The sequence below is a fragment of the Ornithorhynchus anatinus genome, chromosome 3, assembly GCF_004115215.2.
Source record: "Ornithorhynchus anatinus isolate Pmale09 chromosome 3, mOrnAna1.pri.v4, whole genome shotgun sequence".
Lineage (NCBI taxonomy): Eukaryota > Metazoa > Chordata > Mammalia > Monotremata > Ornithorhynchidae > Ornithorhynchus > Ornithorhynchus anatinus.
The window spans coordinates 88,620,377-88,733,199 of NC_041730.1; the positions used below are offsets into that span (position 1 = coordinate 88,620,377).

Genomic DNA, 112,823 nt, shown 5'->3' on the forward strand with positions numbered 1-112,823 from the left:
AGAGCCCACCTCCTCCAGGAGGCCTTCCCAGACTGAGCCCTCCCGCTGCTCCTCCTCTCCTCCCCATTTCCCCTTTCTCTCTCCCTCTGCTCTTCCCCCTTCCCCTCCCCACCGCACTTGTGTATATTTGTACATATTATTTCTCTATTTTATTAATGATAAGCAGCGTGGCTCAGCGGAAAGAGCACGGGCTTTGGAGTCAGAGATCATGGGTTCGAATCCCGGCTCGGCCACTTGTCAGCTGGGTGACTTTGGGCAAGTCACTTCACTTCTCGGTGCCTCAGTTCCCTCATCTGTAAAATGGGGATGAAGACTGTGAGCCCCACGTGGGACAACCTGATCCCCCTGTGTCTACCCCAGCGCTTAGAACAGTGCTCGGCATATAGTAAGCGCTTAACAAATACCAACATTATTATGTATGATTCTATTTATCTTGATGGTACTGATGCCCCTCTACCTGTTTTGCTTTGTTTTCTGTCTCCCCCGTTTAGACTGTGAGCCTGTTGTTGGGCAGGGATTGTTGTTGGGCAGGGATCTGTTGATGAATTGTACATTCCAAGTGCTTAGTACAGTGCTCGGTACACAATAGAGGCTCAGTAAATATGATTGAATATGGTGATTTAGGTGAAATAAAGATAAGGAATCTGTCTAGAGATTGCACTTTAAAGGGAAAGATGACACAGACTAATATAAACAAAAGTGTATATCTATATTTGCACACCTATAATGGTCTTTGAAATCCCTGTAGAAATTCTGCTTTCTGGTATTTGTTCATTCATTCATTCAACTGTATTTATTGAGTGCTTATTGTGTGCAGAGCACTGTTCTTAGGGCTTGGGAGAGTAAAATGCAACAATAAACAGACACATTCACTGCCCACAACGAGCTTACAGAGTTTATCTGTAAAATGGGGATTAACTGTGAGCCTCACGTGAGACAACCGGATGACCCTGTATCTACCCCACTGCTTAGTATAGTGTCTGGCATATATAGTAATAATAATAATAATAATGTTGGTATTTGTTAAGCGCTTACTATGTGCCGAGCACTGTTCTAAGCATTGGGGTAGATACAAGCTAATCAAGTTGGACAATGTCCCTGTCCCACATGGTGTTCACAGTCATAATCCCCAATTCATTGTATTGTACTTACCCAGGCGCTTAGTACAGTGCTCTGCATCCACTGAGGATTCAATAAATACGTCTGAATGAATTAATTTTCACAGATGAGGTAAGTGAAGCACAAAGAAGGGAAGTGACTTGCCCAAGGTCACTCAGCAGACAAGGGTGGAGCTGGGATTAGAACCCAGGTCCTTCTGACGCCCAGGCCTGTCCTCTATTCCCCAGACCACACTGCTTAGGTCAGGACTGTGGGCAGAGAATGTGTCTGTTTATTGTTCTATTGTAATAATAATAACAATTATGATTATGATATTGGTTAAGCGCTTACTATAGTGCCAGATATTGTATTGAACTCTGGGTGGACACAAGCAAATTGCTTTGGACAAAGTCCCTGTCCCACGTGGGGCTCACAGTCTCAATCCCCATTTCAGAGAGGAGGTCACTGAGGCCCAGAGAGGTCAAGTGGCTTCCCCAAGGTCACACAGAAGACAAGTGAGAAGCACTTGAGAAGCAGCGTGGCTTAGTGGAAAGAACCCGGGGTTGGGAGTCGGCAGGTTCTAATCCCAGCTCCGCCACTTGTCAGCTGCGACTTTGGGCAAGTCACTGAACTTCTCTGTGTCTCAGTTCCAGCATCTGTAAAATGGGGATGAAGCCTGTGAGCCCCACGTGGGACAACCTGATGACCTTGTATCTACCCCAGCGCTTAGAAAAGTGCTTGACACACAGTAAGCGCTTAACAAACGCCATCCTTAGTATTATTATTAAGTGACAGAGCCGGGATTAGAACCCCCCAAGTACTTAGTAAACTGCTTTGCACATAGTAAGTGCTCAATAAGTAGGACTGAATGAATGTCTGCGAGGGTAATGGATCTGCGTGTTCAGAGTAGGAGGGAGGAGGGGCTCTAGAGACGTCCTTGATGTCCAGATGTCCTTGTTCTTTAGGTAATAATAATAATGTCGGTATTTGTTAAACGTTTACTATGTGCAGAGCACTGTTCTAAGCGCTGGGGTAGGTACAGGGTAATCAGGTTGTCCCACGTGAGGCTTACAGTTAATTCTCATTTTACAGATGGGGTAACTGAGGCCCAGAGAAGTGAAGTGACTTGCCCACAGTCACACAGCTGATAAGTGGCAGAGCCGGGATTCAAACCCATGACCTCTGACTCCCAAGCCCGGGCTCTTTCCACTGAGCCACGCTGCTTCTCTAGGAAGGATGACTTTAACCCCGTTCCCTCCCAGTGTCTAGGGCCGCCTGGGTCCCGGTCAGATTATCCTGCAGCACTGGGCTTCCAAGCAGTACTCGCAGTAGCAGCAATAACAGCAAGCCGGGGCCTGGGAGTCAGAAGGTCGTGGGTTCTAATTCCGGCTCCGTCACTTGTCCGCTGGGTGACCTTGGGCAAGTCACTTTACTTCTCTGGGCCTCAGTGACCTCATCTGGAAAATGGGGATTGAGACTGTGAGCCCCACGTGGGGCAGGGACTGTGTCCAACCTGATTTGTTTGTTTCCACCCCAGGGCTAAGTACAGCGCCTAGCACAGAGTAAGCGCTTCACAAATACCACAGTTAGTATTATTACCCCTCTTGATTGTAAGCTCATGTGGGCAGGGAACATCTCTACCAACTCTGCTGTCTCGTATTCTCCCAAGCGCTTAGTACCATGCTCTACACACAGAAAGTGCTCAATAAATACCACTGATTGACTGATCTGGCACTTACACTCTAGGCAGATTTAAAAATATTTACAAGCAGTGGGATCAGAGTAAATAATTGAACTCACAGTTAAAAATACTTATATGGACAAGTCCCGAAGAAGAGTATAAACATGCTAAATACTAGAGGCGCAGTGGATACAGCACAGTCCTAGGAGTCAGAAGGAGCTGGGTTCTAATCCCATCTCTGCCAAATGCCTGCTCTGTGACCTTCACCAAGTCATCTCTGTTCTTCATAATAATGTTGGTATTTGTTAAGCGCTTACTATGTGCAGAGCACTGTTCTAAGCACTGGGAGAGATACAGGGTAATCAGGTTGTCCCACGTGAGGCTCACGGTCTTAATCCCCATTTTACAGATGAGGTAACTGAGGTACAGAGAAGTTAAGTGATTTTGCCCACAGTCACACAGCTGACAAGTGGCAGATTCGGGAATCGAATCCATGACCTCTGACTCCCAAACCCGGGCTCTTTCCACTGAGCCACGCTGCATCTCTTAAATGAGGATACAATATCCATTCTCTCTCCTATTTAGCTGAGAAGAAGAGTGGGCTTGTGGACACAGCTTGGGCCTGGGAGTCAGATGGACCTGGGTTCTAATCCCAGCTCTGCCACCTGTCTGCTTTGAGACCTTGGGCAAGTCTCTGGGCCTTCTCTGGGCCTCAGTTCCCTCATCCGTAAAACGGGGATTAAGACAGTGAGCCCCATGTGAATCCCGACACTTAATACAGTGTCTGGTGTACAGTAAGCACTTAATAAAATACCATTAAAGAAAAAAGAAAAGGTGACTGTTGAGTTCACTTGTTTTGGGGTGTTGGGAAGCAGCAGTACGGCCTAGTGGATACAGTACAGGCCTGGGTGTCAGAAGGACTTGGGTTCTAATTCTGGCTCCACCCCTTGTCTGCTCTGTCACCTTGGACAAGTCACTTCACTCCTCTGGGCCTCACTTACCTCATCTGTAAAACGGGGATCAAGACTGTGAGCCCCAAGTGGGACAAGGACTGCGTCCAACCCGATTAGGTTGTATCTATCCCAGCCCTTAGAACAGTGTCCGACATATAGTAAGCATTTAACAAAATACCCTTAAAAGAAGGTGATGTGGATTCAGATGTTTTGGGGTGTTGGGAATTAGTGAGGGGAAGGCTTACTGGAGGAAAATGGTTTTTGGCTAGAGCCATGCCAGTGAATACCAGTGTATGCCCAGCCTTCTGAAACAGGACTTTGAATGCTAGTAATAATAATAATGTTGATATTTGTTAAGCGCTTACTATGTGCAGAGCACTGTTCTAACCACTGGGGTAGATACAGAGTAATCAGGTTGTACCACATAAGCCTCGCAGTTGATCCCCATTTTACAGATGCGGTAACAGGCACAGAGAAGTTAAGTGACTTGCCCATAGTCACACAGCTGACAAGTGACTGAGCCGGGATTTGAACCCATGACCTCTGACTCCCAAGCCCGGGATCTTTCCTCTGAGCCACGCTGCTAGTACCACAGACACATCCTTCCCAGGTCCATAACTCTGCCAATGCATAATTAGGCACATCTAAATGCACAAACTTACATCAATCAATCAAAGGCACTTATTGAGCACTGTATGCGGAGTACTGTCCCAAGTGCTTGGGAGAGTACAATCCCAAAGAGTTGGTAGACACCATCCGTACCTGCCAGGAGCTTACAGTCTAGAGGGGTAAACAACGAAGCAGCGTGGCTTGGGATTCAGAAGACGTGGGTTCTAATCCCGGCTCTGCCACTCGTCTGCTCTGTGACCTTGGGCCTGTGCCTCCATTCCCTCATCTGTAAAATGGGGATTAACACTGTGAGCCCCATGTGGGGCAACCCGATTACCTTGGATCTACCCCAGTGCTTAGAACAGTGCTTGGGACATAGTAAGCACCTAAAAATACCATAATTATTAAAATAAATTACAGATAGGGGAAAGGTAGAGCGTGAGGTTACGTACATAAGCGCCGTGGGGCCGAGGGAAGGCGCTCAGTAAATACGATTGAACGAATGAATCGAATGAAGTGCTTAAGGGGTACAGATCCAAGTGTGTAGTCGAGCCAGAAGGGAGAGGGAGAAGGAAAAACGAGGGAAGGCCTCTGGTTTTAGGAAAGCTTGGAAGGAGGGAAGAGTGGTGGCCTTTCGGCGACGAAGGGGGAGGAAGCGTCAGGGTGGATGGGAACAGAGTTACATCAAGCCTGGGAGGGTGAGGGACGAGTTGGGATCAAGTCCTCTTTAGTTCCGTGAATCATTTCCTTAAAGATGAAAGGAACATTGGGCGGAGTGTGTATGTCAGTGCTGTACACGTGCTGTAGTTTGTGTATACCAGCAGTGACCAGGCCTCACAAACCAGAGAGCGGGAAGGCAAATAAATTACACGGTCGAGAGCCGCAAAAAAAAAAAAATCCCTTTAACGGGGGTGGTTGATGTCTGCCTCTCCTCTAGACTGTGCGCTCATTGTGGGCAGGGAACGAGTCTGCCAACCCTGTTGTTCTGTACTCTCCTGAGCGCTCGGTACAGTGCTCTGCACATAGGAAGCGCTCAATAAATACCGCTGTTGAGGACGCCGAATGGCGAGCAGGTGTTCCGGGACGCGGTGGGTGGTGGCGGGTTGGTTCTGCCCGTAGTAAACGCTCAATAAACGCTATTGACTGATTGACTGAGTTCATTCATTGATTCAGTGGTATTTATTGAGCGCTTACTGGGTGCAGAGCACTGTACTAAGCACTTGGAAAGTACAATACGGCAACAGATGGAGACAATCCCTATCCAACAACGGGCTCCCAGTTTAGAAGTTGGCATGAGAGCTGTGGTCGTGGTGAGAGGCTGTGGGGAAGAGGGGTGTCAAGTCTCCCCAGCTCAGCCTTCTCCCCTGCCAAAAATGCCGCAGGGGTGCTCACTACAGCCCGCCACTGCCGCTGCAGGAAACAATACACAACAACGCGTGTGTTCCTGAGCTTTCCGTGGTGAGCCATACGGCACGTGAAGAAAAGCTGCTGTGGCTCGCACCTGTTAGCTGGGCCACACCAGTTTTAGTCAGTTGGTCAATTCTATTTATTTATAATTTATTTTATCCTTATTTATTTAATATTTATTTGTCTATTTGTATTATATATTTATATAAATATATTATATATGTAGTGCACTATATAATATATTGTTTATTATCATTCATTTGCATTTTATTTTATATTCACATTTATTGAGCGCTTACTGTGTGGAGAGCACGAAACTAAGCACTTGGGAGCCGTCAATGAAATAATAAAACAGACACATTCCCCGCCCACAATGAGCTTACAGTCTACGTGGCTCAGTGGAAAGAGCCCGCGTTTACGAGTCAGAGGTCATGGGTTCTAATCCCGGCTCTGCCACCTGTCAGCTGTGTGACTTTGGGCAAGTCACTTCACTTCTCTGGGCCTCTGGGCCTGTAAAATAGAGATTAAGATTGTGAGCCCCATGTGGGACAACCCGATTACCCTGTATCTACCCCAGTGCTTAGAACAGTGCTCGTCACATAGTAAACACTTAACAAATACCAACATTATTATTATTAACTCTGTTGTGTTGCCCTCTCCCAGGCGCTTAGTATGGTGCTCTGCACACAGGAAGTGCTCAATAAATAGCCCTGATGAGGTTATTGATGCCTCTCTACTTGTTTTGTTTTGTTGTCTGTCTTCCCCTTCTAGACTGAGAGCCCATTGTTGGGCAGGGATTGTCTCTCCTGCCGAATTGTATTTTCCAGTGCTAAGTACAGTGCTCTGCACACAGTAAGCGCTCAATAAATATGACAATGAATGAATGAGTGAAAGTTGGCTGGAACCCACAGCAACACCGACCAGTAGAAAACCAAGTGCGGGTATGGGTGTTCCACATAAATCACCTCAAAGTGGATGGGGTTTTTTTGGCCTTTCCTTGGGCAGTAAGCCCCCTCCCCTGGAGCCCAGAGGGAGGGTGGGCTTCTCTGATTGTGGTGAGGGGGCCCAGCTGGGACTCTTCATTGATTTGCTGACCCTTTAAAGCCCTCAACCCCCTTACCCCCTCCTACCTCACCTCACTACTCTCCTCCTACAGCCCAGCCCGCATGCTTCGCTCCTCTAATAATAATGTTGGTATTTGTTAAGTGCTTACTATGTGCAGAGCACTGTTCTAAGCGCTGGGGGGAGATACAGGGTCATCAGGTTGTCCCACGTGAGGCTCACAGTTAATCCCCATTTTACAGATGAGGTAACTGAGGCACCAAGAAGCGAAGTGACTTGCCCACGGTCACACAGCTGACAAGTGGCAGAGCGGGGATTCGAACCTATGACTTCTGACTCCAAAGCCCGGGCTCTTTCCACTGAGCCACGCTGCTTCTCAGCCTCCTCACTCTACCTCCATCTCATCTATCTCCCCGCCAACCCTCGCCCCCGTCCTTTCTCTGGCCTGGAACGCCCTCCCTCCTCAAATCCCACAGACAATGACTCTCCCCCACTTCAAAGCCTTAGTGAGGGCCCACCTCTTCCAAGAGGCTTTCCCTGACTACACCCTCCTTTCCTCTTCTCCCACTCCCTTCTCTCTTGCCCTGATTTGCTCCTTTTATTCCTCCCCCCTTTTAGCCCCTTGGCAGTTATGTACAGATCTGTAATTTATTTCTATTAATGTCTGTCTCCCCCTCTTGACTGTAAACTGGTTGTGGGCAGGGAATGTCTTCCTTTATAATAATAATAATGTTGGTATTTGTTAAGCGCTTACTATGTGCAGAGCACTGTTCTAAGCGCTGGGGGAGACACAGGGGAATCAGGTGGTCCCACGTGGGGCTCACAGTCTTAATCCCCATTTTACAGATGAGGAAACTGAGGCCCAGAGAAGTGAAGTGACTTGCCCACGATTCAAACCCATGACCTCTGACTCCAAAGTCCATGCTCTTTCCACTGAGCCACGCTGCTTATTGCTATGCTGCACTCTCCCAAGCGCTTAGTACAATGCTGTGCACATAGTAAGCGCTCAATAAATACAATTGGTTGACTGGTTGGGAAACTCTTAAAGGAACAGAGTAAGTCAGATTCTGCAGAGCGGAGCCACGCTGCAGCAGATTCATTCATTCAGTCGTATTTATTGAGCGCTTTACTGTGTGCAGAGCACTGTACTAAGCACCTGATCTGGGAGCCTGTGGGCCACCAGTGGCTTCCTCCACAATTCATTCTTCAGTTGTATTTATTGAGTGCTTACTACGTGCAGAACACTGTACTAAGCACTTGCTGGCTGAGCACTAGTAATAATAATAATGTACTTGTTAAGCACTTCCTATATGCCAAGCACTGTTTTAAGCGCTGGGGTAGATACAAGTTAATCAGGTTGGACACAGTCCCTGTCCCAACTGGGGCTCACACTCTTAATCCCCATTTTACAGATGAGGGAACTGAGGCCCGGGGAAGCTATATGGTTTGCTCAAGGCCAAACAACAGACATGCGGAGGAGCCAGGATTAGAACCCATGACCTTCTGACTTCCTGACCTGTGCTCTATCCACTAATGATGTTGATATTTGTTAAGCGCTTACTCTGTGCAGAGCACTGTTCTAAGCGCTGGGGTAGACACAGGGGAATCAGGTGGTCCCACATGGGGCTCACAGTCTTAATCCCCATTTTACAGATGAGGGAACTGAGGCACAGAGAATAATAATAATAATGTTGGTATTTGTTAAGCGCTTACTATGTGCAGAGCACTGTTCTAAGTGCTGGGGTAGACACAGGGGAATCAGGTGGTCCCACATAGGGCTCACAGTCTTAATCCCCATTTTACAGATGAGGTCACTGAGGCACAGAGAAGTTAAGTAACTTGCCCACAGTCACACAGCTGACAAGTGGCAGATCTGGGATTCGAACCCATGACTCTGACTCCAAAGCCCGGGCTCTTTCCACTGAGCCATGCTGCTTCTCTTAAACTACACTCTACAAGCCACCGAGGCCCCTGGCGGGGCAAGGGAAGGTGGGGCCTGTCCCGAGGCCGGGGGGACAGGAGGCAAGCCGACCTGCGGCTCCCCATTTCCCCAGATCCTCTGGCCGAAGGGCAGGACCCGGCCCCAGACTGGGGCCCGGTGGGGCTCTCGGGCTCTGCGCCGTACTAATAAAAATGGTATTTGTTAAGTACTTACTATCTGTCAAGAACTGTTCTAAGCGCTGGGTTAGACACAAGCTAAGCAGGTAGGACACAGTCCCTGTCCCACATGGGGCTCACGGTCTTCATCCCCATTTTACAGGTGACGGACCTGAGGCACTGAGAATAATAACAACAATGACTTTTGTTAGGCGCTTACTAGGTGCCGGGTATTGTACTAATACCTGGCTTAGGAGTCTGAGGTCATGGGTTCTAATCCCGACTCTGCCACCTGTCTGCTGTGTGACTTTGGGCAAGTCACTTGACTTCTCGGTGTCTCAGTGACCTCATCTGTAAAATGGGGATTAAGACCGTGAGCCCCATGTGGGATAACCTGATGACCCTGTATCTAATAATAATAATAATGTTGGTATTTGTTAAGTGCTTACTATGTGCCGAGCACTGTTCTAAGTGCTGGGGGAGACACAGGGGAATCAGGTGGTCCCACGTGGGGCTCACAGTCTTAATCCCCATTTTACAGATGAGGGAACTGAGGCCCAGAGAAGTTAAGTGACTCGCCCACAGTCACACAGCTGACAAGTGGCAGAGCTGGGATTCAAACTCATGACCTCTGACTCCAAAGCCCGTGCTCTTTCCACTGTGCCACACCAGCATTTAGAACAGTGCTTGGCACATAGTAAGTGCTTAACAAACACCAACATTATCATTATTATTATTATTATTATTATTAAGCATTGGGGTAGATACAAACAAATCGGGTTGAACACAGTCCCTGTCCCACATGGGGCTCAAAGTCTCAATCCCTATTTTATAGATGAAGTAACTGAGGTACAGAGAAATGAAGTGACTTGTCCAAGGTGACACAGAAGACAAGTAGCAGAGCTGGGCTAAGAACCCATGACCTTCTGACTCCCAGGCCTGTGCTCTATCTACTACATCATACTGCTTCTCAATAACTTGTATTTGACAAGCGCTTAACTATGTGCTAGGCACTGTACTAAACTCTGGGGTAGGTACAAGATAATCGGGTTGGACTCAGTCCCTGTCCCACATGGGGCTCACAGTCTTAATCCCTATTTTATAGATGAGGTAACTGAGGCTCAGAGAGACGAAGTGACTTGCCCAAGGTCACGCAGCAGAAAAGTGGTTGGGTTGGGATTAGAACCCATTCATTCATTCATTCATTCAATAGTATTTATTGAGCGCTATGGGCAGAGCACTTTACTAAGCGCTTGGAATGAACCCATGACCTTCTGACTCCCAGGCCCTTGCTCTATCCACTAGGCCAGGCTGTTTTGTCCAAGGTCACGCAGCGGACAGGGAGCGGAGCCAGGAATAGAACTCAGATTAGAACTCGATTAGACTGTAAACCCGTCAAAGGGCAGGAACTGTCTCTGTTACCAATTTGTACATTCCAACCGCTTAGTACAGTGCTCTGCACAGAGTAAGTGCTCAATAAATACTATTGAATGAACTCAGGTCTGCAGGAGGGCAGAGGGAGTGGGAGCTCTGTCCCAACCCACAGTTCAACAATCCTCCACCCTGGGACGGCCAGCCAGAAGCAGCGGGGCCTAGTGGAAGGAGCACAGGCTTGGGAGTTTCTCTCTAGACTGTAAACTCATTGCGGGCAGGGAATTTGTCTGCTATACTGTTAGACTGTACTCTCCCAAGCGGTTAGTACAGTGCTCTGCACACAGTAAGCGCTCAATAAACAGAGAAGCAGCATGGCTCAGTGGAAAGAGCCCGGGCTGGGGAGCCAGAGCTCATGGTTTCAAATCCCAGCTCTGCCGCTTGTCAGCTGGGTGACTGTGGGCAAGTCACCTCACTTCTCTGTGCTTCACTTCCCTCATCTGTCAAATGGGCATGAAGACTGTGAGCCCCATGTGGGCCAACCCGATGACCCTGTATCCTCCCCAGCGCTTAGAACAGTGCTTTGCACAGTAAACACTTAACAAATGCCATCACTATTATTCATACTTACGACTGAGTCCGGAGATGCCGCTTCTAATCCAGCGCTTGGAACGGTGCTTGGCACATAGTACGTGCTTAGCAAATACGATAATTATTATACTGTAAGCCCGTCAAACGGCAGGGACTGTATCTGTTGCCGACTTGTTCATTCCAAGCGCTAGTACAGTGCTCTGCACATAGTAAGCGCTCAATAAATACTATTGAATGAATATTATTATTAATTCCAGCTTTTGTCTTTTGAGTGCTGGGTGACCTCAGACAGATCGCTTCGCTTTTCTAGGCTTTGGTTCCCTCTGCAAAATGGGGATTCAATTCCTGTTCCCTCTCCCGCTTGGACTGTGAGTCCCCCGTGGGACGGGAACCGTGTCTGACCTGATCATCTTGTATCTAAATCAACGCTCGGTACACAGTAAGCACTTGACAATTACCCTCATCGTCATCAGCATCCACAACTGCTTCCACGGCAGCTTGGAATTCCTTGGCTGCCCTCTACAACCACAACACCCGACCACACCTGTTTCTCATTTTTTTTTAATGGTGCTTTTAAGCGCTTCCTAGGTACGAGGCACTGGATTAAGCATCGGGGTGGATGCAAGACGATTGGACACGGTCCCTGTCCCACGTCTTAATCTCCATTTTACGGTTGAGGGAACTGAGGTCCAGACACGCCAAGCGACTTGCCCAAGGTCACACAGCAGACCAGTGGCAGAGCCGGGATGAGAGCCCAGGCGCTCCTGACTCCCGGGCCTGTGCCTAATCCCACTAGGCCAAGCTGTCCTAGTTAAGTGTCCTAGTTCCCCCCACACCCTCCCTTCTCCCCCCTCCCCCTCTCCTCGGCACTGTGCTCATTTGTATATATTATTTATTACCCTCATTATTTTGTTAATGAGGTGTCCATCCCCTTGATTCTATTTATCTCGATGATGTTGTTTCGTTCTGTTTTGCTTTGCTGTCTCCCCCGCTTAGACTGTGAGCCTGTCGTTGGGCAGGGGTCGTCTCTATCTGTTGCCGAATTATACATTCCAAGCGCTCAGTCCAGTGCTCTGCACATAGTAAGCGCTCAATAAATACGACTGAATGAATGAATAGGTGTTTTAGTTTCACCCCCGTCTAGGTTCCAAGCTGAAATGGCGATCTCAGGGTTCCCGTCCCTGAAACCGTTCAGTACAATCACTCATCGCCACAGTGCCTACAAACTGGTGTCTTCCCACCCCTTCCTCTACCTCTTCCCTCCAAAATTTGGATAGAGGGGTCAGGGGTGGGACCAAAAGAATGCAGAAAAGCAGCCTAGCGTAATAACAATGATAATGTTGGTATTTGTTTAGTGCTTACTATAATAATGTTGGTATTTGTTAAGCGCTCACTATGTGCAGAGCACTGTCCTAAGCGCTGGGGGAGATACAGGGTCATCAGGTTGTCCCACGTGAGGCTCACAGTTAATCCCCATTTTCCAGATGAGGTAACTAAGGCACAGAGAAGTGAAATGACTTGTCCACAGTCACACAGCTGCCAACTGGCAGAGCCGGAATTTGAACCCATGACCTCTGACTCCCAAGTCCGGGCTCTTTCCACTGAGCCACACTGCTTCTCGACTGAGCACTGTTGTAAGCGCTGGGGGAGATACAGGGTAATCAGGTTGTCCCACGTGGTGCTCACAGTCTTCATCCTCATTTTACAGATGAGGGAACTGAGGCACAGAGAAGTGATATGACTTGCCCAAGTTCACACAGCTGACAAGTGGCGGAGCCAGCATTAGAACCCATGACCTCTGACTCCCAAGCCCGGGCCCTTTCCACTGAACCATGCTGCGTAGTGGATAGAGCCCATCCCTGGGAGTCAGAAGGCCATGGGTTCTAATTCCAGCTTCTACCCGTCTGCTGGGTGACCTTGGGCAAGCCACTTCACTTCTCTGGGCCTCAGTGACCTCATCCATCAAATGGGAATTGAAACTGTGAGCCCCACGTGGGACAGGGACGTGTCCAACCCCATTTGCTTGCATCCACCCCAGCAGTTAGTACAGTGCTTGGCATATAATAAGTGCTTAACCAATACCATTATTGTTATTATTACTAGTATTATGAAGAGTTTCATCTCACCAGGCGGATTTATTTATTGTTGAAATGGGAATCTAAAATGTTAACCCGTTTTTCTGTTTGACCTCTCCTGGGCCTTGAGCCTTGAGGACCACGACTGTCTTTAATCCATTTTACTTTTTTCACCCCCAGGGCCTGGTGCAGCGTTCTGGGCAACGCTGCCCTTCCACAAGTAACCTGAAGGATGATCAACCGATCGATTAGCCAAAGGAATCTATTGGGAGAGTATTAATTCATTCGGTCGTATTTATTGAGCGCTTACTGTGTGCAGAGCACTGTATTAAGCGCTTGGCAAGTACAATTCAGCAAGAGAGAGAGACGATCCCTGCCCACAGCGGGCTTACGGTCTAGAAGGGGGGAGGCAAAACAAGTAAAAAGGTATCAACACAAATAAATAGAATGATATGTACACATCGAAACAAGTAAACAGGCATTAATAGAAATAAATAGAATTATAGATATATACCTATATTTGCAAGTGCTGTGGGGTGGGGAGATGGGAGTAGAGCAAAGGGAGCGAGTCGGGGCGACACGGAGGGGAGGAGGAGTTGAGGAAGGGGGGGGGGCTTAGCCTGGGAAGGCCTCTTGGAGGAGGTGAGCCTTCAGTAGGGCTTTGAAAGGAAGAACAGTACGACCGAGTTGGTAGACATGCACTCTGCCCACAGGAAGCTTACTGTCTAAAGGGGAGATTACAGTCTAGAGGTGGAGAATTAAGAAATAAGGGTCAGAAACTACCCTGATATTCCTAGAAGCATTTTGGGATGGTGGCTAATTTTACGTGGGCAAGGAATAGGAACAAGCGTAAGGCTATCAACCCCAGTCAGCGGTGGGAAGCCCAGTGGAAAGGGTACAGCCAGGAGAATCGGGGACCTGAGTTCTAATCCCGGCTCTGACAATTGCTTGCTGTGTGACCTTAGGTAAGTCCCTTCACTTCTCTGGGCCTCAGTTTCCTCAACTGAAAATGGGGATTAAATAAATACCTGTTCTCTCTCCTACTTAGACTGTGAGCCCCATGCGGGACAGGGACTGTGTCTGACGTAATTAGCCTGTACTTTACCCAGTGCTCTAGGCCTCAGTTTCCTCAACTGTAAAATGGGGATTAAATACCTGTTCTCCCTCCTACTTAGACTGTGAGCTCCATATGGGACAGGGACTGTGTCTGACCTAATTAGCCTGTACTTAACCCAGTGCTTAGAACAGTGTTTGATACACAGTAAATGCTTAACAAATAGCTTTAAAAGAAAAAATCAGGCTGGGCCTGATTAGTAAAATGCTCTGGGACTGAACAAGCTGTTAGCTTAATGATCAGGGAGGGGAGGCAAACAACTCCATCCATCAATCAGTCAATCATACTTACTGAGCGCTGTGTGCAGATCACTGTACCGCTTGGGAGAGTACAATATAGTGACAGAGTTGGTAGACAACCTGCCAGCCCACAAGGATCTCACGGTATAGAGGGGGAGACAGACATTTCTATAAATAAGTTTCCGAAATGTACATAAATGCTGTGGGTCTGGGAGGGAGGATGAACAAAGGGAGCAAGTCGGGGCGATGCAGAAGGGAGTAGGAGAAGGGGAAAGGAGAGCTTTAGTCAGGGAAGGCCTCTTGGAAGAGATGTGCCTTGGATAAGGCTTTGATGTAGAGGCTGGGGGGAGTAATTGTCTGTTAGATATGAGGGAGGGAGGGCATTTCAGGCCAGTCACAGGACGGGGGGAGAGGGGTGGACAGTGAGATAGACAAGACTGAGGTACGGTGAGCAGGTTGGCATTAGAGGAGCGAAGCGTGTGGGCTGCGTTGTGTAGGAGAGCAGCGAGGTGAGATAGGAGGAGGCAAGGGGATTGGCTGATTTCAAGCCGACAGTGAGCTTTCTTCTGTGAGTCTCTTTCTACCTCCCTTCCCCAGAAAGCCTCCCTACCTTCTCCAGGAACAAAGCCCCATTCCACCTTTGGTTGTAAACGTTTCTTCTGGGAAGTTTCAAGTTCTTAAAGACTGGCAACAGGCACACAATGAGTTTTCCCCTTGTTGCTTCCCTTTCGTGGTACAGGATAATAATGATGATGATGGTATTTGTTACTATGTGCCAAGCGTGCTTCTAAGCGCTGGGATACAAGGTAATCAGGTTGTCCTACATGGGGCTCACGGTTCTTAATTCCCATTTTACAGATGAAGTAACTGAGGCAAGTGAAGTGACTTGTCCATGGTCATACAGCAGACAAGTGGCAGAGCGGAGATACCTTGGTCATACAGCTGGGCCCTCTTCTCTCCTAATTCCTGCAACAGTCATACCTAGAGAGCAGTCAATAATCACAATAGCTGCATTTGGGAAGTGCTCATCTGTAAAATGGGGATTAAGACTGTGAGCCCCACTGGGACAACCCAATTCCCCTGTGTCTACCCCAGCGCTTAGAACAGTGCTTGGCACAGAGTAAGCGCTTAACAAATACCAACATTATTATTATTATTACTATGTGCTAAGCACTGGGGTAGCTCACTGTGGGCAGGGAATGTGTCTGTTTATTATATTGTACTCTCCCTAGTGCTTAGTACAGTGCTCTACACACAGTAAGTGCTCAGTATTGACTATTGACTAACCTAAACAGGTCAGACCCAATCCCTGTGTCCCACAGGGCTCACAGGTTTTTGGGTTTTTTGTTTTTTTTTTACTGTATTTTGTAAAGCATTCATGTAATAATAATAATGTTGGTATTTGTTAAGCGCTTACTATGTGCAAAGTTCTAAGCACTGGGGGGGGATACAAAGTGATCAGGTTGTCTCACATGGGGCTCAAAGTCTGAATCCCCATTTTATAGATGAGGTAACTGAGGCCCAGAGAAGTGAAGTGACTTGCCCAAAGTCATACAGCTGACAAGCGGCAGAGCCGGGATTAGAACCCATGACCCCTGACTCCCAAGCCCGGGCTCTTTCCAATGAGCCACGCTAAGCACTGGGGTAGATACAAGCTAATCAGGTCAGACGCAGTCCCCGTCCCCCGTGGGGCTCACAGTCTTAACCCCCGTTTTACAGATGAGGTAACTGAGGCACAGAAAAGTGAAGTGACTTGCCTAAAGTCACACAGCAGACAAGTGGCATTAGAACCCAGGTCTCCTGACTCCAAGTGCCGTGCTCTACTAGACCACACTGCTTTTGGAGTGGATATGGCCCCCCCTTTTACCCATTGAGGAAACTGAGGCAAAGAGCACCTAAGTGACCTGCTCGAGGTCACAGAGCCGACAAGTGGCAGATCCCCTGACTCCCAGGCCTACGCTGGGAATCGAAAGCTTGCTACCTCCTCGGCTGGAACCGGTCTCGAGTAATCCGGCCCAAGAGAAGTCGGGGCGCGATCCCTCTCCTCTGGGATACGTTCTCCGCCTGGCACTCCAGGTTCTCCTGGGCTCGATCCCGAGCGAGCAGTTTCAGAGGAAAGGCGGTGGAGCGGCCGCGGTTACCCGAGGTAAGAGAACAAAAGCAGAAACGCAGGAAGCCTTTGGGCAGGGGAGGTGGATGGATTAGAAGCAGCTGCTCCTGCCGTTTCCATCGCCACAGGACCTGGAGACGGATCCACAGAACTCTGTGGGCAGTGTTTACCGCTGTACCATATTCTCCCAAATGCTCAGTACAGCGCTCACTGCCTATCTGGCCCCGCCGACGGTTGTGAGCGGCGTTTATGGATGCAGCGTACTCTCCCGAGCGCTTAGTACAGCAGCTTCCTGCCTCGCCCCACTCCGGGCCACGCTTCACTCTGCTGCCCGGGACAATTTTCTACAAAAACGTTTGGGACATGTTTCCCCACTCCTCAAGAAAGTCCCCGGCATCGAACAAAAACTCTTCACCATTGGCTTTAAAGCAGTCCATCACCTTGCCCCCTCCCACTTGACCTCACTACTCTCCTACTCCAGCCTGCACGCTTCGCTCCTTTCATTCAATCGTATTTATTGAACGCTTACTATGTGCACAGCAATGTACTAAGCATTTGGAATGGACAATTCGGCAACAGACAGAGACCATCCCTGCCCAATGACGGGCTCAGGGTCTAATCTAATGCCAACCTTCTCGCTGGGCCTCCATCTCGCCTATCTCACTGCCGACCCTCACCCATGTCCTGCCCCTGGCCTGGAACGCCCTCCCTCCTCAAATCTGACAGACAATTACTCTCTCCCACACCTTCAAAGCCTTACTGAGGGCACACCTCCTCCAAGAGGCCTTCCCCAACTAAACCCTCCTTTCCTATTCTCCTACCCCCTTCTGCGTCGCCCTGACTTGCTCCCTTGTTCATCCCCCCCTCAGCCCCGCAGCACTTAGGTACAGATCTGTCATTTATTTAGTTATATTAATGTCTGTCGCCCCTCTAGACCGTAAGCTTGCTGTGGGCAGGGAATGTGTCTGTTTATTGTTGTAGCTTGCTGTGGGCAGGGAATGTGTCTGTTTATTGTTGTATTTGCACTCTCCCAAGCGCTTAGAACAGTGCTCTGCACACTGTAAGCGCTCAATGAACACGGTTGAATGAATTAATTCATTCAATAGTATTTATTGAGCGCTTACTATGTGCAGAGCTCTGTACTAAGCGCTTGGAATGGACAAATCGGTAACAGATAGAGACAGTCCCTGCCCTTTGACGGGCTTACGGTCTAATCGGGGGAGACGGACAGACAAGAACAATGGCAATAAATAGAGTCAAGGGGAAGAATTAATGAATGAATAAACTGTAAGCTCACTGGGGGCAGAGAACGTGTCTACCAACTCTGATACATTGTACACTCCCAAGCGTTTAGTACTGTGCTTTCTACACAGTAGGTGCTTACTAGGCTCCCTCTAGACTGTCAGCTCAGCATGGGCAAGGAACGTGCCTACCAAATCGGTTATATTCTCCCAAGCAGTTAATTCAGTGCTCTGCACATTTTATTCATTCATTCATTCATTCAATAGTATTTATTGAGCGCTTACTATGTGCAGAGCAGTGTACTAAGCGCTTGGAATGGACAAATCGGTAACAGATAGAGACAGTCCCTGCCCTTTGACGGGCTTACAGTCTAAGCGCTCAATACACAGGGCTGATCGATAGTAAATACGATTGACATTGATCGAAAAGCACCGTTCTAAGGGCAAGGGTAGATAAGCCCGTCAATGGGCAGGGATTGTCTCTATCTGTTGCCAAATTGTCCATGCCAAGCGCTTAGTACAGTGCTCTGCACATAGTAAGCGCTCAATAAATACTATTGAATGAATGAATACGAGATAATCCAGTTGGAAACAGTCCCTGTCCAACGTGGGGCTCCCAGAAACTGAGGGACAGAGAAGTGAAGTGACTTGAAAAGGACAGAAAGGTGGGGGAGCCAGGTTTAGAACCCAGATCCTCTGACCCAAAGGCCTTTCCACTGTAATTTCCACGAGGCCACTCTGCTTCACTTCCTCTCTCTAATCATCTTCCTCCACCTCTGAAAACCCACCGGCCAGTAATCAATCAGTGGTATTTACTGAGCACTTATAGGGTGCAGAGCACTATACTAAGCGCTTGGGAGAGTATAATTCAGCAGAATTGGCAGACACGAGCAGAATTAGCTGCCCCTAACGAGCTTAGCGTGTGGAGACAAGCTTACAGGTGAGAGAGCAGAGCTATAATGGTGCTTTGGGTCCTTGAATTAAGACGCCGTAGAGACACAAGCTGAATTATTTTTCTATACTCCTGGGGATCGTGGCCTAGTGTGTAGAGCACGGCCCCGGGAGTCGGCAGGACCTGGATCCTAATCCTATCTCTGCCGCATGTCTGCTGGGTGACCTTGGGCAAGTCCCTTAACTTCTCAGTGCCTCAGTCACCTCATCTGTAAAATGGGCATTAAGACTGTGAGCCCCATGTGAGGCATGGACTGTGTTCAACCCTATTACCTTGTATCCACCCCAGGGCTTAGTAGAGCGTTTGGCACATAGTAAGGGCCTAACAAATACCTTGGGGAAAAAAAAGATGACTATGAAAGGAGAAAGTCCAGGGGTTGGGGCCGAGAGGGTATCCAGCCTACCTCAGGCCCCAACCTGAGAAGTCTCCCAAGGCTCCATACAAGTTGGGCCCAAGTTTCAAACGTAGCATCTCAGGGACTGGACGGGAGGTCATGGGTTCTAATTCTGATGCCACCAGTTGTCTGCTGTGTGACCCTGGGCAAGTCACTTCACTTCTCTGGCCCTCAGTTCCCTCATCTGCAAAATGGGGATCGAGACCGTGAGCCCCACGTGGGACAGGGACTGTGTCCAATCTGATTTGCTTGCATCCACCCCAACACTTAGAATAATGCCTGGCACATAGTAAGCACTGAAGAAACACCACAGTTATTATTATTAGGAGACCACAGAATTCTTGCACTCAGGTGGGGTATCGAGCAAGGAGCGGGGGCCCTTTCGGTGAAATGCTCAGTAATTCCTGCCGCTTCATGGCCGCCCCCACGAGCATCCAGCCGTTGCCACGTTTGGGGTCTGGAGCGGGATTCCTGCTGGGCCAAGGGAGAAATTTATTTATTTATATAAATGCCCGTCTCCCCCCTCTAGACTGTGAGCTCGCGGTGGGCAAGGAATCTGTCTGTTCATCGTTGTATTGTGCTCTCCCAACCGCTTAGTAGAGTGCTTTGCACGCAGTAAGCGCCCAGTAAATGCGACTGAATGAACGAATGAAAGAAAGGGGCCAAGTAGTTCATTTCAAAGGTCTCCAAAGGGACTTTTATGGATTCCTAAATTAGCGTCCGCTTTCTCCCATTCGCAAGGGCACGGAAACGGGCACGGAAACAGACACGACTTTTCAGGGGCAAGTTCCTCTAGGGACAAAGCCACACGGCCCTTGTGGACATTTCTTTAACCTCTGCCATTTCCCCTATCTAATAATAATGGTATTTGTTAAGCGCTTACTATGTGCCAAGCACTGTTCTAAGCACTGGGGTAGATACAAGGTAATCAGGTTGTCCCACGTGGGGCTCACAGACTGAGTCCCCATTTTACAGATGAGGGAACTGAGGCACAGAGAAGTGAAGTGATTTGCCTAAAGTCACACAGCTGATAAATGGCGGAGCCGGGATTAGAACCCACGACCTCGGACACCCAAGCCTGGGCTCTTTCCATTGAGCCACGCTAATTTACTTGAACATCTGTCCCATCTTGTAGGCTGTAAGCAACCTGTGAGCAGCAATCCTGTCTACCGGTGTAAATTTATTCTCCTGAGACCTTAGGAAAGCAGTGTGGCCTACAGGATAGAGCAGCAGCCTGCGAGTCGGAGGACCTGGGTTCTAATCCGGACTCCGTCTCTCGTCTGCTGTGTGACCTTGGGCAAGTCACTTCCCTGGGCCTCAGCTTCCTCATCTGTCATATCGACGATTCAGAAGCCCCTGAGAAAGTGGGCCACACAGCAGCTAAAATCAACCCAACCAAATGTGCTTCTGTGGAGAAAAAGGGAAAACAAAACAAACCCCCAGAACACCGCAGTTTCCAAAGCAGCTCAAAGCAGTGTGGCCTAGTGGATAGAGCCCGGATACGATCGACTCCGCCACTTGTCTGCTGCATGATCTTGGGCAAGTCACTTCACTGTGCCTCAGTTACCTCATCTGTAGAATGGGAATTAAGACTGAGAGCCCCATGTGGGATACTCATTCATTCAATCATATTTATTGAGTGCTTACTATGTGCAGAGCACTGTACTAAGCACTTGGGAAAGTACAACACAACAAAAACAGTGACATGCCCTGCCCACAGCGAGGGACAGGGATTGTGTCCAACCCAATTACCCTGTATCTACCCCAGCACTTAGAACAGTGCCTGGCACAGAGGAGGCATTTAAATACTACAATTATTACTATTATTAAAAAGACAACATACTCAAGGACTCTAGGCTGGACGGAAACAAAAAGTATCCATTTTTTACAGGTCCAATCCTGCCATCGAACAAGCCAAGTTATATAGACAATGACTCTCAACTTGTTGGCAGTCCCCGCTGTAAGATATTTTATGCTCACTCTCTCCCCCAGCCTTTTCTCCTCGCCCCTCAGCTTTTCGGAAAACTGAAAGAACGGGATCAGAAGCTAGCCTTGAACTCTGTCTGCCTACGTCACCTTTCGGCAGGAAGGGCAGCTTCATCCTCCAGGGATCTGTTGTGTGGAAAAACAAGATTATTGCAGATTCAACTCCAAACCCAATTTCCTCTGGGCCTAGTGTGCTTGTGGAATAAATGGCAAACTAGAGCCGCTGGGGTACGAGTTGTAGCAATGAGTTCTACAGACTCCCAGACATTTTAACGGCGCGAGAGAAGACTGGAAGACGAAAACCAAGGAAGGGGTTGGGGGGAACCTGGAACACCTCAGCAATAAATTTCAGGGGACAAGGGCGGAGAAGAAGAAGCTTGTTTGACCAAGGAGGTTTCTCTGCATGCCTCTTTTGCAATCCACCTTTCCCCTCCTCCCCAGTAACAGGGACAAGGACTTCCAAAAACCTGAATTAAATGAGGCCAGGCACACACGAAAACAACGACCAAGTCAACACTGGATCCCCTACCATAAGCCTGTGAACACTCAGTAGATCATATGTACTGATCGCCTGCCTGTTTATTTTCATTCATTCATTCATTCAATCGTATTTATTGAGCGCTACTATGTACAGAGCACTGTACTAAGCGCTTGGAATGTACAACTCATTTTATCGTTAGAGAAGCAGCGTGGCTCGGTGGAAAGAGCACGGGCTTGGGAGTCAGAGGCGGTCGGTCCACGCCGGCGTGGCAACATCTCCGCCCCAGAGCCAGATTCGTTTCCTATCCGGCTGGGACCAGGGATGACGCCGGGCCGGCTCAGGCCTCGGGTTTCAGGTCCTTGTAGGGCCCGGCTGCATCAGTTCCCTCATCTGTAAAATGGGGATTAAGACCGTGAGCCCCACGTGGGACAACCTGATCACCTTGTATCCCCCCGCTGCGCTTAGAACAGTGCTTGGCACATAGTAAGCGCTCAACAAATACCATCATCATCACCCCCATCCATCCCGGTAGGAAAGAGAACACCTGCAGCTCGAGGCCTCGTAGAACCTCAGGAAAGCTAATAGTTTCCTGTCTGTCCGTCTCCCCCGATTAGACCGTAAGCCCGTCAAAGGGCAGGGACTGTATCTGTTACCGATTTGTCCATTCCAAGTGCTTAGTACAGTGCTCTGCACATAGTAAGCGCTCAATAAATACTATTGAATGAATGAACGAGTTCGATTCACGGCTCTGCCACTTGTCAGCTGGGTGACGGTGGGCAAGTCACAATTTCTCTGTGCCTCAGTTTTATCGTTCTATTGGATCAAGCACATGGTAAGCACTAAAGAGACACCACCAGTATTATTATTAGAAGCTGAGAACATCTCCCCCTCTAGACTGTAAGCTCACCGTGGGCGGGGAACGTATCTACCAGCTCTACTATATTGTACTCTCCCAAACACTTAGTACAGTGCTCTGCACACATTAAGCGCTCAATAAACACAGTAGACTGGTCCTTCAGCTTGTTTTCTCTGCAGCTCTCAAAGTTTTGCTTCTAAAGTGTTGCTTGAAGCCTCTTCTCCCTTGGATTGAGCCCCCATCTTGGCGATGGACTTCTTCCCCTACCATTCACTCAATCGTATTTATTGAGCGTTTGCTCTGTACAGAGCAGTGGACTAAGCGCTCAAACCTGTGTTTCTAGGAGGTGCTTTTATTACCAAAGCCTTACATAATAATAATAATGTTGGTATTTGTTAAGTGCTTACTATGTGCCGAGCACTGTTCTAAGCTCTGGGGTAGACACAAGAGAATCAGGTTGTCCCACGTGGGGCTCACGGTCTTAATCCCCATTTTACAGATGAGGGAACTGAGGCACCGAGAAGTTAAGTGACTTGCCCAAAGTCACACAGCTGACAAATGGCCGAGCCGGGATTTGAACCCAAGACCTCTGACTCCAAAGCCCGTGCTCTTTTCACTGAGCCACACTGCTCACATCATTTAGGTATTTACTCCTTGCACCACCCCTGCGAGGCAGGGTTCAGGGATCACTACCTCCATTTACAGCTGGGGAAACTGAGGCATGGGGCGGTGAAGTGACTTGCCCAAAGCCACACAGGGACCGGGTGCCAGAGCGGAGCTGGGACTCGAACCCGGGTCTCGGGCTTTCCATCGTGCCACAATCTTTATGGGGCCGGTCCTCATTTGTATTTGCTGCTGTCATCCAACGACATCCTTTATCTTCAAGGTCGATCACTCCATCGATCTTATTTAGTGAGCGCTTACTGTGTGCAGAGCGCTGTACTAGGCGCTTGGGAGAGTACGATACAATAAAGTCGGTAGACACGCTCCCTGTCCACAACGAACTTACAGTCCACCAGTCAATGGCATTTATTGAGCACTTACTATGTGCAGAGCACTGTACTAAGCATGTGGGGGAGTACAATACGATGGAGTTAGTAGACACGTCCCTGCCCACAATGAGCTTACAGTTTAATAATAATGTTGGTATTTGTTAGGCACTATGTGCAGAGCACTGTTCTAAGCACTGGGGTAGATACAGGGTAATCAGGTTGTCCCACGTGAGGCTCACAGTTAATCCCCATTTTACAGATGAGGGAACTGAGGCCCAGAGAAGTTAAGTGACTTGCCCACCGTCACCCAGCTGACAAGTGGCAGAGCCGGGAATCGAACCCATGACCTCTGACTCCGAAGTCCAGCCTCTTTCCACTGAGCCACGCTGCTTCCCTAGTTTAGAGGAGGAGATGTTCTCAGCTTCTAATAATAATACTGGTGGGATTTGTTAAGCACTTACTAGGTGCCAGGTGCTGTACTAAGCACCAGGGTGGATCCAGGCAAATCGGGTTGGACCCAGTCCCTGTCCCACGTGGGGCTCACAGTCTCAATTCCCATCTGGCAGATGAGGAAACTGAGGCCAGTGAAGTGACTTGCCCAAGGTCACACAGCAGACAAGTGTTAGAGAAGCAGCGTGGCTCAGTGGAAGAGCCCGGACTTAGAAGTCAGAGGTCACGGGTTCTAATCCCGGCTCCGCCACCTGTCAGCAGTGTGACTTTGGGCAAGTCACTTGACATCTCGGTGCCTCAGTTACCTCATCTGTAAAATGGGGACTGTGAGCCCCAAGTGGGACAACCTGACTACCTTGTATCTACCCCAGCGCTTAGAACAGTGCTCGGCACACAGTAAGTGCTTAACAAATACCAACATTATAATTAGTGGAGCTGGGATTAGAACCCATGACCTCGTGACTCCCAGGCCTGCGCTCTACCACTTGGCCTTGCTGCTTCCCATGATGTGTATATATCTATAATTCTATTTCTTTATATTGATGCTATTGATGACTGTCTACTTGCTTCGTTTTGCTGTCTGTCTCCCCCCTTCTAGACTGTGGGCCCGTCGTTGGGTAGGGATTATCTCTCTTGCCGAACTGTACTTTCCAAATGCTTGGCACAGTGCTCTGCACCCGGTAAGCACTCAATAAATACGATCGAATGAAGGCTTGCACTCTCTCAAGCACTTAGTACAGTGCTTTGCACACAGTAAGCGCTCAATACCTACGATTGAATGAATGAAAGACCACTGCTGTGCAGCTTCACCCGGGATTTCGCCCTGTTGAGTGAACTGCAGTGGAGTTGAGGGCTCTGTGCCTTTGGGCACCCTACTCGATCGATGGTATTTACTGAGCGCTTACTGTCCAGGGGCATTAGTTAAGCACCTACTATGTGCCAGGCACTGTAACAAGTACTAGGGTGGATACGAGCAAATCGGGTTGGACACAGTCCCTGTCCCGCATGGGGCTCACAGTCTCAATCCCCATTTTACAGACGAGGTAACTGAGGCCCAGAGAAGTGAAGTGACTCACCCAAGGTCACCCAGCAGACAAGTGACGGGACGAGGATTAGAACCCATGATCTTCACGGTGTGTTCTCTCCCAGTGCTTAGTTTAGTGTTCTGCACAGTAAGCGCTTACTAAATAATGTTATTACTGCTACTGTTTTCAAACCAGCTAGTCACGGGCAGGGAATGGTTCCGTTTATTGCTGTATCGTACTCTCCCAAGTGCTGAGCACAGTGCTCCGCAAACCATAAGCACTCAATAAATACGAATGAATGAAACCAGAAAACAAGCTCAGAGAATAAGCAAAGGGTCCTCCTTTCCTCCTCCAGTCAAGTCTGCCTGCAAGCCCTTTTACCTTGGGGATGGAGACTGGGTTTGGCTAATTTGCTCGTCCTGCTCCAAGCCATCAGACCCATTCTTACCACAATCTCTCGAGGCAAGAAAAAGCGCGAGAAAATGTACCGATGGGTAATTAACTCCCTTTGCTCCCGAAAGAGATGGGTGAAGGAGCATGTGAGAAAAACAGAAAAACGGATAGGAAGAGGAAAGAAGGGAGGATGGAAAACAGGAATTACAGCTTCAGGCTTAATGTGGTCTAGGGAAGGAGAAGAATTGTAAACAGCCATGCCCCATCCTATCGCTTAATAAACGAATTTTGTCCGTTTGAGCTGGGAGACCCGACCACCAGGGACCGGTCCCAGTTCAGCTTCCCACACGGCCGGTACGATGCCGGCGGACTTACTGGCGGAGTCGGAGAAACAAATCTCTACGACCCAAATCCGCTCATCCAAATGCAGGTTGCCGTTGAAGCGAACTGATGAAACAAGCTCTCTGGAAGGGCTCGGGCACAATCTCAAGGGCTCTGTTGTCCTTCGTCGACTGAAACTCAAGTCAGTGCCGTATTTCTATCTGTGGTTCCTCCTCACTGGGCCGGAACAAGACAGCCCTCTGGTTCCACCCCTCTGGTTCGCTTCAACCAGGGCGATTTATGGAGAGCTCAGGGAGGATAGAAGAGGGGAACCCTATAAACCCCAGAACCGGTTCAATCAGAGGCTCGTCAATAGCCTGCTCGCAACCACCCTGTCAAAACGCCACACGATGAACCGTATAAAGCCATTTTCCTCGAAACTTTGAAATTTTTTGGGAGGAATGCAGCAGCCGGTCCTTAACTCTCCCCCCACCAAATCGGAAGGCCCTGTTTAGTCCTGGGAGTCAACTGGGGCTCTTTCTCCAGCAAGGAGCAACTTTTCAGTACGTGGTCTCCTTTGAAAGCAGGCCCTATGCCCCAGCGCTTTCTCTGACCTAACAAAGCACAAACAAATCCAAGAAAAGCAAAACGGGCGGGCGATTCCCTTAAAAAGCGACGGCTTGAAGCTGGCGGCTGAAAGCTGGGAAGCTGCTCTCCTTGCGTTCGCTAAGTCGACGGGCTGGAAGCCCCATTTGGTTTTTCTCATCGATTAATCCATCGTATTTATTGAGCGTTTACCGCGTGCAGAGAGCTGTACTAAGCGCTGGGATAGCTACCTGTTAATATCATTTAAGGATATAGTCTCCATGTCACTGGGTTTTCCAGGTGGGCACCATTCTTCAAAAACCCTCAAAGGTCAAGTTTGGCTGAGGCTGCCCAAGTCCAGATCCCCATGCAGGAGATCAAATAATAATAATTCTGGTATGTGTTAAGCGTTTACTATGTGCCAGGCACTGGACTAAGCGCTGGGGTGGATAGAAGTAAATCAGATGCCACTGTTTCATCAGTCAAAGCTTCCAAAGATTCAATGATATTTACTTATTTATTTACTTTTTAAATGGTTAAGCGCTTACAAAGTGCCAGACACTGCACTAAACGCTGGGGTAGATACAAGCTAATCAGGTTGGACCCACTCCAGATCCAACATGGAGCGCATAGTCTTCATCCCCATTTTACAGATGAGGGAACTGAGGCCCAGAGAAGCGCAGTCACTTGCCCAAGGCCACACGGCATACAAGTGGCAGAACCAGGATTAGAACCCCGGTCCTTCTGACTTCTAGGCCTGTGCTCCATCCACTAGGCCATGCTACCTCTCTCTATTAAAAATGATGGTATTTGTTAAGTGCTTACTACGTGCCAAGCACTGTTCTATTTATTGAGCGCTGACTATGGGCAGAGCACTGAACTAAGCGCTTGGGAGAATGCAATGAAACAGACACGTTCCCTGCCCACACAACTGCCAGCCATTTGCCATCTGGGGGACCTCGGTTCTCCTCTGGATGGTAAACTTCTTGTGGGTGGGGAACGTGTCTACCGACTCAGTTGTATTAATCTCCCCAGGGTTTATTCATTCAATAGTATTTATTGAGCGCTTACTATGTGCAGAGCACTGTACTAAGCGCTTGGAATGTACAAATCGGTAACAGATAGAGACAGTCCCTGCCCTTTGACGGGCTGACTGTCTAACTGGGGGAGACGGACAGACAAGAACAATGGCAATAAATAGAATCAAGGGGAAGAACATCTCATTAGAACAGTAGCAAATAAATAGAATCAGGGTGATGCACATCTCATTAACAAAATAAATTTCTGCCTGCAGTTAGTGCTCAATAAATATCTCCTATTGATCGGATTCATCTGGCTCAAGATCACCAAGTGCTCCATCAAGCGTTCTGCACCCAGGGAGTGCTCAATAAATACTACCGCTTGACCGGATCCATCTGGCCCGAGATCACCAAGTGTTCCTTAAAGTGTTCTGCACCAGGGCGTGCTCAATAAATACCACCGCTTGACCAGATCCATCTGGCTCGAGATCACCAAGTGCTCCGTAAAGCGTTCTGCACCCAGGGAGTGCTCAATAAATACCACTGCTTGACCGGATAATAATAATGTTGGTATTTGTTAAGCGCTTACAATGTGCAGAGTACTGTTCTAAGCGCTGGGGTAGATACCGGGTAATCAGGTTGTCCCACATGAGGCTCACAGTCTTAATCCCCATTTTACAGATGAGGTCACTGAGGCACAGACAAGTGAAGTGACTTGCCCACAGTCACACAGCTGACAAGTGGCGGAGCCGGCATTCGAACCCATGACCTCTGACTCCCAAGCCCATGCTCTTTCCACTGAACCATCTGGCTCAAGATCACCAAGTGCTCCGTAAAGCATTCTGCACCCAGGGAGTGCTCGATAAATACCACCGCTTGACCGGATCCATGTGGCTCGAGATCACCAAGTGCTCCGTAAAGCGTTCTGCACCCAGGGAGTGCTCAATAAATACCACCGATTGACCGGATCCATCTGGCTCAAGATCACCAAGTGCTCCATAAAGCGTTCTGCACCCAGGAAGGGTTCATTAACTGGCGCTGATTGCCTGAGAAAAATCAAACTGTCAGGGCTCTCAGACAGGGAGTCATTCAGTTCCATCGTATTTACCGAGTGCTTACTGTGCGCGAAACACTGTACTAAGCGCTTGGGAGAGTATAATAACCTCTCCTGCCTGGCTGCTCTTGCCAGAAGCAGAACCAGCCAGCATCTATTTCTATTTATTGCTATCGTTCTTGTCTGTCCGTCTCCCCCGATTAGACTGTAAGCCCGTCAAAGGACAGGGACTGTCTCTGTTATCGATTTGTACACTCCAAGCACTTAGTACGGTGCTCTGCACATAGTAAGCGCTCAATAAATACTATTGAATGAAAATCGCTCTTCCCTCCCTGCGGAGTCGCCTTGATCGTTCCCTTAAGGGTGAACCAGCCTCTCTGACCCCTGAGGTCTGTCCGATGATGATGATGATGATGGTGGCATTTAAGCGCTTACTGAACGCCCCCAACCTCCACCTCCGACGCTGACCAGGCCCACACCCCCAGAGGCCCCCTCGCATCCCCCCGACCCCCAGCAGGCTCAAAGGTAGTTTAGCTGATTTTACACGAAGCAAACCGAACCACAGAGAAGTCAAGTAATCATGATGGCATCTCTTCAGCCCTTCCCATGTGCCAGACACTGTACTAAGCACCGGGGTGGATACCAGCTAATAGGGTTGGACACCGTCCCTGTCCCACACCGGGGCTCATAGTCTCAATCCCTGCTTTCCAGATGAAGGAACTGGGTACAGAGATGTAAAATGACCTGCCCAAGGAGAAGCAGCGTAGCTTAGCGGAAAGAGCCCGGGCTTGGGAGTCGGAGGACGTGGGTTCTAATCCCGGCTCCGCCACTGGTCTGCTGTGTGACCTTGGGTAAGCCACTTTCCTTCTCTGGGCCTCAGTCGCTTCATCTTTAAAACGGGGGTTAAGACTGTGAGCCCCCCGTGGGACAACCTGATTACCTTCTGGAGCTTAGAACAGTGCTTGGCACGTAGTAAGCGGTTAACAAATACCATCATTATCATTATTATTATTAAGATCACAGAGAGGCAAACTGTCAAGCTTGGGAGGAGAAGGTGTGGGTCTTGACTCTATGCTGTGGGAAGGGGAGAGGGGGAAGGAGAAGAGGAAAAGGGGAAGGGGAAAGGGGAGGAGGAGAGAGGGGAAGGGAGAAGGGGAAAGAGGAAAGGGGCAAGAGGGGAAGGGGAGAGGAGGAAAGGCAAGGGGAGAGGGGAAAGAGGAGAGGGAGGAGGGGAAAGAGGAAAGGGGAAAGGGGAGAGGGAGTAGGGAGAAGAGGAAAAGGGGGACGGAGAAAGGGAGCAGGGGAGAGGGAGATGGGGGAAGAGAAAAAGGGGAAGGGAAAAGGGGAGAGGAAGAAGGGGAGAAGGGGAGAGGGAGAGGGAGAAGGAGAAGGGGAGAGAGGAAAAAGGAGAGGAGGAAGGGGAGAGGGAGAAGGGGAAGAGGAAAAGGGGGAAGAGAAAGGGGAGAAGGAGGGGAGAGGGTGAAGGGGAAAGGGGAGAGGGAGAAGGGAAATGGAGAAGGGGAGATGAAGAAGAGGAGAAGAGGAGAGGAGGAAGAAGGGGAAAGGGAGAAGGGGAAGAGGAGAAGGGGAGAGGGAGAAGGGGAGAGGGAGAAGGGGGAAGAGAAAGGGGAGAAGGAGGGGAGAGGGTGAAGGGGAAAGGGGAGAGGGAGAAGGGAAATGGAGAAGGGGAGATGAAGAAGAGGAGAAGAGGAGAGGAGGAAGAAGGGGAAAGGGAGAAGGGGAAGAGGAGAAGGGGAGAGGGAGAAGGGGAGAGGGAGAAGGGGAGAGGGAGAAGGGGAGAGGGAGAAGGGGAGAGGGAGAAGGGGAAGAGGAAAAGGGGGAAGAGAAAGGGGAGAAGGAGGGGAGAGGGTGAAGCGGAAAGGGGAGAGGGAGAAGGGAAATGGAGAAGGGGAGAGGAAGAAGAGGAGAAGAGGAGAGGAGGAAGAAGGGGAGAGGGAGAAGGGGAAGAGGAGAAGGGGAGAGGGAGAAGGGGAAGAGGAGAAGGGGAGAGGGAGAAGGGGAAGAGGAAAAGGGGGAAGAGAAAGGGGAGAAGGAGGGGAGAGGGTGAAGGGGAAAGGGGAGAGGGAGAAGGGATATGGAGAAGGGTAGAGGAAGAAGGGGAAAAGGAGAAGGGGAAGAGGAGAAGGAGAGAGGGAGAAGGGGAAGAGGAGAAGGGGAGGGGAGAAGGGGAGAGGGAGAGAAGGAAAGGGAGGAGAGAGGGAAAGGAGAAGGGGAGAGGAGGAAGGGGAAAGGGAGAAGGGGAAGAGGAGAAGGGGAGAGGGAAAGAGGGGAGAGGGAAAGAGGGGAGAGAGAGAAGGAGAGAGGAAGAAGGGGAAGAGAGGGGAAAGGATAGAAGGAGAAGGGGAAAGAGAAAAGGGAGAAGGGTTGCGGGGTGGAGAGGGTGAAGGGTTGCGGGGTGGAGAGGGTGAAGGGTTGCGGGTGGTGCCCTGAGGCCGAGCGGGGGAAGCTGAGCCCCCGGGGCTGGGCCGTGTGGGGGACCGGCTTTCCAGCCGCACCCCGGGGGCCCCCGGGCCCGCAATCCCGACGCGGGACCCCCAGGCCCACCCCCCAACGCGCCGCCCGCCCTCCTCCTCCTCCTCCTCCTCCTCCGGGGGCAGGACAGCCCGGAGGGAAAAGGAAGGAGGGAAGGAGGGAGGGAAGGAGGAAAGGAAGGAAAGGAAGGAAGAAGGGAAAGGAAGTAAAGGAGGAAGGAAGGACGGGGGCTTACCGGGGCCGGGGCTGCGGGGGGCTGCGGCCGGGGGGGTCGGGGCTGCGGGGGCTGCGGGGGCGGGGCACGTTGCAGGGAACGAGGCTGGGGGGCGGGGCTTCTGCAGAAGGGGCGGGGCCCGTCGAAGGCGACTACTGGAGGGGCGTGGACAACCTCCTCGCCCTCTAATTAATAATAATAATGTTGGTATTTGTTTAAGCGCTTCCTATGTGCCGCGCACTGTTCTAAGCGCTGGGGGAGACACAGGGGGAATCAGGTGCATCCCACGGGGGCTCACCGTCTTCATCCCCATTTTACAGATGAGGGAACTGAGGCCCAGAGAAGGGAAGTGACTTGCCCAAACTCACACAGCTGACAAGGGGCCGAGCCGGGATTCGAACCCATGAACTCTGACTCCCAAGCCCGGGCTCTTTCCACTGAGCCACGCTGCTTAGCCTCCCCAGCGCTTAGCCCAGTGCTTGCCACCGACTAAGCGCTTAACAGAGGCCATCATCATCATTATTATTATTATTATTAAATGGGGATGAAGACTGTGAGCCCCACGTGGGACAACCTGATCACCCTCTAGCCTCCCCAGCGCTTAGCCCAGTGCTTGCCACCGACTAAGCCCTTAACAGATGCCATCATCATTATTATTATTATTATTGCTATTATTAAATGGGGATGAAGACTGTGAGCCCCACGTGGGACAACCTAATCACCCTCTCTCCTCCCCAGCGCTTAGCCCAGTGCTTGCCACCGACTAAGCCCTTAACAGAGGCCATCATCATCATCATTATTATTATTATTATTATTATTAAATGGGGATGAAGACTGTGAGCCCCACGTGGGACAACCTGATCACCCTCTAGCCTCCCCAGCGCTTAGCCCAGTGCTTGCCACCGACTAAGCCCTTAACAGATGCCATCATCATTATTATTATTATTATTATTGTTATTATTAAATGGGGATGAAGACTGTGAGGCCCACGTGGGACAACCTGATCACCCTCTAGCCTCCCCAGCGCTTAGCACGGAGTAAGCCCTTAATAAACGCCAACATTTTTTTCCCATGGGGGCGGGGCCTCTGCCAAGGGACAGGACTGGAGGGGGCGGGGCTTCTGATAATAATAATAATAATGTTGGTATTTGTTAAGCGCTGACTATGTGCAGAGCACTGTTCTAAGCGCTGGGAGGGACACAGGGTCATCAGGCTGTCCTACGTGGGGCTCCCAGTCTTCATCCCCATTTTACAGATAAGAGAGCTGAGGCCCAGAGAAGTGAAGTGACTTGCTCACAGTCACACAGCTGACAAGTGGCAGAGCTGGGATTCGAACCCATGACCTCTGACTCCCAAGCCCGGCCTCTTGCCACTGAGCCACGCTGCTTCTGATGATTGACGGGGCCTCTGACGAGGGAACGGGGCTTGAGCCCTCATCTGTCAAATGGGGATGAAGACTGGGAGCTCTGCGCGGGACAGGGACTCTGCCCATCCTCATTTGCTTCCGTCCACCCCAGCGTTTAGCACAATGCCTGGCACCTAGTAAGTGCTTAGCAAATACCACCATTCCTATTATGGGGAAGCAGCATGTCTCAGTGGAAAGAGCGCAGGCTTGGGAGTCAGAGGTCACGGGTTCTAATCCCGGCTCTGCCGCTGGTCAGCTTTGTGACCTTAGGCAAGTCACTTTTAACTTCTCTGGGCCTCAGTTCCCTCATCTGTCAAATGGGGATTAAAACTGTGAGCCCCACGTGGGACAACCTGCTCAACTTGTATCCCCCAGTGCTTAGAACAGTGCTTTCTTTGCACATAATAAGCGCTTAAATACCACAATTTATTTTTATTTTATTATCATCGACTATCCCAGCACTTAGAACACTGCCTGACACATAGTAAGCACTTAAATACCACAACTATTATTATTATTAACTATCCCAGCGCTTAGAACACTGCCTGGCACATAGTAAGCGCTTAACAAATGTCACAATTAATTATTATCAGAGATGCAGCATGGCTCGGTGGAAAGAGCCCGGGCTTGGGAGTCAGAGGTCATGGGTTCCAATCCCACTTTTCCACCTGTCAGCTGTGTGACTGTGGGCAAGTCACTTCACTTCTCTATGCCTCAGTGACCTCATCTGGAAAATGAGGATTAAAACTGTGAGCCCCACGTGGGACAACCTGATCATCTTGTATCCCCCCCAGTGCTTAGAACAGTGCTTTGCCCATAGTAAGCGCTTAACAAATACCATTATTATTATGGAGGGTGATCAGGTTGTCCCATGTGGGGCTCACAGTCTTAATGCCCATTTTACAGATGAGGTCACTGAGGCACAGAGAAATTAATGTCCGCAGGGAGACCAACTAACACCAACAGCCCTGTGAAAAGAAGTCCCTCCGGCGAGCCGAGATCACCATCCCAGTTCACACAGCTCCCAACAATTCGGGGTCACACGGTTGACCTGGACTCGATTCAAACCAGCACCCCAGAAGAGAAAGGCATTCCACTGGCCAAACCCTGTGCTCTCCAGTTTCTTGAAAACAAAACAAAAAAAAGCACTACCCTGACAGTGAGCTCAAAACCCTGCCCTCTCCGATTTCTTTAAAAAAAAATAACAACAACTAGGCCGACAGTTAGCTCAGTTCATTTACCAGGTGGAGTTCTCTGACTGAGGTGCTCAACGGCCATTTCATTCATTCAATAGTACTTATTGAGCGCTTACTATGTGCTGAGCACTGTACTAAGCGCTTGGAATGGACAAATCGGCAACAGATAGAGACAGTCCCTGCCCATTGACGGGCTTACAGTCTGTGTAATGCTAAAACAAAAAGATGACTATCAGGTTTTGGACAGATGTTTATGACAGCCCTTATTAGGGCCAAGTGCGAGAATATGATTGATTACGGGATCCACCAGGCAGTAGGGCTCTAGTTTTATTTTTAGAGTTCTGAACCTTCAGGGGACTTTTATATAGTAAGTGCTTAACAAATACCACAATTATTATTATCAACTATCCCAGCACTTAGAAGGCTGCCTGCCACATAGTAAGCGCTTAAGAAATACCACAATTATCAACTATCCCGGCGTTCAGAACGCTGCCTGGCACATAGTAAGCGCTTAAGAAATACCACAATTATTATTATCAACTATCCCGGCATTCAGAATACTGCCTGGCACATAGTAAGCGCTTTAGAAATACCACAATTATTATTATCAACTATCCCGGCGTTCAGAACGCTGCCTGGCACATAGTAAGCGCTTAAGAAATACCACAATTATTATTATCAACTATCCCGGCATTCAGAATACTGCCTGGCACATAGTAAGCGCTTTAGAAATACCACAATTATTATTATCAACTATCCCTGGCGTTCAGAACGCTGCCTGGCACATAGTAAGCGCTTAAGAAATACCACAATTATTATTATCAACTATCCCGGCATTCAGAATACTGCCTGGCACATAGTAAGCGCTTTAGAAATACCACAATTATTATTATCAACTATCCCGGCGTTCAGAACGCTGCCTGGCACATAGTAAGCGCTTAAGAAATACCACAATTATTATTATCAACTATCCCGGCATTCAGAATACTGCCTGGCACATAGTAAGCGCTTTAGAAATACCACAATTATTATTATCAACTATCCCGGCGTTCTGAACGCTGCCTGGCACATAGTAAGCGCTTTAGAAATACCACAATTATTATTATCAACTATCCCAGCGTTTAGACCACTGCCTGGTACATAGTAACCTTCAGGGGACCTGGAGAAAGAGCCCCATTGGAGAACAACATATTCCTTGTAGCAAAAGAAATATTTCACCGGTTATGAAAAAACAACAGCTTTACAAATGTTGAAAATATGCATGCTACCCTGTGAAAATATCCCATTTTATAAAATAAACATACACTTTGCTCATCTGCATTCTGACCTTAAAAAGAGGTCAAAATGTAGATGAACAAAAGTACATGCTGATTTGGGAGCCAAAGAGCTTAAATGGAGGAATTTATTGTTAAAAACAATAACCCAGTTCCCTGAACTCCCGGATACCGCCAGAAATGCACCCCGGAGTCTCCCTGTGCTCAAGGAGGGTTTACCTTGCCGCAGAGACACATGTGGAAAGTCAAAGCCGGCACTATCAAGCAGCCACCGAGAAAGCATGGACAATCCAACACGTTGTAACGCAAAAGCAAGCACGTTCCTTGCGAGCTGGATAACTTTCCACGTTTACAATCTGCGCGTCTACTCTGTGTGGCCATGGGTGGCTCTGGCAGTTTAGCAGCTAGGGCTTTTTTTTTTTTTTTTAAAAGCAGCTGCTTTTTCTTCTTTCCTGATAACCCCCTTCCACCGCCCCCTTCCAAAAGCCGGCCTGGGCTGATGAGGGTAGCAGAGTTCGGTGGAAACCCCTTCCCTCCCCCTCCACTCAACCCCAGCAGTCGTGAGCGCGGCCCTCCCAAGAAATACCAAATTCTTCACGCAACTTCTGGAGGTGCTTGATGAAGGGGAGGGGAGAAGCTGGAGAAAAGTGTGTGGGAGTCGTGGTAAGTGCTACAAAACAGATTGGATGCAGTCTTGGTCACACACGGGGCCCATGGGCAATAGGTGGTATTTCTCGAGTGCTTATTGAGTGTGGAGCTCTGTACGAATGGAAGAGATAAGGCCACGAGATTTAGATTCTCGATGCTTGTATGGCAAGATGGGAGAGGGGAGAGAGGAAGAGAATGGGGGAGAAGAGAAGGGGAAGGGAAAGGGGAGAGAGAGGAAGGAGGAGAAGGGGAGAGAGGAAGGGGCAGGTAAAAGGGAGAGAGGAAGGAAAGGGGGAGAGGAGAGAGGAAGGAGGAAAAGGGAAGAGAGGAAGGGACAGGAAAAAGGGAGAGAGGAAGAAAGAGGGAGAGGAGAGAGAAAGGGGAGAGAGGAAGGTGGAAAGGGGTAGAGAGGAAGGGGCAGGAAAAAGGGAGAGAGGAAGGAAAGGGGGAGAGGAGAGAGAAGGGAGAGAGGAAGGTGGAAAAGGGGAGAGAGGAAGGGGCAGGAAAAAGGGAGAGAGGAAGGAAAAGGGGAGAGGAGAGAGAAAGGGGAGAGAGGAAGGGGCAGGAAAAAGGGAGAGAGGAAGGAAAGAGGGAGAGGAGAGAGAAAGGGGAGAGAGGAAGGTGGAAAAAAGGGGAGAGAGGAAGGGGCAGGAAAAAGGGGAGAGGGGAAGGAGCAGGAAAAGGGGAGAGAGGAAGGGGCAGGAAAAAGGGAGAGAGGAAGGAAAGGGGGAGAGGAGAGAGAAAGGGGGAGAGAAGGAGGAGGAAAAGGGGAGAGAAGAAGGGGTCAGGAAAAAGGGAGAAAGGAAGGAAAGGGGGAGAGGAGAAAGGGGAGAGAAGAGAGGAAAGTCAGTCTGGCCAGATTGTCCTTGGACGGTGCCTGGGCCGAGTGACAGTGTCTGGGCGAGAGCAGCTCGTTAAAGCTCCAGGATTATGTTCTTTGGAGCGGTCGGCTCAGCCAACGGCTGGTGTGGTAGCCCAGACCCTGCCACTGCGGTGACTTTCAACTATTCCATTTGATTTTGAAAATTTAATAAAGACTTTTACTAACCCCATGAGGAGGTGCTATTGAGTCCCAGCTGGCTTGGGTTTGTGCTTTTTTACAGTCAGGAATGGAGCAGGAGGTTGAATTTTGTATTTATTTGTGCCACATAGGAATAAAGTCACAGCTGGATCGTATAGGGTTAATCGATCCCTCATGCTTCTCCCCATAAATCAACTACATGTTCAATACCAGCAAGAGGCACGCACATATAAAAGTGTATGCAGTAGTGGGGAACACATACAAGAGTGGTATTTTTCAAAATGGAGTTCAGAATCCGACGCTCTTGAACCTTCGACAGTGCTTGGCACGGCGTTTGGCATAAAGGACACACTTACCAAAGACCGCGATTATTATTATAATAATGAAGGAATTTAAGTACTTACTATGTGCCAGGCATCGTACTAAGCACCAGGGTGGATAGAGAAGCAGCATGGCTTGGCGGCAAGAACCCGGGCTTGGAAATCAGAGGATGTGGATTCTAATCCCAGCCCCGCCACTTGTCTGCTGTGTGACCTAGGGCAAGTCACTTCACTTCTCTGTGCCTCAGTTAGCTTATCTGCAAAATGGGGATTAAGACAGCACACCCCACATGGGACAACCTGCTTAGCTTGTACCTCCCCCAGTGCTTAGAGTAATAATGTTGGTATTTGTTAAGCGCTTACTATGTGCCAGGCACTGTTCTAAGCACTGGGGTAGATACAGGGTAATCAGGTTGTGACACGTGAGGCTCACAGTCTTCATCCCCATTTTACAGATGAGGTCACTGAGGCACCGAGAAGTCAAGTGACTTGCCTAAAGTCACACAGCTGACAGGTGGTGAGCCGGAATTAGAACCCATGACCTCTGACTCCTAAGCCCATGCTCTTTCCTGGCACACAGAAAGTGCTTAATACCATCATCATCATCATTATTATTACAAGGAAATCGAGTTGGACACAGTCCCATGTGGGGCTCATAGTCTCAATCCCCATTTTACAGATGAGCTAACTGAGGCCCAGAAGCCCAAGGTCACACAGCAGACAAGTGGTGGAATGGGGATCAGATTCGAGCAGGGTGGGGACATACAGGGGGAAGTCATCCCTCAAGAAATAGTTTTTGCAGGGGGGTTGGAGGCCACAGGCAGGTTTTTTTTTTTTTTTTTTTTGCAAGTGGAAAGCCACAAGTATGAGGAACAAAGAGGTGATACATTGGGAACAGAAGCCAGCCTACCACCTGTTGAGCTGGCACCACAGGAAACCTTCCTTAAAGAAACAACCTTTCCCTCCAGAGTAAAAGCGTCCTGGAAACCTTCCTTAAAGAAACAACGTTTCCCTCCAGAGTAAGAGCGGCCCCTTTTTCTTAATCTCGTCGACCATCCCGTCCAACTGAACTAATGGAAACTCAACTAAACTGGGGTTATGGAGGCTTTCTGGTCTGACCCATTACCCCAACCTCCTCCAGGAAAAACTGTTAGGATCACCTAGGTGGACCTGCACCATATAGTAATAATAATAATATTGGTATTTGTTAACCTCTTTCTGTGTGCCAGGTACTGTACTAAACACTTGGGTGGTACAAGCAAACCAGGTTGGACACAGTCCCTTTTCCCACATGGGGCTCACGGTCTCAATCCTCATTTTACAGATGAGGGAACTGAGGCATAGAGAAGTGAAACAACTTGCCCAAGGTCACACGGCCGACAAGTGGCGGAGCGGGGATTAGAACCCATGACCTTCTGACTCCCAAGCCCGGGCTCTATCCATTAGGCCATGCTGCTTCTCATTTCTTCCCTCTGAGGTCATTTCCTAGGAAAAGGATCAAATAGCAAAGCCTCTTTGCCCATGCCATTTGGCCGGCAGTTCTCCTAATTAACAGTAATAGTAATCGTGGCATTTAAGCGCTTATTAGGTGCTAGGCACTGTACTAACTGCTGGGTCCCAGCCAGAGATTCGTGGAGTGGAAGGAGGCCTCAAGGGCCCATTTTGCCCACCCCCATGCCTCACACAAGTCTATACCCAAACCCCTCTCCCACCCCAACAGATGATTTTCCAGGAAGGGGGTTGGCTTAAAAATTGTTGACAACTACTCGGGATGTTCACCCTCCTTTACTGGCTGTGAGCTCATTGTGGATAGTAATAATAATTGTGGTTTTTATTAAGCACTTACTATGCCAGGCACTGTACTAAGCCCTGGGGTGGATACAAGCAAACTGGCTAGGTCCCTGTCCTGCATGGGGCTCATGCTCTTAATCCCTATTTTACAGATGAGACAACTGAGGCACAGAGAAATGAAGTGACTTGCCCAAGCCCATAAAGCAGACAAGTGGCAGAGCCGGGATTAGAACCCATGACCTTCTGGGTAGGGAATGTATCTACCAACTCGGTTACGCTGTAGTCTTCCAAGCGCTCACAGAGTATGTGTTCAATAAATACCACTGATGGATTGACCCAGTTTGGTTTTCCTGTGATATTCTTCTTGTTTGGGCCTAGTTATAGTATTTGCTGAGCAGTAACTCTGTGCTAGACACAGTCACTGAGGTACACAACAGATAAGACAGTCCTCGTCGCCCATGGGGCTCACAATCTAGAAGATCCTTTGTGGAAATGGAGAATAAGTGGTCCAAGCACCTCCCTGAGGTGCTCAATCAATCAGTCGTATTTGCTGACTGCTTACTGGGTGCAGAGCACTGTACTAGGCGCTTGGAAAGTACAATTCGGCAACAGATAGAGACCATCCCTACCCGACAACGGGCTCACAGTCTAGAAGGGGGGAGACAGACAACAAAACAAGTAGACAGGCATCAATAGCATCAAAATAAATAGAATTAGATATATACACATCCTTAACAAAATAGGGTAATATATACAAATATGCACAAATGCTGTGGGGAGGGGAAGGAGGTAGAGCAGCGGGAGGGAGAAAGGGGGAATGGGGAGGGGAGGAGGAGCAGACGGAAAGGGAGGGCTCAGTCTGGGGAGGCCTCCTGGAGGAGGTGAGCTCTTAGTAGGGCTTTTTAAGGGGGGAAGAGAGTTAGTTTGGCAGAGGTGAGGAGGGAGGGCATTCCGGGACAGAGGTAGGACGTTGGCCAGGGGTCGACGGCGGGATAGGCATGAACGGGGGACCGCGAGGAGGTGGGTGGCAGAGGAGTGGAGTGTGCGGGGTGGGCTGGAGAAGGAGAGGAGGGAGGTGAGGTAGGAGGGGGCGAGGGGATGGGCAGCTTTGAAGCCAAGAGTGAGGAATTTTTGCTTCATACCAAGGTGGATGGGCAACCTCTGGAGATTTTTGAGGAGGGGGGTGACATGCCCAGAGCATTTCTGTAGTTTCTGTGTTTCTTATCCCCTGGGGCCAAGGAATCTTAGCCCAAACCCTGAATTCACCTTTATGGCAGCTTCGGCCAAGGGCATCCCAAACACCAAAAAATGCTAATGAGCCAGATGGAATTTGAATTGGCATTAAGTTCCTCCCACAGAGAGAAAACCTTCCGCTGTAGCGTGGGATGAAAAGCTTCCCAGTCGGTTTTTCTTTAATTAAATATTTATGTCTTGCAGCCACAAACAAGGGGACCCAGAACCTTACTTGCAAAAGGTCTGTTCACAGGAGATGGAAAAAACAAAATCAATGGAATATTAAATATTAATTCACATTACCAGTGGGTCCTGCACTTCCCCGGCTTCGACAAAGACCCAGTGACGTTCCTGGAACAGAGAAGCAGTGTGGCCAAGTGGATAGAGCACAGGCCTGGGAGTCAGAAGGGGCTGGGTACTAAATCCCCTCTCCACCACTTGTCTGGTGTGTGACCTTGGGCGAGTCTTAGTTCCCTCATCTGTAAAATGGGGATTAAGAGTGTGAGCCCCATGTGAGACACGGGCTGTGTCCACCCTGATTAGCTTGTCCCTACCCCAGTGCTTAGTACAGTGCCTGGCACATAGTAAGCACTTAATACCACTTAAAAAAAAAAAGGGAGACTCATAAGAGTAATGGAGAGGCTGGACACGTGGGAAAACACTAAGAGTCTTCAACAAGCCTGAAGACAAAAATATATCTGTGCCCGGAAATTAAATGAAAAGCTTTTAAGGCATATAAGCTTTAAAAAGCTTGTAAGAGCAACAGTTTGGCCTAGAAGATGGTGACCCCCATGTTGGATAGGGACTCTATCCAATCAGATTATCTTGTGACTAGCCCAGCGTTTAGTACAGTGTCTGGCGTATAGTAAGTGCTTAACAAGTACCATTTAAAAAAAAAAAACGAAAGAACACAAGCCTGGGAGTCAGAGGAACTCTCTAGACTGTAAATTTATTATGGGCAGGGAATATATCTGCTAAGTCTGTTGTACTGTACTCTCCCAAATGCTTTGTACAGTGTTCTGCACATAGTAAGCACTCAGTAAATACCATTGATTGAGGTGGGTTCTAATCCTGGCTCTGCCAATCGCCTGCCGTATTATTATTATAGTCACAAGTTTGGTCCCATGGAAAAATAACCGGTTTTTGACTAAACAGGCTTGACTTAATTCTTCTGGAATAACAACCGGAGAACTCTAAAATTCTAATTAACTAATTTAGCTGGACCTACAAATCTGTATCCAAGAACTCAGTCTGTCTTTAGCAGTCTGTCAGCAGCTCACGGGAGCCTCTAGGGCAGCGGCAGGGAAAATATAAACTGTCATTACAAAATTAGCAGTGGTTGGAAAAAGTAGTTATGATGCTCAGAACAAATTCATCCCAACCATCTGAGGCCCCAAGAAAGTATTTCGTATGGCGTCCCCTTGTTAATCACATGCTAACAATAATGAAACTGCAGTAGTCCAATAAAGAGGAAAAAAAAAAATAAAGCTATTCTATGGCATTCTTTGATGTCTGGCCCAGGACATATGGGTTCCGGGGCTGATGAATTGAAAAACCATCTGTTCTCAAGACATCATACGGTAAAGCCAAGAGTCAAATCTTTAAAGGTAATTGAGATATCCAAACCCGCATTTTTAAAATAGTTTATAAGTTTAATGGCTATTAAAATCCTGGAGCGATGTTTTTTAATATGCACTTAAAACCGAATGCGAGCAAGGCGCTCCATGTGGCAGAGCCAGAAACGCCAGTGAGTGTTACATGAGAGGGAGGCTCACGGCAAGCCTTTTGGTGGCATTACACTGTGAGCCCGTTACTGGGCAGGGATGGTCTCTATCTGTTGCCGAATTGTCCCTTCCAAGCGCTTAGTACAGTGCTCTGCACATAGTAAGCGGAAGCAGCGTGGCGCAGTGGAAAGAGCATGGGCTTTGGAGTCAGGGCTCATGAGTTCGAATCCCAGCTCTGCCACTGGTCAGCTGTGTGACTGTGAGCAAGTCACTTAACTTCTCTGTGCCTCAGTTCCCTCATCTGTAAAATGGGGATTAAGACTGTGAGCCCCACGTGGGACAACCTGATTCCCCTGTGTTTACCCCAGCGCTTAGAACAGTGCTCTGCACATAGTAAGCGCTTAACAAATACCAACATTATTATTATTATTAATAAATACAATTGAATGAATTAGCAAACCAGAAAATGGGTGCACTCTCCTCCACTCTCTTCCATCTCCCCAATTCCAAAAGCACCAGCCGTAATGGTATTTATGGAGCTCCTATGCGGGACAAAGTAATGAAGTGCCTGGAAAACACCTCCAGAGCACCAGTCACATCTTCTCCAGTCAACAAATCATATTTATTGAGCACTATCCTAGCTTGGGCAGCGAATGGCAGGCAATCAGTTACAAGTCAAAACTCACCCATGCTGGGCAGCAGCGGCACGGGAGAGAGTCGAGGGCGGAGACTCAGGTTTACCACGTGGAAGGAGCCAATGGTAAACCACTTGGATTTTTACCAAGAAAACTCTCTGGATCCACTACCAGAACGATTGCAGATGGAGAGCGGGATGCTCTGGGAGAGATGTGTCCGTGGTGTTGCTATGGGTCGTTAACGACTCGACGGCATAAGACAAGATCTAGGGAAGCAGCATAGCTTAGTGGCAAAAGACGGGCTTGGAAGTCAGAGGACGTGGGTTCTAATCCCGGCTCCGCCACTTGTCTGCTATGAGACCTCGGGCGAGTCACGTCGCTTCTCTGGGCCACAGTTACCTGTAAAATGGGGATTAAGATTGTGATCCCCACATGGGACAACCTGCTTACCTGGTATCTACCCCAGCACTTAGAACAGTGCTTGGCACTTAGTAAGCGCTTAAATACCATAATTATTATTATTATACTATGCCTTGGGAGAATACAATATAACAATATAGCAGATACCTTCCCTGCCCACGAGTCAAGAGCTCTTCCTCGATTAAAGCCTCTTTACCCCAGCTTGCTCTCCCTTCTGCATCATCTAATGCGCTTGGATCTGTGATCCTTGGTCTTTTGACATTCGTTCCACCCCAACTCCACAGCATTTATGTAAGTATCTTTAAATTATATATTATAAATTACTTATTTAAATTAATGTCTGTCTCCCCTGCTAGATTGTAAGCTTGTTATAGGCAGGGAACACGTACGCTAATTCTGTTGTACTATACTCTCCCAAGCACTTAGTACAGTACTCTGCACATAAGTGCATAATAAATACCACTGATCAATTGCTTGGTTGATTGAAAAGTAGAACAGAAGCCCAAGCCATGTTTCCTGTCCATGAGGAGCTGACATTTGTCCAAAACAGGCCTCTTTGGGATACCCACATAAATAATCTTGAATGATTTGTTGAGCATCCTTTTAATAAGCTATTTCCATCGACTCACCACCCAAAACGAGTCTCCTGAAGGACGCGGGGGTATCTCTCTCCAGGCACCTCTCATCCTGCCCATTTGGAGATTTCCAGAGAGCCGGTGAGAGGAATTCCGCCAGTGACCAAATACACCAAATACATAGGTGAATATAATAATAATAATGGTATTTGTTTAGCGCTTACTATGTGCAAAGCACCGTTCTAAGCGCTGAGGGATACAAGGTGATCAGGTTGTCCGTGGGGCTCACAGTCTTATTCCCATTTGACAGATGAGGTAACAGGCACAGAGAAGTTAAGTGATGTGCCCAAAGTTACACAGCTGACAAGTGGCAGAGCCAAGATTAGAAGCCATGACCTCTGACTCCCAAACCCGGGCTCTTTCCACTGAGCCACGCTGATTCTCTACTACATAGCCCCAATCTAATTTAATGGTCTACCTGTTGCCAGGTGCAACGCCTCTCCCTCATTATCCTCAACCCTATTATTCTACCCCATCTGTCGCGACCCTCGTCCTTCTTGGAACTAAGCAGTGGTCCCCAGGCTTAACTCCTCTCCCTCTCTAGTCTGTAGGTTTCTTGTGGGAAGAGAATGTGTCTACCACTCGGTTGGACTGTACTTACACAAGTGCTCAGTACAGTGCTCTGCACTCAAAGACCATTGACTGATTGATCTGAGAAGCTTTCAAATCGGGCTCTTCTTTCCATCTCGATCCCCCCAGAAGAAAACAACTCCAGTGACATTTCTCCTGAACTAAAACTCCTCTTGTAGAAATCAAAACCCTAGGAAGAAGCAGCACAGAGAGTGGATAGAGCCTAGGACTGGAGGTCAGAAGGACCCAGGTTCTGCTCCGTGCTCTGCCACTTGTCTGCTGGGTGACCTTGGGCAGGTCACTTAACTTCTCTGTGCCTCAGTTACCTCATCTGTGAAGTGGGGATTACTACCAGCGTGGCTCAGTGGAAAGAGCCCAGGCTTGGGAGTCTGAGGTCATGGGTTCGAATCCCAGCTCTGCCCCTTGTCAGCTGTGTGACTGTGGGCAAGTCACTTCACTTCTCTGTGCCTCAGTGACTTCATCTGTAAAATGGGGATGAAGACTGTGAGCCTTACGTGGGACAACCTGATTACCCTCTATCTACCCCAGTGCTTAGAACAGTGTTCTTCATATAGTAAGTGCTTAACAAATAATAATAATAACAAATACCAACATTATTATTACCATGAGCCCCACATAGGGCATGGACTATGTCCAATCTGATTAGTTTGTAAGTACACCAGTGCTTAGTACAGATCCTGGCACATAGCACTTAAATACCATTAAAAAACCCAAAGAACCCAAGGTGATTATTCTACAGTGCAACCATCAAACCTCAGAAACGATCAGTCAGCAGGCTGTTTCTTTCCCAGCGATCGTGATTCTCACAGGGAGCGAAATAGCTTTCCCCCACCCCAATTCTGAAATACACTTACCTCAGAAAGCTGGAACGTGACCAGGATCAATTTCTCTGCTTCCTTTACTTACTCCTTCGTAAGTACTAACCAGGGAAGCTTGCCCAGCATGACTTCAAGTCCAGTTTAACGATCAGGTGTAAGTTATTCCACTAATTGGCCGGCAATGAAGCACTACAGAGGGTCTGACTCAGCGGTCTAAATACCTTCTCAGTCTTTGACATAATGGAACCTTTGCACATGCAAGATAACAGAAAATTGTACCCCTGATTTACGGATAAAACGACAGAGGATACCTTAAAGCTAAAACGTGAAGGTCATCCGATTGCATTTTTTGTTCAGAGAATTCAAAGTGTAGGCCACTAAACAACTAGATGTTATTCTGGAAGAGAGAGTACTCTAATGCGCTGTCTCTGTGTGAAAGATCTCCAGCCCTGACCTCTCCCCTTCTCTGCAGTCTGGCATTTCCTCCTGCCTTCAAGACATCTCTACCTGGATGTCTCACCGACACCTCATATTAAACATGTCCAAAATAGAACTCATCTCCCCACCAAACCCTGTCCACCCTCTTTCTTTCCCATCACTGTAGGCAACCCTACGATCCTCCCTACCTCACGAGCCTATAACCTTGCCATTATTCGTGATTCATGACAGCTGCATATTCGCTCCCTCACCAAATCCTTCACAAAATCGCTAAAATCCACCCTTTCTTCTCCCTCCCAACTGCTTCTACGCTGATCCAAGCTTTGACATCCCACCTTGATTACTGCATCAGCCTCCTCTTCCCACTCCAGTCCATACGTCACTCTGCTGCCCCGATCACTTTTCTACAAAATCTCTCCACTTCTCAAGAACTTCCAGTAGTTATCCATCCACCTCCGCATCAAACAGAAATTCCTGCCCATTGATTTGTTTTAAAGCACTCAATGAGCTTGCTCCCTCCTACCTTACCTCACTGATTTCCTACTATGGCTGTTGCTTTCCTCCCCTACCGCCAGCTAGTTCACTGTACCTCAGTCTTGGGGCTGATGCTTTGCCCACATCCTCCTTTTGATCTGGAACTCCCTCCCCCTTCTTGCAAACAACCAATGGCATTTGTTGAGGAATTACTGTTTACAGACCACAGAACTAAGACTTTCGTAGGGTACAATACAACCGAGTTGGTAGAAGTGTTCCCGCCCATCGTGAGCTCATGAGTAATTGATAGACAGGTGTACACCTTCAAAGCTTTATTAAAATCCTCTCTTCCAAGGGGCCTTCCCTGATTGAACTCTCATTTCCCCTACTCTCTCTCCCATTCGTGTCACCTTTGCATCTGAATTTCTATCTTTTAGGCACTTGCTATTCATCCCCCCCTCAGCCCCACAACTCATATGTACCTACCCATAAATTATTAATGCCTGACTCCCCCCTCTAGATTGTGAGCTACTTGTAGGCAGGAAACCCCACTTGTCTGCTGTGTGACATTGGGCAAGTCACTTCCCTTCTCTGTGCCTCAGTTCCCTCATCTGTAAAATGGGGATAAAGACTGCGAGCCCCAAGTGGGACATGGATTGTGTCCAACCTGATTAGCTTGTATCTCTCCTGGTGCTTCGTAGAGTGCCTGGTCCATAATAAGTGCTTAGCAAATACCATGAAAAAAAGAGAAAAAGGAAACAAATCATTCCCCTCTGAGTGCAGCGGATAGCTGCACTGGAGCCAAACTAATGTAACCACACATACTTGATAGTGTCTAACCTACTGGTATTAATTCATTCAATCGTATTTATTGAGCAATTACCGTGTGCAGAGCGCTGTATCAATCATCAGACTTCCGAGCTACCCAGCTAGTGTTAGTGTCCTCTGAGTGTATTCTACTAAACAACAATTACAGAATTTTAGCTTACTTGAGCCTGAGAATGGGCCACATAGGTGGTTATATATACACATATTCTTTAAAACTACATATTATTTGGGCAAGTTGCTTAACTTCTCAGTCCATCAATCATATCTATTAAGCACTTAAAGTGTGCAAAACACTGTACTAAGCATTGGTAGCATATAACAATAAACAGACATGTTTCCTGCCCACACTGAGCATACTTTCATTACCCTATTTATTTTAATGAGATGTACATCACCTTGATTCTACTTATTGCTATTGTTTTAATGAGATGTTCATCCCCTTGATTCTATTTATGGCTATTGTTTTTGTCAGTCTGTCTCCCCCGATTAGACTGTAAGCCCATCAATGGGCAGGGACTGTATCTGTTGCCGATTTGTACATTCCAAGCACTTAGTACAGTGCTCTGCACATAGTAAGTGCTCAATAAATACTGTTGAATGAATGAACAGTCTAGAGGGGGAGACAGACATTAATATAATATAGATATGAACCTAAGTGCTGTGGGGCTGGGAATGGAGATGAATAAAGTGAGCAAGTCAGAATGATGCAGTGGTAGAAGAGGAAAGGAGGGCTTATTCATGGAAGGACTCTTGAAGTTGTGCATTTAATTAGGATTTGAAGTGGGGAGGGGGCAGTAATTATCAAATAGGAGGAGGGAAGGCATTCCAGGCCAGAGGCAGGACATGGGCAAGAGGTTGGTGGGAAGATAGATAGGATCAAGGTACAGTGAGAAGGTTGGCATTAGAGGAGTGAAGTGTGCGAGCTGGGTTGTAGTAGGAGAAGCGAGGTGAGGGGGGAGGGACAAGTTGATTGTGTGCTTTAAAGCCATTGGTGAGGAGTTACTGCTTGATGCTGAGGTGGATGGGCAACCACCGGAGTTTCTTGAGGAGTGGGGAAACACGGCCTAAAGATTTTTGTAGAAAAATGATCCAAGGCAGCAGAGTGAAGTATGAACTGGAGTGGGGAGAGACAGGAGGCAGGGAGGTCAGCGAGGAAGCTGATAATCAAGATGGGATAGGATAAGCGATTGTAGTGACATGGTAGGAGCTTGGATGGAGAGGAAAGGGCAGATTTCAGTGATGCCGTGAAGGTGAACTCACAGGACTTAGTGACAGCTTGAATGAGAGAGGGGTCAAGGTTAACGTCACGGTTACGTGCTTGTGAGACAGGAAGGATGGTGGTGCCGTCTGCAGTGATGGGAAAATGAGGGGGAGGTCAGGGTTTGGGTGGGAAGATAAGAAGTTCTGTTTTAGACATATTAAGTTTGACGTGCTGGAAGGACATCCAAGTAGAGATGTGTTGAAGGCAGGAGGAAATGAAATGCGACACTGCAAAGAGGGAGAGAGGTCAGGGTTGGAGATGTAGATTTGGATATCATCCGCATAGAGGTGGTAGGTGAACCATGGGAGTGAATGAGTTCTCCAAGGGAGTGGGTGTAGATGGAGAATACAAGGGGACCTGGTTTCTTCACAAGTTCTTCTTCTCTCAGACAGAGTCCCATGTGGAGCAGAGACTGCATCCATTCTGATCATCTTGTATGTCCTCCAGTGCTTCACATGGTATTTGAGAAGCAGCGTGGCTCAGTGGAAAGAGCCTGGGCATGGGAGTCAGAGGTCATGGGTTCAAATCCAGGCTCTGCCATTGTCAGCTGTGTGACTGTGGGCCACTCATTTAACTTCTCTGGGCCTCAGTTACCTCACCTGCAAAATGGGGATGAAGACTGTGAGCCTCACGTGGGACAACCTGATGACCCTGTATCTACCCCAGCGCTTAGAACAGTGCTCTGCACATAGTAAGCGCTTAACAAATACCAACATTATTATTATTTGGACCACAGTATGTACTAAAATCCACCTCCATTATTATTATTTCTATTAACAATCTAGGTGGGAGACAGAGTACCCAAGTAGGAGTAATGTGGAAGTGCAGAGCACTGGTAGCGTTGGGACTTAGAGAAGCGAGATGACAGGGCAGGTTTCTTGGAGGACATTTCATAAAACAGATTCACTATCATTGAGCTTTTGAATGTGATAATTGTGGTATTTGTTAAGTGCTTACTACTTGCCTAAGCACTGTGGTAGATAGAAGATAATCAGGTCTTACATGGGGCTCACTATCCAGGTGAGAGATAAGAACAGATATTGAATCCCATTTTGCACGTTAGGGAACTGAGGCAGAAGAGTAAAGTGACACACCCAAGGTCACATAGCAGGTACGTGGTGGAGCCAGGGTTAGAACCCAGGTCCTCTGACTCCCGGGCCCGTGCTCTTTCCATTAGCCGAATGTTATTAACAAGATTTAAACCCCTTAATCCCACCCATTTCCACTTGTTTCCACATTCCTTTCAGTATAACGAATCACTACTCCCCCGCTTTGGGCAATCCAGGCTCAATTACTGGGTAGGCTGTTCAGCCCAACTGGATTTAATTCATATTATTAACTCTGAAGGAAACTCACCTTCTAGGCAACAACATTGGTGCATTTCTTCAAAAACTTGTCTTTGGATGAGTGGAAGATTCATTATCTGGTGATGTCCTTTTAAAGATTTCTTTTCTTGGCTCAGCTTTGCTCAGCACCATCACTGAGCCAGAGCACAATCCAGTCAGTGTTTTTTATTGAGCACTTACTGTGGGCAGAGCACTACACTGAGCACTGAGGAGAGCATAACAGGGTTGGTAGTTATGTTCCCTGCCCACCAGAAGCTTAGTCTAGAGGAAACAGACGTTGCTTCCCCGCCCTTCTGCAATGAGCTAATGAGCTCTTCCAAGGGAGTGGGTGGAGATGGAGAACAGAAGGGGATCCAGAACTAAGCCTTGAGGGATCCCCACAGTTCGATGGTGGGGGCAGAGTAGCCTGTGAAAGTCTAAGAAGGAGCAAACCCAGGAGAAGCCAGTATCGGTGAAGACAGTGATAGCTAACGTTTCTAGGAGAAAGCGGTGATCCAGTGTTGAAGGCGGCTGAGACTAGGATGGAGTAGCGGCTGTTGGGTTTGGCGAGGTCGCCGATGATGGTAGAGAGGGCAGTTTCTGTGAATGGACCAGAAGCCTAATTGGAGGGCGTCAAGGGGAAAATTGGAGAGAGAGTGGAGACAAGTTGGCGTAAGCAAGTCACTCAAGGAGTTTGGAGAGGAATGGGGAAGGAGGGAGGTGAGGCTATTACTGGAGGGGTCAAGGGAGTGTTGTTTTAGGACAGGGAATGCTTCACCATGTTTGAAAGCAGTGGATAAGAAGCCACTGGACAGTGAATGGTTGAAGAGGGCGGGCGGGGAGAGAAGGGAGGGGTCAAATGGTGCAGAGGGGTGGGAGGTGCAGGTGGAGGGGGGAGATTTTGAGCGAAGGTGGGAGAATCTCCTGAGTTGCTGCCGGGGAAAATGAGAGTCCCTTGCCATTGGGTGGGAGGCTTATTACTATTACTAATAATGATGGTATTTAAGATAATCGGGTTGGGCACAGTCCCTGTCCCTCACAGGGCTCAGTCGTAACCCCCATTTTACAGATGAGAGACCTGAGGCACGGAGAAGTGAAGTGGCTCTGCCACTTCTCCGCTGAGTTGACATTGGGCATGTCACTTGACTTCTCCGTGTCGTTACCTCATCCGTAAAATGGGGATTATGACTGAGTCCTATGTGGGACAAGAACTGCGTCCAACCCGATTTGCTTGTATCTACCCCAGTTCTTAGAAGGGTGTCTGGCACATAGTAAGTGCTTAACAAATATTATTATTATTGCTTCTCAAGCTCAAAGTCTCAGCCCTTCACTCATCACTGGAGTACCACCCATTACTGTAGTTATCCAGATCTGTTCCCTCTCTGGAGCGGAGGGTGAGTGAAGCGCGCGGCCTGAAGCCTTTACCAACTTCAGCAGCCTGGGTAATTTCCTCCTACTGGCTTGGGGCTGGAGAAAAGAGAAGGGGCAAGGCAACAAGATGGTGCTCTGCTAGTTTGTTGCTTTTTTAATGGTGTGTGTTAAAGCATTTGTCACTCACTGTACAAAGCACCAGGGGAGATAAACGCTAATTCGGGTTGGCAAAGGGTTTCCATATTTCTTCTTAGTCTCAAGCTCGTTGTAGGCAAAACTGTCCTTAATTTATATTTTCTTGTTATAGTCCAAGTGCTTATTTCAGGCTACCCATACATTGCTTAGAACAGTGTCAGCGCTTAGAACAGTGCTCGGCACATAGTAAGAGCCTAACAAATATCATAATCATTTTTTGTTAAACACATTCTCTCTCTCTGAGGGAAGCTCCAGCAGAACTCCTCCCGCCGCAGATCAAACACGCCGCCGACCTGAAGATCTGGTACCCTGCCTGCTGCAGTAGGGAGTTTACACAGTCATTTGCTCTCCCACAGTGGTACGCAGGCCAAAGGATAGAGCACGGGCCGGGGAGTCACAGGGTCATGGGTTCTAATTCCAGCTCTGCCACTTGTCTGTTGTGTGGCCTTGGGCAAATTACTTCACTTCTCTGTGCCTCAGTTACCTCACCTGGAAAATGGTGATTATTAATAATAATAATAATTAATAATTTTGGTATTTGTTAAGCACTTAGTATGTGCCAAGCACTGTTCTAAGTGGAGTTGACACAAGGTGAGCCACGTGAGGCTCACAGTCTTCATCCCCATTGTACAGATGAGGTCACTGAGGCACAGAGAAGTGAAGTGACTGGCCCCAAGTCACACAGCTGATAAGAGAAGCAGTGTGGCTCAGTGGAAAGAGCATGGGCTTTGGAGTCAGAGGTCATGGGTTTGAATCCCTGCTCAGCCAAATGTCAGCTGTGTGACTTTGGGCAAGTCACTTAACTTCTCGGTGCCTCAGTTACCTCATCTGTAAAATGGGGATTAAGACTGTGAGCCCCACGTGGGACAACCTGATTCCCCAGTGTCCCCAGCGCTTAGAACAGTGCTCGGCACATAGTAGGCGCTTAACAAATACCAACATTATTATTATTATTATAAATGGCAGATCCAGGATTAGAACCCACAACCTCAGACTCCCAAGCCCAGGCTCTTTCCACTGACCCACGCTGCTTCTCTGTGATTAAGACTGTGAGCCCTCTGCAGGACAGGGACTGCGTCCAACCTGATTTAATTGTACACACCCAGCGCTTAGTACAGTGCCTGGCACAGAGTTAGCACTTAAATACCACAATTATTATTACTCAGACACCACTGTGAAAGGACACAAGTGTCTGCTGAATACCTGAAGGGTTCAGGTTATCCACTGATTAGGGTTTGTATTTTCTTCTCAGTCGGCCAACTGTATTTATTGAGCGCTTTGATGACTATACTAAGTGCTTGGGAGAGTACAATACCACACACATTCTCTGCATACAAGCTTAGTCTAGAGGAGGAGACAGATACTAAGATAATGTTCTCCAGCCTCTTCCCAAGGATAACGTCCAGGTTACATGAGAAGGAATTAAGAACTACTGAAGAACGAGAACGAAGAACCAAGAAACTAGCAAAATCAAAACTGACAGGGTTTCTGAAAATTCAGTCAGGTCCCAAAGGCGATTTCAGAAGTATTGGCGGAACAACAGAAAGGAGGTCCAGGCTGGGGAAATCTGACTCTACTAGGTCATCAAGGCTGAGTTTCTGTCTCCGATTCCAAAATAACAATATCAGTTCCCATCAACATGACATAGGAGTCCAAAAAAAAGGAATAGATTTTACTATCTGTGATCAAGAACGACCAAACCGATAGTGAAATACCATTCTGCATTTCTATGGCCTTGCCGTCAGAGAAGCAGCGTGGCTCAGTGGAAAGAGCCCCGGCTTGGGAGTCAGAGGTTCGAATCCCAACTCTGCCACTTGTCAGCTGTGTGACTGTGGGCAAGTCACTGCACCTCTCTGGGTCTCAGTTACCTCACTGTAAAATGGGGATTAACTGTGAGCCTCACGTGGGACAACCTGATTACCCTGTATCTACCCCAGCACTTAGAACAGTGCTCTGCATATAGTAAGCGCAGAGGTCATGAGTTTGAATCCCAGCTCTGCCCCTTGTCAGCTGAGTGCCTGTGGGCAAGTCACGTCACTTCTCTGGGCCTCAGTTCCCTCATCTGTCAGATGGGATGGAGGCTGTGAGCCCCACGTGGGACCACCTGATTCCCCTGTGTCTCCCCCAGCGCTTAGAACAGTGCTCTGCACGTAGTAAGCGCCTAACAAATACCGACATTATTATTATTACCATTGATAGAGAAACGGTGTGGCTCAGTGGGTAGAGCCCGGGCCTGGAAGTCAGAAGGACCTGGGTTCTAATCCCGACTCCCCCATCTGTCTGCCGCGTGACCTTGGCCAAGTCAAGAAGCAGCGTGGCTCAGTGAAAAGAGCTTGGGCTTCGGAATCAGGGGTCATGGTTTCGACTCCCGGCTCTGCCCCTTGGCAGCTGGGTGACCGTGGGCCAGTCACTTCACTTCTCTGGGCCTCAGTTCCCTCATCTGTAAAATGGGGATTATCTGTGAGCTTCACATGGGACAACCCGATGACTCTGTATCTCCCCCAGCGCTTAGAACAGTGCTCGGCACATAGTAAGCGCTTAACTAATTCCAACATTATTAACATTATTATCCTATTCCATTTCTAGCACAAAAGTTATTTTCCCATTAGTAACTGCATGGTGGTCTTTAAAAAAAAAAAGAAAAGGTATTTGTTATGAGTTTAGGATGTAGCAGGCACTGTGCTGAGCACTGGGGTAGACACTGAGGTTGGACACCATCCCTGTTCCATTTGGGGCTCACAGTCTTAATCCCCATTTTAAAGATGAGGTAAAACTGCGGCAGAGAGAAGTTAAGTGACTTGCCTGTGGTCACACAGCCAAGTAGTGGAGCTACGATTACAACCCAGGTCCTCTGACTCAAGGCCCGTGCTCCGCCTACTAGGCTATTCTCCTTCCTTATTTTTCCCTTTGCTTCTGGTTTTAGTTTTACACAGGAAAAGAAAAATTCACCCTGCAATTTTTTAAAGTAATTTTCCAGTTTTCTCCTTTCAAGTACCTGAACAATTCCCAAGCTTGCATTTTAAGAAATACTTCAAAATCATGGAGTTTTTCCATTAGAAGTAGCTGTACCATAATTGATTTTCAGCACATCCATTTTCTTTAATAGCTGATTTTCAGTTCAAGTATCTCACAAATAGATATTCTGTAAGAAACGAAGATCCCACTTATCTTAGACATGGTGATTTCCCCCAAAATTTCATTGCGTGTCTAAAGGCATTAAACTTTCTCAAAATTTTATAAACAGAAAATGACTTTTATTTACCCTAATCTCTACTAAAAGGAAGGGAGAAATTTCTGTACAGTGTAGCTAAATAGTTAAGTATATTCCAGTAGCCTGGCTTCAGAGAAACCAAAACAAGCAATAATACAGCAATTTACAAAAAGCTAATTAGAACAAAATAATTTCCGGTGCTTTAATCCACTTGAACTCCACCTAACTCACATGGAACATGGCACAGTTTCTCCTAAAGACCTGGAAATTTAGGAAGAGTACATTTGCTAAAATTCACTACTTGATGGGCTAAAAAACACAAATCCTGAGACCTCATATGCTTTCGCGTGCCAAAAAAAAAAAAAAAAGGTTCTAAATTAGGCTCTCTCAAACTCAAAACCGGACAACTCACTAGAGACGGTCAGTAAACTTGACCAATTTGTAAAAGAATGTGGAACTATATAATACTTCATTTGTCTTGATTACACATTTCTCTTATTTCACCTACTTAAAGCTGAAGTTCAATTTATAGTCAGACATCTGCTCTCACGCACTGAATGAATTACACCCGTTAGAAAAGTGAATCCGTTTTAATTTAAAGCAGGTTTAGTTTCTGCTAGAATATTTTCTACGAGTAAGGCGTACTGACATCTACTGGTTTGGTACTGAACTATACATCTGAATATACTACATTTTTTCTTTCAAAACATTACGTAGCACATGGTGTCCTTCGGGGAAAGTAGAACTGTTAATGACACTAAGTGAGAGATTAAAAATAGGCCCAAATAGTTTCACTTAGACCTACCGAGACTTCAACGTTTGTATTGCTCTCAAGTCGGGTGTACGGTATTTCCCGTGGCATCATGATTTAATGAATAATTTGCAAGAAAAACTTTATGGAGGGGGAGGAATTCTTGCGACAAGTAAAAAATTTTTTTTCTTTTTTTTTTAAAAAAAGGTCTGTACTGTTTTTGCAAGATTAAGCAGCATGCTATTTTATGATTTATATTGGAATTTTAAAAAGACTAGACTGAAATAGAAACAAAAATTAACAGTAGTTCTATAAATAATGAATTTAGATCTCCACTAGACTTTTTTTTTTAAGAAAGACATTTGTAATTAAATACTTGCTACCACCCATTAAGTCGATGAACTTTATTAGCCTTAAAACTATAACAAAGTTCATCCTAAAACATTTTGCAATGCAAAATTTCACTCAAAGAGTGTCTAATAAATTGAATGCTATGAATTACAAGCAATCTTCAAAAGCAGAGACTCACTTTCATAAAACTTTATACATCTTTTGAACTACCAGATATTTATACTACTAAAATCAAACATGCACCACCATCAAGCATTCTGGTATCATGATTTATATATTACATTATGTAACACTATCCTTCTAAACAAAAATGTATCATACATTTGCACCATTCTCTTTGGAATTTTGATCTTTGTCTTCATGCTTCACTTTATCCTGTAAAATAAGAGACGATAAGAAAGAGATATAAATTTCCCTAGTGTTTGCTTTACATAGTTCCAGAAACATATAACAGGGAAGAGGTGACCGATTCTGAGTGGCTTCTACTGGTGACTGTCACGTTGCTATCAATTAATAGAGAAACAGCATGGCACAGTGGAAAGAGCCCGGGCTTGGGAGTCAGAGGTCATGGGTTCTAATCCCAACTCTGCCGCTTTCCAGCTGTGTGACTTTGGGCAAGTCACTTAACTTCTCTGAGCCTCAGTTACCTCATCTGTAAAATGAGGGTGAAGACTGTGAGCCCCAACTGGGACAACCTGATCACCTTGTATTCCCCCCCAGCACTTAGAACAGTGCTTTGCATATAGTAAGCGCTTAACAAATACCAACATTATTAATTAATGGCATTTACTGAGTGCCTAAGGCAGGCAAAGAGTCAGACTAAGCGCTTGAAGGAATAAAATGTGGTGGACATGATCTCTGACCTTCGCTTAGATTATAAGCCCCCCAAGAGATAGTATTTAATTCACACTTGCCTATTCTCCATTCATTCAATCGTATTTATTGAGCGCTTACTGTGTGCAGAGCACTGTACTAAGCGCTTGGAAAGTACAATTCAGCAATAAAGAGAGACAATCCCTGTCCACAATGAGCTTACAGTCTGTGGGGAACCGGGGGAAGAGATACACCTCAAAACCACTAAAGAGGCAGCAATATAAATATGTCCCTGAGAAACTGCAGGAAAGACTACCTACCGTTAAAACTGGAATTTTTTATTTTTTTAAAATCAAAAATGTATGTTGCCAGCAATGCTTTACACCCAACTCACTTTAATTCTGACAGAATTTTTAACACTGGTTGCTATGTCAGATGCTCCTGGACAAAGTTTCTCCACCAGCTAATACTCCTCTTTAAGGATCTCAAAATCTAGGGGAGGCATTTACAATCCAAAGACATTCACATCAAGCTGTCACCAGTGACAGACTGAGGTAAAACCAATCCTAGGGTTATGCTCAATTCTCCCCTCAGCTGCCTTTCCCCAAGGTCAGGCTTCATGGGGGATCTACAGTTTTTCTGTGGAGTAGAGCTTTTTCTCCCCCTCGCCCCCAGGTTCTGACAAGCATGAAATCTCACGTAAAATCCCAAGATGGGAGGCCTCAGAAGAACCCCCCAAATCCGTTTCCGGAAGTTGATTCCCACTAAATTTGGTTCTGCGTGGCCTAGTGGATAGGGAACAGGCCTGGGAGTCAGACCGTCATGGGCTCTAATTCCGTCTCCACCACTTTTCCGCTGTGTGACGTTGGGCAAATCACTTTGCTTCTCTGAACCTCAGTTCCCTCTTGGGGACTAAGACTGTAAGCCCCACATGGGACAACCCAATAACCCTCTACCTATCCCAGTGCTTAGATCAGTACTTGGCACATAGTAAGCCCTTAGCAAATACCATCTTCATCTTCATGAAAATACATTTTGGCTCCAAAGCGGTCAGAGAATTGAGGAATGTGTGTGGGACAATGCTGGCCAGTTTAGGCAACCGTGGGTAGTGGTGGAACAGGTTGAGTACTACAGCCGGAAGACATCTGAAAGATGTCTGATTCTAGAAACATTCTGTTCTTATTAATGCAAATGGAGCAGGAGGCGGCGGGGAGAATGAGTTGTCCTTGATGCTGCCAAAGAAAGTAGGCTGGACTCCTTGCTACGTTCTTTGCAGTATATAATGTCGGACTGGTCATGGAAGCCCGCTGTTGGGTAGAGATTGTCTCTATATGTTGCCAAATTGTATTTTCCAAGCGCTCAGTACAGTGCGCTGCACACAGTAAGCGCTCAATAAATACGACTGACTGAAGGATAATATATCCCTGAGAGCGACTCTGTGACCATGAGCTCTAAAAGCTGATCAAAGCCACCACCTGGCTGAACTAGTCAATAGATAAGCACCAGCAAAAATACCACAGTGGTGACTATGAAAAGGGACAAAATAAAAAGCTCAAACCTTCAAAAGAACAGTATGCATTTCATCCATAACAGTAGATAGGTTTTTGATTGTCTTATTCAGTTGGCTCTCAAATCGCAAATTTGTGTCTTCTGAAGTCTTCAACTTTTCCTGTAATTGACTAAGGTCTTTTTTGACTTCTCTGAGCTCTCCAGACAGACTTTTGTTAGAATTCTCCAAATGTACAATGGTCTTCTCATCTTCGTCTGAAATACACAGACAGGAACCTGTCACTCCAAATGCACATTTTCATTTCCAGAATTTCTCAAGATAACCTCAAAGGTTTGAAAAACTAATAAAAAGAATGGTGCAGAAAAGGCCTAATTGATTCAGGGAAACTACTCATTTAAAAACAACCACAAAGTACATTAGCCAAATGCACTATCGTATACATTTATTTACGATTGTTCGAATCCAGGTCAACTCTAATCCTTTCTAAACCAGAGCAGCCTTTAGGGGCTCTTTTTCTAATCGCCTAAGTGATCCTCCTTTAGACACTGGGCATTTGGTTTAACTCAAAATGAATGAGGAACAAATCTCTCTGAAAAAGTACACTTTCTAGATTGGCAGGCAATCACAGAGCACACGATAGGATAATGAATTAGAGATTCTAACGCATTTATATGGGAAACAATTCCCAAAGTGGATTTCAATGACCTGGACAAGAAGAGATCCTAAGTGGGAAGGGTCACGTGTAAAGACAATGCCAGAGCTCAGATCTAACATTTAGAGCGTGCACATGTACTGGGAAGGGCGCTGAAATTACAGGTGGCTCTAGAACAAATAGCTTAAAATAAAATCTTCTATACACTTGTATAGCAATGATATTGATGGCATTCATTACATCTGGGAACTAGGTCTAATTGCACACCTCCATAACAGTTTAGTTCAGACTGAAATTTTTTCCTTACTTGTTTTTTCTTCTAGGAGTTGAAGCTTTTGTTCTATTTCAGCTCTTACTTTTTCACTCTTTTCTAATTTTTGCAAGAGGCTTCCTACATCTACCATGGCACCATTGTACACAATCAAGCCAACATTTTCCTCCATTGTCTTGCATTCTTGTTTGACGGTAGGCGTTGGGAGAAGCAATCTGTTTCCTATATTGGTAAAGGGGTAATATACACGTTATTTTCTTTCACCTAAAAATGAAAATCTTGGAAACAATCCAATCTTCTAAATGCTGGAAGTTTCAGAGACAGAAACCACAAAATTATGAACCATTACCTAGCATATCTTCCTGCAATGTTTCAGACTCATCATGGTTTTCTTCATCTTTCGAGGTATCTGTTAATTTTCGGTAAAAGCAGGATTCACGGAGTACTACTTTATTCAGTAGTTTCTTAACCTTGTAAAGCGCAGCGGAAAAACATAATTATGATCTTGCCCATGTACAATTGTGGCTTCCAACAACGATAACAACTGTGGTCACTTCTTTCGCACTTATTATTTGTCAAACCTTATAAGAAGTCCTGGAGTAGATACACGATATTCAGGTGGGACACTGACCCTTACACTTTAAGTAGGAGAGAGACCAAGTACTGAACCCCCATTTTACAGATGGGAGTCTTCAATGTGCTTTGACAATGAAGTTGTACAAATTCATCTTTTATTTTGCCAGAATGCTCTTTTGAACAACTGGGGTTGATTTAAACAATGAAAAACATTTTTTCCCCTGAAGTCCCTCAAATATATTTGCTTCTGAATCTTTAAAAAATAAATAAAATACTAATTAAAATTGCTAACCTGAGCCCGGGAGAGATGCAATCCAAGTGTGTAGAGTATCTCCTCCATGTCCTTTTCTAGTAGGTAGCCACAGTGGCTTTGATCAAAATAAACAAATGCCATCAAAAGATCCCTGTTAAGAGTAATCATCTGTGCTTTTTCCTTTTCCTAAAGAAGAGTTAAGGAAAAATGAAAAGAAAAAAAAATGAAGGATGATTCTGCCACTTCCTCCACCGCCCGCCAAAAAAAGTCTCTTGGTCTCTACTTAAAAGGTAAAGTCAAAAATCAGTTCCTCGGAGATTCAGGTCTAGTTCAGTGATTTATTCTGATTCCATTCTTTACAAATGAGTTTATGTCTGCTTCCCCAGGAAGGGAGGGAGCTCATTATGGGCAGGGAAGGTGTCTCTAATGTGCAGTAAGTACTATTACTATTCCTGCAATTTTATACAGATGAGGGCCATGCACTCTATTATCTAGATTTGCTAACAACGCTGAAACACTTGAAAAAAGTGTGAAGAAATGGCATTTTTTTTGCGGGGGCGGCGGGGATGATAAAATTGACAAACAACAGTTCCCCAAAAATCTTTAGGGATAGACTTGTCTAAAAAAAACTAGCTTGTCAAAACAACTCTATATCATAGAGACAGCTGCTATCTAAACAGTGAGATTTAACACTGTGTAAACAGATGAGAATACCAGACTGTCTCCTAAATGAGAACAAGTAGCACATTCACAAGGAAGTACCTTATCTTTAGAGGACCTCTCTTTGCAATATCTGTTGCCTTCTCTTTTGTCCTCTCTTTTATTCATTTCTTCCTCATCCCGGTCTATAATACACAAAGAATTCAGAGTAAAAGTTAGTTAATGCAAAGCAACATTTTAAATCATAGCAGGTTTTTGGGAGGTCAGATTTAGGGTTGAAAACCCCAGTTACAAAACAATGATAGGCTTTAAGGAAAAAAAGAAAAAAAAAAACCCTACAAAGAGCAAAAACCCTACTGAATCAGCACTGATGAAGCTATGGAAAAAATCATGAAATTTAACTCCAATCCCCCAGCCAGAGGTTTGTATTTGAGGAGAAGCAGCATGGCGTAGTGGACAGAGCACGGGCCAGGGAGTCAGAAGTTGATGGGTTCTAATCCCGGCTCCGCGCACTGCCTGTGTGACCTTGGGCAAGTCACTTCACTTCTCTGTGTCGCTTACCTCCTCTTTAAAATGGGGATTGAGTCTGTGAGCCCCACACGGGACAGGGAGTAAGTCCAACATGATTTACTTGTACCCACCCCAGTGCTTAGTACAGTGCCTGGCACACAGTAAACGCTGAACAAATCCTCCAATTATTATTATTATTATTATTATTATTAAGGGGTATGTGGTCTCCTGGAAATGAAGGCAAGCTGCTCACTGGGAACCACAGGAGGAGGCAAGCCTGCAAACTAGGGTAACAAACTCTGGGATTCTAGCTGTAGTGGGAACAGTATCTCCTTTTATCTAGCCCAGTTGCTTCCAGCAATCAATCAGAAGTATTTATGGAGTGCTTACTCTGACCAGTACACGGTTCTAAGCAGTCGAGAGAGTACGATAGTTAGTAGACATGATCCCTGCCTGGAAGGAGTTTACAATTTAGACAGGGGAGACAGCCAAACAAAAAATACAGAAAGGGAGAAGCAGAAGAATGTAACTATCTGTTGCAAGAGCAAGGAGAAAGCGGTGTGTGTAAATACTGAGTGCTTAAATAAACACAGGGAATTCATTCAATTGTATTTGAGTGCTTACTGTGTGCCGAGCACTATGCTGCTTGGGAAAATACAACAATAGACACATTCTCTGCCCACAATGAGCGTAAAATCTAGAGGGGGAGGCAGACATCAATACAAATAAATTCATTCAATAGTATTTATTAAGCGCTTACTATGTGCAGAGCACTGTACTAAGCGCCTGGAATGTACAATTCGGCAAAAGATAGAGACAATACGTGCCCAATGACAGGCTTACAGTCTAATCGGGAGACGGACAAAAACAATACAAAATAATAAATTAAATTACAGACATGTACATAAATGCTGTGGGTCTGGGATGTGGTGGAAGAACAAATGAAGCAATTCAGGGTGATGGGGAGGGGAGTGGGAGAAGAAGGGGTGGGGGGGAGCTTAGTCTAGGGAGGGCTCTTGGAGATGTGCCTTCAATAAGGCTTTTTTTGGGGGGGGAAGAGTAATTGTGTCGGTTTGAGGTAAGATGGCACTGCAGAACATGGGCCACGGGTCAGTGCAACCGAAGCACAGTGAGAAGGGTAGCACTAGAGGAGGGAAGTGAGCAGGCTGGGTTCTAGAAGGAGAGTGGTACGGTGAGGTAGGAGGGGCCAAGGTGATGGACTGCTTTAAAGCTAATAGTGTGGAGTTTTGCTTGGCACTTAGTAAGCGCTTAAATACTATAATTACTATTACTATTCTGAGTGTGGAGAGGGAATAGAACTGAACTTTGAGGGACCTCCACCGTTAAGGGGTGGGAGGCAGAGAAGGAGCCCGCGAAGGAGACTGAAAACGAACGGCCAGAGAGATAAGCTCAGAGTCAGGGGAGGACAGACTCAGTGAAGCCAAGGTTGGATAACGTTACGTAGTTTAGTGACTTGCCCAGGGTCACACAGCAGAACTTTTGTATTGTATTTTCCCAAATGCTTAGTACTGTGCTCCGAGGAAGCGCTCAATAAATACCATTGATTGACTGACTGACAGTCCTTACTACTCACCTAATCTACATCCTCCCATCTCCTCTTGCCTCCAGGATACCTACATCCGGATGTATTGCAAGCACCTTCGACTCACGGTACCCTAAATCGACTCCTCTGAACTTTCCCACCCTGTCAACAGCATCATCCTTCAACAGCTCACAACCTCCAAGTTTTTCAGTTCTCACATTCCATCAGCTGCTAAATCCTGTTGGCCATTCCACATCCTGAAACTTCCCTTTCCTCTCTCCCCAGTTACCTTCCGGGTTCAATTTCTTGTAATTTCATGATTAGACTTTTATCAGCAGCCTTCTCACTGGTCTCCTCGTCTTTCTGCACTACACAATGCCGTTTGGATCATCTTCTTGAAACTTCACTCGGCAGACATCTCCCCACCTCTCCAAATATCTCCAACAGCTACTATTCAATCAACAGTATATATTGAGTGCTAACTGTGTGCAGAGCACTCTACCAGGCACTTGGGAGAGTATAAAACAGAGTTGGGAAATGCATTTCCTCCCACACTGACCTTTCAGTCTGAAGTTTCTGCATCCAACAGAAACTCACTATCTTCAAGACTCTCCATCTCTCCTCCAATTTACAGATTACCTTGTTTCACCTGGAACTTCCCAGTTCGCAGCCTTCACTCCTTCCAACTACTCAATCTTTTATTGTATGGTATTTATTAGTGCTCACTTTGTACCGAGCATTTGAACAAACCACTGGGGTAGATATAAGACACTGAGGTTGGATACAGTCCCTGTCCCACTTGGGCTTCACAGTTTTAAGTAGGAAGAAGCAGGATTTAATCCTCATTTTATAGATGCAGAAATGAAGGCCCGGAGTTGTAACTCTCAAAATCTCTTTGCCCAAGGTCATACGGCAGACAAGCAAAGCAGCTGGGACTACAGACCTCTGACTTCCAGGCCCTCGCTCTTTTCTGCTGGACCACGCTGATTTTCTTAGTCATCTTCTACTCAACGCTCATGTCTTCTACCCGTTTTTCAAGCTGTTCCCTCAGCCTGAAACTTCCTCCCACCTTCTCCACCAGAACAGATGCCTCCCATCTCCCAAGCCATTCTAAAAATCCCCCTTCTCCAAGACACCTTCCCCTATTAATTCGCAACCCCCTTGGTGATTAGGCATTCTATTCCTACTCTCAGCATTTATGAGTTTTTAGATATTCCGTCAATTACATCATTCACATTTACTAGGGCAATATGGAAGTGTTTAGAAATATGTTTTGAAGTGAAGAACTGAAATTAAATACCTTCTTCCTCATCCTCAGCATCTTCAGCTTCTAAGGGATCATATTCTTCCTGGTTATTATCCTCTTCTGTTTCATCATCTTCTTTAGAATCTTCTTTCCTTTTCTCTTCTTTCTGAAATCAAAATGCTTTAAAATAAGGCACCGTTCTACCTACGAGATGCTCACAATCATTATTTTAAACCTATTCTTTCCTATCCATTCACCTGAAATGTGTTGCATAACATTCAAATTTTTCTAATTGATAAATGTCAGGGAATACACACTAACATTTTAAGAACATACTAGCCAAAAAGCTAGTAGTTATGATCTACAAACTTTCCGTACTCCTCAGCTTGCCATACCCTTTGAATACCTGGACAAACAAAATAGCAAGATGATAATGACAAAGAATATGATACACAAATAATAGAATATATAATCATTCTATTATTCTAATAGAAATGGTTTAAACAAAGAAGAAACGGTAGTTTCTAATCCTGGTCACCCAGTAATGGAAATAATAGCAGACCTTCTTCTCCTCTCGATCTTCTTTCTTATCTTTATCATCTCCAGATTTCCTCCTTTTGGGTTTTGGTTCATCTGTTTCATCTTCTCTTTCTTCTTTTTTATCTTTTCTTTCTTCTTTTTTACTTTTCTTGTCCTTCTCTTTCTTGTCCTCTTTTTCAGGAAGAGATACCAGTGATTTGTATATTCTCACGCCAAAATCTCTTTGAAGCATTTCATTAAAGAGTTCTGCAAATAAAGAAACCTTAAAAAAAAAATCACAAAATGAAAAACACAAAAGGCAATTACTCAAAGAAGATACCAAAATATCATTATGGAGAACAATCACCTAAGCAGTATAATCCTGTTTTCCTACACCAATTTCATTCTATAATTGACTGACTTGCAGTGTTAACTTTCTGTGTGTCCTGTATACTACAGAGAAGTAAACAAAAACAGAATTCTAGCCACTTCTCTTTTACAGAAAAGAACCTACAGTTAAGTCTTATGAAATAACTCACATGCTTATTAATTTTATTGGTTACAACGTAAATACAAATAACCAGGATTTTAATTCTTTAAAAAACTAAAGTCTGAATGTAATGGGAAAGATTTAAGAGGAATGAAAGCAGATTTTCATTTCCCTGTACCAGAGGGAGAATCTCTCAACTCCTTTTCTCCTTTGTCCACCGATCCCCCTCAACCACCCCCCACCAGCCCCGCCTCCCACCCCACCCCCTCCACCACAACAAAACCCCACTCATCAGAGGTTCTGTGAAATCTTATTGTTGGATGGGCATTTAATGAATTGTGAGCTCCATTCTAAGGGCCTTAGAATTCCATTCAGCGAGACAGCCCAAGACAAAATGAATCTGACATCCCCCAAGAATCTGACATAACATAGCCTCCAAATGTAGGCAAAATAACAATACTGTTAAAAGTAATTTAACACTTTAAATCGGGGGGAGATATATACAAGAGTCTAGTAAGCTCCAATTTATAAGTTGGAAGTGAACATTCATTTGAATTTGCACTTATTCGCTAATTGATTCAATTAGCTTTACAAACCAGATTCTTTTCCAAACATTTTCCTTTGGTTTCCTTTATTTTTATCTGAGATGTCACGATGCGAATCAGTAAAACCTGGTTGTTAATTTAATTTCCGCCCCCATGCATTTTGAAACAAGACCCCAGGATAGATCTTGTAAGACTAAGACCTCTTATCTTTGCTAGTTGCATTTGCTGACCCAAATTTCTAAAAATGTTTTCTCTGCTACTGTTTCAGAAAGATATGTAGTTGCACCTCTTCTGCATATTCAAAGGTTGCAACGTATCTGACTCGGGGATTCTCCGAGTCATGTTGGAAGAAAAGGACATATTCATTTCCACAAGGTCAGGGGAGTGACTGGATACAAGTACTTACTACATATTTTTGGCACAAGCAACCCTTTGCTGAGCCACTTTGACCAATGTTCAGGTTTTACAAAACAGTTTTAATAATAATAATGTTGGTATTTGTTAAGCGCTTAGTATGTGCAGAGCACTGTTCTAAGTGCTAGGGGAGATACAGGGTCATCAGGTTGTCCTACATGAGGCTCACAGTCTTAATCCCCATTTTACAGATGAGGTAACTGAGGCCCAGAGAAGTGAAGTGACTTGCCCACAGTCACACAGCTGACAAGTGGCAGAGCCGGGAATCGAACCCATGACCTCTGATGCCCAAGCCTGGGCTCTTTCCACTGAGCCACACTGCTTTAGGGGAGGCTACATGTGACGCACACTAAAAGCATGTTCGTGTGCTCTGCGTACTGGCCTCTTTTGATAAATACAATTGAAAGCTTTTTCCGCCAATGTATTTTTATGTGCTTTGGTTCTGTCAACCATGGAACATTCAAATTACATGCTCTCCAAGAAAAGGACATTCAGTAAGCCTGACTGGTTTTGAAAATTAGGGAGTAGTCACCATTTTGACAGCAGAAGTTAGTCGGATAGGCGAGATCCTTTCATTGTGGCTCAGTACAATCATATGCATTTATTGAGCCCTTACTATGGGCAGAGCACTGTAAGAGCGTGGGAGAGTATGGTACAAGAGAATTAGCACACATGCTCCCTGTCCATAATGAGCTTACAGTCTAGAGATATAACAACTTATTTATAAGGTATAACATCTTATTTATAAGGTATTATACCTTATCTGCAGATCTCTGAATGTAAGATCATTGATATCAAGTTTAATAGATGAAAATTACACATCTACCGTTCAGCCGCCTCAGTGTTTCATTAGCATAAAACCTGGATTTTTGTAGTATTTTCTCCGTGACAGTATAATGCCAAAAAAAAGTCAACTTCATTTTGAAGAACCAAAAATTCAGTAAACCTCAAACCATTAACAAGTTTACTTAGTACAAGACCTCAATACACTGCTTGTGTTAACGGGTTTTTTTGTTTAGATAGAATATAAAAATTACCTCAAAGGAATGTTCTTTATTATCCTCTAACCTATAGTCCAAAAGCACACTCAAAGACATGATGCTACAGTCAAACTTGCCACTTTTTGCGGCCCAGTTAGGATGCACAATGATGGCTGGCTCATCGGGTAAAACATAACGCCTTTCGCGACGCTGGCGTTCCACTTCTTCTTGGCGCTTCCGCTCTTCTTCCTAAACGTTTGAAATTGCAAGAGAGATTAAAATGGCTAGTGAGTCTCAAGTCACATGTAATCGACAGCATGCTGAGGCAATCCTGGAGCAGAAGCAACGCATGTTCAAAATGGCCCAGAGGCCAAGAAAGAGCACTCTTCTTTCTCTTATATCACTGGTCTGAGAAGGGGAGGGAAGTCCAAGCGCTATGGCTAAAGAAGACTTCTGTTTTAATGGCTCTCCCTCCCTTTAGGGATTTCCAGACATTAAACACACTAGTTTCTAAAAGGGGGAAAAAAAAAAAAGAAAATGTTTACCCATATCAAGATTAGCATATCATATCAATTTCTTATTCTTCAGTTTTGTATTTTTTGCTGATTTTCAACAGAAGAGGAACGTGTCCCTCCACCCCAACCACATACCCCACCCCCCCCACACACACATATCATCTCAAATTCCAAATCTATTCTTCCAGATAATCCTCTAAAAAGAACAAAAGCAAATGCAGTAAAAAACAATATCCCCAAATCAAAATCTCTACCACCTATATTTAGATTTCTCAAGTTTTCCTTCTAGAACTACTCAATTTGCATATTTTGCCAAGGCAATTGCAGCTATTTCCTGAGACAGTCCTATAGTGACAACAAAACCTCATTAAATCTTAATTCTTTAGAAATACGGGAATTGGACCTAGGCTCAAAATATGAGCATTAAGATGGACATTTTCTTGACTGAGACCAAAATCTTTTAGAGATTATTGTCTAAAACACAAAACCAGCAGGTTCTTGCTACTGACATACGCATAATCACTTTTGTAGATTCCACTCGTTACCATCTGGATTAAGCTTTAACAAAGCACTCACACACCACAAGTGTTAAGACATACTTCTTTATCATCTTCAGATTTTCTGTCCTCCTCTTCATCATCTTCTTTTTCAGATTTCTCCAACTCCTTCTGCTCTTCTTTCTGCTCTTCTACTTTCAACTGTTTTGTCAGTCGGGCTATCAACTGGGATTTCAACCCTTTAGAACTAAGATTACGGCTTTCTAATTCTTTACGAAGGTCGTTTACCTAGATCAAAACACATGTGATCTCATTAAATACACTAAGTGTTCATCTGAATAGGACATCAACCTGTTCAATGGCCTTGGCCCAGGGTCAGTGTGGATGCTGTAACCCGATGAAATCTTGATTTCATCAAATGTGCAGTAGCCAAGCGACATGGATTTCATTATGTTCCAAGTTCTTCCCCTACACTTCATTTACAAAAGCTGCACATTCCAAACATGTCAGTAAATGAGGTTGAATTATTCCTTCCTATGGGCTTGGATCAGAGATATGGGGCACTCCAAAAATGCAACACTGGCATACGAACTAAATAAAATTAGTGTACACAAACTGTGCCTATGTAATGGCTATGATACAAAAAAAAATAATTCAAGGCCACACATGAGTTTTGGGGGTGTATTCACAAAAAGTTCTCTTGTACTTGGAACTGTCCCTTTTAGGTGAATAATATTAGCCTCCCACACACACTCACAGCACTTACAGATCTATAAATTCTGTAAGTTACTTATTAATATAAATAGTTGTCTCCCCCAATGTGGAGCTGTGGGAAGGGAACTTATCTGCTCAGTCTACTGTATTGTATCCTCCCAAGGGCTTAGTAAAGTTCTCCACACATAGTCAGTGCTCAAGAAACACCAGTGATAGATACATTTTGAGATGCAGGAGTCAGAGGTCCTCTTGCACACCTCCAATTTTTCCATTTCAAAAGAAGTCTGATCTTAACCGACAAATACCTCAAGCAAATCAAGGCATGGGAACCCTCTAGCACAAACCAAATTCCCCATCATTACTCTTCACTAAAAGCTAGAATTTATATAGCTAGAAGCACATTCTGGTAAATATATGTATACAAACATACATATACACACACACACACACTATTCTGGCATTTCATCTTCACATATTTGCAGTACCTATTTTATCCTTGTTCTTCCCTGTTTTCACGATTTTAGAAATTATTTGTGTGTGTCTCCCATTAGATTTTAAGATCCTTGAGAAAGGGACCATGCGTTTTTCTTCTATTGCACTAAGCCCCTTAGGAGAGGACGAGTGTTCTGCATTTGATAAGTGCTTGATACATACCACTGATTTAACGAACGCAGCCAAACTCGAATATGAGAACAGAGAATCTGAGTTACTCTCACTTTGGACATACTAAAATTCTTGCCCAAAGGTATTTTAAATTCCACTCCTTTCTCTGCTTTTAATCAGGAGGCAGAAGAGCTGCTGCTTGAGGCTTTCTAGGCCTCTTGCCCCTTTCCCAATCCACGGTATTTACTGAGCACTTACTGTGTGCAGACACAGTACTAAGCAGTTGGTAGAGTGATGCGGAATTACTAGACAACCCCTTTATTCAAAGGGGTTTACCATCTAGCAGGGGGAGACAAATTAATTACAGAGGAATAGAATATGAGAAAAATGTATATAAGCGATTATAAATTGTTTATATTAGCATCTGTCTCCCCATCTAGATTGAAAGTTCATTGCAGGCTGGGAACGTGTCTGCCAACTCTGTTGTACTCAACTCTCCCAAGTGCTTACAGGCTGAAGGAGTAACTGGAGGAAGACAGGGTAAGAAGATGATAAACCTCCTGAATATGCAGTTTCACAAAGGCTTTAAAAGTGGGAAATGCATCCCCTGCCCGAATTGAAAATGGTCAAAACCCGGCAGTTTAGGCCTCCCTGGCACCTGACTGCCTTCAATCCATGGAGTCTGAGGATCTAATACCGGCTCAAAATTGTACCAAGGGTCTGGTCAAGTACAAATGGCACGGCGGAGCTGGTGAGACCGTTATGAAAATAAAGTTAGACAAGCAAAGCAATGTAGAGGCCTCAGACTCAGGAGGAATAAGACCTGGAACTTTTCCTCCAAGACTGTTCACTCTTTAAAAGTAGCAGAAGAAATTAAGGTTGCTCTAGCTCGTTTTTCTCCTTTTGAGGCCTTTGTTTTGTTCATTTTATTTATGATGTGCATATATCTATGATTCTATTTATCTATTTTGATGGTATTGATGCCTGACTACTTGTTTTGCTGTCTGTCTGTCTCCCCCTCTTTTAGACTGTGAGCCCGTTGTTGGGCAGGGATTATCTCTATCTATTGCTGAATTGTACTTTCCAAGCACTCGATACACTGCTCTGCACACTATAAGCGCTCAATAAATACAACTGAATGCATGATTGAATGCGGGGACAGGCTTCTACATTCTTTCGAACTCAATCAGGGATAGTACTATGCACAAGGTATGCTTTGAATGACTATTTGGGAAATTCTTATTCCTCAGTGGGGAAAAAATGCGGAAAACGGTTCACTCTTGCAAAAATCCCATCTCTGATTAAAAAGATGACTTCATCCTCTGTTGTCAAAAACGCACCATTACGCTAGCAGTCCCTGTCCTTCTAGTAATAATGATAATAATGGCATTTGTTAAGTGCTTACTATGTGCTGAGCACTGCTCTAAGAGCATTCCAGGCAAAAATCGAAATAGCCGATACAGTATTTACAAAGTTGAGAACCATACAGAGATGATCTTACCTCAGTCAATAACTCACAAGCAAGCTGCGTTATAAACTTGAACAATCATATCAGTTTAAAGCATCCTTGAATAGTTTCATCTCATTTGGAAACCACTACCGTCATTTCCTCAACACCCTAGTTCCTGCTCAGAGTGGCTCTGATGACTCCCAGGGAGGCCCTCAAAGCCCGCAGCCTCCGATTTTAGCATTGTGGCTTTCAAAATTACCTTCATCGTTTTGGGATCAAGTTTAGACCAATGGGTAGGGGTTGAGATTTCTTTAGCTTCGCCGTCGTCTTTCTCCTCTTCGTCCTGGTGTGCAAAATTAGAGCCCAATTATTATTCAGAAACTTGCAGGGGTAATTCATTTATTCTTAAAATTCTGTTGCTGAATCTGTGCAAGACCACAAAGTGTTTCAGATTGTCTTCTCCTAAAGTTACTGTTTAGGAGTACAAATCCACGTACATACATTCTACCACTTTAACTGATCACAGTGACACTCATCAGCCAATCAAAGCCAGATCTGTGAAACACAAAAGGGTGATGAATTACAGCACAAAGGATATCAGGCTTGTACAGACACTGCTGGTCTCCACTAACCACACAGTGTGTGATTTCGCCCCAATTTTCAAGCCACCCAAAGTTAATCTCGATTTACTCAGACCTTTCATTAGACCGGAGATGCTGCCACATGGCCTGAAAACTCAAATCTCTCAGGCATGTGGTTATCCAATTTCAAAACATCCATTGTTTGAACTTGGTGACCGGAGGGCAGGGGGCGGGAGGGGGGGGACTTGGGAAAAACTTTAGAAAATGGCTTAATCTTGCTCAACAACTGGTGCCAGATTCCAGCAACTACACCTAAAATTGGGGGGGGGGTGTAAAAAAATCCGTGCAATTTAAGCACGACTGACTTCCTTTCCTTTGGTGCCCCAGTACTTGTTAAATTAACGTATTAGGCAGAGCTTTTTTTCTTTTAATAAAAGAGCATGGACCATTCAACTATTCTGCTGAAAGCTGGATTACCAGTCGCTGTACCAGTTATTTTCCTTCGTGTGTGTCTGTGGTGTAGTGTGTGGTGTGCATTTTGTGCCTGTGTTCCTGTGCCTGTGAGAAGCGGAAATAGAAAAAGGGATTAGCGTTCAGTGCCTGTTCTCCATCAGCCTCCTTGCGTTCACCCTGAAGCTTCTCGACCAGCTGCTGCTTGTATCCTCGGGAGAGGGTTTCCCACTCTGAGCGGGTGGGAAGGCAATGCCAAACATCCGGGAAAAATAAAACCACTGTCTCCACATGAGCTGGAACTGTACGCCCCTTGTGGGTCTCCTCAGGGCGATGGTAGCGAATCTCTGCAAAACGGTACCTGTTGCAAGGGAAGAAGCATGTTGGAAAAAAAATTCTATAACACATGTTTCAAGACCCTAGTTCACTTGTAGCACATCAAGTAAAGAAATTTGGCTGCCACAACTTGAGGTTGGTCTAAAGAAAAAAAAAATTATAGAAGCCATAGTTCCTCTTTCGGTACATTTGTACAATTTCCAGTGAAAATCGGAGCACGTGAGTCCATTACGGGGAGCCGGGCACGTCTGCCTCCTTGATTACAGATCTACCCTCAGGTAAGAGGATACCAGGAAAAGCTGGATGGGAGTTCAAATTTAGCGCGCTAAAAAGAACACAGTCTCAAATTGCGTCACACCCCAAAAGGCACGGGACAAATAAGCCTTAAGAGAAAATATGGCTGGACAATCAAAAAAAAAACAACTACAATATTTGATGACAATAGAATTGTGATGCGTAAATCCTATTGAAATGAAGCTCTCGCTTGACGGTCTTCTCCGGCTACATATGAAATGGAAAACATTTCCAACGTATAACCGCTGCACCTTCAGTTCAATGACACGTACTGGCATCTCCCATTTATTGTGTTTCCACTTAAATTAAATCGCCCCAGACAAGGAGGCAATTTTGGCACCAGACAAGGTTTTGTCAAAACCGGGACCACCCCTCCGAAGAGTTTACCTTCCTCGTCAAAGGCTGCTAAATTAAAAAAAGGTTAGCGAGAACGGCAATACGATCCTCGTGAACTACAACGATACTCAAGTTAGAAACAAGAATATCGGTACTTACCATTGAGTGCATACACTTAAGTCAATGCCCGTCAGAGCCTTACAACAACGGATAGCGGTCTTAATCAACACGGAGGGGTCCTTCTCTGGGTCCGGTCCATCTAGGGAAGGAGACCAGTGACCGCCAATAGCCATGGCCTCATCCTTGCCTTTCATGCCCACTAAAAACTGAGCAGAAATAACCAGTCACTTCAATATCCTAAGTAAAAGTATGCGCCAAAAGGTCAGATGAGGCAGTACGTTCTGACGGACGTTTCTGCGACCTCCGGGGCGTGGCGGAGACGAAGAGGAGTTCAGTTCATCGTGTTCCACACTGTATTTCAGCAATGGAATAGGACTTAAATACATCATAACTCCCCCGTTTTCAACGTTTCTTCAGATGAAAATTTTTCTCTCAAAAGGAACAAGCTACATTCCTAGGACTAACGTGGAGAAGCACTTGAAATCTCCAAGGAAAATATAAAATCCCTCAACTGAAGTGAGATCACCACCTAAGTGATCCTGGATGATGGTATCTTTAGGATGCAACCCGACTGATTCGCACAGATTTAAAAATGTATCACTTGATACCAACTTAAAGCACACCTACTGGCAAAACAAGTTTTACCTTCACAAGTCTAGCAGGATGCTGAAATCCCTCACGCAGTTCTTGTGGGTCTTCCGCAAGAGCACATGATTTGTGATACAAGTCTTCCATACTAGGGCTAGCCATCAGCATTACCTATTACAGTGTCAGATAAGTCAAGCTTGTCAAAAGAGTCTAATTCAGATAGGTTTGGTAGAAAAATGAAAGTGACCCTCTTAAATATTTTAAAAATTCAAGAACTAGATGCAAAATACTGATCAAAGATATTTAGAGATGCAAACCTAAGACATTCAATGCCTAACGATGTACCGGTCGCTTATGCATTACGAAACCACATCTTAAAAAAAATGCTACTTTAAGGTCCACTTTAAGCACATTAAACATTACCACTCAGTGGGTTTGGGTTTTTTTTTCATCCCCTGAAGTCTCACGCTCATTACCTTTCTTCCATTGGGCTTAAAGCACTTAAACAGACTCGCCCCCTAGCTCGGTATTTCTATTCTGAATCACACTGCCTCTTCCCGAGATTTCTCTACTCCCTCTCTTGAGTCATTTGCAATAAATCCAAATCAAAATTTAAACTGGAATACCAACCTTTGCGCTGTACAAGTGATCTGCATCTGGTGGGTCAAGAACAGCCATATTTTTTTCCAAAGGATCTACCTCTCTATGCATTACATAGAAGTTACAGTAATTTCCCAGCTGAAATGGTCTTGACAGAGGAAAAGCATCCACCCACATAAACTGAGCATCAAAAAAGTCGCTAGGGATGTATAAATTCTGGTAACGGCGTCTCAGTTCCATCATGTCACAACTAGGACTGTGTGAAAAAAGGGAAAAAAAAACACAAAGACGAATGACAACTAATGTGAATCAAGTGTGAAGACATTTTGTCAATAATGCAACCAGACCTACCCCACAGACCTTTAGCCTTAAGACATAAAATGGAAAATTGGGTATCTAAAAGAAAGAGTTCATTTCAGCTACAAAATGATTTTGGGGGGGGGGGGGGGCGGGGAGGAGAACATCAGAGAATATCTTGTCATGTCTAGGAAGAAAAGAAAATGAAGAGCACCATTCAGAAATATTAAAAGATACCTGTGCAGGGATGAAGCGATAATGAGATGGAGTGCCTTAAAACTGAGAGACGCGTAGTCTGAACTTACAGGTTTGCTACAAAATTCCAAGTTATAGAATAACTGGGCAAGATTAAGATCCTCAAAAAAAAAAAAAAATATCAGAAGTAACTATTTTTGCATGGATGATGGCTGGGAAGAAATAAAAAGGAGTACTAATTTTATTTATCAGCACAGTACTGATCAAAGCTTATTGCTGTCTTCTCTGGAGAATAATAATGGTGCAGAATTATTTCCCTTCTGCCACCAAACTCTCTACCCACTGGACATCTAAATTTATATACAACAGGTTGAAAGCCCTGCTGCAGGCTGCATGTGTGTTTTCATCTCCAGGTGCTGTTCGGGAAAGGCCATCTACTATCAAATGGAGCAACCTTGGCTGAGAGAAAGGGAGGGGAGGGTGGAAGTGGAAGAGGAGGAGAAGAGGGTTATGGAGGAGGAGTGGCAAAAAGAGAAAACTTGAGAAGGAGGAAGAAAAGAAGCAGTGAGGACGGAGAAGTATATTATATATTTAAGCCAGAAAAAAATAGGAATTTCTCCCAGTGAGAAGCATAGAAGGAGTTTCAGGCAAACCAGGTTTTTATTCCAACTGAAAAGTCTATTTCCTCATGTGCTAAATACTACTGACTTCTTTACAAGTGATGCAAAATATGATTCTATGAACTCTCAAACGGGAGACTAGTAGAAGATGATGACAGCTCTAAACTTATCGAAAGAGTTATGGGAAAAGCCCAATCCTCAGGGGTCGGATGTAAAAATTAACACAATTTCCTGACTCGAATGACCACTGTTTTCAGCGGTGGCTACTTCCTCGGCAAGCCGACAGGCCCACCTTGCCCAGCAGAGAAAGATCCTGGATGAAGTCGCATCAAGTTTCAGCCCATACAAGCTAAAACCTTCGCAACAGCCAAGCACCCTAGACAAAGTCAAAGGGTGGATGGGCAGGGAAGAAGAAAGGAGGAGGAAAAGGGGGGGGTGTTTAAAAAAAAAATTTCAGCATTCCACATTCTTTACAAGAGTGATACAAGTGAATAAGGGAGGAGCTTCTGTCGCTCATAATTACAAGGAGATTTTCAGCTATAAGATAATATGTGCAGTAACGTACCAATCCAAAGAAAATTTGGAAAACTGAACAGTGTAACGGGGTACGACACGTCGGGGTCTCCTAGGAGATCTCTCTCTCTCTCGCCGGGGGGACCTCTCTCGGGAGCGTTTCCTCTGGGGCGATCTCTCTCGGGACCTCCGCCTCTCTCGCTCTCGTTCGCGACTTTAAAAAGAAAAAAAAAGGAAAACATACAGAAGGTATGAAACTAAGCAGGACAGAGGTCTCTTTAAAAACAGACATTTATCCGAGTTTAGTTCTGCAGCAACCAAGAGATTTCCAGATGGTTCTTGGGGAAAACAACATACCTTCTGTCATCTTTTCTGTTGGGCACCGTGTCCCCTCTGTCATTTCTCCCCGAAAACCTGGACGGAGGGTCTAGCCTTCGCGCCGGCTGAGGCTGTGAAACTATACGGACGGGAGGCTGCAGTAAACCAGCTTGAAGAGAAAAAGGAGCAATTTTAGGATTAAATCAAGTCTCTCCACGTGAAATGGAATGGTAGTCAGACAAGTATGGAAGAACAACTTTGTGTCAAAAGGAAGGCCACGACTGCGTTACGGATAAGCGTGGTAGGCTTTATTGGCCCCAAGATAAACTCTTTCCTCTTGAGACTTTTCACAAAAGTAATGGTGAAAACAGTTGTTAAAAATCACAGCAAACACAGTATGTTTAAGCAAGAAATAATAATAATGTCGGTATTTGTTAAGTGTTTACTATGTGCAGAGCACTGCTCTAAGTGCTGGGGTAGATACAGGGTAATCAGGTTGTCCTATGTGAGGCTCACAGTTAATCCCCATTTTACAGATGAGATAACTGAGGCACCGAGAAGTTAAGTGACTTGCTCCCAGTCACACAGCTAACAAATGGCAGAGCCAGGATTCGAACCCATGACCTGTGACTCCCAAGCCCAGGCTCTTTCCACTGAGCCACACTGCTTCTTTATAAGTCTTTAATATTAGGAAGGAAGCAGTGGACACAGGCAACCTAAAACCTTATGACAGAATGAATGAGCTACAAACCAAGACATTTCCTCCAAGTATTAGTCCACTGGATTAATGTTTTTTTGTTGTTTTTTTTTTAATATATTGACAATCTAGAAAAAGTTCTGGGAAACTATATTGATCCTAAAATTCTTAATAATGGCCTTCTAGATTATTCCTCGTTTCAACTCTGACAGGCCTGCCTTCAAATGACTAAAGATCTGTACCCCTACGTACTCTAGCTCCAGCTCCCCAGGAGTGATGCACAGATCCATAATTTCTTCTAAGCCCTTAATATAGTGCTCTACACATAGTAAGTGCTCAATGTGACTGATTAAATATTTTAATGAAAAGTTTCTGGTGGGCACCTGTCTACCAACTCTACTGTACTGTACTTTCCCAAGCACTTAGTACGGTGCTCTGCACACAGTAAGTGCTCAAAAAAACACCACTGATTAAAGATGGAGATAATAGTGATAACATTTGGGGGGAAAAAAAACCAAAAACATAATTCCAAGCTGATTGGCAGTCACCGGTTCTTAAGGGAGCAATTGCTAAAACCACGCTGGAATTAAGAAGTGGTGGTTAGGGGGAAACAGGGGAATGCTAAAATGTAAACCCCTCGTGACAAGGGATACTGTCTTCTGGTGTACTCTTTCAAGCACTCAGTACACTGCTCTCCATATAAGTGCTCAAGACATCAGAACTGTGGTATTCCCAGGTCCACGGAGACCCATGATGAATACTGTGGACATTAAGAAACCCAGAGTTCTACAAAAAATTTAATTATATCCCACTTGGACCTGAGATGCTCAGAGGAAAGAGCATTTGTTTGACATCAGTCTAAGATTAAGATACTGGGGTCTAATTCTACTAATGACAAAGTTCATTTTCATCAAAGTTGGGCATTTTTAGAAAGAGCAATTTTTCAGATCACCACCAAATTCCAATATATACACAGGTTTAGCAATGCACAAGATGCTCTCATTGTGGTGTGAAAATCAATAGTCCTAAATTTATTAGCTAGCTCACCTGTCAGGGACTAAGTTTAGCAGCACTGAAGGGAAATGAACTCAAAAATTCCAAGAATTTTTATTACCTGTTCAGAACCAACATAGTTTACGGAAAAACACCTTAACAAAAAACCCCATCGTGTTGACTTTCGCAAGATGTTCCGTTTTGATTCTATTAAAAAAACATTACTTTTGGCTCCTTAGGGCAACTTGAGCTGTCGCTTAAAGCGTATGGGAAGTGATTCTAAATTAGGTTGCAGTGTAACCTCCGATATTGCCAATGCCATCCCAGAAAGTTTCTCCTAATACGAAAAACTCTTTTCACATCCTGGTAAGGATGATTGCATTTCAACTCAAAGGAAGGATACAACACATCCAAAAGCTCCACCATTTTATTGAAAGCAGTGCCTTAGATTCAAAAAAAAAGCTAAGATTTCCAGCTGCTCAAAATTAAATCTGATGACCTAAACAGTTAAAACTATAAAGGGAGACCCAGAATTTCCTCCCTCAAAGAGGTAAAATAGGAAGGACAGTTACACACATAAAATCAGACGATGAAAAAGAGTATCAACTTATGGAAATCTCGGGAATTGAGACTTTTCATTAATAATGGCTATGGCAGTGCTCCTTACTTACTGACCAAAAACATACTATTCCCTACAGTAGGCTACTCTTGGGGCATTTAAAAAGAAGGGAGTTAGAGAACTGCTATACTAATGGGAGGCATGAACAAAATGTACCCATTCTGCCTGTCATTTTTAGCCCCTTTAGTTAAAAAGGGATCTCAAGGATATGAAGGATATGAATCCATTCATTCAGTCATATTTAAATTGAGCACTTAGTGTGTGCACAGCACTGTACTAAGCACTTGGGATAGCACAAAAAGAATAAACAGACGCTCTCCCTGTCCTCAAATTGCAACGCTGCTTAAGTTTCCTTCAAAGTCACTCTAGTAATATGATGTAAAAAAACCAACAACAACAACAAAAACACCCAAAAACAAAACACCACTTCCTTCATCCTGGTTTCAGATTGTAAACAGTCATACCTTACCCATAAACAATAACCTGCTCCTTCTGTACATCTTCTGGATAAACTATACCAACTGATTAAATAATTCAGGCTCAAATACGATAGGGGGGAAATAATTGAATGAATGAATGAATAAAGGCAGATAAATCATCCAAAGACTCTACCTTTCTGCTGAGGTTGTTGTAACAGAGGCTGAGGCTGACTCTGAAGCAAAGGTGTTATAGATGCTGCTGATATCTGTGCCTGCAACAGTGACTGGGGCTGAGGCTGGGCTTGAACGCTGAAAGCGGCCGGCTGGGTAATGGGCTGAAGAACGGCTGGTGGAGTCTTCAGTAAAGGTTGAGTTTGGGATTGATTCTGGGAGAGGCCAGAGAGAGAGAGAGAGAGAGAAAAATCCCACATGACTCCAAAGAGCTTTATTCCCAGCCGCCCCCATCGCTAAGTTTATCCTGCACATACCTGATTTGGTAGTGTTTGGATTCTTTGTGCATTCCACTTGAAAGGCATATTAGGATTATAGGTAGCTTCTACCAATACTCGGTCACCTACTTGGGGAGTCTTGCCTTTAACAGCGCTACAAAACAAGGATGAAGGTAAAGTTATATGGAAATAATAATAATGCTATTTAAGTTCTTACCACGTGCCACGTACTGTACTAAAGACTGGGATAGATACATAAATGCTAAGCTACACCAGGTTGTTGGGAGCCCACGTAACGGACGCCTCCATCACTTCTGATGCTCATGTATACCAGTCTCTTGAGTTGTGTGTCCACCACAGAGGGGCATGGCAACAGCACCCAGCAGTGTCCACCTGGTTTTTGGTTAGTGACCACAGCAGCTACTAAGATGAACACACACATCCACCCTGCTCACTTTTCTCACAACCTCCCCATTTTTGTGCCCATCAGAGAAAAAGTGAGTGGATGAAGCTTGAGCCTCTTATGGGGCAGGGACCGTGTCCGACCTGACTGGCATGTACCTACCCCGGAGCTTGGTAGAGTGTTTGGCACAAAGTAAGCGCTTAACAAGAACCACATTATCGCTACTTTAATTTTCTAAATGGAGTACCTCAGCTGGGTTCAATACTATCAGGGAAACAATATCTGATTATAAGTTTTTAAAAAAGGGCTATCCAGAGGCTTCTTCACTTCGATGCCTCATTTAAGTAACAGTTCAGGATGTTCTCGATTAGTGACCTGAACAGTTATTTCCATGATAAGGTATTTATCATATCTACTTTAGGAATTATTAAAATTAACGTGTAGTATTACTATAAACTTTGTACTTGCTATTTAGGCCATAAAGCTCGTTATTTTGGTTTTTTGTGTTCCGGTCTTTTTAAAATCAAGTTTTGTTCTTTTCCATCCTTTAATTTCTGTGCACAAAGCCCACAAAAAGTCCAAAAATGCCTAGAACTCCCTTTATAAGAAGGCTCAAGGAGGTCCAGCAAAAGTTGATTGATTAGTTTTATTCATCACTTAATGGTATTTACTGAGCATGTACTATGTGCAGAGCACTGTACTAAACTCTTGGGAGAATACAATAGAGTTGGCAGACTATAAGTATGGACAGGGAATGTGTCTGCTAACTCTTTTGTAATGTACTCTTCCAAGCGCTCAGTACAGTGCTATGCACATATTAAGAGCTCAATATGATTGATAGACACGTTCCCTGCCTTAGAACCCCTTTATAAGAAAGCTCAAAGAGGATTCAGTAAAAATTGATTGACTAGTTAATTGATCACTTAATGGCATTTACTGAGCACATATTGTGTGCAGAGGACTGTACTAAGCTCTTGGGAGTGTATAATAATAATAATGTTGGTACTTAAGTGCTTACTATGTGCCAAGCACTGTTCTAAGCACTAGGGTAGATACAAGGTAATCAGGTTGTCCCACGTGGGGCTCACAGTCTTCATCCCCATGTTACAGATGAGGTAACTGAGGCACCGAGAAGTTAAGTGGCTTGCCCAAGGTCACACAGATGACAAGTGGCAGAGCCGGCATTAGAACCCACGACCTCTGACTTCCATGCCCGGGCCCTTTCCACTAAGCCATGTTGTTTCTCATTACAACAGAGCTGGTAGACTGCAAACTTGTTATGGGCAGGAAAGGTGTCTGCTAATTTTCCTGCATCATATTTTCCCAGGTGCTCTCTGCATTTAGTAAGCGCTCAATATGACTGACAGACACGTTCTCTGCAAAGATCTAAAGACTTAAAATATTTCAAATCATTAAATATTTCACACACTATTCAGCCAAAGAGTTGTACCATTAATATAAAACTCTCAACTGTTGATAAAACTACATTTAAACCCCAGGTTAACAGAATCCTAAACCAGTTAACCTAAGATAAGAATGCTCGAACAAAGGCGACGTCGGCTGCATGTGCGTTTTACCTCAGCTGAAAGAATACATCTTCATCCACAAACCCAAACGTGTCATGCAGTTTCGTAACCACTCCTGTGAAGACACGTTGCTTCTGAGGCTGAGTTTGCTGTTGGCTCGACCGTGGCGTTGGATACGAAACAGTGATTTGTGCTGCTGGCTGAGGGGTAGACAGACTTAGGCTCGTAGGCAGTGCCACAGCAGGCTGGACACAAAACAGAAGACCAAAATATGACATTATAGGAGGTGGTGAAACCCTATCAAACACCTAGACCTGTACTTTGCAGCCGGTCAGCACTCACGAACACTTTCTGACCAAAGTGGCTTGCCTAAATGGATTTTTGAAGGTCTTTGTAACCAAGAACTTCATCCATGGACAGAATTTTAAAAGGACTCATTAACAAGAGGCTCAAGAATGTTACTCGACCTGTTAGTACCAATGTCGTGAGATGACCTTGATTTAAAACCAAAAAGTAAAAGGCCTGCCCAATTTAGCACCGGCCTAATAAACAAACGAATGGACTAATTTTCCACCAAAAGCATTCATTCAAACCTATTTATTAAGCTTATTCTGGGTGTGTATGGGTAGAGCACTGTACTAAGCGCTGGGGAAAATATAATACAATAAACACTGACATTGCATCTACTCATTATCCATTTAATACTGGGTATTTTCATTTCTCAGAGACAAGGCAGGAAAGTTCCAAGATGCTATTCTTCTAGATTGAGAGCCCCACTAAACCAATGATTAAAGTAGCATTTCAACCTATACAAGTTCAAATATGAAATGCCGGTCTCGACCTATTTAACAATACAACAGATGAGCAAATCGCACCACTACCCTCAGAAGAATAAAAAATGATCATATAAATCACCGATATCAAAACGTAACAAGCCTATTATTCCCCAGATTATCAAGGCCCACCCAGCCAAAATTAAATAGTCACTGAAACCTCAAGTTAAAATTCATTCCAGATTTTCAGATTCTATTTTGCCCAAGAATGAGAGGTGTCAGCCTTTATTCATTACTTATAACTCAACTAACCTTTTTGCAATTGGAAAAAAACGAAAAACGCTAGAAGATAACTTCTATTATAGCATATTGAAACATATGAGTAATGCACAGAACATTTCTATAGAAAACGACCACAAAAATGGAATGTGATAAAAGCTGGCCTAAGATGGTTTTGATATTTTAATAAAGATGATATGACGGCTATACTAACCTGGGTTAATAGAGTCTGCTGAGGTTGCTGCAACTTAAACATAAAAAAAGCAATTAAATGAATGGACCTGTATAACATCTTTTGAAGGAAAAACACACTCAATCCTTACTACGGCAAATATACAATAGCCAAATTGGGCGTATAACCAAATAAAAGATTCTGCCTGGGCAAGCGAATGCAGGTCAGGGGCGGGGGCTTCTACACGATCTTAATTTACACCATTAAATACAGTTGGCACTAAGCATCTCCCACATATTACTACATATAACTAATAATTGGTTTATTCGAGTACTCTTCTGCATAAGCAGGTGTTTCTGATGAAATAAATAATACATGTGTGTAAAGAAGCAGCATGGCATAGTGGATAGAGCACAGGACTGGGAATCAGAAGGACATGGATTCTACTCCCAACTCCACTTAGCTGCTGTGTGACCTTGGGCAAGTCACTTCTCTGGGCCACAGTTACCTCATCTGTGAAACGGGGATCGAGACCGTGAGCCCCGCGTTGGACAGGGACTGTGTCCGATTTGCGTGTATCCACCCCAGTGCTTAGTACAGTGCCTGGCACATAGTAAGCACTTAAATACCATAATTAATTAATGCAATTTGTCCTTCATATTGAAGAAGGCACCATTGCATTGAAATTCACCTATTAATGGTGTCACAATAGAGAGGATGTCTTAGACTCTCTCCGAGTGTCTCTCTTGTCAGTGCTGAGTCCCCCTTCATCTCACCCTTGAGCAACTGCTCTTCTTCCTGTCATGGTCACTCTCATTAAAGCAGCTCCAGCCCCCACCATTTAATGGGGGTCCATTCATTAGTAGCAACAGAACATCAAAATGCTTTATGTTTTGATTTCATGACCCAGCTGAAAGCTTACGATAAATGGGTAGTGTCACCGCCACTACCTTGCTATTATAGATCACCTTGGCCCTCAGTACGCAAAGTAGCATGCCAATACCAAAAGGCCCATCCAAAGAGTACCGAGAAATTAATAAAGTAAGGAAAAAGGGACAAACCTGCTGCTGTACGCTATACAGGGTCTGCTGAGGTTGTGAGTATTGCTGGAAAAAAATTGCTCAAAGTTAAAACTAAAAAATAAGTAGTTTAAAAAGGAAATGTTGGTACCCATAGTAAATTTTAAGATGCACATATAAAATAGTTACAGACCCCCTTCTAAAACTCCATTTCAATGGATAATATTGGTTGTCACAATTTTGCTTCAAAAGTTACACAAGCACACAGGGAATATACAAAATAGAGTCAAACTGAAATAAGAATTTTCTATCTTCGCTACTTTACTGTATTATTCCTTTTCCCCCAAGATCAAAAAGACTCTTCAATTGCGAATGTCTTTTGAAGGACCCAGAAAAATCATCCCTAATGAAATTTTATTTGAAATAGCATGGCAAACTTTAAGAACCTCATTCCCATCCAAAATCCCACCAATGGAATCTTGCTTTCAGTGAAATTTTAGTCACCCAAGGCAAAAATCCTCAAAGACTCCCTCTTCCATTTCAGCTGTGGGAATTCGGAGCAGCATCAGGAGAGCTGGGTTCTTGGCCCCAGCTCTACCACCATTCATTCATTCAATTGTATTTATTGAGTGCTTCCTGTGTGCAAAGCACTGTACTAAGTGCTTGGGAGAGTATGACAACAAATGGACACATTCCCTGCCCACAATGAGCTCACACCATTCTGCTTTATTATCCTGGAGAAGCACGCCTAGTGGCGAAAGCATGGCCTTGGGAGTCAGAGATCGTGGGTTCTAATCCCAGCTCCGCCTCTTGTCTGCTGTGTGACTTTGGGCAAGTCCCTTAACTTCTCTATGCCTGCCTCAATTACCTCATCTGTAAAATGGGGACTGAGACCATGAGCCCCATTTGGGACACAGACTGTGTCTAATCTCTCTTGTATCCACCCCAGCGCTTAGGATAGGTCCCGGCACACAGTTAAGTGCTTACCAAATGCCATTTTAAAAAAGAAAAAAGGCAGAAACCACACAGGGAGCGTTGGACAGGTGAGCACATGCTTTTAGTGATTACGTGCAGGCTTGTCTGTGAGAAAACTGGAGCTCAAGTCAGAAAACTATGGAAAAAAATGAATTTTTAAAAATATTTGGGGATTCATTACGTGGAAGTAATTTCACTGAAAACTTTCAGCTCTATTTCATTCCAGATTCCATGTTGCTTTCGGAAAACAATGCCTGGCTGTACCGCTTTCAACAGACCCTTAAGCCGCTCACCCGAAGAAAACCTGGTTTTCTACTACTACAGAGCAGTAAGAACAATACTTCTTAAGCACTTACTGTGTGAAGAACCTGTGCTAAGTGCAGGGACACAGAGTACAGTGGGAATTAGACACAGACCCTCTCCCTCCAGGTGCCCTGTTTGATGAAATCCTGAAGTAACGTTGAATAGAGAGGGCTTTCTTTACCTGTTGCAGCGCAGCTGCGGCAGCCGCAGCCTGTTGCTGCAGAGCAGCCGTTTGCGTGAGCTGGTAGTTGGCGGGCGTTTGGGTCGTGAGGCCTGCTGCTGCCAATGCTGTCTGCTGAGTATAGATGGTAGGGGATGCACCCAGCAGAGATGGTTGCTGAACCCCGAGGGCAGCTGAAAACACAGAGGGAGGGGGAGAGAGAAAGACACCGTTAAGACCATTCAGACTTATCCACTCCAGTGCTTAAGGAGGTGCCTGGCACAAAGTAAGCGCTTAACGAACACCGTAATTATTATTTTTATTATTCTAGTCATTAGGTAGGACTTGACAGTACATCTCAGTTTACCGTTAGCTGGTCAATGAAAAACCAATTTCATAGCTCCACGGCCTATATCCATGTCCCGCTTATAATCAGGGTGTGACTGACCTACTCCATCTCCCCCAGCGCTTAGAACAGTGCTCTGCACATAGTAAGCGCTTAACAAATACCAACATTATTATTATTATTACTCCATCTGATCTCAAATGGCAGAGAATGGCGATTTAAACAATAGGAAGTCGGGGAAAGCTACTTATACGCCACCTGTCATAACGATACTTTCGAGTCAAAATGTTTGAGACGGATATTTTTCTAAGGAAAGAAATGCGACGGAAACACAAGGCCTAACCTGCTTTACTTTGATAGCATTTGTCTTTGAATGCTTTAATAATAATAATAATAATAATGATGTGGTATTTAAGCACTTACTAGGTGCAAAGCACTGTTCTAAGCGCTGGGGGGATACAAGGTGAACAGGTTGTCCCGCGTGGTACTCACAGTTTTTAATCCCCATTTTACAGATGAGGTAACTGAGGCACAGAGAAGTTATGTGACTTGCCCAAAGTCACACAGCTGACAAGGAGTGGAGCCGGGATTCGAACCCATGACCTCTGATTCCCAAGCCCGGGCTCTTTCCACTGAGCCACGCTGCTTTACGGTAGTGGTACTTTAGGTCTGCTATCCACCCCAGTGTTTAGCACACACTAAGTCCTTAATAAATACCATTATTATGGTAGAGAAGAGAAATCAGGTAGCAGGAGCTGGAGGGGATGTTGTATAGAAAAGGAGGACTCAGACACTGATATCATCCCCTCCCAGCCCTGCAGCACTTATGTACACATCTATAGTTTATATTGTCTGTCACCCCCTTTAGACTGTAAATTCACCATGGGCAGGGAATATTTTTATACTGTACTCTCCCAAATACTCAGTGCAGTGCTCTGAACATAAGTGCTTGATATATATGACTGAATGAACGAATATCACACAACCAGGAGGAAAAGGCAAAAATACTAATCAGGGACCGTGTCTGATCTGTTGATACTCTATCAACCCCAGGGCTCAGCACACAATAAGCGCTTAACAAATACCACAAATCTAGAAACTCTGAGAGCACGGCAGTTCTAACACCAAGCAAAAGGATCATTAGTTTAACTGCTGAATGCTTGCACTTCAGTTTCATTTTTTAAAACACTTAGAAATGGGAAAATCATGTTACTCAGTATTTTATACTGTGTAGTCAATTACCTCACACCAGAAAGCAGAGAACCCCTAATCAATCATATTTATTGAGCGCTTACTGGGTGCAGAGCAATGTACTAATCACTTGAGACACAGTCCCTGCCCACAATGAGCTTACAGCCTAGAGGAGGAGACAAATAAATGACTGATGTATACAAAAGTGCTGTGGGACTGGGACGGTGGCTGAATAAAGGGAGCAAGTCAGGATGACGAAGAAGGGAGTGGGAGAAGAGGAAAGGAGGGCTTCGTCGGGGAAGGCCTGTTGGAGGAGGTGTGCCTTCAGTAAGACTTTCAAGTGACGGGGGAAGAGTAACTGTAGGATGTGAGGAGGGAGGGCGTTCCAGGCCAGAGGCAGGACGGGGGCGAGAGGTTGGTGGCGAGATCGAGGAGATCGAGGTACAGTGAGAAGGTTGGCATTAGAGGAGTGAAGTGTGCTGACTGGCTTATGGTAGGATTAGCTAGGTGAGGAAGGAGTGGGCAAGGTGACTGCCTTAAAGTCACTGGTGAGGAAAGTGACACTCTACTCATTGTCAAGGTGTTTATGCAACAGGGTTAGCCACTGCTGACACCGGGGCCCAGCTATCAGTATAAGTGACAACATGAGTCTTCTGTGGGCAAAAAACAAAAACTAAGGCGGTGAATTGCTTTCACTTTCTCCTCTCATCTTTCCCAGCACCGGCTGTCCACATTCAAGGAAGGGCCTTCGATTTGCGGCCCTCGCTCTGACGTAGCGGGCGTATTAGGGGTGGGGAGTTGGGGGAGAGAGAGTAACTCACTTAGGTGTGGCCATACTCTTTTAAAAATTTCACACCCAAGGGCAAAAAATGGGAGACTTGACAAGGCTACCATTGAATGGGGACCACACCCTTCCTCTCCTTGGGCTGAAATATGAAGGTTTAACCTACAGGAAACAGAGATGAATCGCTTCAGTCTAAACACACAAGTGGCGATAAGCATTGACAGAAGGGAAGCACAAAAGGTGATTACAACATTTATTTAAACTTTGAACCCAAACAGAACAATTTATGTGGACGCCTACGTACAAATTGATTATTTTGATGCCCATAGACTTTGTTTTTGTCTACACAAATACACTGTCTATGCTATGGACTTCTAGTTAACTACACTCAACTATTGATATTCTGTACTCTTCTAAGCTCTTCCTACAGTGCTTTCCACACAATAAGCGCTCAATAAATACCACTGATGGATTAATACCCAAAACTGAAGTCTATTAGCTTTTCATATTGTAGAATGTGGACGTGTTCTTGCCTACTCCAGTATATTGTTTCATTTCAGATAGACTTGAAATTGGATAAAAGTGTAAAAGAAACCCTACAAAAATTATAGACATTTTTAAGCATTAACAGGAGTAGAGTGAAGTAAAACTTGCTTAGGCATCTTCAAAACTGAGAGAACATTAGGGAAATTAAATTATATGTACTCCACGAATCTCACCAAGTAACTTCTCAAAAATTAAAGTTTTCAAGCTAGATATCATTTAAATTGCAATAGCAAAAGCTAAGAAATAAACCTGTAGAGTGAAGTTTTGTGAGGATGGTAAATATATTGACAGGATTGCCCCGGCTGCCCCACAAGGGAAGAAAAGGAAAGGGTGAGGCTAGTGGATCTGCTACTGATCGGTGGCACCTATTCAACGCCACTACGTGCGAAGCATTGTACTAAGCACTTGGGAGAGTACAATCAGCCTCTGAGGAGACACCGGGGAACCAAGGGACCGACAAATCTTCAGGCTGCAAAAGCCCAAAACTACCAGCTTGTCGGCTCCCAGCTTGGAGAAATCCAAAATCACCAAAAACTCTCAGGAGTCTGTGAACCACCTTAGTGAACACCCTGGAGGAGAAGATCCGATTGATCTGATGAGCTCTGGTGGGGAAAAGGGAGCGTGCAAAAAAAATGTATAACCCTCCCCCACCTCCAAACTGTAAAATCCATGCCAGTAGGGATGTTTACCAGCTATTCTATTGAATTTTAAGTGCCTAGTATAGTGCTCTGAACACAGTAGGCATTCAAATCCCATTAACTGATTTGGATAACCTGTTTAGAAACCTCTGGGATCCAATCCTCTCAAGACTGCCGACGGCACAGACCCTGAAACCGGATTGGGAGGCAGCATGGTGTAGTGGACAGGGCACGGGCCTGGAAGTCAGAGGGTCACGGGTTCTAATCCCAACTCCGCCACTTATCTATGTGACGCTGGGCAGGTCATTTTACCTCTCCGTGCCTCGGTGACCTCTCCTGTAAAATGGGGATTGAAACTGCGAGCCCCATGTGGGACAGGGAGTGTGTTTAATCCGCATGGGGCTCACAGCCTTAATCCCCATTTTACAGATGAGGTCACTGAGGCACAGAGAGGTGAAGTGGCTTGCCCAAGGTCACCCAGCAGACAAGCAGCAGAGCAGGGATTAGAACCCATGACCTTCTGACTCCCAGGCCCATGGTCTATATCTACTGCACCATGATGCTTCTCTACAGATACATTTCCAAGTACTACTATATTTCCTAGTATGGCTAATTCTGCCTTTATCACTTATGGCCTATCACACATTTTGGATAGAATGTCATGGCGGAATTAAAGATTCTTCACCCAACACACATCTTTCTAGATAGGTGACAGTGTCAGAAAATGGTTTTATGTATGCCTGGTGCTGGGGAGATGATTCAAATAGGTATTTTCCTTAATGAGGGAATCTTCAAGAGCACAACCTTGCATGATAAGAAAACTGACTGCATATGCTTTTGGTCAACCGGAGTTACTTGTAAAAACGCTACTTCAGGAATTTGATAAGCATCCCAAAACACCCTTTCCTAGCAAAATACCGAAAGCTCTTTTAATGTATCGATTCAACAAGAAATGGGGTGGGGTTCTATGTGGGAAAAACAAAAGGGATATAGAAGCAAAATGTTTTATTGTGGGCAAGGCGTGTTTAACCAACATTTTTACTAGGTTCTACTTACAAATTTTTCCCTCTTCTATCATGTGCAAACCAAGCCAATTATCGATCCTTTTTTGGCCTCTGGGAGAATGGTTATGTGCACTTTAAAGATTTAAAGATGATTCAGTCGGGTACACATGTACCTATTAGGTCACAACCTCACTTACCAGAGCTCCCGGGCTCGCCAACAGTTCTGCAGGACAATTCAAGGACGGTCCTGATTTCTGTAACTCCCAGGTGCTACATTCACTTTATTCACAGCCCTACCTTACACAGCAATGCATTATTTAAATCACTGTTGCCGGATTGATTTGATTATTTGGTTATCTTGGTTCCTCTGACTTCACACCCTCCACTTTATGAATATTCATGTATGCCTGTCACTCCCTGTGCATTTTTAAGCCCCTAAAGGACCATGTCTTTGGTTTCGGGTGTTCTCTCTCCAGCACTTGATACAAGCTGGGGCACACGATGGATGTTCAAAAAAAACTATCACCATTGAATTATTTAAATCATTTCTCTCTACGGAGTGTGTTTACACCATAAAGCAATTCACTCAGAGAGGCAAACTGAACAATGACAATTCTGTAATTACATCTTAGATCTGTTACCATCCCAAAAAATGGATTTGCTACCCAACACCAGGCATCCAGAAACTACATCTTTTCCAACAAGGCCAGTGCAATACAAGAGGCACATGTATGATGCGGTGTCGATACGGAGCATTTTTTTTTTTTACTCCAGAGCCAATGACAATTAACCATGACTTTAGGGAATTACAAGAAAACTCAAGGCTTTGTCTGAAGTGAAATTTAGAAAACTGAAAGCATACTGACAAATCAATCATCTTCTAATCTGTTTAATAATAACAATGAGCCCATTGGGCTGTACTAAGCACCGGGGAAGAGATAAGATAATCACTTCGGACCCAATCCCCATCCCACAAGGGGCTAACAGTCTTTTTGGCTAGCAAACTTTATTCAAGAAGAAAAAAACCATGAGAAATGGATTGCTCCATTCAGCGGGATCTGAAGTGTGGAAAGTTCGGTCCTCCCTGGAGATACAAGCTTTTCAATCAGGGCGTTCAGGGACACAAGAAACAATCTTTTCATTTGCTCCTTGTGGTTTTTGATACCCTGGTCACGCTCTTCACATTTGCTAGAGAAATAGGAGCAGTAGGCAGGACCCAAGACAAACATCCATCTCAGGTGTGGGAATATTCATTCACTTGACCGTATTTATTAAATGCTTACTGTGTGAGGAGCACCATACTAAGCGTTTTGGAAAAAATACAATACGCAGTGACATTCCCTGCCCATAATGAGCTCAGTCTACAGTGGGGTAGACAGACATCAGTGCAAATAAATAAAATGACAGATACTTAAGTGTCGTGGGGCTGGGGCGTGGGGGAGGGCAACGCAGAAGGGAGTGGGAGATGAGGAAAAGTGGGGCTTAGTCAGGGAAGGCATTCGGAGACTCAAAAGCTCTCCAGGACCCAAAACTCCACTGCTCCTGGCTCACTGTGGGACCCTACACAAAAATCATGTCACTCCTCTAGGTCTCAGTTCCCTTATATGTGAAATAGGGATAATACTAATGATAATGATGGCATTTGTTAAGCGCTTATTATGTGCAAAGCACAGTTCTAAGCACTGGGGTAGATACAAGGTCATCAGGATGCCCCAAGTAGGGCTCACAGACTTCATCCCCATTTCACAGATGAGGGAATTGAGACCCAGAGAAGTTAAGTGACTTGCCCCAACTCACGCAGCTGACAAGGGGCAGAAGTGGAATTAGAACCCACGACCTCTGACTCCAAAGCCCAGGCTCTTTCCACTAAGCCACATGGCTCAGTGGAAGTTCCTAGTTTTATACTTTCTGAGCATTTAGTTGCGTACTAACACTGCTCTTCCCCCCTTAAGGTTCATTCATTCATTCAATAGTATTTATTGAGCGCTATGTGCAGAGCACTGTACTAAGCACTTGGAATGTACAAATCGCTAACAGATAGAGACAGTCCCTGCCCTTTAACGGGCTTACAGTCTAATCGGGGGAGACGGACATACAAGAACAATAGCAATAAATATGAGCCCTGTATCGGATCTGATTATTTCGTATGTCTCCCGGGACTCAGAAGTGCTAAATAAATATTAAATTACTCGAATATTTTAAACTGATGGCTAATGGCTATGCCATGTATTAACGCATGCTGACAAAACAGAATTGCAGCCACAAACCGTGACAGTGGCCCCAAGCGATACAGTTTGGATTACAAGTACATGCAAGTTAAGGCAGAGAATCATACATTCATTCGATAGCATTTATTGAGCGCTTACTAGGTGCAGAGCTCTGAACTAAGCGCTGGGAATGTACACATCAGCAACAGATACATCTGAAAACGTATCCATATCTACTCGCTGTGGGCAGGTAATGTGTCTGTTTACTATTATACTGTACTCTCCCAAGAGTGTTGTACAGTGCTCTATGCAGAGAGTGCTCACTAAATACAACTTAATGAAAATAGAAGTTGTACCAAGAACAAAAGTATTAACAACATTTATTGAGCACCAGCTGGTTGCTATGCACAGTACTAAGCCCTTGGAAAGGAAAAAACAGGCAACAACGACCTGCCCACAAAGATTTTACACTTGAATGGTCGAACGAGACACACACACATACACACCCAAAAAGTCATATTTACTGAGGACTTACTGGGTGCACAGCACTGTATTAAGCACTTAGGAAAGGAGAATAGAACAGAATTGGTAAATTCTGCCCACAAGACACTTAGAGTCCAGAGGGGGAGACAGAAGGTAACGGTAAATAAATTCCGGATACGTTCCTCAGTGTTGGGGGGCTGACGGGGCGAATAAAGGCTGCAAATCCAAGGGCAAGACTGACCCAGAAGTGGGAGGGTAAAGAAAAGTGGTGACCAATTGAGTAATAAAACGGAACAACATTTATTTGCATGACCACCCGTTCTTTATATAAATTTTTCTAGCACGAAAACAGGAGTAAGGCTAGCAATGAGGAGCATGAGGGAAAAGAAAAGAGATGAGGGAAGAAGGAAGAGGACATTTGAAACCGTGTCTCTTCCTCTGACTGGACTTTCTGAAGTGTTATTTTCAAGGAAACCCTCCCGCCCCGCAACTCCCAGCAGGAGACTCTCTGCAGCATTCCCACCTTCTGCCCCTTCTCCCCTTCCTCTCCGGGAGTGCGTTGGCTAATTCAGCGAGTGACGCTGCCTCTGCAGAACTGAGGTGGTCTACACCCTTCTCCTGCTCAGATGGGTGCCACTATCACTGCTTCCAATTATGCGGTCTAAAAAGAAAGTCATCTTATTCCCTTCTTCCAAATTGGGGTAAGGCAATTATAGATGGTCGCCACTAAAGCGCCGAAGGTGGGGGTAAGCGCAGAAATCCTAGAGACAGCTGGTGGATGGGTAGGACTTCGGAGGCGGGGAACGAATGGGGGAGGTGGGATTTCAGGAGGTGGTGAATATGGGGAACATTTGGTCTCATTGGCGAGGAAGGGAATTCCAGGCCAGAGGAAGGGCATGGACAAGGGGATGAAGGAAGGAATGCTGAGAGCGAAATACAGTTAGGTTAGCTGGAGAGGGGCAAACAGAGAGATGGAGGGCAACTAGCGAAGCAACATGGTTTAGTGGAAACAGCAGGGGTTTGGGAGTCGGAGGATGTGGGTTCTAATCCCGGCTCGGGCACTTGTCTGCTGGGTGCCTTTGGGCAATTCATTTAACTTCTCTGTGCCCCAGTTACCTCATCTGTAAAATGGGGATGAAGACTGTGAGCCCCACATGGGGCAACCTGATGACCTTATATCTACCCCAGCGCTTAGAACACCGCTTGGCACACAATAAGTGCTAAACGAATCCCAGTATTATTATTAATAATAAAAGAGATATGCGAGAAGGGACGAAATGGTCAAGGGTTTTCAAGTCGACTCTGCGTTTGCCACGGAGGGACAAGGGAAGCCAATGGAGAGGCGGCGTGTCCAAGACCTGGGTTCTAATGCAGGCTTCACCACTTACCTGCTGGGTGACCTCGGGCAAGTCATTTGACTCCTCTGTGCCTCATTTCCTCATCTGTAAAATGGGGACTACCCACTCCCACTCTCTCTCCTCTTTAGGACTGGCAGCCCCACGTGGGACAAAGAACTATCACATATCCATCCGTGCATTTAAAACAATGTTTGGCGTACAGCGTGCTTCACACCATTACGGTTCTGACGATGCTTTTGAAGAGAGGAGATATGAGCTCAGTGATGCTTCAAGAACAGATCGGAGGGCGGGGAAAGAGCTGGAAAGCAGAGGGGCCAGCAGGATGGTGAGTCAATACTCTAGCTGTGATACGACCAGAGCTTGGACCAGCGTGGTTGCATTTTGAGTGGACAGGAAGGAAAGGACCCTGAAAGAGTTAGGTAGGAAGAATCGGCAGGATGTGGTGACAGACTGAATACAGGAATAGAAAGACAGCAAAGAGGGCAGGGTGAGACCAAGGTAATGTGGCTCGGAGACAGAACGTCTCTGCCAACTCGCCCAAGAGCTCAGTACAGTGCTCTGCGCAAAGTTGCTTAGGAAATACCACTGATTGATGGATTTTAGAGATGGGGAGCTTAGGAGGAGTAGCTTTAGGGTAGAAGATGAGCTATTTTGGACACTGAGTTGGAGGCACTGGCAGGATACCCAAGTGGAGGAGCCCTGAGGCAAGTGGAGAAAACAATAATGATATTTAAGTCCTTTCTATATGCCAGGCACTGTAGCAAGCGGAGGGATGGAGAGAATGTAATAATAATGTTGGTATCTGTTAAGTGCTTACTATGTGCAGAGCACTGTTCTAAGCACTGGGGTAGAAACAGGGTAATCAGGTTGTCCCACGTGAGGCTCACAGTTAATCCCCATTTTACAGATGAGGTAACTGAGGCCCAGAGAAGTGAAGTGACTTGCCCACAGTCACACAGCTGACAAGTGGCAGAGCTAGGATTCGAACCCATGACCTCTGACTCCCAAGCCCAGGCTTCTTCCACTGAGCCAGTAATCTGGTCGGACACAGACCCCGTCCCACATGGCGCTCGCGGTCTGAGTAGGAGAGGCACCAGGTACTGAATCCCCATTTGACAGATGATGATACTGAGGCACAGGGAAAATACAGGTCAGACGACAGGCGAGTGTCAGAGCCGGGATTAGAACCCAGGTCCTGACTCTCAGACCCCCATGGTCTGCCCCCTAGGCCACGTCGCGGCCTCGTGGGACACTGTGGGCTGGAGCCCCAGAGCTGTCCACCAAGCAGCTGGGTTTTGAGGAAAAAGGAGTGCTCCGTATCATTACAAGGATCTGAGAAACTGAGAAGGATTAGGTGGGATTATAGTCCTTTGGACTTGGCCACAAGGCAGCCACTGGTGACCTTATCGAGTGCCTTCTCAGAGGCGTGAAAACGGTGAAGGGAAAGTGACACTGCTTTTTAAAAAAAAACAAAATCTTTTCAAATCACTTGACAGAATGACGCCCAGTGAGTGACCAATTAATATTACTACTAATTCCCGCTCCGCACTGAAAGCTCCTTTTGGGCAGAGAAAAAGTCCACCATTTCTGCTACACTGTACTCTGCTGAGCGCTTAGTAGAGTGCTCTGCACACATTTATTGAGTGTGTACTGTGTGCAGAGCAATCACAATCATATTTAGAGAGCACTTGCTGTGTGTAGAGTCCTTTACTAGATTACAGAAGCAGCATGGCTCAGTGGAAAGAGCCCGGGCTGGGGAGTCAGGGGTCATGGGTTCGAATCCTAGCTCTGCCACTTGTCAGCTGTGTGACTGTGGGCAAGTCACTTCATTTTTCTGGGACTCAGTTACCTCACCTGTAATATGGAGATTAAGACTGTCAGCCTCATGAGGGACAACCTGATTACCCTTTATCTACCCCAGCGCTTAGAACAGTGCTCTGCACATAGTAAGCACTTAACAAATACCAACATTATTAGGGAAGCAGCATGGCTCAGGGGAAAGAGCATTGGCTTGGGAGTCAGAGGTCATGGGTTCAAATCCCAGCTCTGCCACTTGTCAGCTGTGTGACGGTGGGCGAGTCACTTCACTTCTCTGTGCCTCAGTTACCTCATCTGTAAAACCGGGATTAAGACTGAGCCCACGTGGGACAAGCTGATTACCCTTTATCTCCCCCAGCGCTTAGAACAGTGCTCTGCACAAAGTAAGCGCTTAACAAATACCAACATTATTAATATATTACCTAAATGCTGTGGGGCTGGGAGGGGGGTGACAAACATAGAAATCCAGTCAGGGAGATGCTGAAGGGAGTTGAAGAAAAGAAAAAGAGGGTTTAGAGCACTGTACTGAGCGTTTGGGAGAGTACATTATAAGAGTTGGTAGATACATTCCCTACCCAAAGTGAGCTCGCATTCTAGAGTCTAGTACAGTCTAGTAAGCGCTCAGTGAATACGACTGATTGATCACCGACTGCAATGTGTCAAGAAGAGAGCTGGGGGACAGGAAACGAAAGCAGCAGGTGCCTCAAAGCTATTCCAGGGGTTTGGAGAGAAATCAGGAGATGGAGTGACAGCTGAAGGAGGGGTTGGCTGGAATTGAGAGTGCTTTTTAAGTAAGCAGGGGGGAGGGCGGAAGGCATGCCTGTTTGGAGACAGAGGTTGCCAACAGCAGTGAGGTGAGGAGCAAGGGTAATGATCACTAAGTGCAGTACTTAGTACAGAATAAGAACTCAAATACCATCAATGAGGAGGGAGGACAGTTGGGGGTGCAGGTAGCAGGGGTGGGTTAGGAGAGCAGGTGGGGGTGAGCTCCTCTTGAGAAACAACTGGAAGGCGAGAGGAAAACGAGGCCGTGGCAACAGAGCGGTGAAAGGGTGACGGGGATTTCACGCTTGAGGGTTTCGATTTTACCAACAAAGTAGCTGGTGGGGTCACCGAGGAGTTAAAGAAGTGGGGGGCGGGGGACTGGGTGCTTTAGGAGGTTTGGAAGAGCTGGAGGCAGGTGTGGGCCTCGAAGTCAATGAGGGAGGAAGGGCGGCCCCACAGCACTTAGGTACGTATCTGTAATTTATTGATTTATATTAACGTCCGTCTCCCCCTCTAGACCGTAAGCTAGTTGTGGGCGGGGAATGTGTCTGCTTATTGTTCAACTGTACTCTCCCAAGCGCTTCGTATAGTGCACAGAGAAAGCTCTCAACAAATGCGACAATGAATGAATGAGCAGAGATATTGAGAGGAAGAGAGTCCATTTAGAGCAAGATAGAGAATCTGAAATGGGACTGTTGTGGTAAGTGATAAAGATGGGGGCATCAAAGAGTTGAGAGAGGGGTCGGTGTTGAGGATGTATACTATGGCACCTAGGGATGGGAGGGCTGGCATGCATTCATTCATATTCATGAGTACTTACTGTGTGCAGAGCACTGTACTATGTGCTTGGGAGAGTACAACAACAGACAGACACATTCCCTGTCCACAATGAGCTTACAGTCTAGGGGGGAGATGGACATTAACATATGTATATAAAAATTACAGAAGTGCTGTGGGGCTGGGGTGGGGGAGGGAGAACAAAGGGAGCAAGTCAGGGTGAGATAGAAGGGAGTAGGAGATGAGGAAAAGCGAGGCTAAGTCTGGGAAGGCCTCCTGGTGGAAATGGACCTTCAGTAAGACTTTGAAAGGGGGGAGAGTCATTGTCTGTTGGATCCGAGGAGGGAGAGCGCTCCAGGCCAGAGGCAGGACGTGGGCAAGGGGTCGTTGGGGGAGATCGAGAGGAACTGGCAGAGAAAGTGGGATAGGTGCAATGAGTTTAGTGGACAGGATCACCGTGAGGAGTGAAGGTCCGATCTGCAGGGGACGGGACGTGGCCGAGGGGTAGGTTAGAAGAGCGTTGCCGGCAAGGGGTAAATCCGAGATGGTGAGGTAAGAGGTGGAGGTGTTACCTCACGACAATTGTGTGTCCAAGCTGATGTGTGGCTGAGGTGGTGTGAAGGAGGTCAGTGGAGTTAAAAGGACAAGGATGGTGGGGTGGGAATAGAAAAGAGTCCCAGGAATCATCAGTATGGAGGTTAAATAAGTGAAGGATCATCATATGAGGAGGGAGTGACAGAACGTAGGGAGGAGGGTAGGACAGGCATCACAATCAGCAAGAAATGCAGAGGGCTCAGAGGGCAGGCATTAGATGACAGCTGTGACAGCTGCTTGTAGCTAGACACCCCAGTCGAGACCGATAATGTTAGCTTCAAAGGACAAAAAGGCAGGGGTGTGATAGCAAAATTGACACTGGGGGAACCGAGTGCGGGCCAATTATAATAGTATTTGTTAAGCGCTTATTTTGTGCCAGGCACTGTACTAAGCGCTGGGGTAGATATAAGCAAATCGAAGTGGACACAGTCTCTGTCCCATGTGGGACTCACAGTCTCAAATCCCATTTTACAGATGAGGTAACTGAGGCTCAGAGACGTGAAGTGACTCGCCCAAGGTCACACAGCAGACAGGTAGCAGGGCCGGGATTAGGACCTATGACCTTCTGACTCCCAGGCCGGAGCTCTTTCCCCCAGGTCACGCGGTTAGGGGAGCGTGGGGGAGGTGCGGCGGAAAAGAGTGAAAGATACAACACCCCTGGGAGAGAAAGCGAGAGAGGAGATGAGTCTCCACAGCGATGAGATGCCAGGTGATCTGAGGGGAAGCCTGGTGGGAGAGAAGAGCAGGAATGGGGAGGAGGGAGAAGACGTAGGGAACTTAAACATTTCATTTAGTGCATGTGGAATTTTGACAAGTGAAAGCTTTTACAGAAACACTAAGTTATTTTACCCAGCTTTGGCTTTATGCTGGAGAAAGGAGGGAGGGGGAAGAGGTTACGACGAGGAGCGACCCAGCCAAACTACACAGCTTGAGCCCAGCTAGTGGTGCCCCTTCCTCTTGCGACAAAGAGTTTGGCTTGGGTTGGACAACTGCATCCCCCACCAGAATGGGGTGTTCGGACCGAAATGCCTCCAGAGCACAGGCCCTGGGGGTCAGGAGGACCTGGATGCGAATCCCAGCTCCGCCACTCGTCTGCTGTGTGACCTTGGACAAGTCACTTCACTTCTCTAGTCCTCAGCTATCTGGAAAATGGGGATTAAGACTATGAGCCCTATGTGGGACAGGGACTCTGTCAAACCCGATTACCTTGTATGTCCTGGAATAAAGAAAGCACTTAAAGAGCACAGTGATTATTATTAACAACCCTGAAGACTGGACAATTCTCAGCTCGGGCCTACTGCCCTAGCAAACTTTGCCACCTAAGATATATCTGTGTTTCTTTGTTTTTCTGGTTTGCCCTGGCCAGAGAGTCAAATCTGTTGTACTAATAATGCAGAGGATGGCCCATTTCATCAGTATCTGAAGTTAAAAACTGGGTTCCCTCTGTATTAACTTTCCCATATATGCATTAAAAAGGTACTCAAGCTGTTTCACGTGAATTTAAAGATCAGTCAATCTTTGTGTCAATTTTATTTGAGACCACTATTCTGAGGTAGATATATCAATATCAGATGGGCAAAATTTGATGACAATTTTTTCCCCACAGTCAATAAATGGTATTTACTTAGTGAAGAATGCCCTGTCCTAAGTGTTTGAGAGAGTACAATAGAGTTGGTAGACACGCTCCCTGCCGTCTAGACTGTAAGCTCACTGTGGGCGGGGAACGTGTCTGTTCTATTGTCTTCTCCCAAGCGCTTAGTACAGTGCTCTGCATACAGTAAGCACTCAAATATGACTGACTGACCCACTGCCCACAATGCGCTAGGGACTAGACAGGCATTAATATAATTTATAATATATAATATAATAAGTGTTGAGGGTGGGATGAATACCAAAAGCCCAAAGGGTACAGATCTGGATGACACAGGAGGGAGAGGGGGAAGAGAAGGCTTAATCAGGGAAGGCCTGTTCCATATATGTTCCAAAAGACAGTCAGTTAAGGCAGCCAAAGAAAGCTCATAAATCACTGAAGGACTAATATATCATATTGTACATGACACATGAACTGCTTGGTATTAATTCGAGTTAAAATTTGGGTTCTCCATTACCCAAAGGCCAATCATGGAGTCAGAAGAGCTACATTTTAAAGTTGGCTTGCCAAAAGTTGAGTCCGAAAATCCCCTTGCCTTCTTTCTCCATCTTTAAAATGGGACGATACATTTTTCACAATCCTCGGGGAAGTGTATTTTTAACTCGAGTCATCAGGAGGGACTTTTAAGAACAATGAGCCCTTCATATTTGTATTCTTAAGAAGATTTTGATTGCTTTAAAAAAATATTCTAAACTGAAGGATTGCTTGCCTTCACGTCTACTTAAAACCACAAGTAAAAGAGATGTAATACTTGAAAGCAGTCCATTCTTCCAGAATAGAAGTTTTAATTTTACTGAAAAAAAAATCCATATAAATTCTCCTCTCAATCTAAATTTAACAAAACCCTTTTCTGCCAAGAGTCTTGCTGAATCTAGAGACATCAAATTATGTCCCATCTCTCTGCAATGACCTAAAACTCAGTCCTGGATATTTTAAGCAAAAAAAGTAAAGCCCTACAAATAGTCCATTTTTGTGTGTCAAGGTAACCAAAGTACTGGAAGGTGAGCTCATTATCTGACAAATTCTTCATAAGGTGTAAGTTTCAATTCACCATAAGACTTGCTTTTAAAGCAGTCTGCAGTTAAGAGTCTGAAAGTCAATAAAAAGCTACAAATACATACATGCGCTTAATACCACTTTAATTTCTTAAATGAAAAGCCACAAACACACCTTGCTTGCCAATCCTACAGACTGAATCATTTCACCTCACACACCTCAGTGTGATTTATTTTCAAAATACAATATGCTTCAAGCACGCATCAAAAGAGCAAGGTATAAATATACTACAGAGCCATCACAGATTTCAAGAAAGGCCACGCTAGATTAATGAATTATTCATTTTGGGTCCGCTTTAAACACCTACATTCGACAAGATTTGATTTGGTTTAGCTTTCAACCCATTCTCATTATGTATATTAGATTCATTTTTCTCTCCTTCTTAGTTTGATACCTAAGCTAAATTTCATTTTAGTAAGACGAAAATGTAAACACCAGATAAAACTGAATACAGCCATCTTTAGACTACCCTAACCAAGGGAAAGTTAAACAGGTACTACCCACAAAACGCTTTTAGAAAAATGCAAGTTGGTTGCTCATTAGTTATAGGCAATTCAAAAGTTGCTGCCTTTTCAAAGGAAAATGAATAACTGCTGGCTTTACTCTCCCAGCAAAAAGCCAAGACAATCCTGCTATTCAAGAAAAAAATATCACTCCGCTGCTGCCCTCCCCCCTCGGACTAAATTTAGTGAGACGTTACATCTGATACTTCCCAACAAATGTAAATATAGTCTCTCTCCTTAACTGAGCTAACTTGAAAGGTGGACTGAAGTGGTCATTTCATAAACCTACCTGGCTGTGATACCGCAGTGGCGGTGAATTGCGTAGCCCACGGCGGATTCTTCTGCCCTCCAAACTGAGCCATGATGGAGGGAAAATGTCTTGGCTGGTTTCTCTTCTTATTTTCCTAATCTACAATTTAAAAAGATGCACGCTCTTAAACCAACGTTCACAACACTCAACCCTAACTTCCAGAGCCCACCATTTATAAAATCGAGCCCCCTCGCCTACCTAGGATGCATTTCTTCTCCCGGTTTCTTTTATTTTCCACAATTTAAAAAGATGCAGGCTCTCATACCAACATTCAACCCTAACTTCCAGAGCCCACCAGTTATAAGTCGAGCCACCTCTCCTACTTGGAGGCATTTCTTCCCCTGGTTTCTCTTATTTTCCTCATCTACACTTCAAAAAGACACAGGCTCTTATACCAACATTCACAACACTCACCCTAACTTCTAGACCCCACCGGTTATAAATCGAGCCACCTCTCTTACTTGGAGGCATTTCTTCTCCGGGTTTCTCTTCTTACTTTCCTCATCTACAATTTAAAAAGATGTAGGCTCTTATACCAACATTCACAACAGACTTCCAGAGCCCAGCAGTTATAAATCGAGCCACCTCTCCTACCTAGGATGCATTTCTTCCCCTGGTTTCTCTTATTTTCCTCATCAACAATTTAAAAAGATGCAGGCTCTTAAACCAACATTCACAACCCTCAACCCTAACTTCTAGAGCCCACCGGTTATAAATCGAGCCACCTCTCTTACTTGGAGGCATTTCTTCCCCTGGTTTCTCTTCTTATTTTCCTCATCTACAATTTAAAAAGATGCAGGCTCTTAAACCAACATTCACAACACTCAACCCTAACTAATTTCCAGAGCCCACCAGTTATAACGGAGCCATCTCTTCTCCGTGGAGGCATTTATCCCCACGGGAACCGTCAGAGCTATTTCAAGTTGGAGCGAGGGGCAGTGCCCCTTGTCAGCCGAGGGGTTGGTTGGCAAAAACGACGGTGTCGATGTGGATTTCAAAGCTAGTCCCTGAGCTCGCTGGGTGTCTGATGCCCTAGTGGACTCTCCCAAGCGCTTAGGACAGTGCTTTGCACACAGTAAGCACTCAAACATGACTGAAGGGCAAGGATGAAGGATGGTTCCCAGGGATGGCTGGTCCATCGGAGAAACACGTGTGACGGAGATGCCTCCTTTTCCACGCCCGAGTTGCCAACTTTCACAAGGTGGGAGGCCTCTTTCGCAGGGGGAAGGAAGAAAATGGGTTCAAAATCGGCTTAGTTGGAATTTAAAATTTTTTTTTTTTAGCAATGAATGCGATCGATTTTCCCACCTCGGGGCCTAGGCCCCTCTATGGAAACCCCCCGACCCGGAGGCAGCGTCTTTGAGGTTTCAGATGAGAAGCAGCATGGCCGCATGTCCACAGCAAGTCCTTAGGACCTGAGTTCTAATCCCCCTCGCCTGCTAGGTGACCTTGAGCAGGTCCCTTCCCTAGTCCTCTGCAAAACGGGGAGAAGAGCTCCTTCCTAAGGTTTTCAGCAGAGGAGCGGCTACAGGCCGAGCCTGGGAGTCCTTAGGACCTGGGTTCATTCATTCAATAGTATTTATTGAGCGCTTACCCTGTGCACAGCACTGTACTAAGCGCTTGGAATGTCCAATTTGGCAACAGATAGAGACAATCCCTGCCCATTGATGGGTTTACAGTCTAATCGGGGGAGATAGATGGACAAGGTTCCAATCCCCCTCGCCTGCTGGTGACCTTGGGCAGGTCCATTCCCTGGTCCTCTGCAAAATGGGGAGAAGAGCTCCTTTCTAAGATTTTTCAGCAGAGAAGCGGCTACAGCCCAGGCCTGGGAGCCCTTAGGGCCTGAGTTCTAATCCCCCTGGCCTGCTGGTGACCTTGGGCAGGTCCCTTCCCTGGTCCTCTGCAAAACGGGGCGAAGAGCTCCTTTCTAAGATTTTCAGCAGAGGAGAAGGTACAGGCCGAGCCTGGGAGTCCTTGGGACCTGAGTTCCAATCCCTCTAGTCTGCTAGGTGGCCTTGGGCAGGTCCTTTCCCTAGTCCTCCACTCCCTCCTCTGCAAAACGGGGCAAAGAGCTCCTTTCTAAGATTTTCGGCAGAGGAGCAGGTACAGGCCGAGCCTGGGAGTCCTTAGGACCTGAGTTCCAATCCCTCTAGTCTGCTGGGTGACCTGGGGCAGGTCCTTTCCCTGGTCCTCCACTCCCTCCTCTGCAAAACGGGGAGAAGAGCTCTTTTCTAAGATTTTCAGCAGAGGAGCGGCTACAGCCCGAGCCTGGGAGCCCTTAGGACCTGAGTTCTAATCCCCCTCGCCTGCTGAGTGGCCTTGGGCAGGTCCATTCCCTGGTCCTCGTCTCCCTCCCCTGCAAAACGGGGAGAAGAGCTCTTTTCTAAGATTTTCAGCAGAGGAGCGGCTACAGCCCGGGCCTGGGGGCCCTTAGGACCTGAGTTCTAATCCCCCTCGCCTGCTGGGTGACCTGGGGCAGGTCCCTTCCCTCCTCCTCTGCAACCCTACACATGGAGGCCCTCTTCTGCAAAAAGGGGAGACCCTGGGTGCCCGGGGGGGCCGAGTCGGGGTCCAACTGCCTCCCCCCCAGCGCTTAGAGCATCATGAGCGTCGAATGAGTACAAATAATGATAATAAGAGCAGCCCCCCCGGGCCTCCCTTCCTTTTTGAGGCCTGGGCAAGCCCGGGCCTCCTCTCCCGCCTTCCACCCGGCAAAAAGGAGGGAAAATGGCGTTTCTGCCTGGTCCCGCTGAGCGAGCACGAGTAGGGAAGCTGGGGAGGGTGAGGAGGGTGGTCTTACCCGCCGCGGATGGAGCAGGAGCTGCAGCCGGTGCTCCCTCCTCTTCCTCCCCGCCCGGAAACAAAGGACAGGCGGAACCCCGCCCCGCCCCCCACCGGGGCCGGGGGGACCGGGGGGACCGACGGACCGACGGACCGAGGCGGAAAGGAAGCGCCGGGGCTCCCCCGAAGCGGCCCGGACGCCCGTCCTGCCCCCCGGCGCCGCTCCCCTCCTCTCTCCCGCCTCGCTGCCCCCCCGACGGTCACCTCGGACGGCCCGCCGGCCTCGCCATTTCAACCCCCTCCTTGGGCGAAGGGCGCATGCGCACCCATCCCCCCCTTCTTCCTCCCCGCCCCGACGGCGTCTGACGTCAAGACGTAGGCGTGCCCACGCCTCCTCCCCCCTCCCACACACACGTGCGCGCAGAGCGCGCCCCGGGAGGAAAGGGGGCCGCTGATTGGACGACGGAAGGGGCTTTCCTGAAACAATGGAAGCCGGGGACGGGAGTGCGCATGCGCCGAGGCTGAGGGGCGCGGCCAGCGCGCGCATGCGCCGAGGCTGAGGCGTTCTGCGCGTGCGCACAAGGGGGCGAAGAGGGGAAGGCGAGGCCTTGTCACGTGGCGGGGTGCGCGCTGCCGCCATCTTCTATTTCAGAGTGATAATAGTGACAATGGTGTTTGTTAAGCGCTTACTATGTGCCCAGCACTGTTCTAAGCGCTGAGGTAGAGACAGGGTCATCAGATTGTCCCACATGAGGCTCACAGTCATCCCCACATGATAATAATAATAATAATGTTGGTATTTGTTAAACACTCTCTGCAGAGCACTGTTCTAAGCGCTGGGGGAGAGACAGGGTCATCAGGTGGTCCCACATGAGGCTCACAGTCATCCCCACATGATAATAATAATAATAATGTTGGTATTTGTTAAACACTTACTCTCTGCAGAGCACTGTTCTAAGCGCTGGGGGAGAGACAGGGTCATCAGGTGGTCCCACATGAGGCTCACAGTCATCCCCACATAATAATAATAATAATAATGTTGGTATTTGTTAAACACTCTGTGCAGAGCACTGTTCTAAGCACTGGGGGACAGACAGGGTCATCAGGTTGTCCCATGTGAGGCTCACAGTCTATATCCCCATTTTACAGAGGAGGGAACTGAGGCCCAGAGAAATAATAATGATGTTGGTATTTGTTAAGCGCTACTCCGTGCTGAGCAGCATGGCTCAGTGGAAAGAGCCCGGACTTGGGAGTCAGAGGTCATGGGTTCGAATTCCGGCTCTGCCACCTGTCAGCTGTGTGACTGTGGGCAAGTCACTTCACTTCTCTGTGCCTCAGTGACCTCATCTGTAAAATGGGGATTAAGACTGTGAGTCCCACGTGGGACAGCCTGATTCCCCTGTGTCTACCCCAGCGCTTAGAACAGTGCTCGGAACATAGTCAGCGCTTAACATTATTATTCTAAGTGCTGAGGTAGAGACAGGGTAATCAGATTGGCCCACATGAGGCTCACAGTCATCCCCACATAATAATAATAACAATGTTGTCATTTGTTAAACACTTACTCTGTGCCGAGCACTGTTCTAAGCGCTAGGGGAGAGACAGGGTCATCAGGTGGGCCCACATGAGGCTCACAATCTTAGTCCCCATTTTACAGAGGAGGGAACTGAGGCCCAGGGAAAAATAATGATGTTGGTATTTGTTAAGTGCTTACTATGTGCTGAGCACTGTTCTAAGCGCTGAGGTAGAGACAGGGTAATTAGATTGTCCCACATGAGGCTTACAGTCTTCATCCCCATAATAATAATAATAATGGTATTTGTTAAGCGCTTACTATGGGCAGAGCACTGTACTAAGCGCTGGGGGAGAGACAGGGTCATCAGGTTGTCCCACGTGAGGCTCACAGTCTTCATCCCCATAATAATAATAATGTTGGTATTTCCTAAACGCTTACTACGAGCAGAGCACTGTTCTAAGCGTTGGGGGAGAGACAGGGTCATCAGGGTGTCCCCCGTGAGGCTCACAGTCTTCATCTCCATAATAATAATGTTGGTATTTAAGTGCTTACTATGTGCCGAGCACTGTTCTAAGCGCTGGGGAGATACTGGGTAATCAGGTTGTCCCACGTTATCCCCATTTTATTCAGTTTTAATCCCCATTATATTCATTCATTCATTCAATAGTATTTATTGAGCACCTACTATGGGCCGGGCACTGTACTAAGCGCTTGGAATGTACAGTTTGGCACCAGAGAGAGACCATCCCTGCTCAGTGACGGGCTCACAGTCTCCAGCGTCTGGCTATTTCCATAAAACAGCAGCATAGGTCGGGAAGCACAGAGTAATTCTTGTAGGCAGGATTTATTCATTCATTCCTTCATATTTATTGAGCACTTACTGTGTGCAGAGCAGTGTACTAAGCGCTTGGAATGGACAATTCGGCAACAGAGAGAGACCATCCCTGCCCAATGATGGGCTCACAGCCTATACGGGGGAGACAGCAAAGCAAAAGAGAACAAAACAAAACAAGCAGTCTGTAAAACAAATTTTACAGATGAGGTAACTGAGGCCCATCGAAGTGAAGTGACTTGCCCAAAGTCACACAGCTAACAGATGGTGGAGGCAGGATTAGAACCCATGACCTCTGATTCCCAAGCCCGGGCTCTTTCCACTGAGCCACGCTGCCTCTCTAAGCTTGGGTTACCTGGGCCCTTGCATAAGTGAAGTATTCATTCGTTCAATAGTATTTATTGAGCACTTACTATGTGCAGAGCACTGTACTAAGCACCTAGAATGTACAATTCGGCAACAGAGAGAGACAATTCCTGCCAGTGACGGGCTCACAGTCTAAACACCGGTCTTCGATCAATAAAGGAGTAGGATTTATAAGGAGAGCTGATCCTTTTTAGAGTATTTTATCACCCACTTAAGTCAGCTGTGTGACCGTGGGCAAGTCACTTAACTTCTCTATGCCTCAGTTACCTCATCCGTAAAATGGGAATTAAGACTGTGAGCCTCCCATGGGACAACCTGATTACCCTGTATCTACCCCAGCGCTTAGAACAGTGCTCTGCACATGGTAAGCACTGAACAAATATCAATATTTATTTATTTAGAAACAACCGCTTGATAATAGATTCAGATCCCTGCCCTCAGGGATCTCAGACCATGGACGAATTGTTAGCCCCGAGGAGGACAGGGACGGGGTCTGAGCGATTGTGTTCCATTTACCAGAATGCTTAGTAGAAGGCTTGCCCCCTACTCAGCCCTTCATGAATGTCACAATTATTATTATTTCCAAGGTCAAACAGATATAATAATAATAATGATGGTATTTGTTAAGCGCCTACTATGTGCCAAGCGCTGTTCTAAGCACTGGGGGGATACAAGGACTGGGGGGATACGAAGCAGCGTGGCTCAGTGGAAAGAGCATGGGCTTTGGAGTCAGGGCTCATGAGTTCGAATCCCAGCTCTGCCACTTGTTGGCTGTGTGACTGTGGGCAAGTCACTTAACTTCTCTGTGCCTCAGTTCCCTCATCTGTAAAATGGGGATTAAGACTGTGAGCCCCACGTGGGACAACCTGATTCCCCTATGTCTACCCCAGCGCTTAGAACAGTGCTCGGCACATAGTAAGCGCTTAACAAATACCAACATTATTATTATTATTACAAGGTGGTCAGGTTTTCCCACATGGGGCTCACAGTCTTCATCCCCATTTTACAGATGAGGGGACTGAGAAGTAAAGTGACTTGCCCAAAGTCACACCGCTGACAAGCAGCAGAGTCGGGATTAGAACCCATGACCTCTGGCTCCCAAGCCCGTGTTCTTTCCACTGAGCCACACTGCTTCCCCCATTCTAAGCGTTGAGTAGCAGCGTGGCTCAGTGGAAAGAGCCTGAGCTTGGAAGTCAGAGGTCATGGGTTCGAATCCCAGCTCTGCCACTCGTCAGCTGTGTGACAGTGGGCAATCCACTTAACTTCTCTGTGCCTTAGTGACCTCATCTGTAAAATGGGGATTAAGACTGTGAGCCTCATATGGGACAACTTGATTACCCTGTATCTACCCCAGCGCTTAGAACAGTGTTCTGCACATAGTAGGTGCTTAACAAATGCCAACATTATTATTATTATACAAGATAATCAGGTTGCCCAAAATAGTCAGGATAACACTTTTAATCCCCATTTTGCAGATGAGGTAACTGAGGCAAAGAGAAGTTAGGTGACTTGTCCAAGGTCACAGGGTGAACAAGTGGCGGAGCCGGGATTAGAACCCATGTCCACTGACTCCCAAACCTGGGCTCTTTCCACTAAGCCACGCTGCTTCCCCAATTAAAATGAATTACAAGTAAGGGGAATAACGGAGTTTACAGATATTCATTCATTCAATCGCATTTATTGAGCGCTTACTGTGTGCAGAGCACTGTACTAAGCGCTTGGAAAGTACAATTTGGCAAGAGAGAGAGATAATCCCTGCCCAACAATGGGCTCATAGTCTAGAAGGGGGGAGACAGACAATAAAACAAACAAGTAATCAGGCGTTAATACCATCAAAGATATGTACATAATTGCTACGGGGGCAGGTGAGGGGGTGTCTATCCAAGTATTTTAGTGACAAGGACATGCTTAGAGAAGCAGTGTGGCTCAGTGGAAAGAGCCCGGGCTTGGGAGTCAGAGGTCGTGGGTTCTAATCCCGACTCCACCACTTGTCAACTGTGTGACTTCGGGCAAGTCATTTAACTTCTCTGGGCCTCAGTGGCCTCATCTGTAAAATGGGGATGTAGACTGTGAGCCCCATGAGGGACAACCTGATCACCTTGTATCCCCCCAGTGCTTAGAACAGTGCTTTGCACATAGTAAGTGCTTAACAAATACCAACAATATTATTATTATTATTATTATTATTATTATTATTAAGGGGCCCTGGGGGGGTGCAATGATTGGAAAATTAGACGGTAAACCCATCAATTAGACTGTAAGCCCATCAATGGGCAGGGACTGTCTCTATCTGCTGCTGATTTATCCATTCCAATCACTTAGTACAGTGCTCTGCACATAGTAAGCACTCAATAAATACTATTGAATGAATGAAATCAGAGGTTATTCATTTTATAATGGTATTTGTTAAGCATTTATTATGTGCCAGTCGCTCTACTAAGGGCTCAGGGAGGTACAGCCTGGCTTAGTGGAAAGAGCACAGGCTCAGGGGTCAGAGGATGTGGGTTCAAATCCCAGCTCCACCACTTGTCTTCTGTGTGACCTTGGGCAATCTACTTAACTTCTCTGTACCTCAGTGACCTCATCTATAAAATGGGGACTAAGACTGTGAGCCCCAAGTGGGACAACATGATGACCTCGTATCTAGTCCAGCACTTGGAACAGTCCTTGGCACGTAATAAGTGCTTAACAAACACCATAATTATCATTATTATTATTACAAGCTAATCAGGTTGGACATAGCTAATGTCCCATATGGAGCTCCCAGTTAATCCTCATTTTACAGATACTGGTACCTGAGGCCCATTCATTCATTCAATAGTATTTATTGAGCGCTTACTATGTGCAGAGCACTGTACTAAGCGCTTGGAATGTACAATTCAGCAACAGATGGAGACAATCCCTGCCCGCTGACAGGCTTACAGTCTAATCGGGGGAAAAAGACGGACAAAAACAGTGAAGTGACTTACCCAAGGTCACGCAGCAGACAAATGGGAGATCCGGGATTAGAACCCAAGTCCTTCGCACTCCCAGGCCCCTGCTCTAGCCATCAGGCCACACTGCTGCTTGTTAAATGCTTTCTAGGTGCCAAGCACTTTGCTATACACTTCGTATGCTAAGTGAATACAAGATAATCAAACTGATCCATATGAGGTGACAGTTTGAAAGGGAGGGATAATAGATACCTAATCCCCATTTTAGAGGTGAGGAAAGCGATGCAGAGAGAAGAGTTACTAAATAAGAGAGTTAATCTGTAAAATAAGGATTAAATACCTGTTCTTCCTCCTAATTAGACTGTGAGCCCCATGTGGGACAGGGATCGTCCCATTAACCTCATTAACCTGTCTCAACCCCAGTATTAGAGAAGCAGCGTGGCTTAGTGGAAAGAGCCCGAGCTTGGGAGTCAGAGATCATGGGTTCTAATCTCAGCTCCACCACTTGTCAGCTGTGTGACTTTGGGCAAGTCACTTCACTTTTCAGTGCCTCAGTTACCTCATCTGTAGAATGGGGATGAAAACTGTGAGCCTCCTGTGGGACAACCTGATTACCTTGTATCTACCCCAGCACTTGGAACAGTGCTTGGCATATAGTGAGCACTTAAGAAATAATAATAATGTTGGTATTTGTTAAGCGCTTACTATGTGCAGAGTACTCTTCTAAGTGCTGGGGTAGATACAGGGTAATCAGGTTGTCCCACGTGAGGCTCACAGTCTTAATCCCCATTTTACAGATGAGGTAACTGAGGCCCAGAGAAGTGAAGTGACTTGCCCACAGTCACACAGCTGACAAGTGGCAGAGCCGGAATTTGAACTTGTGACTTCTGACTCCCAAGCCTGGGCTCTTTCCACTGAGCTATGCTAAATACCATAATAATTATTATTATTATTGGGAGACAGAGGTCGTGGGTTCTAATTCCAGCTCCGCCACTTGTCAGCTGTGTGACTTTGTGCAAGTCACTTCACTTCTCGGTGCCTCAGTTACTTCATCTGTGAAATGGGGATGAAGACTGTGAGCCCCATGTGGGATAACCTGATTACCTTGTGTCTACCCCAACACTTAGAACAGTGCTTGGCACATAATAAGGGCTTAACAAATACCATCATTATTATTCATTATTATTATTATACTATGAGCTCACCAAATACCATATTAACACTACGAAACCAATGGTCAGTAATTTCTATTGTCGTGGAATGAACACTGTCAGTGGCATTTATTGAGTGCTTATTGGGTGCCAAGCCCTTGGACTACTAGTGTTTAGGAGAGAAGAGTAGAGTAGAACTGATAGACACATTTCGTGCCCACAGGGAGCCTACAGTCTAGCGGGAAAAGAATGAATACTAATGGCAGTTTTGAAGGGGGGGGAGGTCTATTACAGATGAGGAAACTGAGGCCCGGAGACGTTAGGGTCACACAACAGGCTAGTGTTGCAGCTTGGATTAGAACTTGGGTCTCCCGACTCCTCTTCTTGTACTCCTTCCACTAGGCCCTACTATATTAAGTGCTTAGTACACTTCTCTTCACAGAGCCCTCAATACATATGATTTAATTTATTCATTCATTCGTATCTACTGAGCGCTTACTGTATGTAGAGCACTGTACTAAACACTTGGGAAAGTACATTACAGTAATAACTGACATTGCCTGCCCACAACAAGCTTACAATCCAGGGACAAGCGTATAATCTATAGTCCATTCATTCATTCAATCGTATTTATTGAGCGCTTACTGTGTGCAGAGCACTGTACTAAGCCCTTGGAAAGTACAATTCTGCAACAAAGAGAGACAACGCCTGCCCAAACCGGGCTTACAGTCTAGAAGCGGGGAGACAGACATCAAAACAAGTAAACAGCCATTAATATAAATAAATAGAATTATAGATATATACACATCAAAACAAGTAAACAGACATTAATATAAATAAATAGAATTATAGATAGGTACATATATACACGAGTGCTGTGGGGCGGGGGGTAGAGCCAAGGGAGCAAGTCGGGGCGATGGGGAGGGGAGGAGGAGCAGAGGGAAAGGGAGGGCTCAGTCTGGGAAGGCCTCCTGGAGGAGATGAGCTCTCAGTAGGGTTTTGAAGAGGGGAAGAGAGTTAGTTTGGCGGATGTGAGGAGGGAGGGCGTTCCCGGACAGCGGGAGGACGTGGGCCAGGGGTGGATGGCGGGACAGGCGGGAATGAGGCATAGTGAGGAGGTTAGTGGCAGAGGAGCGGAGTGTATGGGCTGGGCTGGAGAAGGAGAGAAGGGAGGTGAAGTAGGAGGGGGCAAGGTGATGGAGAGCTTGGAAGCCAAGAGTGAGGAGTTTTTGTTTCATGCGGATGTTGATAGGCAAGCACTGGAGGTTTTTGAGGAGGGGGGTGACTGCCCAGAGCATTTCTGTAGAAAGATAATCCGGGCAGGAGAGTGAAGTATAGACTGAAGTGGGAAAAGACAGGAGGTTGAGAGGTCAGAAAGGAGGCTGATGCAGTAATCCGGTCTGGATAGGATGAGTGATTGTACTAGCGTGGAAGCCGTTTGGATGGAGAGGAAAGGGCGGATCTTGGCGATAGTGTGAAGGTGAGACCGGCAGGTTTTGGTAACGGATTGGATGTGTGGAGTGAATGAGAGCAGAATCAAGGACGACACCAAGGTTATGGGCTTGTGAGACAGGAAGGATGGCTGTGCCATCCACAGTGACGGGAAAGTCGGGGAGAGGACAGGGTTTGGGAAGGAAGATAAGGAGCTCTATCTTCTATCTTAGAACAGTGCCTGGCATATATCAAGCGCTTAACAAATACCATTTAAAAAAAAACACTGGGCAGAAGAATGAAGTATGGGCTGGAGAGAGGAGAGACTGGAAGTAGGGCGGTCTGTTGAGAGTGCTGCAGAGAGTAAGGTGGGATATAACAAGTGTTTGGACCAGTGTGGTGGCAGTTTGGTTGGTGAGGAAACGGATTCTGGAGCTACTGTGACAAAAGAACCCGAAGGATTTGGTGACTGAGCTTGAGAGTGAGAGAGAGAGAGTGTGTTTACCATGTGCAGCGCACCGTACTAAGCGCTTGGGAGAGTAAAATACAACCGAATTAGCGGACACATCCACCTGCCTAAAACGAGCTTAATCTAGAGTCAAGGATGATGCCAGAGTCGTGGAGTTAGGAGAGGGGGAGCGTGTCAACAGTGATGGGAGCATTAGGAGGAGAGGATTTGGAAAGGCAGGTGATATGCTGAGCAGCCTTGCAGACGTGTCTTGGAAGCTGACGGAAATATGAGACTGTAGAGGAAAGGTTGAGCTACTGAGGTAGATTTGAGAGTGGTAGCTGAAGCTCTGAGAGCTCTGAGCTTCCTAAAGGGACTGAGTGTGTAGATTGGGCATAAAAGGGGACCCAGAACTGCACCATGGGGGACACCCATATGCCTTCCAAGACCCTGTGTGTGGTTGAGAAGATTATTATTATTTTTATTTTTTGGAGAGAGTAAAAACTATATTTTTGTTGGGGTTTTTTTCCTGGAAACTTATATTGGAATATGAATAAAACCAGATTCTACTAAACGGAGCCTGTGTGAATAAAACCAGATTCTACTAAACGGAGCCTGTGTGGTCAAGCCTCTGTGAAAGGGGGGGAGTGGGCGGTGAGTCTTGAGGTCAGCGGTGGAGAGAGGCTTGACTGGTACTCTCCCAAGCGCTTAGTACAGTAAGCGCTCAATAAATACGATCGAATGAGTGAAGGAATAGCATAAGGCCTGAGAGTCTGGACCGTAAGTTCATTGCGGGCAGGGGCTGTGTCCATATACTGTTAGATCGTACTCTTCAAACTGCTTAGTACAGTGCTGTGGATATACTGAGCGATAGATAAATACGATTGACTGACCCACAGTTAGGGAGTGGGAAGCGGAGGAGGAGCCAGGAAAAGAGATGAAGAAGGAGTGGGGGGATAATAAGTAAAAGGAGAGCCGGGAGTGGAATGTGATATCAAAACAAGGTTAGATCGTGTTTCCGAGAGAAGTGTTCACTGTGTCGAAGTCTGACAAGAGGTCAAGATGGATTAGCATGGAGCAGAGGCTGTTAGAGTCTTGACTGTCAGTAGTGTCTTTCAAGAGTTAGAAGTAAGTGCTTAGTACAGTGCTCTGCAGACGGTAAGTGCTCAATAAATACGATTGAAGGAAGTGATGTAGAGTCACTTATAAAGGGGATCTGGCAGACTGTGGTGATTTTAAGTACCTATTAAATGCTATTACCTATTAAGTGATTGAAAAAAACCAATCTTTAGCCTCAATCCTTGGTGGAAAGCGTTCAGGACTGTATTTTTATCCTAAGTCTATCACCGAACGAGCCGCTTCTCCCAGATCCTTGGATGGCATGTTATGCATCTTGTCGCCGTCTCCTAAATGTGAATTGAAGTCAAATGATATAACACTCATTTTAAAGGTCATGCTTGGCATTACTTGGGAGACAGAGGAGGAGACTGTGAAAAAGACGGAGAAGGAGCGCTCGGAGAGTTAGGAGAAGCAGGAGAGGACAGTGTCAGTGGAGCCAAGGTTGGATAATGTTTCCAGGAGGAGGGGGCAGTCCCCAGGTCAAAGGCGGCTGGGAGGTCGAGGAGGATTAGGATGGAATAGAGGTTAATTCTCAGATTTGGCAAGAAGGAGGTCATTAGTGACCTTAGAGAGGGCAGTTTTCATTGGGTCAAGGGGATAGAAGCCAGATTGCAGGGGTTCAAGGAGAGAATTGGAGGAG

General features: G+C 46.0%; 1 protein-coding gene and 1 non-coding gene across 3 annotated transcripts; both read right to left on the reverse strand.

The window, feature by feature from the left end:
- Positions 1-53,698: 53,698 nt before the first annotated feature.
- CCAR1 (cell division cycle and apoptosis regulator 1) lies at positions 53,699-102,598 on the reverse strand. Of its 2 annotated transcripts, none has more exons than XM_029059931.2 (25): positions 102,407-102,598; positions 99,586-99,705; positions 83,597-83,769; positions 82,180-82,224; positions 81,161-81,187; positions 79,946-80,139; positions 78,005-78,119; positions 77,710-77,902; positions 74,828-74,957; positions 74,523-74,684; positions 72,876-73,101; positions 72,303-72,416; positions 71,697-71,863; positions 70,722-70,932; positions 69,800-69,883; positions 66,876-67,061; positions 65,819-66,010; positions 63,376-63,615; positions 62,868-62,979; positions 59,617-59,699; positions 58,894-59,040; positions 58,375-58,495; positions 58,062-58,247; positions 57,151-57,356; positions 53,699-55,154 (listed from the first exon to the last, which is right to left on the reverse strand). In XM_029059931.2, the coding sequence occupies exons 2-25, from the start codon at positions 99,656-99,658 to the stop codon at positions 55,095-55,097; spliced, it is 3,447 nt and encodes a 1,148-aa protein (XP_028915764.1). In that variant the 5' UTR covers positions 99,659-99,705; positions 102,407-102,598; the 3' UTR covers positions 53,699-55,094. The 2 variants fall into 2 exon arrangements, with proteins under 2 accessions (XP_028915764.1, XP_028915762.1); XM_029059929.2 differs by having other exon boundaries at positions 81,161-81,193; positions 102,407-102,597.
- Positions 71,985-72,051, reverse strand: LOC114810519. Its single transcript, XR_003758218.1, has one exon. It is a non-coding gene; the product is annotated as a small nucleolar RNA SNORD98 (small nucleolar RNA).
- Positions 102,599-112,823: the final 10,225 nt, after the last annotated feature.

Excerpts from the sequence above, each read along its gene's own strand:
- CCAR1 (XM_029059929.2), bottom strand. The coding sequence starts at position 99,658 with ATGGCTCAGTTTGGAGGGCAGAAGAATCCGCCGTGGGCTACGCAATTC. Across the intron at positions 69,884-70,721 it reads AGGAGGCTGATGGAGAACAG|GACGAAGAGGAGAAAGACGA; the intron begins GCACTGAACGCT and ends TTTGCACACCAG. Across the intron at positions 63,616-65,818 it reads ATAAAGAACATTCCTTTGAG|GTTTCTTTATTTGCAGAACT; the intron begins GTAATTTTTATA and ends TTTTTTTTTAAG.